Here is a 114,953-nt window from a genome sequence, read left to right on the forward strand (position 1 = left end):
AAAATGGGTAGAAAGTATGTATACATCAGAAAGCACTCAAGTGTGTCTGCCACAGAAGAACAAAGTAGAATGGAGCTTCTAACATTCAACCAATCTCAAGAGGTGCATGAATGTGAATTACCCAATAGAAATGAACGTAACTTGGGTGATATCCAGGAAAGAATGAGAACCCCATATTTCTTGGACCAATGAAGAACTATGGAGGAGAGAATGCCACACACTAAGTACGAAATTGCTGTCGTAATTTTGAATATTGTGCCTGGTACCACACAATCTTGCTTTTGTAGCCCTTCTTATCTCTGAGTCTTTCCTTCAAGCGTGGATGAATGAGCACACAAAAATAATTCTCACAGGGCTGGGAAGGTGGCTCAGTGGTAGAGTGCTTGCCTTGTATGCATGAGGCCCTGGGTTCCATTCCTCAGAACCACATAAGCAGAAAAAGCCGGAAATATCACTATGGCTCAAGTGGTAGAATGCTAGCCTTGAGGTGAAGAGCTCAGGGACAGTGCCCAGGCCCAGAGTTTAAGCCCCAATGACCGACAAAAAAGAAATAATAATAATTCTCACAAAAATAATATTGGAAATCAAAGAACCAAGGCCCAAATCAAATGTGATCAAAGTACTTCAGAGGCAATGGCAGGCAGTGGTGAGAATGAGTCCCATGGTGAAGGCACTTCGTACCCCCAGCACAATGTGAAGCTTCTGCCCTTGGTCAGAATCCTGCTAGCCTCATCTGATCCTCTCCTGTGTGGGCTTGTCCTAAGACAAGCACTAATTAATATATATTTTTCTTCTTATGCTGGAGATTGAACCTATGGCCTTGTGCCTGCTAGACAAGTGATCTATCATTGAATCGCATTCTCAGACCTTAGCATAGTTTTAAATAAGTCATGCTGCATATAGAAGTGTTTCTAGGTTACTTCAAGATCAGGAAGGCCAAAAGAATTTACTCTCCAATCAACAGCTGGAGATAGTCTCTTTCTCCTAATCTCCATGGAAAGGTGAGAGCTTAACTTAGATAAGTGCCTATTAGCAAGTTTGTATAGACGAATCATATTTCCAGCAACATTTGTTTATTTGTATTTATTTATTTCCTTGTTTGGGTGAGTGCTGTTTAACTACTCCACATGTCCTCTTACTCCCTTTAAAATGTGAAGTCATTTTTGTTTGTCATGGAAGGTTCTTTTCACCATCAAATGTGGATGATAGCTTTGCTGTGTACACCAGTTTAGGTTGGTAGTTGTTGATCTTCAGGGCTTGGATTATACCACTCCAGGTTCTCCTTGTGTTGAGGGTTTGTGTGGAGATATCTGCAGTGGTTCTGATTTTCTTTCTAGTGTAACATAGCTCCTTCATTGATTTTTGCACCATTTAAAATCAATTCCTTGCTATTTAAGTCTAATGGTTTTACTATGATGGGTACACGTTTTTCTTTTTGGATCTTGTCTACTAGGGGTTCTATATGCTTCTGTTGGGTGGATAAGATTTTCTCAAGATTGGGGAAGTTCTCTGTTATTATTTTACTGAACAGGTTTTCCATGCCTTTACTATTAAATTCTTCCCCTTTGTCAATCTCAATTATGTGTAAATTTGACTTCCTAGCTGTGTCTCCAAACCCTTGCATGGGCTTGGAGTGTTTTTTCCATACCTCTAGCCTTCTGTTCTAGCTTCTCTGTTTTATCCTCAACTTCTGATATTCTCTTTTCCATTTCACTTATTCTGTTACCTGTGGATTCCACTGTGTTTGCATTGTGGAAATTGAACATTTTATGCTCCTGAGATTGGTTCTCACAGCACTAATTTTACCTTTTTTTTGAGGTGTATATTACGTCTATTTTTAAAATAAGTTTTTTCTTTTTTTGGGGGGGGGTCCAGTCGTGGGGCTTGTACTCTGGGCCTGGGCGCTGTCCCTCAGCTCTTCAGCTCAAGGCTAGTGCTCTACCACTTGAGCCACAGTGCTACTTCGGCTTTTTTCTTTTTGCTTATGTGGTGCTGAGGAATTGAACCCAGGGCCTCAGGCATGCAAGGCAAGCGCTCTACCACTGAGCCAACTTCCCAGCCCTTTAAATAAGTTTTTTATTGTGAAAATACTGTACAGAGGGGTTACAGTTACATGAGCAAGATAAGGAGTACATTTCTTATCAAGCATTATTGCCTCCTCCTTATTTTTCCCCTCCCATCCCTTCCCTCCCATCTTTAGGCCATTCCTTCTTAAGAATTCCTTCTTTAGTCCACTCCATTCCTTCTTGTAGATCTAGTATTCTTTTTTGAGACAGAGATTACATAGTCAGAGGAAAAAGGGTGAAAAGTACAGCAACTAGTGAGGACAAAGGAACAGCAATATGACATTTACCTCCTGGTTGTTGTACTGTTAAGCACATGTTCGGTCTTAGAATATTATTTTTTCCCCAAACTCTGCGGTAAATCCAAATATTTGGTACTTAAAATATCAGCTAAAGTTGGATGCTGGTGGCTCACATCCATAATCGTAGCTACTCAGGAGGCTGAGATCTGAAGATCACAGCAGTTGGAAGCCAGCCCAGGCAGAAAAGCACGGTGTGACTCTTATCTCCAATAAACTACTCAGAAAAAGCTGGAAAAAAAAGCTGGTAGGAGAAGGGATAACTATAATTCTTGTCTTTGATAGTGTGGAGAAATAGTGAATAAATTTACCATCTCTTTTTCTCATTCAGTGCTGTCTGTGGCTCATCCAAATTATCCATATTCTGAGGAATATTGACCATGAGCTATTGACCTTTAACACTGCAATACACTTCTTTTTGGCCATGCCCAAAGGATTTCTGTGTTTCATGGAGGTCATTAGGAAGCACCATCCTAGTTTAGCCTTGCATGTTCTAATGTTACAAACTGATATTTATTAGTTCACCATCAAATTTTTTTCCTGGTGATTAAAACAATCCATATAAATTACTGAAACTTAAGAAAATAAAAGAGTATAGTTGGTACATTTTCCTTGATAATCTTTTGAAGCAAAAATGTGTGTGTGTGTGTGTGTGTGTGTGTGTGTGTGTGTGTGTGTGTGTGTGTGTGTGTGTGTGTGTGTGTGTGTACAACAGTAAGTCTAAGTTAGGCACGGTGGCACATGCTTGTAATACCAGCATTTGGGAGGTTAAGACAAAAAGACCCTGAATTTGAGGCTAGCATGGGCTATATAGAGAATAATGTCTGTCTCAAAAAAGAATACTAGATCTACAAGAAGGAATGGAGTGGACTAAAGAAGGAATTTCTAAGAAGGAATGGACTAAAGTCACCAAGAAAAAAACCTATTTTATAAAAAAATTAGAAAAACCGTCAAACCTCGGGAAAGATATAGATTTAGGTAGAGAAGGTATTTAGGAGCCTAAATCAAATAAATATGACCAGGATAAATCTCTCTGCACCGTATTGAACTTCAACTGCCAGAGCAAAGAAAGAATACTGACAGGCACCAGAGAGAAAGCAGATGGTGCACAGGTGAGGTGAACCTTGGAATGCCAGCTACTGTAAACTCAAACTCAGTTCCATCAAGTTGTGTTCTCAACATTAATGTCATATGACATATTCTGAACATTCTCAATCCCAGCACATCTCTGAGGCTACCAAAGTCTTGCCGAATGCCATTGACTATGAAATGATTGTTGGAAAGTATACTCTAGTAACCTTCAAAAAGGTCTTTATACTTCAGTGAAACTGGTTCATTATGAAAAAGAAAAGAGAGAGAGAGAGAGAGAGAGAGGAGTTTGAGGAAGAATTGTGCAGAACACAAACCTCTCCTGAAGTCCATTTCTATTACCTTAACTGCAAATCTTAGTATGCTCTGGATATAGTACAACAACTTCAATCATGAGATAAATCTGGGGAAAAAACTATGTAGAGCTTCTATGTAAAGTAATTGTAGCAAATGAAGATGTCCCACCCCCTCAGTAATCTTCTGCCTTACCACTTTCCATTTTCAGACTAAGGGAAGAAGGAGGAAATAAAATAGGAAGAGAAGGCTTATATATGATAAGAACCATTGAACAGTTAAAAATTATAACAAGCAGAAAACAGACTTATTCAAGTGACCTTGAATCTGTCAGGAATCGCCTTCCCTTGGTTTGTAATTCCTGAACCTGTACTGATGGTCTTGGTGAGGATTAATTGAGAGTCTTGCTTGGCTTGTCTACAACATTCAAAGTATCAGCCAGGTCACTGATACTATCTTTGTTCTATTTCCTAATGAGATTGCTGAAAAAATATTAAGATTTATCTCCACTTGTCTTTATTCTTTTTACTACCCAAGTTATGTTAATATTCTATGCTTTTGGAAGAGAGAGTGATGGCTAGTTTAGTTATTTATTAAAGAATAAAGGATCTGGGCACCAGTGGCTCACGCCTGTAATCCTAGCTGCTCAGGAGACTGAGATCTGAGGATTGTGATTCAAAGCCAGCCCAGACACCAAAGTCCATGAGACTCATATATCCAATAAACCACTCAGAAAATCAGAAGTGGTGCTGTGGCTCAAGTGGTAGAGTGCTAGTCTTGAGCTGAAGAGCTGAAGGACAGAGCCCAGGCCCAGAGTTCAAGTCCCATGACCAAAAGAATAAAGGAGAATCAGAGTTCTGTTTTCCTTCTTTTCTGTGATTTGGAAAGCTTTAGGTGGCAGATAAGAATAAGGCAGTTGAAAATGGCATGCCCTGGTTTATGGCACAATACTCATGTGATATAAAACCTGACATATACTGACCCATGCTAAGAAGCTGCCCTGTTTATCTACATTGAGCTTTAATAGTGTTAGGCAGGTGTCTATGTAGAAAGGGTTTGTCCCTAGTTTGGAGAAGCAAGTAAGTATTTTGGAAATGTTGGGCACAGAAATTTTTGTGCAACAGTTTCCAAAGAACTTGACCAAATTAAATAAACGTCATTGATTTTTCAGTACACTTGAGCAATAATTGTTCCTGAAGACCAATGTTTTCTGAGTTGTGTTATGAAATATTCTAACAGCGAGAGGAAACTTCTCATAGCCTGGAGGATGGAAATGGAATGTTCAAATGGGAGTGTTTTCCCTCAGGACAGTCCTATGGTATCTTGGTATCCATCTAGGAGGCAATGACGTACAGCCTTTTTCTGTGTATTGTTATTCCTTATTCCCATGGAAACGGTGTTCTGAAGGCAGAAAACATCTCTCTTCCTTTGGCCTGGGGCTGAACTCACACTCATACGCTGCTGGACTGGAAGGGAGCGAAGCATTTGAGATGATGAATGTTTTGATGGAAATAAACAATGACAACCTCAGGATGGTTACCATCCCAGGACTTGGTTTTGTAATCTGTCAAAGAGGAAACACCAAGGCCAGCATTTGCTAAGAAGGATCAAGACTGAAACCATTCCAAAGAAAATAAATTTCAAGAGAACAAAGCACTTTTTTCTTACTCATTTGAATTTGTAGATGAAAACTTTCACATATATGGAAGAATGTTCTGTGAGAGTAAGGAAAATGGACTTCATGTACTCCAGAACATGAAGAACTTGCTCCTATTGGAGACAGGCAGTGTGAATATTCAGAACATGACTGGAATGCATGTTTATCTAGAAACAGATTGTTCTAAGTTGCTCTCTTATGGAGAATCTGAGAAATTTTTTTTACAAACAAGTAGAAATCTCCCTCTCGCCCCCGTGTGTGTGTGTGTGTGTGTGTGTGTGTGTGTGAGCGTGCACACATGCGCTGATACTGGTGCTTGAATTCAGGATCTGGGCACTGTCTTTCTTAGCTTTTTCACTCAAGGCTACCACTTGAATCACGGTATATACACACAATGGTGTGTTTTGAAGTCATAAAGAAGAATAAAATCACATCATTTGTAGAGAAGTAAATGGAACTAGTGATCACCACATTAAGTGAGTTAAGTCAGGTTCTAAAGGACAAAGGTTAAATGTTTTCTTTCATATGTGGATGCTAGACCTACAAGATGAACATCTAGGTGAACACACTCAGGATGACATGTGTGTATATTATAGATACATTTTACATCTCTATCTATCATCTATCTATCATCTATCTCTAATGTTTGTACTTATGGGGCTGTTTGAGAGATAAAAGAGTGGAGGAAGAAAGGACAATATTGGAGAGTAAATAATAACAAAATATATTGCATCTGAGAACGAGGATAGCAAAAAGCCCCTAAGGGCTGTGGAAAAATAGAGGGCAGGGGGAAGAGGAAAGTGAGAATAAATTAGGGGTTTAAGCTGATTAAGTACAGTAACTGTATGTGTGAAACAGCAAGGTGAAAGTCACTGGGAACATACAACTGAAACAATCCCAGAAGTGTGACACGGGTGGGCTGGGTGTGAGTGGGGAGGGTGAATGAGAGTGAATGTGGCCAATTCACCTGATACACATGTGTGAAACTAGAGCAATGAAAACATTGGAGGAGGAAGGAGAATGACAGCAGGGAGTCAGATCAAGTTACACTATATGCTCATAGGAGAATACTGATAAAAACATTGAAGAGACAAAAAAGTTTCAGATATAAGTGATACTGCAATGAGTATTCATCTAAGAATGATTTTCTTTTAGAGATAGATTTCCAGAGGTGTGTGTTTTGAGGAGTGGGATGGGGGAGGGAGGGAGAAAGGGGGTGCAGGCACTGGAGCAGCTGAGAATTTGCTCAAAGGGGCTCTGAAGCATGTCCCTGAGCTGCAGGGTGGCTGTGTGGAACTTGATCACCCACCCAAGAGTTGCTTCCGGTCTAGCCCTAAGAAGCTTACCTGCTTGGAGGTTTGGAGGTCAGGGCTGCACTTGGTTCTGGGGTAGCTAGCCCGGGACAAGGTAGTTGCAGGCCAGTAAATAAAACTCCTTTGTCACCTTCGACCCTGCCTCTGTGGATTTTCTCACTCTGAACTGACCTCATGTTTCTGCTAAGACTCTGCAGAGTTCCCCTCTCTGGTTTTTGCCTGCCTGGGCTGATCCCAACTGCAACCCAGAGAGTCTCCAGCATTCAAAGCTGGCTCTGTATGACAGATACCCATGTGGCCAGGCACCCATGTGGCCAGGCACCCATGTGGCCAGGTGGCTTTGAACTGAAACATAACCAGCAATCCTTTCCCAGGTCAGGCTGGGTAAGGTTTCCAAAGCTGTGTACCACAAAGAGAGTGTCCCACGAAGAAGGCTCTGGGGGAGGAGTTGCCAGAAAGGGTGAAGGATCAGTGTGACACACAAGTCTCTGCTTTAGTGGATCTGAAGTGTGTGTGCCTTCCTTCCTGAGTCTGCAGGTTTCAGCTGCATGTGGTGGAACCAGGCAGGGATCCTGTCGACTTTCATCATGGCGGGGATGGTCAGGATGATGGTGTAGGGTTCCTGCCCAGTGGGAGTGAGGCCATATTTAAGGAGCTTCTTAACCACATTGGAATCTCTAGATTGGAAGGGATGGACGGGATGCGGACTGGGCCATGGCACTGTCTCCTGGACCTATTCATGCTCCTGTAAATTCTACAGAAACTTAAGAAAAGAAACATGATTAAGTTAACCTAAGGCGGGGGCTGACTTCAGTGAAATCTATCTCCCAATGCGTCCCTGAGCTTCCTTGGGCCCTGACTCCCACACGTGGCTTTTTACCCTGTTTTGTGTTGACCTGAGCACAGACAGAGTACCTGGAGGTTGCCTGGAGTACCTGGTTGTGCAAGGCTCTGCCCAGAGCTTTGCGTAAGGAAATCTTACTGGCAAGATTCAGCGCCCTGCAGAGTTTTGTTCTCCACCCAATGTCTTGGCTAGATGTTGTTTTTCCTTGGAGAACGCTGGCTTGGATGGCAGGTTGGGGTTGGGAACAGTCAATAAAACGTTTAGGGGGCCCCACTGGTTTTAAGGCAGTGTCTCTGGCAGTGGCTGGTAGCTGTGTGATTTTCTTTTACTACTACAGTGTCTATCCCCTTTCTGATGCCATGGGCAATGTACCAGGGCGACAACTTTTAGTGACCAGATTTCCTCCAATGAGGCTAGGATTTCCAGGACTGACATAGAAGGCTTGGGCCTGTCACCATCTCTCATAAATGAGGTCTCTTTACTCAAAGGGGTCTGTACTTGTCACCACTGTGTTCCCATGCTTATTTTTCCTAAATGATCCTGCCTCATTTTTCCAAAAATAAAAAATGACTTCGGTCCCTCTATCTTAAGGGAAGGTGGGTGAGGGGTGAAGATCCATCTTCTGTAACTGCTTCGAGCTATGTATGGGGCTCTGACCCTGCCTAGCCACAGACCTGAAATCTTACCAATGGGTGATATGATAAATTCAGCTGTCGGATTGCTAGGATCAGATGTCATCAGGAGCATTTATTTTTACTCCAAGCTGGAAGGGGAGCCATATAATTAGGGAAACACAGAAACAATGTAAGGAACAACAAATATCTCCCTACATATTAGTACTAAATGGTTAAAAATAGGTCAGGAGATCATTAAAGCTAAGAACAGTGTTATATACAACATTTAACTTTTTACAACTGAACTGGTTTCTTCTTGGGCTGCAGTAAGGATGTCTAAAGGTGTCCTATTTGAAGGACAGCTTGTCTCATCACTTTTTGCCTCTGAATTTAACAAAGAGATCCCATTGGCAGCATCCTCGAAGGCTTGCTGGGTATATGGAATGGAGATGGAGGCCAGGTGATCATACTGTGGGAAAATAGACCCAGTCCACCTATGTCATAATGCTGGCAGATTTGCAGGCTTTGTTAAAGTTGAGACTCATCTCAAATATGAGTTACAGTTGTTGAGGTACTGAGAAGGACAGCGTAAGTTCCCTTCCATCTAGGTAAAAGTTGGTCTGAAGGAGTGGAAAAGCCAGTTTTATATAGCAGGCCAGTATAACTTGTTTAGCACTGCAGTTTGTAAAAGCATTTTCCTGATGTTTGGTGAATCTCCCAATGCATAACACAGTGCATTAATAGCTGTAAAGGTTTCCAAATAGCTTTTAATAGGGACATGATCTCAGAGCCATACCCTATTGAGACATTATCATTAGCCAACAAATCGCCTTTATAAAAATGTCTGCATTTGCCAAGTGCCAGTGGCTCATACCTGTAATCCTAGCTACTCAGGAGGCTGAGATCTGAGGATCGTGGTTGGAAGACAGCCAACGCAGGAAAGTCTGTGAGACTCTTACCTACGATTAACTGCCAGGAAACCAGAAGTGGCGCTGTGGCTCAAGTGGTAGAGTGCTAGTCTTGAGCACCAAGAACTTCAGGGACAGTGCCCAGGCCCAGAGTTCAAGCCCCAGAACCGACAACAACAACAACAAAAGTCTGCATGGGCATGTAATACCAGTAAAAATTACTAGAATCTGTACAGATATTCATTAAGACCTTTTTACATGAGTAGCATTTTGACCTACTAACACCCCAGCCTTACCCTCTTTCCCTAGTGTGTGGAGCTAAACCTGTGTTCTACAGAAGCAAAGCAAACTATCTAGGGGAACAACCAGGGGACAATCAAGGACCAGTTACAGGGGCAAAACTTTCCTGGAGCTAAACAACATGACACATCTGCAGTTCAAAGAATGACCCATTTCAACTCTAGGGTTTTCACAGCTAAGTGAAAAGTTCTCATATCTATTTTTTAATATATTTTTATTGTGAGAATACTGTACAGAGGAGGGGTTGCAGTTATATGAACAACTATCATCTATTAAGATACCAGTGTGGTGGTGAGGACAAGACAATGTTACTTAGACCCAGAATCCCTATTTCAAAACCACATGGGAGGCCTTAGTTGGGAGGATCAGGTTCCAGACTAGCCCTGGTTGAAAAGTCTGCAAGAATCCATCTGCACAGAGGGAAGCTGGACATGTCTGTCAGCCCAGCAACTAAAAGAAGCCGAAAACCGTTATCTCAGTCCAGCCAATACCCAGGCAAGAAGTTAGATCCTATTAAAAAACAACCAGTGAACTTAAACTGTAACAAAATGAATGGCAACTATGTTGTATGCAAGTGAGGTCAAGGGGAAGGGAAGACAAAGAAAGAGAAAAAGAGTGGGTCAATAAGTTATAATATTTGGTGTGTTGCCGGCTGTTGGTGACTCATGCCTGTAATCCTAGATATTCAGGAGGCTGAGATCTAAGGATCAAGATTTGATGCCAGCCCAGGCAAGAAAGTCCATGAGACTCTTACCTTCAATTGCTTACCCAAAATGTTTAGCCAGAAATGGAGCTGTGACTCAAGTAGTAGAGCTCTAGCCTTGAGCAAAAAAGCTAAACAACAGCCCAAGGCCCTGAATTCAAGCCTCAGAATTGGCACCTCCCTTCATACCCTCCCCCCAAAGATTCAATGTGCCTCTATGAAAATGGAGCCAGATAATTTGAAAGAATGAATGAGATTGGGGCAGATGGAGGAGGGGAAATAATGGTTTTTGTTTTTTTTTTTTGTTTTGTTTTTGGTCAGTCATGGGTCTTGAACTCTGGGCCTGGGTACTGTCCCTCAGTTCTTCAGCTCAAGGTTAGCACTCTACTACTTGAGCCATAGTGCCACTTACGGCTTTTTCTGCTTATGTGGTGCTGAGGAATCGAACCCAGGGCCTCATGCATGCAAGGCAAGCACTCTACCACTGAGCCACCTTCCCAGCCCCTAAGGAGGGGAAATAATGGAAGGGGTGATGTTATTCAAGATGCATTATATTCATAAACTGACATGTTGAAAGGAAACTCCTTAAAGAGAACTTTCGAGCAAAAATTATTACAAAAAATTACAAAAAGCTACAACTTTTTGTAATAATAATAATAATAAATAATAACCAGGGCTGAGGAATGACTCAGTGATACAGCACTAAATGAGTCTGTGAGTTCAAACCCCAGTACCAGCACCAGAAAATAAAATGGACTTCTGTAGAAAAAGAACTAAGCAACCCAAAGACAGCAATGGGAAGGGAGGAATAAAGGAAAGAGGGAACAGCCTATACTAAGCAAAAGGAAAGAAATGTAAAAATCACATGATGTGGAAGAAATAATTGTATTGTCAAAGCTCATAGAATTCACAAATGTTATAGACCATGATAATGACAATTTGCCTCATGAAGGTTAAAATGTGTTTGTGACTTTAACTAAGTCTCACTATTCCACAAACTGTGAAATATGTGAAATTTATGTACTCACCTAATCTCAATTAAAAAAAAAAGAAAAGTGAGAGAAGGGTTGGGTTAGGATGGGTGACAATGTTGTCAGACACCTTGTATTCATACACTGTTTTGTAGAATGGGAACTTCTTTGTACAACTACTTAAAGATAATAATAATAAAAAATGTAAAAAAAAATGGACTTCTGTGTCTGCTGTCACATTGGGCCAGCTTACTTTTTTTTTTTAGTCCAGTCGTGGGCCTGAACTCCGGGCCTGGGCACTGTCCCTCAGCTCTTCAGCTCAAGGCTAGCGCTCTACCACTTGAGTCACAGCGCTACTTCTGGCTTTTTTTTCTGCTTATGTGGTGCTGAGGATCGAACCCAGGGCCTCATGCATGCAAGGCAAGTATTCTACCACTGAGCCACCTTCCCAGCCCGGGCCAGCTTACTTTTAACGTGGACTCAAACTTGAGTACTTCAACAGCAGATAGGTGTTCCGAAGTGATCCACACACAGACAAACTCCCCTCTGCATCCTGTAGTTTTGAGCACCCTTTTGTTATTACTATTTAAGCTGAATATCTTTCAAGAACCTTGTTGCAGTACAACCCCGCTCTTAGAGGTGACTTAGATAGGGAAACATACATTCCTCAGGCATTTCCCATGGATGCTAAGGTTGGCAGGTCCTAGTTTAAGAGTTCTTAATTCCAGGTCCTGGGCAGAAAAACAAAACCAGATGCTATCAACCTTATTAGTAGCTGGAGAATTTTGTTAGCTCAACCTATGGCTCTAATTATTTACCAAATCTCTCAAAATAGGTTTCCACAATATAGATGGACTATGAATAAGAAATAAAACCTCTTCTGCAAAATGTAACAGTTTTATTGTCATGACATTCATAAAAGAATGTAAACTAAATCTCCTGTTCTCCTCTCTCTCCATGAAATCTTGTTTCTTTTTTTTTCTCCTCCTACTTGCACGTGACCAGTCAACCTTTGGACAGATATTTAGTAAGTGTCCCATCTGTTTGCCTCATAATCTGTGGCCAGAAGAAACAATCTGTGTCTGCTGGGACAAAAGGAAGGTTATGGATCACAAATACCAGTGTGTGGCCCTCAATGATGGGCATTTCATGCCTGTCCTGGGATTTGGCACAGCTGTACCTGAAAAGGTAACAGTATTGCTTTTTTGTGTAAGAAAAGTGGAGGATATGAGTAAAAGCTGACCTGAATTTCAAGTCTGTGTTCCTGGGTGATTTGCAGGACACACTTTCCAGTCTGTGTCTCTAGGCTTAAAGAAGAAAGTCACAGATTGCTATGCACTGTGGTGTGGCCGTAGGACACTCACTGAATGTTTTGGGCTCTCTCTTCTCCTTTAGCTCCCAGTCTGTTTCATTGCCTGGTGTCAGAGATGCTACTTAGCAGTCAAGAGTGTTGCTTGTCTTCTCTTGGTAGAATTGGGTGGTAATGGGATTGGTTCCTTGGTTTATTTCTGTAATTTAAGAACTCTTTGATCTTTAGGCATGAGGCAGATAAATCTCAGTGTCAGAAAGCATTGGAGAAGTGATGAGTGGGAGAAAAAATAACAACAGACTATTGTGTTCAGCTCAGAGCGACAGAAATGGCTGGTCCTGGGCTAAATGAGATCTTCTATTCATGGTTCTTACTTCTGGTAACTTTCCATGACAGGAAAGTATAAGATTATTATTTGGGAGAGGTAAACTGCAATAGAATTTAGAAGCAAGTCTGAATTCTGGATCTGGGTTCATAACATTGACTATGAATCAAAATGACAGAGGTAGGTTTCTGTATCCACTGGGTGAGGTCTCTAAATATCAGCAAGTGAATGTTTCAATAGACTGGAAAATATTTTCATTCCAGTAGTGTCCTTAGATTGCTCATTATGCAATAAGGGCTAATTAAAACTTCAGTGAGTCTCATTTTTTCATACAGAAGACACAGAAAGAACATCCATTAAGGCATTTTGAAGGTCTCTTGTAGGTGTTTTTTACTTCATTTTGCAAACTGGCACAAAGGGAGGCATGGAAGGATCAAGGACACACTGCATCTGTAGTCATTACAATCACAATCTTTCCTAAAGTAGGTGGGTTTTATTATTCTGAAAGGGTACCTACTTCACAAAGCCTTTTCAGGATGAACTCATAGATCCTTTTCAGGATTGTGTTTGATTTCTTATGTAAACATTTTTTTGGAGATAGTAAGCTTTATAAAAAAATATATACTTGGGCTGGGAAGTTGGCTCAGTGGTAGAGCGCTTGCCTTGCATGCTTAACGCCCTGGGTTCAATTCCTCAGCACCACATAAGCAGAAAAAAAAAGCCAGAAGTGGCGCTGTGGCTCAAGTGGTAGAGTGCTAGCCTTGAGCTGAAGAGCTGAGGGACAGCGCCCAGGCCAAGAGTTCAGGCCCCACGACCGGACCCCAAAAAAAAAAATACTTTTCTTCCAGACCACTACAATAAAACAACTATTGCAACAAAGTGAATCATTTGAGTATTTGGTTTTCAATACCTTTAAAAGGTGGTGTGTTTATGTCAGAGGCCAGTGACTCATGACTTGTAATCCTAGCTGTGTAGGAGGCTGAGATCTGAGGATCTTGGTTCAAAGCTATCTAGGGCAGGAAAGTCTGTGAGAATATTATCTCTAACTAAGCAAAGTTGGAAGTGGAACCATGGCTCAAGAGGCAGAGCACTAATCTTGAACAAAAAAGCTCAGGGACAGCACTCCGAGTTCAAGCCCCAGAACCAGCACACACATACACACTCTCTCTCTGTCTTGCACACACACTTTGTATTTATAATGCTACAGAATAGTAAGGATGCATACCATTTTTTCCTCCTCACCCCTTTTATCTAGCCTTAGCTGTTCCCAACCTCCCCTCATCTCTCTCTTTCCTTCCTTTTTCCTCCCTTCCTTCCTCTGTCTCTTCCTGTCTGTCTCTCTTTTACTCTGTCTCTCTGTGTATGTGTGTGTTCATGCATCAGAGTGTTAAGTTGCACATCTTAGGCATTTTTAACTTATAGAAAATAATACCATGTCTATTATACATAAATGAAACAATAAAAATGAGGTATGCCTATATCCCTGTGGTATGTTTATATACTCCTTGCAATTCAGTAAGAGTGGTTTTATAAAAGAGTTGTTTTTAATAGTGGTTATGGTAATTTAATAGTAAGAGTTAATTTAACAGCACTGATTATATCTAGAAGACTTAGTTTAAGGAATGTGCTCATTTTCAAATTGATACCTTCTGGAAACTAAGTATTTCGTTTCTTACCACATCCTGACTGATAAAGAAGATAACAGTATCTTAACTATTGTCCAAATATTAGGGTTTATGTAGATCTGATTTTCTTGGTAGACTGTAATTTTTTGTGTGTGGTATTGGAAAATGTGTATTAAATCAGCCACTCAGGTGAAACTAGAAATGTAGTCTCTAAACAGCTTCTGTTGTAGATGGTCATTTTTATTTCTTCCTCAGAAATTGATTGTTGTGGGGTTTATAGCACTGAATTGAATGGGATAGCAGAAGGGTCATTATACTTTGTACTAGATTTCCTCTATACTAGATTTCCTCTGTGCACCCCCCCCCCCAGGGTCCCTGATTTCTGCAATGATTTTACTTTGTATCCTCTCTATATAAATGACAGCCATGGCTGTAACTGTACAATTAGTCTGGTGAGTCTTTCCAGAAAATACATGGGTGATATCCAATACCAGTGATAAACTAAAAGATAGATCAGGACTGCAAGTGCTCATGGGATGTCTGTGAACTAACCCAAGACATAAGAAAAAGCTCTTGTCTATCTTGAAATATCTCTCACCACATAGTTACCCAAATACTACTTTTGGTTATTTTTCTAGGTTCCTATGAGTGAAGCCCTGAAAGCCACAAAACTTGCTATAGATGCTGGGTTTCGTCATATTGACTCTGCTTATTCATATGAAGTAGAAGAGGAGGTAGGATTAGCCATTAGAAGTAAGATTGCAGATGGCACTGTGAAGAGAGAAGATATATTCTATACTACAAAGGTATTGTTTACATGATATACTATTGCATATTTATTATTATGTTTATATTATTATGTTGCACTATATTATATATTATTATATTTCACTTATATATTATATTTATTATATTCTAATTATTTATTTGTTATATTTATTTTACTTATTGTATTGTATAGAAATCACAATTGATGCATTGTATTCATAAACTTTGTTGAGTGGCAACTCCTTTTTTTTTTTTTTTTGGGTCCGGTCGTGGAGCCTGAACTCTGGGCCTGGGCGCTGTCCCTCAGCTCTTCAGCTCAAGGCTAGCGCTCTACCACTTGAGCCACAGCGCCACTTCCGGCTTTTTTCTTTTTGCTTATGTGGTGCTGAGGAATCGAACCCAGGGCCTCGAGCATGCAAGGCAAGCGCTCTACCACTGAGCCACCTTCCCAGCCCAGTGGCAACTCCTTTGTACAACTATTTAGAGATAATAAAAATAGCAACTCTTCACAATTACTTAAATAAATTAACATTAAAAGAAATGGCACTATGCAATTGGATGAATAGCTGCTCAGTAAATTATAACTAGTACACTTTTGTTGCACACATTTGTATATTAAAATTATGGTCAGCTGGGTGCCAGTGGCTCACGCCTGTAATCCTAGTTACTCAGGAGGCTGAGATCTGAGGATCACGGTTCAAAGTCAGCCCAGGTGGAAAAGTCCATGAGACTCTGATCTCCAATAAACCAGTAGAAAACCAGAAGTGGTGCTATGGCTCGAGGTAGAGCACTTGCCTTGAGCTGAAGAGCTCAGGGACAACGCCCAGGCCCAGAGTTCAAGCCCCACGACTGACAAAAAAAAAAAAAAAAAAAAAAATTAGGCGGGGGTGGGGGGGTGGGGAGTGTAGTTGAAGAATTGATGGGAGGGAAGGGATGGTAGGGGGAAAACAAAGGAGGAGGCAAAAATACTTGATAAGAAATGTACTCGTTACCTTGTTCATGTAACTATAACCCCTCCTCTGTACAATATTTTCACAATAAAAACATATATATATATATATATATAAACTATGGTCAAATATTAATAAAGATGATGTCATTGTTAATAGTGTCTACATTTCTGACTTCAATGTGAAATTACTGTTCTGAATTTCAGATTGAATAAAGTATCATGAGTGATAAAATCAGACATAACTGGTCAGGTTATGGCTTTTCTTATCTCCTTGATCATTTTCTAAAATCTCTTATTCTGAGTTTTATTTTTTACATTGTCAATAAGAGAGAGTAATATAAGAGAGGTCTTTGTATATAGAATGATATAGCAAATTGTTTTGGACATATTAACATATTCTAAAGTTTTTCTCTTTAACTTTAAATTAAGTATCCAAAAGGGATACTAATTTTGCTCATTTAGTTGAATGGATTAGAAATTTGGACAAAGCTTGTGTACTCTATAAATTCAGCCAAACATAGTTCAGATAATGAGAATTATTAAAAATAAATAAAAATTAAAAAAAGAATTATTACTTTAAAAAATTTTCTCTTAAGTAACTTCATTTTGAGTTCAATAAATGGACTGACAAAACCCAAACGTAATAAAATTTGTATGTATGAGACAGATTCTCATACAAAGAAGAAAGTGGATTGCTGCTGTGGTTTCTAGTGACCTATCCAGTAGAAAATGTTTCTGTACTGATTGAGTCAAACTAACAGAATTGGTTAAATATTAATGTTGCACATTGTATTGTTAACCTTTGCAGCTGTGGCCTACTTTCAGTCGTCCGGAGTTGGTCCGATCATCCTTGGAACTGTCATTAAAAAAGCTTCAGTTGGACTATGTTGACCTTTTTATCATCCACTTCCCAATGCCTTTGCAGGTAAATGGTTTGTGTGCTCAAAATGATTTCCTAAGTGATGTCAACACATTCCTCAGTTCCTTGGATGGCTGAATTCCTACTTTCTCCAGTGGATTCATAAACTACTATGCTGAAGGAAATTCTATATAGTAATTCTTGATTTCCTTTTATTGAGTGATTTTCTAAATGACTCATTTTTTGGGGGGGGGGAGTCTGGTCGTGGGGCTTGAACTCTGGGCCTGGGCGCTGTCCCTCAGCTCTTCAGCTCAAGGCGAGCGCTCTACCACTTGAGCCACAGCGCCACTCCGGCTTTTTTTTTTTGTTTTTGCTTATGTGGTGCTGAGGAATTGAACCCAGGGCCTCAGGCATGCAAGGCAAGCGCTCTACCACTGAGCTACCTTCCCAGCCCCATCTAAATGACTCATTTTTATTTTATTTCTTGTTTCTTTACTCTAAGAGTAAAGAGTTTAACAACATCAAACTTTCGGCCTCAGGAACTTGAAAATATACAATAGCCACAGTCTTCATAACCACTCTTTCCTTAGCCTTTCAGTAATGATCACAGGCATAGGTTCTCGAGTCTGTGGAGATCAATAAAACTACCATATACAGCCCAGCACCAGTGGCTCATGCCTGTAACCCTAGCTACTCAGGAGGCAGAGGTCTGAGGATCACAGTTTGAAGCTAGTCCAGGCAAGAAAGTCCATAAGATTCTTATTTCTAATAAACTATGCAGAAAAAGCTGGAAGTGGTACTGTGGCTCAAGTGGCAGAGAGCTAGCCTTGAGCACAAAGCCCCGAATTCAAGCCCCAGGATCAGTCAAACAAAACAAAACAAAACAAAACTACCATGCTGACTCCATCATCTCTTGTAATGGGGTTCTTAGATGTCACTTAGCCATGAACTATATTATGTAGAATATTTGATGTAAAGTTATGGAAAACTACATTGTCAGCTTGTGTGATAAGGTTATTGAATTACATAAGAAATCTAAGCTATGGTTAGATTGAAAGATGAGGTAATGTCATCCTTAGAAATGGTTTTCTCTGCCTTTCAGTGCTGCATTCCAACAGATTTATGCATTCTTGTCTCATCATTTGCTATTGGTAGAAAACATGACCTTGGTTAGTAAAACAAAAACCACTCTGAGTTTCCAGCATCTCCTTTATTGGTGAAGAAATGTGGACTGGACCTGTTTGATTCATACATGTGTCCATGGGCCCTCATATGTCCAAGGGGAAAAAGAACTGGTTTGGCTTAGGTCATGAGCATAATCCATTCTTGCTGGATGTCAAGGCCATGTAATTATTGTCTTTACCAACAAGAGAGGAATTTCCCCACCACCCCCTCCCCCCAGGAAAATATAGGGACTGACAAAAGTAACATAAGTTAAATTAGATGTCGTTGGAAAATCATGTCATTGGAAACCAGTATTAAACATATAAAAGAGTAAATCCTATCTATGAAGGCCATTTCTACTATTTCAAATAGAAAATATTCTGCAAATATAAATATCTAAGAGTTATTTACCTATTCCAGGAGTGTTTAACAGCCCAGTCTAAAATTACTTGGCCATGTGACTAATCGTAGCAGTATGTTTGATGAAATCTCTAAAACAAACACCTCTGTTCCAGCCTGGAGACCAAATTGTGCCACGTGATGAAAATGGAAAACTATTATTTGAAACCGTGGATCTCTGTGACACATGGGAGGTGAGTCCTTGGAGAGCTTTGGGAAAGGAATTTGGCTCTGATTTCACCTATGAGCATGAGATTTTTTTTCAGAGCTGGATCTAGAAAATTGTACCTCTCAAGGGGTGTTTTGGTGGAGTGGTAGAGAGAAAGAACTCATTACTGGAGACTCTCCTACTTTCTAAATAGAACACCAAGAATTCTTTCTTACAGTCACTATCTCCTTCGATTATTTTCTTGACAATTTCTCCTCTTTTAGATAATCTACATCAATTGCTTCCTTTGAGCACTTCTTGGAATATACATTGATTTGAAGATAGCTGTACAAGCAATTCTTCGATTTTCTTTCTGCAGGCCATGGAGAAGTGTAAGGATTCAGGGTTGGCCAAGTCCATTGGGGTATCCAACTTTAACCGCAGGCAGCTGGAGAGGATCCTGAACAAACCAGGGCTCAAGTACAAGCCTGTCTGCAACCAGGTGAGTACCCTTCACCTCATCTCCTTATGTTCTTCCTTCCTTCCTTTCTTTCCACACTGCTGCCATGGGTCTAAGACCAGCACACACATATAAAAATAGATGACTACTTTAAGATTTCACTTTAAATTTCACGGCACAGTTTCTTTTAATTTAATGTAGTGGATTTTGACATTTGCCTTTCATATTAATAGGAAGACTTCATATAATCAGATAACTTTTTGTCTTGTCCATCTCCAGGTAGAATGCCATCCTTACCTTAACCAGAGCAAAATGCTGGATTTCTGCAAGTCAAAAGATATTGCTCTGGTTGCCTATTGCTGCCTGGGAACATCTCGAGATTCACGATGGTAATAAAGACAATAGGGAGTTCATAGAACCTGCCCTTGTTCATGGAGCATTTTCAGTCCTGCAATACTCAAGGTTTCTGAACTTGGTTAGGGAGAGAGGAGAATTTACATGTCTGGTCTGGGGAGAACAGCTGAGGGTCTAGCATGGACTCCATAGTCTGTTTTGGCAAGTCCTTTGAACCATAGGCATACACTACTTCTGGAATCCAACACTCGTGTCTCTCCTTCCAGGGTAGACCAGAGCTCCCCATTTCTCTTGGATGATCCAGTTCTTGGTGCCATTGCAAAAAAGCACAAGCGAACTCCAGCACTGGTTGCCCTTCGCTACCAGCTACAACGTGGGATTGTGGTCCTAGCCAAGAGTTTCAATGAAAAGCGAATCAGAGAGAACATGCAGGTGATGAGGGATGAGCAGGCATCATGGATTCTATGTAATAACTGGAACATTTGTGCTTCATTGTGAGATCTCAGGACACGTGTGCTGAACCGACTGCTTTGTTACTGCTGACACATGTGTGGTACAAGGTCGTTTTCTTTTTTTTAACTGTGCTTTTTTTCTACCAGAGTGACAGGAAAGACAACAGGGTTGGATAGAATCAGGACAGGACAGAAAATAGAGATTTTGATGTGAGCATAATTCAGCAATATTATTTGTAACCCTATGCAACTAACAATTTATTTTTTCTTTTATGAAATTGGAGAATTGGATTTTATAGTTTTATTTTTAATTTCCCCGAATACACCTATTATTTCATATTCATAAACTTACCTTCATGTACTCATTCAAGTCTATGCCCAATTATACAGGTTCAACTGTCTTATTGTTAAATATGAGACAATTATTAAACCATTTTAGGTAGCTATCTAGAAAACCACACCTACTGCTTGCTTGCTTAAGGCTGTAACATAGTGGTTTAACTGAAAAATTATTTGTGAGTCAGTTGCTGGTGGCTCACACCTGTAATACTAGCCACTCAGGAGGCTGAGATCTAGAGGATTATAGTTTGAAGCCTGTCTATGCAGAAATGTCCATGAGACTCCAACTCCAAAATAAGTGGTAAAATTAGGGCTAGAGGAGTGGCTCAAGTGGTAGAGTGCTGCTCAGAAAGTAAGCTGGGTAAATGTGAGGCCTGAGTTTAAACCTACCATCTCTAGTCTGTTACTCATGAAAGTTATGAGTAACGAGTATATGCATTTATTTGAATATTTCTTTTATTCTGGCGTGGACTCCCACTTATCTGCAGTCCACTCTCTCATGAATCTACAAGAAAATGAAGGCATCAGTTTCAGGTTGCTAACTGGATAATGCCAATAATAGAACAACCAGTGGAAGACCAAATGAGGTCTCTTCCATGTATCTCCATCTATATCTATCTCCATCTATATCTACATCTATATCTATATACATCTCCATCTATATCTATCAGTCTGTCTGTCTGTGTCTCTGTCCGTCTATTCTTCAGCCAACTAGTCCAGGCTTCATCTCATTTCATGGCTTATTCCCACTACATGGACTTAAATAATCTTCCTATATCTAAGCTCCAGATTTGTACAGCATTGATTCTGACAAATTATATTTGAGAAAAATGCAAGTTATAGGCCAGACTAGAGTTTGGGGATAATAGAGACCACTACTTAAAAGAATAAGGGGCCATGTGCTGGTGGCTCATGCCTGTAATCCTGGCCATTCAGGAGTCTGAGATCTGAGAATTGTTGTTCGAAGCTAGCCTGGGCAGGAAAATCAGTGAGACTCTCATCACCAATTAACCACCAGAGAACCAGAAGTAGTGTTATGGCTCAAAGTGGTAGAGCGCTAGCCTCGAGCAAAAGGAGCTCAAGGACAGCATCCAAGCCCCAAGTTCAAGCCCCAGTTCAAAAAGAGAGGATATGGATAATGGATATAGGCAACTGTGAAATATTGGGGAATATATTTTATCTAGTCAACTATAGTTGTCTATTCTCAATACAAATTTTTAAAAAGGCTCACATGTGGTTGAGTAGGCTTGTATGAACAAATTTCAACTAAGTGTAATGAAATTCTTCATACCTTTCTTTATGAGTACTTCACAAATCACATCTTGGAAGAATACACTAGTTATACTAGTTTACTCTTTGACTCTGCACAAGTGTTATGGTGTTTTCTTCTAATTTAGTTGGAAGTGTTTTTTTGTGGGGGCAATTCTATGTGCAATTTTGTCAATTACATGTGTAATTCTGCCGGGATATATAAATATCACACTCACAGTCATTAAAGTTCACTATGCCCATACTTGAATAATTTCAGCCCTGCATCTTCTCTAGTTGGAGAGCTCCTTTTTCTGTAGTATAATGCAGTTTCATTATACTGGATTTCTCTTACTTTTTTTTACAGGGTATTTTTGTTGTTGTTAACAATGTGAGTGCTTTTCTTGGTATCTTCACAAACCTTTGGAACCTTTTTATCTCTCATATTTTGCCTCTGCACTACTTGGGATTCCTCAGATTGCCAACATGTAGTATGAAAATAATAAAAAAATTCTGTTTCTGCAACAGGTGTTTGATTTCCAGTTGACACCAGAGGATATGAAAATTATAGATGGTCTCAACAGAAATTTCCGATACAATACTGCCTCTTTGTAAGTAATCTTGTTAAATATGTTGCCTCAACTTATATTGAGAAAGAATACAACATATGTGTTATAAGTTGTCTCAATATGTGGAAGACAGTGGACAGTTTGGGTTAGGGATAAGACAGGAACTTTTGGGAATTCTCTTCCCAGACTTTATCCAGAAACTCTGTTCTGTGAGTGAAAGCAGAGAAAGCTAGGACTTTCTCACATGCCCTTTTTCACTTTTCATTCCATGGAACTTTCTAGATCACCCAATATCCATGCTGAAACTACACTTCTGAGGAGGTATCTTCATTCTATACAGGTTTGCCTATTCTCAACAGAGCTTAACTAAATGTGTCTAAAAGGAAGCTTATGCCATATTCTCCTTGTCTCTCAATTATCAGATTAAGGATATCTCCATTATCCTTGTGATTCAAATTAGAAAGCATCATGTATTCTCCATGGAACTGTTTGTGCTACGTTTGTCTAGGGAACACCTGATCTTAGCATGGTCAATAGGAAGGGCTCATTTCAGCTTCTGAAATATGGAGAGCTCAACACAGAGAACAGACAAAGTTTTGGTCCCAGAGATAAAAACACAGAGGACAGAGCTTGGAGTTCAGCTTCCATTGAAGGAAAGAATTTACAGACAACAGTCCTCACTCTTCCTCCTGTAACTCTGAAGTCATAGCAACCAAGAAAGGATGTACATTACAAAGGAGTGTATACAAGAGAATCAATTCCTTCTGTTTGTGTGAATTAAAATTCATAGTAGAAAGAAATGACGTAATAAAGAACTCATTTTATCACCTTATAAATGGAATCATCAAGCTCACAATATGCATTGTTTCAATTTTAGTTTGGCTGATCACCCAGATTTTCCTTTTCATGATGAATATTAATGTGAAGACCTTTGTGGAGATTTCAGAAGCCCCTCTTACGCATGGTGACGCTGGAGATACAGCCAGTGGATGTACTAGTGCTTGTTAGTCCATGAATTCTGCCCCCTCACACTCAGCTGGAGGTCTGGAAGGGAAGACACTAAATTCTTGTCACATTCTGAAAAATAAAGTGTTTTTTAAAAATCCCTAAAGAATCTTATGTAGTACTGCCTCCATTATTTGAATGTTTTGTTTCCTTCTGATTCCTTAGACCCCCAAAACTAGTTTTGCCTAGAAGTAATGGGCAGAGAGTGGAGGTGAAAACTAGTCACTTTGTAGATCTAAGGCAGGAGTAGGAACTTGTTAGTCCAATGAGCTCCCTTCCCATTGCTTAGCATGCTCCCTTCCTAGGCAATACTAGGCTTATGTAGTAAAGGAAGTATATAATCAGCCTCCAACCCCCCTTAACCTTGGGATGGCATTTCTCTGGGGCAGCTACCACCATGTAAGGCAGCCAGATCCCATTAGAGTGACCTTCAGGTCTGGGCTGCAGCTGCAGCCTCTTATCTATTTGGGCAGCAGCCATAAATCTAGTGAATCCATAATGCTCCTCACATCCACATTGAGGTCTCTGCCTCTTAGGCCCTTCTAGCCCATCCTAGATCTCCTAGGTTATATAGGTCACCTCAGACAATAGTTGGCACTTCTTCTCTTTTGTGGGAAGGGATCTTGCCCATCTCTTTGTTGACAATAAACCTTTTCTTTGATCTTTGTACCTGGATGACTGCGTGGTTTCCTGGAACGGACGTTAGAGAACATTTATCAGCCAGTATTTTTCGTGCCTCCGCCTTGCTGTGTAGGGACCAAGTCCACTTTCCTTGGTGGTCTTGAGTTCACAGCTAAGGCATTGCCCTCTTGATCTTTGCAACCAAGATCAGAAAGCCAACATTTTCTCCCAGTGGTCTTTTTTTCCCCCCATCTTTCTTTCAGCTCAACTGGCTGGGGAAAGACTGGATAACACTTGAACATATCAAAGATTACAGGGTTCCATCAGCCTGTCCCACTTAAAACTTCATCTATGAGAGTTGCCTTTAAAATTTACGCAGTGCATTTGGAGCTTGACTGCATGAGATGGTGGCAGGCAGACCTGAGCTCAAAGGATGTTTATTTTTTGGGGGTGGGGGGATGATGTTTGTTCCTGCTACTTTTGCCAATGATTAGCTGTGGCCATGCTCCACCCCTGAGGACAGGCTGTCCTGGGCCTGCATGACCTCTTCCATCACAGCTGCAGTGAGCTCTGGGATCACAAGGACACGCACATCTAAAGGTATTAGAAGTTTGCTCTCTCGGGGCTGCCCGGGCCCCATCCCTTGCTCTGCCCTGTTAGCTGGGAGGGCTTGGGCAGTTTCTTTGCGCTGGGAAATGAATGACTTGGGGTAAGCACGGAGGACGGAAAGCCTATGGGAAGCGCTCGGTGAGGAGGAGCTGCCCTTGCCTGCAGCAGGGAGTCTGGGAGGCCCAGTCCCAGGCCAGACTCTTGAAGAGGCTCCTGGGCCTCTCAGACACTTAAATATTATCACTGCTCCTGGGCCTGGGAGCTTTGAAACAGGGCGTCCAGTTTTCAGATGACCTTGACTAGCTTTGGGAAGGTCAAGGAGCAGGACGGAAGGGGAGGGATTACAAATAGGCATCCTTGAGCTGCAGGAGAGCCTTGGACTTGGAAATCACATTGAAGATTCCGCAAAATAATCTGTATTTTCACAGCTGTCCCCGACCCCCCCCCCCCCCGCACCTCGGGCCCCCCTCCCCGTCCCCCGCCCCGGGTCCCACATGAGGTGCATCCCATCGCGGGGCCGGGTTGGAGTCGCGGTGGGTCTGGGTGGAGGGCAGGCCCTGGGAAGGCGAGCACGGCGGGGCCTGGTCCGCTGCAGCTGCCCGGGGCGGCCGGCCTGGGCCAAGCGACAGTCTCCGGCCTCGCCTGACCCGGCCGGGCCAGGCTCCGCCGCACCACCGGCCTCGGTGCCCTCGTTCCGGCCGGACGGCCGCGCTCCACCTCCCCGGCCAAGAAGCCACTTGGGCCCCGCGCCGGCCTGGGCTTCCGGCCCTGCCTCCGCACCCCCCAACCCCTCGGCCCCGGTCCCGGCCGGCCCTGCCCCAGGCCCCGGCCCTACCCCGGCCTAGGCGCCCCCTCCGCGGTGCTTCCCGCCGCCGCGGGCTCAGGTAGCCGCAGCCCAGCGCGTCCCCTCCCGGCTCCCGGCGCGGCGGGTTCGGAGAGATCTCGGGGCCGGACACCCGGAAGAACCCCCGGAGGAGCCGGGCCAACAGGCCTCCGCCCCGCAGGGGTTCGTATGCTGTGGCCAATGTCCAAAGGAAGGGAGAAACTGAGGCCCGGAGCTGTGATCGGGCAGGCAGGGTGGGCGTGCGCACCGGGCTGGGCCTCGCGGCGGCGGGGAGGGAGGAGGGCGGGAGCCTCCCTGGGACTCAGGACCCACTCCCGCCTTGCAGCCCCCACCCCCACCCCGCCCGCCCCGCTGGAAGCTCTGGCGCCCCTCGGGGAGCAGCGGAGCGTGTGGGCCAGGAGCCCTGTTTACTTTCTGAATAGCAAAGATCGAGTATGGCCCTGAGATTAGTTAATTTTCCTTGACATTTTTAAAGTGGAAAATAATGGTGTCTGCTTATAGGAGATCATGTGATGTTTGGTTCTCGGTGTGCAGTGTGGAAGGAGTCAACACAGGTACTCCCTTCCAGCGCCTCACCAATTGAGGTGTTTATGGGGAGAGCAGAGGTTCTTGTTTCTGGGCTCATGTGGAGATTCAGGGGCCAAGAAGGCCGGAGTCGTCCTTGGGCTATTCTGAGATAACAAGGGCAATGTGTGGACTTCCATCTGGAAGAGATTAAAGTGCATAAATATTTGGGGAGGAGATTGTCCAGGGCTAATCTGAGGTCTCTCCAACAAGCCGGGACCCAGGACAGAAGCCAAACACTGTAGTCTGCCCTCGATTTGTAAAATTTCACCATGAACTTTCTGACTGACATTCAGATGCTGATAGAACTGGCTGCCATGGTCAAGCACTGTTCAAGATTAAAGGCAAGCACAGAAAGGGTGGAACGTCGTGAGATCCAGTAACTTGTGGTAACGAAAGATATCTCATGGCAGACCACAAACATGAGGCAATAATTCTGCCTATGTAAGAAACAGACAGGTGGAGGTGGAGGTGGAGATGGAGCACAGGTGGCCACTCCTTCCTGGTTTCTGGGTTACACTGGTGGTTTGAGGGTGTGCCCAGCAGATCTCAGCCTCAAAGCTCCCTCACTCAACTTGTCCAGTTCATAGCATTTCCTCTGACGACCATCAGAGGAGCACATGCCAATCTTGGCCCCTCAATAGATGAGATGACATAGTCCTTTCAAAATCATAGAACCAAAAAGCAAGATTGAGCCCCATTAGAAATGGAGTCAAAAGCCAGGCACCAGTGGCTCAAGCCTGTAATCCTAGCTACTCAGGAGGCTGAGATCTGAGAACTGCAGTTCAAAGCAAGCCTGGCAAGGAAATTCCATGAGACTGATCTCCAATAAACTACTCCGAAAAAGCACTGTAGCTAAAGTAGTAGTGCACTAGCCTTGAGCACAAAAAGATTCAGGGATGGTGCCCAGGCCTTGAGTTCAAGCCCCAAGATAGGAAAAAGAAAGAAAGAGAAAGAAAGAATGAATGAAAGAAAAAAAAAGAACAAGAAAGTTTTATAATATTCTTCCTGACTTCCAGAGAGGGAAGCTGTAGATACCGGGTAAATGAAATGAGAGGAGAGGATAGACTAAGGAAAGGGCAGAGTGTTCCTGGCCTTTGGGATGGCATGAAGATCATCCAGGAATTGTGGTGCCATCACTTTTGCTGTTTGTATGGTTCTTTCTGGTTGTCATCATCCCAATTTGTAATTGTCTGGACACTGGGGTGTGTGTCCCTTAACACTTAATAGATGGGATTTTAATGAGGATAGAAATGACTAGTCCCTCTGACAACTATCTGAGGTCAAACTGGTTTGGGCTGGCTTAAAAGAGTCCTTGGACTTCCAGCCATCCTGTCCTTAAAAAAAAAAAAAAAAAAAAAAAAAAAAAAAAAATCAGGCTAGAGTAGCAATCTAGCCAGATCGGGTAGAAAGTCCTCTATTAATATGTGACAGAAATTCAGATAGGACACATAATCAGTGTATGAATTAGAGTAATGAAAGAGAGAGCCTTCTAAGTTTACTGGAGGTTGTGTGATAAAGTAGAGGATATCGCCTGGCCAGTGTGGGTTAATAGACTTCACAAAGTTCTGCCATCTGTGTTTGCTCTTTAGTCTGTGTTCACGGCTGAACCAACTTGATATGAGGGTAGTATACAGTAATTATATATAGTTGTTACACTCATAAATGCTGTGTTAGAATTTTTTAATTGAAGGCAAAGTCGAATGTGTAGGCCTTTGTGCCCAGGTTTGACTTGTTGCAAAGTCCTCAGACTAGCAAAGCAGACTTGGCTTTACACTGAAAAGTATATTAATTTCAGGAGGCCTCAGAAATTCTGAATCCTACTGGAGGGGGAAAAGAGGACAAGAAGAAAGGGAGAAGAGAGAAACTAAGAAGGCAGGAATAAAAAAGGGAGGGGGAAGACTGGACCTTAGACACGTGTCATGTACACTCATGCCCCAAGTAAATGCTTCCATTTTTCACTCATTCCCTGAAGAAAATTGTTAGACTAGCTTGGCAAGATCTTTAATCCTAGTAATATCTTCATTTTACTGCAGATCAAAGAATCTCTGGTGGGACCTCAGCTTTACAAAAAGAAATCCACCAAAATAAAAGCATAACTGTTCTGGTTGTAGACTCTTTTGACCTGTGTGGTTCACATAAGTACAAACTAACAGTACTGCCAGTATTAGAGCTAGAACTCAGGGCCTGGGGTGCTGTCCCTGAGAGTTTTTGCTCAATGCTAGTGACTTACAACTTGAGCCACAGTTCCACTCCTGGCTTTTTGGTGACTAATAAAGGATAAGAGTCTCAGGTATTTTCCTGTCTGGGCTGGCTTTGAACTTCAATCTTCAGATCTTAGCCTCCTTTTTATTGATTACTCTCCTCTGTGAACTACTTAATCATAAAGTCCCTAGTGTGTGATTTCTTCCATGGTTGCACTAACTCAATCATCCAATCCTAATTCTAATCATTTAACTTCATGGCTTCCAAAGTGACAAGTATTTCTCACATATACCTACTCTTTGGTCTGTCCTTTTTTATGTATTTATGTACAAAACTGTCTAGATCACATTTTCACTCAGTTTAATCTTTTGATTTTTTTTTTTCTGGAGAATCATTTGAGAAACGCTCAACAGCCATTTCTTTAATTCTTTGTGTGTATGATGTATGTTAGTTCATTCTTTCCAATAATGTGTGATAACAGGAGCATCAGGGGCAAAGTTAGCCAGACAGAGCAAAATAAAAACAAAGAACTGAGGCATGCTTCAACTGGGAGAGTATTGGCCTAGTAAGCACGAGGCCCTGGATTCAACCTATAGTCCATAAGGAAAGAAAGGAAGGAAAGGAGGAAGGAAGGAAAGAAGGAAGGAAAGGAAGCAGAAATAAATAAATAACAAATTAAAGCAGGAGAATAGACACCTGAGAGTTTTCAGTGTAACAAGTTGCTAATGTTGTTCGATATATATCTAACATATTGCGACAGCTTATGGGCCTCTAATGAGAAAAGTGACCCCAAACAAAAACTTAATCACTATATGGTGATTCACTTAATAATTTTTCTTCATCTGAAATAAGTGGGCTAGTTGTAGTTTGTTTTTGTTATTAAATTTAAAAAAATTATCTTCAGTTGGGCAAAGGGTTTCCATTCAATGTGTCTGTTTGTGAATACAATGCATCTTGATCAATGCCATTCCTCCCATCCTTCTTTCTGAATATATCCCAATCCTACTCATACTCTCAAGTTTCCTTGATTCATTTTTCACATATATACATTGAGTATAATTGTATTCCCACAATTCTTCTCTCTATTTACCCCCTCCACCTATCTTTCTCACACAACACATACTCCAGCTCCTTGGTATTCATTTTGTTAATTCAGTTAATTACTCAAAGGAATTACTCCAAGGGAATCCATACCTTTAGTCAGTCTGATTGTACATAAGTACATATGACCATGTATGTGCTTTAACATATTTATAACATATTTATAATTCAGATTTATCTTCCCCATATGAAAGAAAACATATGCCTTTTGTGTAAGCCTGACTCATTTAACATAATTTTTTTCCAATCCAAGCCTATTTCCCTGCAAATAACATCTTTCTGACAGATGAATAAAATATAAAATTTTCTCATACACACACACACATGCACACACACACACACACACACACACACACACACACACACACACGATTTCTTGATCCATTTTTCTATTGCAGAGACTCTGGTTGTTTTTATAACTTGGCTATGATGATAGTTCAGTAATTAAGATGGGTGTGGTGCCGGGCGCTGGTGGCTCACGCCTGTAATCCTAGCTACTCAGGAGGCTGAGATCTGAGGATCACGGTTCAAAGCCAACCCGGGCAGGAGAGACCGTGAGACTCCTATCTCCAATAAAACCACCAGAAAACCGGAAGTGGCGCTGTAGCTCAAGTGGTAGAGCGCTCGCCTTGAGCTGAAGAGCTAAGGGACAACGCCCAGGCCCAGAGTTCAAGCCCCACGACCGACAAAAAAAAAAAAAAAAAAAAAAAAGATGGGTGTGGTATGTTTTTTTATTGTATAGTGACTTTGCAGTTTTCTTTGAACGTGTTCAGAACTGTTTTAATCTCTTCACTCTCAAGCAATGAGTTCATAATTAGCCAGGAGTTTCATTGCTTAGCCATTAGATTGAGAGTTGGGTGTATGACTTCCATTTTTTTTTTTTTCTGTGAAGGTGGAAGAAGAAACAGAAATCCACAATGAATTCTAAATATGAATGTATGGAATTAAATGACGGTCACTTCATTCCTGTACTGGGCTTCGGCACCTATGCACCCAATGAGGTAATTACTGGAGAATTTGGTCTGGGAGTTCAAATGAAAATCAACAAGAGTGCTTAAGAACTGAAGGGTTTGTCAAGTCTTGTAGTGCCCATGTGTCTCTGAAGTGCTGATGCGGTTCTGCTGCCCCGTGTTAGAGAAACCCTTTGTACAGGAAGGAGAAAGGCTGCATGTGTATCAGAATTTGCTTATGTGATCACCTACTGATTCTTCTGGACACAGTTTCCTTGTCTTCACTGCCACTTGGTACCTTATTAGGATATAGGGACATTTCTCATAGGCGTATGAGAACCATTTTCCCATAATGATTTGTTAAAGAAGTTGCATTTTCTCCAGTGTAATTCTTTTTTTTTTATTTTATTTTCATTGTGAAAATACTGTACAGAGGGGTTACAATTACATGGGCATCCAGTGTAATTCTTTGACCACTCTCTTGAGAATCAAGTAACTGTAGATTTGTGTGTTCATTCTGGGAAATCTATGATATTCTAGTGGTCTGTGTGTATGTTTTTTGTTTTTAAATCTGTAAAATGCTAATTTGTTGATTATGGCTCTATATTATGTCTTATGTATCAGCACTTCAATGAGTTGGTATTTTACTTCCAGTTAAAATAACAATTGAGCCAGGCACTGATGGCTCATGCCTATAATTCCTGCTACTCAGGAGATTAAGAAGCTTGTGGTTTGAAGCCAGCCTGGAGAGCATGGCTAGTGTGGACTTTCTTCCCATGAGACTGTTATCTCCAATTAACGAGCAAAGAGCCAGAAGTGGGAATTTTAATAAATAGCCTTTTATGTTAAACAGTGTGGAAGTGACTCAAAAAGTGAAAAATATCAACTATAACTTGATGAAGCTATATCATTTGTGGATATGTGTCTAAAGGATATGTAGTCAGCATAACAAAGCTATCTCTACACTCTAGAGTTTATTACAACACTAGTAACAATAGCTAAGGTAGGAAATCAAGTTATACAGATAGGTCCTTCAGTACGTTGCAGTTCAACTTTGGTAAGCCCACTTGAATATTATAGTACCTGAGTGGTACATGGGGAATTAATTTAAAATACACAACAGGACTTGGCTACTTTGTAGAGCAAAGTGACCTGAAGGGCAGAAAAGGATCAAGGACCTCATGAAAGCTATAATCTTGGTTAGTGCCATTACAACTAAGAAGGTCAGAACTCATAACAAGACAGGGCTGTAAGAGTCAGAATCTCATTTATTGCCATTTCTGTGGAGAAAAAGAAGTAGAAGTTCATGTCTTTATTCATATTTGGTAGAGAAATCAATAGTTTCAAATTTTGCTCTAATTCTAATTTCCCTGAAATAAGGTACTTTGATTTAAGGGCTGACACCTAATTAGGTACTTCTGCATATATTATAGGTAATTCCTTCTACACAAATCTGTCTAATTTGTGTATATATTTTTACTGTCATGCATGTGGAAGGGGTTGGAGATAAGAATTAAAGAGAACAGTTAAAGTGCCAGCTTTCAAACTATGCTCTAGGAACTTTACATTTTCATAACAAGTAAAGATGGGGCTTTTTATGGTATTTATTTACACCTGCTTTCTTCAGGAGAATTGAATTTTGGAGTGTGCTAATATAGGGGAATCTTTGTAATCATTCCTCCTAGATGCAAGATTAGAATTTAGCCTCTAAACAGCTTTCCTGGTAAATGTGTCCATATATTCTCTAAACATAATCCATGGGTAATTGGTGTGTTCTTTACATCACTGGGGGAAGACTCAGACAAGTGTGGACCCTATTTCCTGTATATTGCATTCCATGCACATTTTCCTTGGTTAATTTTACTTTGTAGCATTACATCACCATCATCATTATATGCTTAGTTCTGTGAGTCTGACCTCAGACCGACCTTGGACTCATTCTGAAAGAGCTTGGATGCCAGTGGCCAATGATTGAGTGCTTGAGATTGAAGAGGGATACTTACTAGGAAAGACCGAGGCAACCTTGAATATATTCAGCACCCAAAATGTGGAACTAACCAAAGGCACGAGAAAGACTTGCTTTTTGTGAAAGCCACTGGTTGTTCCTGAGTGAACTCAACCAGATGTTTTCTAAGCACTGATTTGGGCTCTTTCTGTAGGTTCCTAAGAGCCAGGCTACAGAGGCCACCAAATTAGCCATCGATGCTGGGTTCCGCCATATTGATGCTGCTTATTTGTACAGAAATGAAGAGGAGGTAGGACTGGCCATTCGAAGCAAGATTGCAGATGGCACTGTGAAGAGGGAGGACATATTCTATACTTCAAAGGTATTGTGCATGTGGCGTGTTCATTAATGAAATGTGAGGTGTTAAAAGGTTGTTCGATGGGATCAATATTGATCAATTGTACTTGTTATTTCATCTTTTCCTCACTATGTTCACTTAGAACATCCAGTATTAAAAATAGGAAGATGATAGAACATTGGTATAATTTAAATTTGTAAATCTTAATGCAAAGCCCCTTTTCTTTTTGGGAGGAGAGGAGGGGGTGGGCTTGAACTCAGGATCTTGTATTCTGTCTTGGTTTTTTCTCTCAAGTCTGGTGTTCAAACACTTGAGCCTCACCTTCATTTTCAGCTTTTTGTTGATTAATTAACTGCAGCCCTCCCACTTGAAAACAATTCGAAACAGTTGAAAATGTTTCAAATAAAGTATGTGAAGGAACTATACATTTGGCTGGTCTACATCACACAATTGTACTCTTCAATCTTTGCAGCTCCCCAGCACTTGCCTAAAACCGGAGATGGTTCGACCTTGCTTGGAAGAGTCACTAAAGAAACTTCAACTGGACTATGTTGATCTCTATATTATTCACTTCCCAGTACCAATGAAGGTAGGCAATCTCCTTCATCAAGCCTTAAGTTCAACTGAAGCATCACCATTAATTTCATGAACAATTCATGTAGACTGCCACACCTTCATATAAACTTAGTTTTGGGAATGACTCAAAGTGGTTTTCGCAAAAATCTTATTGGTTTATGTAAATGAGGTTCATACCAAGTTGTCTGTGCCTATCAGTGCCTTATCTTTACATTTCTACATTTGCTTTTTTTCCCTCCATTGCTTTCTGTTGGTGGAAAACATGCTTTGTGGTAGTTCAAGGTTCAAGGTGCTCAAAGATGAATGATTTATCTATATCATTAAGCATCAAAATTAATCTAAAAAAGAACCATGATTAATCTTCTATATTCAATCCAATCTATTGAATCGTTTATTCCTTCCTTCTTTCCTTCCTTTCTTCCATCTTCCTTTCATTATTTCTTCCTTCATTACTTTCATTATTCCTTTTTCAATTCCTTTGTTCCTTCCTTCTCTTTCTGTTTTTACTCGTATCACTAAAATAACAAAAAGACCTTGATGGGCCATTTAATTCACATTTAATTAATTAATTCACATTGAATTCACATGCCTGTCTTCTGACCCTGTATGTGTTCAGGGAGATGAACATTGGTTGGAACATTTATTCCATTTTTTAAAAGGTTACTTAAAATTACCTTAAAATTTGGCTTACATGAGTTATACATGGAGGAGAATTTCATTGTCACACCTCCACACATGTGTACACTGCCTCCCAATCAGTTTCACCCCCTCTACTTCTGTCACTTTCTCCTGAAAAACTACCATCTCCAAGAGGTTTCCTGGAACACCTATTAGAAACATTCCTTTGGACCTCCCATACAAAACATTTTGCAAGTACAAGTATGTTCTGGGCATTTAATGCCCAGCTCTAGATTTACCTAGAAGCATTCATAACCATTGAGGGGAAAAGGTGAATTTGATGAGATGATTTCATGACGGTTTCTTTTGTAGCCAGGTGAAAATTTTGCTCCAGTAGAAGAAAATGGAAAGTATGTTTTGGATGAGGTGGATCTCTGTGATACTTGGGAGGTGAGTAATTGTAATTAATTCACAGAGGAGATTCAGAGAGGGGAGTCAGACTACTGGTCCACAGGTGGGAGTGAGATATATGAACCCTTTGACAAATAAATTCATGATCTTTACAAAAGTTCATTTGCAGGTATGGTGGCGGGGGGAGAAGAATGAACTATTGGGATATATTGTAGAGAATTTGAGAAGAATCAGGGTAAATGATGAGTCTTATTTTTTTCCCTCTATATGAAATAATCCCTCCGATTTCCTAAGGAGAGCAAAGGAATTGTTTCAGTCCCTGTCATCATGATTTCCTCCTACTTCCCGATTAGCTTTTCTCCTTAATGATCAATTATAGTCAGCTTTATTTTCACTTTTTGGCCACATTCTTATTAACAATTGTACCTTATGTTTATATTGATTTGAAGTTCATTGACTAAATAATTTCTCACAACTATTTACCTGTCCAGGCCCTGGAGAAGTGTAAGGATGCAGGATTGACCAAGTCTATCGGGGTGTCCAACTTCAACCGAAGACAACTGGAGAAGATCCTGAATAAGCCAGGGCTCAAGTATAAGCCTGTGTGCAACCAGGTGAACTCTCTCAGTCTCATCTCCTTTTGTTCTTCATCTCCTTTTCCCTGTACTACTTTCAGGTGTCTCTGTGTCCTGATCTCTTATTCATCTAAACCTCGTGGAACAGATACTAAGATAATATTATTGCTGTTTGGTAAAATCTTGGAGAAATGGTTAGGAGACCATAGTATTGCACAATGTTTAGAATATAGAGAATCGAAAGTGATAAGGAGAGCAACACTCGCTGATTAGATCTCAGGAGGGAGGTACCCTCACTCCTGAAGAATAACCAGAAACAGGAAGGCTGAAGGTGGTGTGGAAGGAACTGTGTACAGGAAGGATGTCCTGGGAAACAGGGAGTGGATAGGAGAGCAGAACAGACAGAAGACAAGGTAGAAGTTAGCATAAGAGCTTTGTGTGGGTATCAGATGGCCTAATCCTGTATCCTGGCATCTGTGTCGTAGGATCCTTGGAAAGTCATTGAGGTTAGAAGGAGGAAGTAACTGTTTGTGGTAATGGTAATGAGGGATAAAAACTGCATTCAGAAGAATCAGCAAACATGGAGCTGACTTATGCCTGACCACATCTCATCAGTCTTGCATCCCTGTTTTCTACTGACAAAAGTTCATTTAAGCATGCCTATTCTTTGCCTAGTTCTGTGCCCTAACTTACTTTTTGGGGAATGGTGGAATAAGGGTTCTCAATTGGAAAATTTAGTTAAAAAATTTCATTATTTACGGAAGTGGCGGTGTAGCTCAAGTGGTAGAGCGCTCGCTTTGAGCTGAAGAGCTGAGGGACAGCGCCCAGGCCCAGAGTTCAAGCCCCACGACCGACAAAAAAAAAAAGAAAAAAAAATTTCATTATTTGTTACATAATGACATGTATTTTCCAGTTTAAATATTGACAAGTTAGTGTGGTTAAATTTTAATTTTCTCTTTTATTATAAGCACTTTTAACCCTTTAGAAGGATTGAATGATATTAGACCTCCATGTTCTCTCATCTATATTTTAAATCTAAATTATTGACAATTTGCTATGCTACCAAATTTACATAGGTGTATATGTGTGAGTGGTTGTGCACATATATTTTCTTAAAGGTCTTTAAAATAAATTATAGATATTATTATTTATCCTATAGAGCTAGTAAACATCTATCAAGAATGAATATATCATCCTACATAGATACCATCTCACTATTAAAGCTAAAGATGTCAATGATTACTCTATCCTCTCATTTAACTTCTAGTCCATTTCACATTTCTTTGTTTTCACCCAGATGCTTTGTGTTTTTCTTCTGTAGCTGGGATACAACAATACCCTAATGAACTGTCATATTTCTCATGCTCTTTTAGCCTAGAATTGTTGTCAGATCTTTTCCCCATGTTATGCCAGAAGGCTTTGTCAGGTACTCTGTATCTATCAGATTATTATTGTGTTTTCCTGTAGATGTTTCTCTGTATTTCAAGTATGGGTAAATTGGAAGTTAAATAAGATTTTTTTTTTATGTCATTAGCGTTAAAAAAAGACATTTTCTTAACTAGTTGTTTAAGGATACAGGTGGACCTGTTGCAACAATGAGAAGTACAAGTTGTCATGTCCAAAACGAGCTTTACAACGTCGGGGGGGGGGGGGAGGAGAGGAAGGAGAAGGATTGGGATTGGGGGGGAGGGGGGAGGCTGGGAAGGGATGTGAAGGGTAAACCAAAGGAGGAGGCTGCAATGCTTGGTAAGAAATGTACGCATTATCCTGCCCATGTAATTGTAACCCCTCTGTACAGTATGTTCACAAATAAAATAAAATAAAATTAAAAATAAAAAAAAATATTTACAGAGCTAGTCAGGTGCCTGTAATCCTAGCTACTCAAGAGGCTGAGATCTGAAGATCGTGGTTCAAAGCCAGCCCAGGCAGGAAAGTCCGTGAGACTCTTATCTCCAATAAAACCACTAGAAAACCGGAAGTAGCACTGTGGCTCAAGTGGTAGAGCACTCTCCTTGAGCTGAAGAGCACAGGGACAGCACCCAAGCCCAGAGTTCAAGCCCCACAACCGACCAAAAAATAAATAAATAAAAAACAAACAAACAAAAATATTTATAGAGATGGACTTCAGCAAACAAGGTTTTTTCCCTTTGTTCCTATTTTTGTTTTCTTTTCTTTTTGTCTCATTTGTTCATTTATCTGTCATTAGGAGGGTAAGGGGAGGCACAGAAATGGAGGGACAAGGGATAAACAAATGCAGCAGTGGTACTCACTAGATATTATGTTAAAAATGAACTATACAACTTGTGGCTGGTGACAGGAGGGGAAAACTGGGAGAGAATGAGGGAAGGGGTGACATTGTTCAACAAGAAATGTGCTCTTTTATCTGACTTATATAAGTATAACCCTTCTAGCCATCACCTTTAAAATAACAATAAAATGCATAAAAAAGACATTTTCTTGCAAGAAAATGTCTTTATCATGTTGTGAATCTCAAATTGAACCCTATTTGGGACCTATCAAAATGGCAGTCTGTTCCATTCTTTATAACTATATAGATTTGATCACATGCTTAAATGAGTCCAAACTTTCAACCACTGCCATTGCTACTTACATGGTAGGGATAATTGTGTACAGAACAATTGGTATTTCAGAACCAGTTTTCACCTAATATTTGCATATTTCTCAATTTTTTTGCCTAAATTAGTTTTATTTCTTTGGAGCTTGCAATTATTTTTTATTTCAAATCACTATTGTTCTACATGACACACTAAAATTTGATTAAGAAATAAAGTCCAATTATTCTTATAAAATAGGATAAGATTTATTAACCTTTTAAAACTATTAGTGATCTGAGGACTTGTAATGAACAAGGGATATTTGTGTGTTCTTTGTCTCTACATACTCATTACTATGTAATTGTAGATTTTTATGTACTCTACCTATTATAATTGATTTTTCGTCACTACTCCAGAAATGTGACTCACTTTGATAAAGGAATCTATCTAAATATCACCTGCAGAATGCCAACCAAACTTGTTTCTTTGATTTTCTCACTTGCTGTCATGAGGTTGACAGATTCTTGCTACATGAATCAATTTAGTATCCAAAGTTCAGTTTCCTCATCATTCTCTAGCCTAGTAGTTCACACACCTGGTTATGGAATGATATATATTTACCCCTCACAGCAACAGAATTTTTTTTAAAAAGAGAATCATTACTTGATGTCACAACATTTCCATTTAAATTTAATGTAACATTAAAAAACATTTCAACTTCTTTGGACAATGTTTTCATATTAGTATGAGGATTTTCTTTAATCTGACACTATTCTGTGCTGTCCCTCTACAGGTAGAGTGCCATCCTTACTTGAATCAAAGCAAACTGCTGGATTTCTGCAAGTCCAAAAGCATTGTGCTGGTTGCTTATGGTGTTTTGGGAACTCAAAGATACAAACGTTGGTAATGAGGACTATAGAAATCTATTCTAATGAGGACAGAGCACTTTGTTGATGAAATGCTTTCAGTCTTTTTCAGTACTCAGTTTTCTGACTTGTCTCAGCTAGCTCAGTAAGAGGAAAGGATGTGCCTATCTGAGAAGATGATAGATCGCTCTGGTGTTGCCAGTTCGGGAACCACTTTGGGAATCTCTCATCGAGAGTGGAAGCCCTTATCCGTGTTTTAACCTGAGGATCTCAGCATTTCCGACTTTCATTCTAGGGTAGATGAGAAATCTCCATTTCTCTTGGATGATCCAGTTCTTGGTGCCATGGCAAAAAAGTACAATCGAACTGCAGCCCTGATTTCCATTCGCTACCTGTTGCAGCGTGGGATTGTGGTCCTTGCCAAGAGTTTCAACGAGAATCGGATCAAAGAAAACATGCAGGTGATGAACGGGTACTAGACATAAGAGTTCCTCCATACTGTGTTTCGCGGGTGTGCTTCTTTGCAAGCTCCCACATCTTTGAGCTGCTGCTTTTCCCCCCAGCATTTGTTTTATGTTCATTCTTAAAAGTTTCTCTTCCTCCACAATCCTGGCTGTCTGGCTAGACAGAATTAGAATTGGATGAAAGCAAGATATTTTTTTTAATTGTGAAAATACTGTACAGAGGAGTTACAATTACATGGGCAAGATAATGAGTACATTTCTTATCAAGCATTGAAGCCTCCTCGTTTCCCCTTCCCATTCTTCCCATCTTCCCCCCTCCCCCCCAGCAAATCCCCCCCATGAAAGTTGTAAAGTTCGTTTTCGACATAAGGACTTGTACATTTCATTGTTGCAATGGGTCCACCTGTATCCCTATTTAAACGATTTGTTTTTCCCCTTCCCCTCCACAAATTATACCCACATCAAATAAGTGAAAGCAGGGGTTATACTGTGGGGGAGGGACATACAAAGCAACAAAGAAATAATCTTATAAATGTGTTAGAAACAATCACAAAAACAAGAGATTTGTCTACAGACTTAATTCAGTAACATTCTCTTTAGCCATGGGTGATGTACTTTTTTTTCATCTTCTGAATTAGACAATTGGATTAGATTATTTTCAGTCTGAAAACAATTATGATCTTGCTTTTCATATCCCCTATATTGTGCTATCCATATAAAATATGTGAATAGCATGTTAATATTTACGTTTTATATTTATATATTTAATACTCAAAAGCTTATTTTTAATTTATCTTTAGGTCATTGTACAACATGGTTTCAATTCAACATGTCAATTCAGGAATACAGTACCTCTCAATCAGTGTCACCCCTTTCATTATTCTCCCTCATCTCTCTCAACTCCACGGTTTTCCTACTTCCCTGATTCCATATATACACTGACTACATTTCCCTACCATTCCTCTTTTTATTTATCTACCCACTCCTTTTGATGTCACCTCTCCTGACACTTTGTTGTCCGGCTTCTTGATACTCATTTTGTTAGCCTGAGGTCAGTTGTTCAAAGGAGTTATGCTATTAAAATTCTCCCATATTATGTTTACATATATGCACATGACCTTGTATGTATTTCAGTATTCATATACTTGTCCACTTTTAGGCTGATTATTTTTTTATTTTCAAGTAGAAGAAACATAGAATAACATTATTTGTAATAGGTGCACAACCAGCTACTGTTAAAATAGAACTTCAAAGCAAAAGCATTCAATTTTTTCCCATAATGCTGTGGTTTGCAAATTTGCTTTTGCCTCCTCCTGAATGCCTTCCAGATTTTCCTGTCTATGTTGCAACTCCTCTCATGTGTTAGCAGAACAGTGAGCTGCCGGTGCTTCTCTAGAATATTGGTTGGGCTCTTGTCTGGGATTTGTGGGCCCACCTTCACCACATCACTTAATACTTTCCCAGAGCAGTAGTTGAAATGCCTTTTCATGTCTTGGTTCAAAACTGACATGCCATTGTTTTGGACACATTTTAGTGACCAATACAAGTTATAGGCTAGGCAAATCTCCTAACTCTGAGGGAACTCATAGTTAGTGCCTCTGTAGAAAAAGGCAAATATTAATATAACAAAACCTGGGAGATGAAAATTACTGAGGAACATTCTTAGAATCAATCTACCACATTATGTATTCTAAATATTGTTGTTCAGACGCACCTTTTCCCCAATTACTTGTATGTTGATTCTTTTTTTTTTTTTTTTGGGTCCAGTCCGTGGGGCTTGAACTCTGGGCCTGGGCGCTGTCCCTCAGCTCTTCAGCTCAAGGCTAGCACTCTACCACTTGAGCCACAGCGCTACTTCCGGCTTTTTTCTTTTTGCTTATGTGGTGCTGAGGAATCGAACCCAGGGCCTCAGGCATGCAAGGCAAGCGCTCTACCACTGAGCCACCTTCCCATGTTGATTCTTTTTATGATATAGTTTTATGAACTAAAGTTTCTTCTCTTGGTTGTGATCAAATATTTCATGCCTTTCCTTTGAAGTCTATTAATATTCTATCTTTTCCTCTGTTTGCTCTTACATTGGAAACTTTTCAGGTATTTTAAGTATTATCTCTGCCATTTTGAATCTGTGTCAGTTGGATTTTCCACATTGGCAAACACATAGTATAAATATACAAAAACTTTCTGTGTGATAGGTCTTTGAATTCCAGTTGACGTCAGAGGACATGAAAACCCTAGATGGCCTGAATAGAAATTTTCGATACGTTACTATTAATCAGTGAGTAACTTTGCCAAATAAATTGTTTTAACTTATTTTCTGAGATAGAATATAACATAGTTGTAAATAGTAACTTAATCCTGGGGAACAAGTCCATTTCAGTTAGGGTAACTTATGAGTTTTCTAGGATTATAGTCTAAGATGTTCCCCATAGTTCTGTTCTCTGATTCAGCAACAGGGTGAGTGAAACTAAGTTCTGCTTAGATTTGGATATATAGGCCTCTGCACTTATTCTGTGGAATGTTCCAGATCAGCCAATACCATTGCTGATTCTACACTTCTGTGGCAAGTTTTGTACAATCCACTATATTCTGCAACTATCCAGTGGATATGCACTATGAATGGTGACACTGTAGTTTGTTAAATGTGTCCAAAATCAAGTTTAATCCTCTGCTGATAATGTTTTTAGAAAATGAAATTAGATCCAGGCACCAGTGGCTTACCCCTATAACCATATCTACTCAGGGGGCTGAGATCTGAGGAATGCTGTTTGAAGCCAGTCTGGGAAGAAAAATCCATGAAACTATTGTCTCCAATTAACCTCAAACAAACAAACAAACAAACAGAAAAACAACCAGAAGTAGAGCTGTGGTTCAAGTAGTAATATTAATTATATATATATATATATAATTTAATACTTGGTGTTGCTTTTAGAGTATAAAGATTTACAAATTACATAGTAAGCTCCTTAGCTATGGAGATCTGCCTTATAAATTAAAATCTTCCCATTTCTGTATCAAACATAGTATATTGTTTCTGATGAGTAAATATGTAATGAATCATGAAAATGGGGTTGGAATTATTAGTCCTAAACTCTATATTTAAAAAATATTTGTTTTGGCCAATATCTGGGATTGGCCTTTTCCTAAGCAAAGAATAATCAGATTATGTTTTTACTGAAGACTTGAAATTAGAAAAGATGAGGTATTGCTTTGGTAGGTTAACAGATGATAGTAATGGGAGGAATATGTCTGAATGTTTGGCACTGTGCTCTGTGTTATCCTCCAGGAAAAGGAAAAGCACTAGAAAAAGTAACTGATGTCTTAAAATGTTATTTTGTGTAAGAACATTTCATGTTAGTAAGAAGAATAGATTCTATAACCAACTAACAATTAAAATGATTAATGATTAAAACAATTAAAATGATTAATCCTAATGACAGCTCTAGTTCTCTTTTTTACTCTAGAAGATATGTCACTGAGTACATATTGTGTATTTTTCTGTCTTGTTTTAGGATTGCTGACCACCCTAATTATCCATATTCTGATGAATATTAACTTGGGGGTCTTTGCCCTGACTTCTCCTGGAAGTACCTCCTTATCATGAGTGACTGAGACGTTTCAGATGTGGTGATTGATATCACCTGTGTTCAGTCCAGGCTCTTTGTCAACTTGGACTCAACTGGGGTTAAGCCTGCATATTTGGAAGGGAAAACTACATTTTTGTGCATTGTAAGAAATAAAATGAAGTTTCTGTATGTGCCGATTCTTACTGAGTACTGTGTCTGTTAGTTAATTGCATGGTTTCCTTCTGACTCATTAAAAAAAAAAACAACCTTAATAGAAGCCTGTGGTCAAAGTTTTAAAGATGGTAGCAATCATTTAGTGTGGACATGAGAAGGGAGAGGAGCGGGTAGAATTCTCAAGCTCTGACGTGGCAGTCAGCAGGTATGTATCAGTCAGTGTTTCTTTGGCCCATTGAGAAATAAGAAAATACTTTGCATGTGATCTGAGGGTAAGGCACACACACAGAACAGATGACCAACAGTCTAGCAGCTCCTTACAAGCAGCTCAAGATCAGAATTCCAGAAAGGGAGATTGAGATTTGGCCAAACAGACAAGGGACCCAGGCTGATGAATCTTTAGGTATCAGCTGTGAAAGATAAAGGAGAAGCTGAGCATGTCTCTGCTTGAGAAGTCCTGAGGAGGTCTCTTCTGGTAATTACATAGTACAGATCAAAGGGAAGTTTCTAAGTTTTTACTCAAGAGCTAGAGCTGAGGGTCAGCCCTAGTCTCTTCACGTGTTGAAAGGGAATAATAGGAACCTTTGAAAATGAAAGAAACAATGAGATGATCAAATTGCCCTGGATTTCAACTTTTTCTAATGCACTTTTCTTGTTTTAAAACAAATTTACATTTGTTATGCATGATCCTTATAAATATTTTAACTAGAAAGCAGGTACTTGCAAATATATCACAAAACATTCCAAACCCTTTCAATGTAGTTGAACAAATAGTAAATAATACAAATTCTGCAAGTTATCGAAAGATATGGAGAAGAGTACCATCCGATAAAGAAATTTGTTAGCCTTTAGCAGTATCTTTTGCAAAGATATACAACAATTTTGGATAGTTCTAGGTGCATACATTTGTCAGCTAATCCTGAAGAACCAAACTTTTCATTTTAGATAGCTTTCTCCAATGTTTGAAACTATGTCATGACTCCTGGTCAAAGATCTTTTAATATGACACTTGTTCAAGATCTGAGTGCACCTTTGGACTGTAAAACTTTCAACTGTGCTGCTTTTTAGAACACCAAAGAGGCTTTCTGCTCTTCAGTAAGACAATCACCCAAATTGTGCAAGTCAGTCTTTCCTGAAATAATTCATTCTAATTCATTCCTTAAACTAGAGGGGGCAAGAATTGGATGCACCTCTAGGGTAATTTCTGTGCTTCCTCATTCTCCTTTTAGCTTTAGACTTTTGTTGTTGTTGTTCTGATGGATATCATCCATACACCACAAAAACCCAAATCAGTAACAGTAGCACAACATTTCCCCTTTTAGGCTGGAATATCAGAAAATCAATTCCATAACACTTTGTTTTTTTTTTTTTTAAATATTATTTTATTTTATTTGAGAACATACTGTACAGAGGGGCTACAATTACATGGGCAGGATAATGCATTCATTTCTTACCAAGCATTGCAGCCTCCTCCTTTGTTTACCCTTCACCTCCCTTCCCAGCCTCCCCCCTCCCCCCACCCAATTATACCTCCCTCCCCCCCCCACCGACATTGTAAAGCTGGTTTTGACATGACATTTTGTACTTCTCATTGTTGCAACAGGTCCACCTGAATCCTTAAACGACTTGTTTGTCCCCATCTCCTCCACATGTTATACTGACATCAAATATAGTGAAAGCGGGGGTTACACTGTGGGGGAGGGACATACAAAGCAACAAAGAAATAATCTTATAAATGCGTTAGAAACATATGCATGAAAGAAACAAAAACATTAAAATACATATTTAAGGGTTCATTTTCCTAACATCACATTATCTGACCTTTTCCGCTTGACTCATACCTATACTAGATATTGCAAATAAGGGAAACCATGGGACCTATGCTTCTTTGGGCCTGGCTTACTTCACTTAATATAATTTTTTCCAAGCCTTTCCATTTCCTAACAAATGGGGCAATGTCATTCTTTCTGATGGAGGCATAGAATTCCATTGTGTATATATACCACATTTTCTTGATCCATTCATCTACTGAGGGGCATCTGGGTTGGTTCCATATCTTAGCTATGGTAAATAATGCTGCAATAAACATAGTTGTGCTGGTAGCTTTAGTGTGGTCTTGTTTGTAAACATTTGGGTAAATGCCCAAAAGTGGGATTGCTGGATCATAGGGGAGATCTATGTGAAGTCTTTTGAGGAACCTCCATACTGCTTTCCAAAGTGGTTGAACAAGTTTACATTCCCACCAACAATGAAGTAAGGTTCCTTTCTGTCCACATCCCCTCCAGCATCTGTTGTTGTTAGAGTTCTTGATTTTTGCTGTTCTAACTGGGGTGAGGTGATATCTCAATGTTGTTTTGATTTGCATTTCTTTTATGGCTAGGGATGTTGAACATTTCTTCATGTGTCTATTGGCCATCCTTCTTTCTTCTTCAGAGAAGCTTCTCTTTAAGTCTTTAGCCCACTTATTTATTGGGCAGTTGTTTCTTTGAGGATTTGTTGTTGGGTGGTTTAATTTTTTGAGTTCCAAGTATATTTTAGATATGAGACCCTTGTCCGTTGTATGGCTAGTAAAGATCTTCTCCCAATCGGTGGGCTTTCTATTGATCTTGCTAGCTATGTCATTTGCCCTGCAGAAGCTCTGCAACCGTATGCAATCCCATTTGTCCAACCTTTCTTTGATTTGTTGTGCTTCCGGGTCTCTATTCAGAAAATTTCGGCCTGAGCCAAGGAGACCTAAGGTTTCTCCTATTCCATCCTGTAATGTTTTCAGAGTGTCTGCTTTGAGTTCAAGGTCTTTGATCCATTTGGAGTTGATTCTGGTGCAGGGTGATATATAAGGATCTAGCTTTAGTTTTCTACATGTAGTTAACCAATTTTGCCAGCACCATTTACTGAAGAGGCTGTCTTTCTTCCATTCTATTGTTTTAGCTTCCTTATCGAAGATTAGATGGCTATAGGTCTGTAGGTTCATTTCTGGGTTTTCAATTCTATTCCATTGGTCCTGAGGTCTGTTCTTATACCAATACCAAGCTGTTTTGATTACTATGGCTTTATAGTAGAGTTTGAAATTTGGTATTGATATTCCTCCAGCAGTGTTCTTTCCGTTGAGGCGCATTTTTGCTATTCGGGGTCTTTTATTGTTCCATATGAATTTTTGGATTGCCTCCTCTATTTCCTTGAAGAATGAGGGTGGAATTTTGATAGGTATCGCGTTGAATTTGTAGATAGCCTTGGGAAGTATTGCCATTTTCACGATGTTGATCTTGCCAATCCAGGAGCATGGGAGGTTTTGCCATTTTTTAAGTTCTGTGTTGATTTCCTTTTTCAAGATTTTAAAGTTTTCATCATAGAGGTCCTTCACTTCTTTGGTTAAGTTAATTCCTAGGTATTTTATTTTTTGTGGGGCTATTACAAATGGAGTTGCTTTCCTAATTTCAGCCACACTTTTCTCATTGTTGGCATATAGAAAAGCCATTGATTTTTGGGGGTTAATTTTATAACCTGCTACTTTGCCAAAGTTTTGAATCAGCTTGAGTAATTTGGGAGTGGAGTCCATGGGATTCTTTAAATACAAGATCATGTCATCTGCAAAGAGGGAGAGTTTTATTTCTTCTTTCCCTATTTGGATCCCCTTTATGTCTGCATCTTGTCTTATTGCTGTAGCTAGGCATTCTAATACTAGATTGAAGAGAAGTGGAGAGAGTGGGCATCCTTGTCTCGTTCCTGAGTTAAGAGGAAATGGCTTTAGTTTTTCACCATTGAGTATAATGCTGGCTGTAGGTTTGTCATATACAGCCTTTATTGTATTGAGGAATGTTCCATGGATTCCTAATTTTTCCAGAACCTTCATCATAAAGGGGTGTTGGATCTTGTCAAATGCTTTTTCTGCATCTATTGAGATAACCATGTGGTTCTTATTCTTGCTCCTGTTGATGTGATGAATAATATTAATTGATTTGCGTATATTGAACCAGCTTTGCATCCCTGAAATGAATCCTGTTTGATCATGGTGTATGATTTTTTGGATGAATTGTTGAAGTCGATTGGCCAAAATTTTGTTGAGAAGTTTTGCATCAATGTTCATCAAAGAAATGGGTCTATAGTTCTCTTTCTTTGATGAGTCCTTGCCTGGTTTTGGGATGAGGGTTATGATGGCTTCATAGAATGTGTTTGGTAGTGAGCTTTCTCTTTCAATTTCATTGAAGAGTTGGAGGAGTATTGGTGTGAACTCTGCTTTGAAGGCCTTGTAAAATTCTGCTGTAAAACCATCTGGTCCTGGACTTTTCTTAGCTGGGAGGTCTCTTATTGCTGTTTCTATTTCAATGCTTGATATGGGCCTGTTAAGCTGGTTTAACTCATCTTGGTTTAGTTTTGGCATGTCAATATTTGCTAGGAAAAGGTCCATTTCTGTCAAGTTCTCACTTATTAGCATAAAGTTTTGAGAAGTATTCCCTTATAATGTTCTGAATCTTGGTTGTTTCTGTGGTGATGTTTCCATTCTCATCTCTGAGTTTATTAATTTGGGTGTGTTCTCTCCTTTTTCTGATTAGATTTGCTAAGGGTCTGTCAATTTTGTTAAGTTTTTCGAAGAACCAACTCTTTGTTTTGTTGATTCTTTCTATAGTTTTTTTGGATTCTAATTCATTTAATTCTGATTTAATTTTGATTATTTCTTTCCGTCTACTGGATTGGGGTTTATCTTGCTGCTCTTTTTCAAGGAGGTTTAGATGTGTCATTAAATTGTTAGTTTCCAATCTCTCCAATTTGTTGATGTAGGAGCTCAGAGCTATAAACTTGCCTCTGAGTACTGCCTTTGCTGTGTCCCAGAGGAGCTGGTAATTTGTGTGTTCATTTTTGTTGAATAGCATGAAAATTTGAATTTCCTTTCTAATCTCTTCCATGACCCACTCATGATTCAGCAGTGTGTTGTTCAGCCTCCATGTGATACCGGACTTTCTTTGGTGGCTTTTGGTGTTGAGTTCTAATTGTATTCCCTTGTGGTCAGAGAGAATGCAAGGTATAACTTCAATGTTTCTGAATTTAGACAAGTTTGCTTTGTGGCCTAAAATGTGGTCTATTTTAGAAAACGTTCCATGTGCTGCTGAGAAGAACGTGTATTCTGATGCTGCTGGGTGAAATGTTCGGTAAATGTCTGTTAAGTCTAGTTGATCTATGCAGCTGTTTAGATCTGTGGTTTCTCTGTTGAGTTTTTGCCGAGTTGATCTATCTAGTGGGGAGAGTGGTGTGTTAAAATCCCCAACAATTCATGTCTTTGGATCTATATGGGATTTGAGGGAAAGTAGTGTTTCTTTGATAAATTTGGGTTCTCCATTGTTTGGCGAATAGATATTTAGAATTGTAATATCCTCCTGAAGGAGAGATCCTTTAATTAGTATGTAGCGACCTTCTTTATCTCTTCTCACGAATTTTAATTTGAAGTCTATTTTATCTGATATTAGGATTGCAACTCCCGCCTGTTTATGAGGGCCGTTTGCTTGGTAGATTTTGTTCCAGCCTTTAACATTGAAGATGTGTTTGTTTTTACGGGCAAGATGTGACTCCTGCAGGCAGCAGATAGAAGGGTCTTGTTTTTTAATCCAACTAGACAGTCTATGTCGCTTAATTGGAGAGTTCAGTCCATTAACGTTAAGAGATAGGACTGAGAGGTATTTGGGAGTTCCTGCCATGTTATCCACCTTCTTGGGGGCTGCGAAAACTGGGTTCTTCCTAAGGTTCTTGGATTCTCAGTTTGGGTGCAGTTTCTTGGCCTTTGTTGCGGTCTTGTTGGTTTTCTATGTGTAGGACATCTTTAAGAATCTTTTGTAGGGCTGGTTTGGTGGAGATGTATTGTTTCAATTTTTCTTTGCTATGGAAGGTTTTTATTTGGCCTTCAGTTATGAAGGAGAGTTTAGCTGGGTACAGTATTCTTGGTTGATAATTATTTGTTTTTAGGGCATGGCATACGTCATTCCAGGCTCTTCTTGCTTTGATTGTCTCTGCTGAGAAATCTGAGGTAATTCTAATTGGTTTCCCTTTGTAGGTGATTACCCTTTTCTCCCTGACAGCTTTAAGGATCTTTTCCTTGGTCTGGGTTGATCCTGTGTGGATTATAATGTGACGGTGGGATGTCCTATTCTGGTCTGGTCTATTTGGGGTTCTAAAAGCTTCTTGTATCTGAATAGGCCTATCTTTTTGTCTGTTTGGGAAGTTCTCTGCTAGGATCCTGTTAAACAAATTTCCTAGACCATTAACTTCTGTTTCTAGGTGCTCCTCTACACCCATTATCCTTAGATTGGGCCTTCTGATGGTGTCTTCCAGGTGTTGGATAGACCTATCATATTTCTTGGACTTGTCTTGGATGGTTGTATGTTCTTTCTCTATAATATCTAGGCTGTCTTCAAGCCCTGAGATTCGATCTTCTGCATGGTCTAACCTGCTGTCAAGACTCTCTACTTTGTTTTTTATCTCTTTTCCTTCTAATTGGTCAGCTTTGATGGCTTCAAGTTCTTTGTTGAAGCTCTGTTTTAGGTCTTGTATGAATTTCTTTACTTCCTTAATTTGGTGTTCAGTGTTTGTTCTCAAATCACTTAGTTGATTGGTTATGGTTTCTTTGGACTCCCATTCCTTCTGTTGGGTTCCATTCAGCTTTTCCTTTGTGGTCTCCCTGACTTCCTTCAGCTCTTTGTTAATGGATTCCATGAATGCCTTTAGTGATCTTTGTGTATTCTCTACCTGGTCTCTCAATTCCTGAATTACTCTTTGATTAGCTTCTTCCCGTCTGTGGGATTCCTGCAGTTCTCTTTCTTCCCGTTCGTGGGATTCCTGCAGTTCTCTTTGAGTGTTCTCTGCCTGCTCACGCCATTCCTCCCTTTCTCTTTGAGCATTCTCAAGTTGTTCACACAAATCCTGTATCAGTTTTTGAGTAGCTTCCTCACGCTTATGATATTCCTGTATAAACTTCTGGGATGCCTCCTCTCTCTCCCTATCACGCTCATACAGAGTCCTTTGTACATTGTCAAACTTCTCATTTATCATGTTTGCTATTAGTGTTTGTAGAGCTATTTGGGAACTCTCCTCTGGATTATTCTTTATCTGTTCTAATCCCTGATTATCAAGATTGGGAATTGAGATACCCGAATTTGCCATTTTTCTTGTGTTTTTCTGGCTTACTCGGCCCATTTGAGATGAAGATTGCACCAGTTTTATGCTAGAACACTATCTTAAGGCAACCATCAACCAAAGTTTGAGTTTGTACAGTCAATAGTCTACCGATACAATCTAGTTCAACAGATACATCTATTCAACATCAAACAACTATATGTTAAAGTACTTCGAACCGCAGAAAAGAATTTGGAAAACCAGAAATTATTAGGATTAGGGAGAGATGTGGGTAAAAAATAGGAATAGATTGGTGTGGGGAGGCACAGGGAGAGTTAACTATGTCCTAATCACAATGCAGGAAATGGGTTGGGTAGGATGCAAGTAGAGAGAGAGAGAGAGACCAGAAAAAAAATAGAAACGTAAAAATTAATGTTATTATAGAAGTTAAAAGACCGTCTATTTAGAGAGGAATGTGAATATGTTCCGAGAAGGGGAGGGACATAGAGGAGATGTGAAAAACTTTAAGGATGGGAAAGGGAGAAGAAAAGATCAGAAGTTCAGTAGAGCTAGACAAAAAACAAAAAGATAATTAAGAAAGAAAGAAAAAGAGAAAGAAGACAAGAAAAGAAAGGAAAACACTCATTCACATATTCCTAAAATAAAAATTATAAGATGAGAAAAAAAAAAGTTACTGGAAAACAATTATTTTTTCAGAAGAGGCAAAAATTAAAGATTAATAAAAGTTTTAGAAGGGAAAATATATATATATAAGGTAGCAAAAAAACAAAAAACAAGCAAAAAAAGAAAAGAAGAAGAAGAAAAAAAAAAGAAAAGAAAAAAGAAAAAAAAGTCTTTTGATTTTTTTTTTTTGGGGGGGGGAGGAGTGGGAAGAATCCTGTATCTCCCTTTTGTCTCTAACCAGTCTCTTGTTGGAGTCTCTGGTCAGCTTGAGGTCCTGTGGCTTGATTGGTTTCTTAAGTCGGTTGGTTGGAAGAGGCAGAAAAATGCTCTGCTTTACCCAAGATTTTGAGATCCCCCTCCCAGGTTAGTTTTCTGGGAGGGTGATCTGCTTTGAGAGTCACAAAAGAGGGGGATGTGGTGATGGGGCTAGGTTCTGGGTAGAGTTGAGGCCTTTCAACAAACAGTAGCTTTTCCCTGGGGCTATTTTGTGATAAAGCTCACAGCGCCCAGCCTGGAGCCACTCCCAGGGTTTCTGTTTTTCAATTGATTGTGGTGGCTGCTAGAGGGAGGGGCAGCCTCTGGCTCTGGTTACCCAGTGAGGCAAGGCACTCCAATGGCTGGCGCCTGAGCTGGGTGACTTTTCCCTGGATGGTGCTGAGTCTGGCAGGTCACTTCACCGTTAAGTTCTTGTGACCTGCTAAATGACTCATTTTATTCCAAGGCCTGAGCTGGAGCTAGCAGCTCCTCCAAGCTTTGTCGGTATCCAAGATGGAGATCACCGGTGCTGGGGGGGGGAGGGGTAGCCTTCCCTCCTCTGCTTCCTGAGAAGGAGTGAGGATGTCGGGCTTGTACTCACACTGAGTCTTGGATCCTGGGTCGTCTCTGGTCTGCCAACAGCAGGATGAAGATTTCCGCTCCTTGTCGGTTCTTGTTGGTGTTGAGTAGAATCCGCTCGTCTGCTGCGTCTGGCTCCTTCGTCCCGGATTCTCTGTGTCTCAGGTATGACCCCGCGGCGGCAGTCGCCGCCGCGACCCTGCCGCAGTAGCGGCAGCTGCTGTGTTTCCTTGGCTTCCCCTCTCTTGTCTAACTCTCTGTCCTGTGATGGCACACTTGGTGTGATTCTCTGGCTTAGGACTGTTCACTAGAACTCTAAAATTGCTTTCTATGCGAGAGCTTGTTCAGATTCCAGCTTCTCCTCCACCATCTTCCCGGAACCCCCCTCGAAAGTACCATTTTTATTATAACACTTTGTTTTTTGTATGATACCTCACATTTAATATTTTTCAATAAGAATTTCCTGCTATTCTTTCCTTCTTTCCTTCTTTCTTTCTTTCTCTCTTTCTTTCTTTTGTTTTGTTGGTCATGGGGCTAGAACTCTGGTCTTGAATGCTGCCCCTCAGCTCTTCAGCTCAAGGCAAGTGTTTTACCACTTGAGTTACAATGCCACTTCCAGTTTTCTGGTGGTTTATTGGAGATAAGAGTCTCACAGACTTTCCTGCCAGGGCTAGCTTTGAACCACAATCTTCAGATCCCAGCCTCCTGAGTAGCTAGAATGACAGATGTGAGCCACCGGTACCCTGCTTATCAACTTTATTTCTTAGTTAAGTAAATGATGGAAAGGGTGCCTCTTTAGAAGGATACATAGTGGACATACTATATTAAATTGTAAATCTCTTATACAACTACTTAACATAACAAATATAATTTTTCTCAATTACAAGGAGCCTCATGAATTATTACTTAGTATTCACCAATACCTTACATCTATATCTTTCTAAGAAAAATATTAATTGTGCCATCCTGTTAAATGGTGATAATGATAAAACACCAAGGAAATAGCTTTTATCACACAAATTATTTACCTTCAGAATGAATGAGAAATGGTTCCTACATAAGTCCATGCAGTTTATTCAGTGAGTTACCAAGGCCTGAACGAACTCTGTGGAGATTGAAACTTGTTTTTATTTTCTTCAAATAGTATAGAGATACTTTTTCAGGTTGGAAGCAAGAGATCAGAGGTACAGAACAAAATCCTACTGATACTGAGATTAAATGCTTACATTTGTACCTCTAAAGACTATAGAGAGTAAATGTGATTTAGCAAGTGTGTCTAACAATTACTACATTTGGAAAGCTGTGTGCTGTTTTTGTGTGTATATGTTTCAAAAAGATGTTTGCATGTTTAAAATAATCAAAAGTACTAACTACTTTCAATACTATAATCTTGTTTTTCAGGAAATATTCAATGGCTTAAAATATTTTGTGTTTTCTATATGGAAGTTTTCTTTTGCACTTAAACCATTTAAAATGATTTTTATATATACATATATATATATATATATATAATCAGTACTTTTAAACTTAAGAATGTTTGATATTTGATAAACATATTTTTAGATGCTCAAGGAGAGTTGATACATGGGTTTTATTATTATTTACTGCTTCAGTTCTTGGGATTTATTTAGGTACCTTGGATTATGTAAGATGACTTCTCACATAGAAAAAACTAAGATGAATTTTAATAAACTGATTGAGAAAAAATGTCGGAGAAAACATAAGAAATAAAACCAATAAATTGTAGACTAGGGAAAGGATTCATTGTCTGCCAAGATTGCTACAATCAGTTGGCATGCTTTGATGGTCCTGACCTGACACAGAGCACTGGGTCTGAGGCAGAAATTCATAGAGAGTCTCTGCAAAATGTACTATACCAAGTATCCTTACCAGTACTTCCCAAGCAGGAAATATGCTATTCCCCAGCTCATTACTCAGTCTCTGCAGCTGTGAGACCTCATTACTCAGTCTCTGCAGCTGTGATCCTTGAGCTGCTACAAGGCCCACCTGGGAATACTGGTTATTCTTTACATGAGTTTCACCTTCCAAACCACATGCAGTGTGTTGTCTTGTGCCTGGAGGGCTATGGAAATACTAATGAAACCCCTGTTATCTCCTACTTCTCTAAAGCTTAAGGGCTTTGCCATTCTTACCACAGAAATGTCTATGAAATAACTTTCGTCATCTCCCTCCACTTTCTGCAGACTTCTAGACAAAGGAGTTTAGAAGAAGTGATAGATGAGAAGCAAACAAAAAACTCTCAACTCATGCAAGACTGGAAGTCAGCAAAATTGAGGGAAAATATCTTCTTTTAATTTCATTTCAATGGGTGACAATCATTTAGTGCGTTGCTTCCTGACTTAGGAACCCATTTGAAGCTGGGACTGAGTTGCTAAGCAGTGTGGATTGGAGGCCATGTGTCTAGTCGTTAGCCTCTGAGACGTTCCAGCATCACTGTCCATCCACGCAAGTTCTCCGCAGAAGTGATGAAGAGGTCCATGTCAGTATTCATCAGAAAATGGAAAATTAGGGTGGCCTTCAAACCTGCAATGAGAAAGAAGAATGCATAAGGGATTTCATAACTCTGTGTTTAGAAGGGATTTCATAACTCTTGTTTCTAGAAGCAATTTCTGTGAAGCCCTCCCTTAGGGTGAAAGCTAAAATGTTCGTTTTCTGGTAAGTCATAAAGTGGACATTTTGTACTTTTATAAACATGATTTTGTAACATTAAAAGTGGTAAATTGTTTAAACAAATTTCTGTCTTTCAGACTGAACACACAGAGAATCCAGTCACCTCTTCAAACATGTGCATATGTCAAAATAGAGCAAAACAAAACAATACCAAAGAGATTCCTTTTTTATTACAAATTCCCAATGATGAAAGCACAAACTGATTTGCCTTGCTCAGAACGGACAATTCCAGTGATATCTTAGCACTAGTAAATAGTCTTGGGTAATCATAGGTAACTATTAACAATGCCATCTAAATCTTATTCATTCATTCATTCATTCATTCATTATTTACTGGCAGCTTACTGCATGGAACACGCTATATTAGACTAAAAATAGAAAGTATGTTATGCAAATGGCAAAATCTCATGGTCAAGGAGCTTACTGTATAAGATCTATATACAGTAATGACCACACTATAAAGTGATAAAAGTGATTATATATTCAATTGTTTGGGAAGAGTTCCAGAAAGCTTTGTGTCATCCTTGACTTACACTGGCCTCAGTCTGACTCATATTGAGGTAACTTTAAACTATCTCAACCCCATCAGAAATTAAGTTGATAAAAATATATTTGCCAAAGTTACTTACATAGGAGCAGAAAAATACCGAAAATTTCTGTTCAGGCCATCTATGACTTTCATATCTTCTGAAGGTAACTGGAATTCAAAAACCTGCCAAATAAATAGAAAAGTGTTTTTGTTTAAAATTTGTATTTAGGGTGCATATTTCTTTGTCTGGAAATTTGTAACCAATCTGACTGATGCAGTGATAATATTTAAGTGTCTGAGAATTCTCCCAAGTAAACAATAAATACCAGGTAAAAATAAATAAATAGAAACAAATTCCTGACATGGTGAATGGAAACCCTTTTTGCACAACTACTTAAAGATAACAATCACAGAAAACCAAATTCCTGTGTTGAAACTGTGTAAAACTGCAGATGAAATGGAAGAAGCTGGAGACCAAACAAAGGTGACCTGATTTTAAAAGTACTTCCTTGTGTATTTAGAAGATCCAGAGAAACCCAGAGCCATATTTTTGAAAGATAATTAAATATTTTTCATGGATAAACTTGGATTTCTAACTCACAGCAGAAAGCGGTTAGTATGTGAAAAGTAGTATTATTTTTAACAATTTAAAACAAGAACTTTCCACATATTAATGATGTTCTGTTCAAAGGACTCAGGCAAGGAATTGGCTGAAGTCCTAGTGTCAATTTGACCAGTTTAATTATCATAAATATGATATTTTTCCACTTGCTGCTTGACTTTTTTTTAGCCCTCTGTGTATTTTGGATAAGAACCCTTTATCTTTTGAACAGATACATGGTGAATATTTTCTCCCATTCTGTTTTTAATACAGTCCAATTGATCAACCTTTGTTCACATTTCCTGAGCAATTAGAAATAATCAGCTAAAAAGAAAAGAAAGGAAAAGAATAACCAAACCGCTAAAGGGGTTGGAGGAGTGGTAGAGTACTAGCCAATGAGTGACAGTGTCAGGTATCAAGTTTGAGTCCTCATTTTGGGCAAAGAAAAGAAAAGAAATAACCACCTATGCTTATGTCTTTCATGGTTTCCTATAGTAATTTCATAGTTTCAGATCTGACATTAATGTCTTTGATCTACTTGGAGCTGATATTTGTACAGGGTGAGAGAGTCTAATCTTTGACATGGGTATTATCCTGTTCTCTTGTACCAGCTGTTAAACAAGTTGTCTTTTCTTCAGTGTGTGTTTCTGGTTCTTTTTGACTGCATATTTCTAGACCTCTTATTTTTTCCACTGGTGTCTGTTTTTTTGTGTGAGTATGCCAGTAACATGCTGTTTTTGGTACTATCTGACCCCACCACACTGCTCTTGGCCTTATATATAAAAGAGTAAATCAGAAAGATATGTACATAGCCATGTTTTCATGCAGTTGTGTTCATAACCGCCAAACTAGAATCAGCTGAGCTGCTCAATAAGTGAATAGCTGATGAATGGATAAAGAAACTATGGCATATACATATATTGTATATGGTGTGTATATTTATACATACATGCATACATACCATGGGATATGTCCATAAGGAAAAATGAATTTATGTTAAACTGGTTGAACCAAGTTTAAAAAAGGCAAATATTAGATCTTCTCACTCATTATGGAATATATACACACACATATGTATATAAACATGTATAGGTATATATATTATATATACGCACATATATGCATTTAATATAACAGGCTAGTGAAACACATCAAATGGTGCTTGAAAAAGGAGATGGAGAAGAAAAAAGGGGAACTTAACCAGTTTGCATTCTGCACCTATACAAAAATATTCCAATGAAAACCCATATATTACAAATATACACTAACTCAAAAAATAAATTTGAAAAGAATATTTACCAAAAATAATGATTAACCCTTGTACAGGGGTCAGAACACATCGCTGTTGTAAAGCTGAAGCTAAATTCCTTGTTCCCAGCCCAATCCCAATTGTCCTTGGTAGCGCTACTGTAAAGGAAGAGAAGACGTTTCTAAACAGGCATGAAGTGGACACGCATAGTAAAACGCCGGGTGAGTGCAGATGGACTACCGATGTCTCCTGAGAGTAAAAGTAGGAAGGATGTGGCAAGAAAGAGCCCTTGAGCATCACCTGCATGTTCTCTTTGATTCGCTCCTCATTGAAACTCTTGACCAGGGCCACAATCCCTCGCTGTAGCTGGTAGCGAAGGGCGACCAGGGCTGGAGTTCGCTTGTGCTTTTTTGCCATGGCTCCAAGAACTGGATCATCCAAGAGAACTGGGGCGCTCTCATCCACCCTGGAAGGAGAGACAGAAGGGATGAGGTTTAGACCAGACATTCTCCAGTGTGGCCCCCGGACTCACAACACCATTATGGCCTGGGACCTCTTCTCCGCACCCTGAGCCAATTGAGAGTGAGCTCCAGAAAAATCTGGTGTTGTGGAACTAAATCCATTTGCTCAATTCTTGTTCCTTAGGTATGATTCCTTTTATTTTTCTTCTTTTGTGCCAATCCTGGGGCTTGAACTCAGGGCCTGGGCACTGTCCCTGAGCTTTTTTCCCCCCTTAAACCTAGTGCTCTAGCATTTGGGCCATTGCACCACTTCTAGCTTTTGGGTGGGTATTTAGAGATATTACTGTCAGAGACTTTTCTGCCCAGGCTGGCTTCAAACTGCCATCCTCAAATATCAGCCTCCTGAACAGCTAGGATTACAGGTATGACTACCAAGCCCTATTTTTCTTATTACCCATATTTATATCTTTGAGTTCCCAGAGCACCATAGGCAACAAGAACAATGTCTTTTGATTTGCAGAAATCCAGTAGTTTGCTTTGATTCAGGTAAGGATGGCATTCTACCTGTGGAGGGACAAGATAAGAACATTCAAGTTATATGAGATCCTATATTAATGCACAAAAGAAATTTTAAAAGAAGCTGGAAAACGTGAATTAGCATGACACCTAAATATAAAATAGCAATAATAAGTAAAGATTATTATTTTTTTCCAGTACCAATGCTTGAGCTCAGGGCTTTGACCTTTTGCTCAGTTTTGTCCTTCACTCAAAGCCCAAAATGTAATCAATGTAGACTACTTGATAAATCCTTCCTAGAAAACATGAGGAAAGAAATTGGGGATTATTGTATATTGAAGAGAAACATGACAGAAAGCTGTTTGTAAGCTACAATTTGACTTAGGTTAAAAAAAGAAGCATGAAAGATGTTTTGAGAAAGCAATGGGGAATCTGATTATGGATGGTATATCCAATGACAAGAGTGAAAAGCCATCCATTTCCTTAGGTCTAACAATGCAATTGCAACTTCAAAGGACAGTAATTTCTTTCTTAGAAGATGTGTTGTGATGTCTGTTGTGGTGAATAGAGGTATCTACAATTCTATTTGATCAGGTGCAGCAAGCTATTACACATACCTGCATTGCATGCAGATAATGCTCCAGGCACTTACCTACATTGTAGAGCATAGCAAAAATCAACCATCTTTGACATATGTGGGAAAATATAGACACTTTAAAGATTTGAATGTGGGCATCATAAAAAATTGTTGTAAAACAAGTATTAATATTTGGGACTCTAGTTCTATGTTATTTCATATTAGATACCACAAACTACATATATAGTATATATAATAGTAATGTTGTATATGTTATATGATATATGATATTACATATAATCAGTAGTATGTATTATTTATACTCTATATCATAATAATATATGTATTATATACATATATATTCCTAACCAACAAATCTTATTCTTTGATTGGACTTTGTAACAAAGGAACTCAGAACATAGAACACTGCACAGAATGGAGAGGCTTAAGTCAGTAATCTAATGGCAGGAAGCAGGCAAGAGCAGCAATCTGGAGTGCTGTCAGACAGAAGGTCAGCTCTGTTTTGCTTAGTTTCTGAATGTAGATTTCATCTACCTTCAGTATCACCATAAACAGGTAGCTCTTTCTTTCTAGCCAGGGTGTCTTTCATAGTCTCCATTTGTTTCTTTTCCCTATAATATGCCTTTGGTCTAGAACCTTGAAACCAGAGATAATTTGGGAATACCTCAAGGATGTAAGCCCCATATAAACTCATACCACTGATCTCATTACTATTCCATGGATTTTATTGCTCATTCTATGGTTTCAGGTTTCCATACTCCATATATAACAGTCTCTCTAGAACACATTCATTGACCAATCTCTTGTCAGCCTTCGTATTTTAGGGATAAGTATACCTTCTCTTTGAAATGTGACTAATGGATGCAATGAAACATGACTATATTTGCCTCTGGAAATTCTTCTTTTATATATCTATATATTTGTTGTTCATAGGGCTTGAACTTGGGGCCTGAGTGCTGTTCCTGAGCTCTTCTGCTCAAGGTTAGCGCTCTACCACTTTGAGCGACAGTGCCACTTTCAGTTTTCTGGTGGTTAATTGGAGTCTCATAGACTTTTCTGTGAGGGCTGGCTTTGAACTTCAATCATCAGATCTCAGACTCATGAATAGCTAGGATTACAGGTGTGAGCCACTAGGTTCCAGCTCTTAAAAATATTTTTATTATTGTTAAGTAGTTGTACAAAGGAGGTTTCATTCAACAAAACAGTTTATGAATATACTACATCTGGCAATTTAGTTCTATGGTCTTTTAATGTTTCTCTTTCTTTCTTTTTTTTTTTTTAGTTTTGCTTTACTAAGCAAAGATCTAGTCTTGTGAAGAAAGGCTCTGCTCTCATCATCATCTGCTCTACAAATGAACTATGACCGAGGAGAGGATATACCTGGCAATAGCATGGGGATTAAGAATGAAGGATGGAAGGAAAGCAGATGATGGCAGCTGACCTGATTGCAGACAGGTTTATACTTGAGTCCTGGTTTGTTCAGGATCCTCTCCAGCTGCCTGCAGTTAAAGTTGGACACCCCTATGGACCTGGCCAACCCCGCGTCCTTACACTTCTCCATGGCCTGGGGAGGAAAAACAGTTGTGAAGAACAATTTCTGCAGTTGGCTACTGAACTTTATAATTGCAAGATCATAGTGTTATAAAAATCTTTCTCCAGAAATGAAAATGAAGCTAATTATCATGGATTGGGAAGAAGAGAAAAACCAGTAAAGGAAATTAAAGGAAACAGTAGTATCAGCAATGAAAACAACTTTAGTGCTCTCCATAAGAAAGATGATTCTATATAAAGGAAAAAGATGATCATCATCATTTTCTCCAATCCATCTTCATTTCTCTATATTACATTATTAGCAATATGTTCCATTCCATCACTTAAGCAGAGTCATAATAGAGATAGTTAATTTCTACAAGACTGGGCACATATCCTTCTCTGAACTGTGGATTTTGGGCTGAGTCTTCTTTCGACTTCCCCCAGGATCTCAGCATTACTCACCTCCCATATGGCACAAAGATCCACTATGTCGAGCTTGAACTTTCCATGTTCATCTTTTGGATAAATCTCATCTCCTGGCTGAAATAGATGGAATCATAAAAGCAATCTCACAAGGTTTATCTCTCCACTCACATCGATGTTCTAAGGCAGATCTATGTCTGGGAGCTAAAATGAGCTAGAATGTTGACCTTACCACTGAAAGAGGTACAAAAGTCTGCATATGGGTTTGTAAGGAATGTCTTTGAATGACAAGCTTATTCTAATTTCTTATATAAATGATCTGTTTTCATTAATAACAAATTCTCAGGTCCTCGTAGGTTGCCCATGAGTAATTTCCTTATTCTTCATACCCTTGTGCTTTTCCCCTGGAAAAATGACTGTCTTTCACTGAGAAGTCAATAGTTACATGGCCTTGTGAATTGTAATATTGACCTAGGCTAAACAGTCAAAAATGAATGAGTAGTCAATAATGATTTTAATTTCCTAGAGCACATGACTGCTTCAAAGGCAGCCAGGTGAGCAAATGATCTGGACTTTTAAAGATAAATTTTGATAGAGAAGATAGAGTGCAAATGGCCATGACCTTGAACTCTCTTAAAGCCCTATATGCCACCAGTCAAAATGGGACAAAACTTAACCAAACTTCTAATGATAAAGAACAGGCAAAAGCATTTCAGAAGATTTCTCCTGATATATAAATCTATCCATGGTGGTGACTACCCAATTACATGTTACTTTGAGTAGTCTTATAGCTTTGCACACATAATTGAGTTCATATGAATTTTAAAAGCTTAACTCAACCACACATAAAAAGAGAATCAAGCTGACAGCTGAGGTTTTGATAGATCAATATTGAAAATTGCCTACCTTAAGAGACACTGGGAAATGAATAAGGTAGAGGTCAACATAATTCAGTTGAAGCCTTTTCAATGTTCTTTCCAAACTAGGTCGAACAAGCTCTGGTTGATGAGAAGTAGACCAAAGCTATAAAGGTTGAAGGAAGAAGTTGTGGTGGTTTAATAAATTATCAAAATTTGTAGCTTCTATTTACCTATAGTGAGACATTTTTCAACCAGTTAGACACTGATGATCACAGAAAATAAGCTCCCTTTTATCATGGATTTCTTTGATGAGATCTATTAAACATGGCCCATTCCATTAGTAGGTGCACATACACATCTATGTACCGTACCTTTGAAGTACAAAATATGTCCTCTCTCTTCACCGTGCCATCCTCAATCTTGCTTTGAATGGCCAGTCCTACCTCCTCTTCATTTTGGTACAAATAAGCAGCATCAATATGGCGGAACCCAGCATCAATAGCTAGTTTGGTGCAGTCTGTAATCATTTTCTTGGGAACCTAGAGGAACAATCAAAAGTAGTAATTAGAGATCTACAGAGTTGAGTGTTATTTCACATACAAAGTAGTGACTTGTATACAAATTAGCCTTTCCTCGTGCCTTGTGCAAATTGTGTGTGGGGTGAGTAATCCATGGATATGTTCCTTTCCTACGTCAATGATAAGAATTGGGCCATCTAAGGAACAGTTAAAGTTCCAAGAAATCATTCTTCTGTCATTTTAATCTTGTCTTTTCCTTATGCCTGGGTTACTCAAAGAAAAATAGAAAAGTGCATCAGTGGAGCTCATCGCACACTATGGTAGAGTAGACTATACAATTCATGGGGGGGGGAAATGGGAAGGAGGGATCGGGAGAAAGTAAGGGAAGGGAAAATGTGTACAAAAGGAAATGTACCTCATGCATGTAATTGTAATCCTACTGTACATCCCATTTATAATAGTAAATTCACAGGACTCTGTGCATAATTACACAGTGGTTTTCTCGTTTTTGTTTTTAGAAAGTGAGATTATAAAGTTAACACAGGAAAATTTGCATGAAGGGAAGTATTCTAGCAGATATTTTGTGTGATCTAGAAATCTTCACAGTGAAATCACATTGGACCCCTGAGCACTGAATTTGGAAAATACATTGTGGTTTTCAAGGAAAGCCATTTAGAGTGTCAATTCTCAAGTCTTTCTCTAAAGGCTATAGACCACTTTGCTAATCCTCAAATTCCAGACTTCTATCAGAAAGTAAGAACACATAAACCCCACTGCTTGTATGGGAGTTTAGGTATATCGGCCATCTATAGTAGCCATAAAATGGTGAGAAACTTAAGTTCCAAGATACCAGTGGCTTTTGTTAGCAAATAACAGTGTGCATGCCAATCGTGATGGAAGTATATATGGACAATAAAGGTGTGTACTTAAAATATGCAGATTTATTTGCAAGAAGTCATCAATGCCATGAGAAGAAAAATTCAAGTAGGTATCAGCCTTCATACCAAAGATCTTTTTTTAAAAGGGAAATTATCAATAAGATGCAATGTAAGTTGTCAACTTATCTTCCAAATTTAGATAACAATTTGAAAGAGCATTTATTTAAGAAGTGAAAAAGACAAGCCAAAACCTTTTCTATTTAGTTAAAAAATTAAGAATCTCTCCTTTTCTCAATAAAATGGTAATGCATGAGATTCTTAGGTCCTCCCATCCTTTCTTCATACCAGTTCTGAGGTGTTGGAGGCTCAAAGAGAGTCCCCAAGGCTCAGGACCCAGTGAGGTCCTTGTTTCTTCCCTTCCATTCCTGACGCTTGCCCCACAAAGCAGCCAAGTCATCTCACATGCCTTTACAAGTGCTTTAAAAATGTTGAATCCTTCTGAAAACAGTGGGAATTCAGGCAGCTAGTCCCTTATCCCACAATTAAGTGGTGTGAGGACAGTCATGGAACCCAGAATTCCTTCCAGTCAACTGAAGTCTCCAGGTTGACCACTTTTCATTTCCAAAGATCATCTAAACCATTGTGCTTTGAATCCAGCATGAACTAAGAAAGAGTGATAATATGCACATAGGATCCTGGTTCCCCTCAGTGTCATGCCCTATTTGCTTTTCCAGCCAGTTTCCTGGAGGTAAGAGTAGTATATGGGAAATTCTACTTAGGGCACACCCAGTAGTTATCATGAGATGTTCAAGTCTGCACAACATAAGAACATCAGTACTAATTCTTTTATGCATCTAATGTTTATAACTTTTATTTTTGGAGGTATTGATGTTTGAACTCAGGGCCTTTTGCTAGACAAATGCTATACCACTTGAACCATGCCTCCTACTCTTTTTAAAGATTATTTTTCAAATAGGATTTTATATTTCTTACTTCAGGCTGTCCTTGGGCCACTGACCTCCTACTTATGCCTCCTGTGTAGCTATAGCTGGGAATACAAGAACCTTGACTCTCAACTTGTGGAATCTTGCTAGTTTTTTTTTTTTTGTTGGTTGTGGGGCTTGAACTCTGGGCCTGTGCACTGTCCCTGAACTCTATTGCTTGAGCCACAGCGCCACTTCCAATTTTCTAGTGGTTTATTGGAGATAAGAGTCTCCTGGGTCTTTCCTGCCTGAGCTGGCTTTGAACTATGATCCTCAGATCTCAGCCTTTGGAGTAGCTAGGATTATAGGCATGAACCACAGACACTTGGCTTTGATAGTTATTAAAAAATCAGTTTTGGGGGGCCAGACTGGCTTTGAACCATGATCCTCCCAATCTCTGGCTCCCTAGTAGCTGAGATCACAGATATGAGCCTCTGTGCCAATCTCTCTGCTCACATCTAGCGCAAGTATTTCTTTAGATATTTCATTCTTGAAGAGAGAAAAGGTTACCTGAATTATAGAAATAAATGAGGAAATCACTTATTATAATCAATCTCCTAGCTGAGACCTGACAAGTAGGATTCTTCCTTTTCTTTATTTTGTCGGTCATGGGACTTGAACACTGGGCTTTGGAGCTGTCCTTGAGCTTTTGGGCTCAAGGTTAGTGCTCTAGCACTTTGATCCACAGCACCACTTTCTGTATTTTTATCAAAAGATACAATGCTCTCAAAGAAGAATATCTTTAAGTGTGGAAATTCAGACATTCACCATTCTTTAACTTTTTAGTACTGGAGATTGAACTAAAAGGTTCATACTTTGAGGCTCTGCCAGTTGAATCACATTCCTAGTCCTTCCACTTTTAGCTTGTTTTAAAGACACGATCTTTCATTAACCTTACTAACTTTGCCATGATAATCCTGTGTCAGTCTCCTAGAAACCCAGCCCTATCATTTGTAAAAAATCTTTTTTTCCCCTTAAGGGACTAAGGATTGAATGTAGGACCTTAAGAATGTAGTCAAGTGTTCTATGCAAGTGAGCAACACCTCCAGTGACATCAGCTTGCTTTTTAAAAAGATAACCTACTTAAAAAATTCTATTTTGAATAGCATGCAAGAATATTACCTATGATTGATATTGAGTGCTGTGTTTCCATACCATGCATATAGTGTGCACCAATAAAATCTTTGTGTTGACCTCTTTACTTACTTCATCCTTTTTTTGGGGGGGTTCTGGTCGTGGGGCCTGAACTCTGTGCCTGGGCGCTGTCCCTCAGCTCTTCAGCTCAAGGCTAATGCTCTACCACTTGAGCCACAGTGCCACTTCCAGCTTTTATCTTTTTGCTTATGTGGTGCTGAGGAATCGAACCCAGGGCCTCATGCATGCAAGGCAAGCGCTCTACCACTGACCCACCTTCCCAGCCCTACTTTGTTCTTTTTTAATGTCAAGATACTTTGCTCTTTTCCTTTATGTCTTATATAAAATGGTAAATTGTACTCATTCCTTAAAGTTGGAGAAATCCAGAACTCATGTTTTTTATCTGTGTCTCTGTGTTATCATAATTATTTTTCTACCCTCTTCTTAACATCTTCACTTTCAATCCTTCTTCTTTGCCCCTAGCCCTATGTTACAGTCCACTGAGAAGAAAGACCTGGCATTTTTCTTTTTTTTTTTTGTCGGTCGTGGGGCTTGAACTCTGGGCCTGGGCGCTGTCCCTCAGCTCTTCAGCTCAAAGCGAGCGCTCTACCACTTGAGCTACAGCGCCACTTCCGGTTTTCTGGTGGTTTATTAGAGATAGGAGTCTCACGGTCTCTCCTGCCCGGGCTGGCTTTGAACCGCGATCCTCAGATCTCAGCCTCCTGAGTAGCTAGGATTACAGGCGTGAACCACCAGCGCCCGGCCGGCATTTTTCTTTATGTGTTTGGAGTATTTCATTTTTTATAATACCATCCAGTTCCAGCCATTCTACTAGAAATTGCTGGACTTACATTGTCTTGAATGGCTGAATAATATTTGTCCACATGCATTATATATAAATTCATATCTCACATTGTATTTATCCCTTCATGGAGTAATGGACCTTGAAATGGGTTCATATATCAGCTATTGTAAATATTATTACAATGAATATATCACTGTAGCAATATTTTGGTATGCAGATTTCATTTGAATCAGATGTATACCCAGAAGCTAGATGACTGGATAATATGGTAGATCTACTTTGGTTTTATAAGGAACCTCCATACTGTTCTTCATCATGTCTGTAATTTACATTTTTACTAAAAGTACAAGAGTTTTTTTTCTCTATATGCTAGCCAGCAATGTGATTTATTTTTAATTTTAGTTTAGCCTTTGACATGAGTCATTCTATAAGGCTGAAATGATATCTCACTGTAGTTTTCAATTTTATGACATACTTCAGAGCCATAGGAAACAGTAGCAAGATGCTGGCATAGAAATGGACATAAAGACCTGTGGAATGGCACACAGGTCTCCGAAATGAATCCACATGTCAGGATGATTTTCAACAAATAGACAAAAACTTAGACTTTGAAAAAAGAGCACCCTTTTCTGTAAATAATTCTTGGAAAGTCTAATGCCCGTATTCAGTTCTGTTGTGATATTTCTATATGTGTGTGTGTGTGTGTGTGTGTGTGTGTGTGTGTGTGTGTGTGTGTGTGTGTGTGTGTCACATCTTCTGACCAAAAGCTTGACATATTTATTTCTTAGTATGTATAAATATCAGATCAAAACTGGATCACACACTTTAGGACCTGAAACTTTGAAAGTGCTAAAAGAAACATAAATGAATGAATTCAGAACTTCAGGATAAACAAAGTTTTTAGATATATTCCCTAAACACAGAAAACAAGGAAACAGCAGGGAAAGGAGACAAATTAGATTGTATTAAGTCAAGAATGTTGTGTATACCAATGGAAACAATCAATAGCATGAAGAGGCAATTCCTAGAATATAAAAAGTATTTATTAATTAATCATCTCATAAATCATTAATAATATAACATCTATGAAACTCAGAATGCAACAATAGAAAACAAATATCACAATTAAAATGATCAAATGATGCTACTAGAAACTTCTCTTACTGTCCAAAAAATAAAGAAAATATGCTCTGTACCATTATCAGATGATTTTACTGTTAAATTTTCTTTTTTCTTCCTACCTAATTGGGAAATAGACTGGGCCAGAATGGAAAAGTAATGACCAGGATAATCAGTATCCGATACATGATCAGATCCTGAGGAATGGTGAAACAGAGGCCCAGTGAACCACCAGAGAGCCACATAGGAAACTGGCCAGCTTTCTATTCATTCTATCTCCTTTTAAATCTTCAAGCCAACATGAGTGTTGTTACCTTTTCAGAGGCATAGGTGCCAAAGCCCAGGACAGGAATAAAGTGACCATCATTCAGTTGTATGCACTGATGCTTGGAATTCATCCTGGGTCACTTCTCAGAGTTATTTTCTTTCTCAGTGCTCTAAGCAGATTCTGTTCCTTCTTTCCTCTCAGAGCAGCAAATAAATGGAAGTCCTTTATAGTCAACTGTCTGACTAATGACCATCTGATGGCATGTGGGAGGAGTAAGAGTAAGTAATAGTCTACACGTGAGAAAAAATTGGAACCAGTTAAGTGAATACCCCTCTTTTAAATGAGCATACATAGGTGGTGAGTGGGGCTTTTGTGGTAATATTTCCTTACATACATACCATCCTGCCTGACCAAATTTACTTCCTCTATCACTTTCCCTAGTGTCCTTACCTGCTTCTTAAAATAATTTCAGTAGGCTTCATTGTTCTATCTTCCTGCTCACTCCTTGCTAGTACTGTCCCTTCTACCTTCACATCATCTTTCTTTTAGATTCCACATATGAGGGAAAAATGGTTCTTGTGCTCTATTATTGAAGAATATCGAAACCAAAAGAAGATGAGGGGGAGAAGGCAGTAAAAATTCATTGTATAGCCTACAAAATGAAGAAGTTTGAGGGAAGGTGTGAGTAGGGAAGGGAAAGTGCAAAGGTTGAAAGGAGTGACATTGGTCAAGATGAATTGTATTCATAAACTGCATTTGTTAAATGGCAACTCCTCTGTACAAATACTTAAAGACAATAAAAAGAAAAAAGGCGTGAAACTCTTGCTTTTCTTTGTAAATGAAAATTATTTCCCAAGATCAAGCCTTCAGAAAAGACAAAAGCTGCCCCTAGGACTTGGGATAAAGTACATATTCATGTCTTTTTGAGTCTAGCAGATTTAACTTCATGATCTCCACTGTCATCCATTTTCCTACAAAAAGGTTTGTTTTTATAGCTGCCACATATCCCACTGAGAATATACCATCCATTCTATCCATCCATTGATCAAATGTAGAATAAGCCCATACTTTATTTTGAATACTGTTGGGCTAAACATGGATATGCAAGCATCTGCCCGTACTGGGGCTGAAACTTGGTGGTTGGGCACTGCCCCTTAGCTACTTTCCTCAAAGCTGGCACTCTACTACTTGAGCCACAGTTACATTTCTGGCTTTTTCTGTGGTTAATTGGAGACAAGAATCCCATGGACTTTTCTGCCTGGGCTGGCTTTAAACTGCAATTCTCAGATTTCAGCCTCCTAAGTAGCTAGGATTACAGATAAGAGACATTGGCATGCAGCTTAGAAGCTATATTTCCAAAGGAAATTCCAAATTGACTTCTACAGTGACTGGAGTATACATTTCCATCATGTCCTATGGATGCCCATTTTCTTCTCCTAGACATCGTCTATCAAAAGACATAAAGGAGGAGGAAGGGGAAGAGGAAGAAGAGAAGGAAATGAAAGAGGAGAGGGAGAGGGAGAAGGAGGAGGAAGAAAAGATAGAGGAGGAGCAGGAGGAGGTGAAAGAAGAAACAACCATCCCCTTAAACTACCAATATCTGAAGTGTTATTGACCTACTTCAGAGTTGCTTAGTGTCATAGCCTGGGTACCTTGCAGTATAACTATGTGTGGAGAGATTACTTGGTGATGTCACAAAAGCAACTATTACTTATGCCTACGTTACAGATTTGTCCAATAGATGTACAATGGAAATGGTGGGTCTGTGTACCACCTGAGGGTTTACTACTTAGAGGAAGAAGCCAGAAGAGAGTGGGTCAAGTATCTATTCATGAGGAAAAAATAATTCAGGAAAATGTGCTGAACATTTGTGACATTGGCCTGATGTACTGACTAAGGTCTTTCACAAGGACATCATCTGGTGTGTCAGCCAGCACTGTTGTTATTCTCTGGGAAGCTTTTGCCCCATGACAGAAACTTTTCTAAGAAATATTCTTCAGCTAAGAGTCAACTCGGCTTCTCAGCATAGTCTTCCTTGAAACAAGCCATCACTGGGAACTAGAAGGGACATTGGCTTTGATGTGTTCAAGGAAAAACTTTTGGATCCATTTCTGTGTTTGCTAACTTCCTTAGTGATTTTACACTTTTCATATCTTTAAATATCATCTGGTATTTAAATAGCCCAAACCCATATCCCCAGCACGTAAAAACCCAGAATGGAACATTAAAATTTCTGTGCCAGGGCCTGGGAAGGTGGCTCAGTGGTGGAGTGTTTGCCTTGCATGCATGAGGCCCTGGGTTTGATTCCTCAGCACCACAAAAAGAAAAAAGAAAAAAGCCGGAAGTGGCGCTGTGGCTCAAGTGGTAGAGCGCTAGCCTTGAGTTGAAGAGCCGAGGGAGAGTGCCCATGCCCAGAGTTCAGGCCCCACGACCGGATCGCCCCCCCCACCCAAAAAAAAAATTTCTGTGCCAGGTCTTCAGGTGAGTGTCTTAATGGACTTCTTACATTTATACCGCCAACACACTTCTATATATTCTAATATTCTAATATAAACGTCTAATATTTTTCTCCAAAGTTGTTTATTTCCTAAAAGGTAATATTATTTGGACTATTTATAGTTTGATCTCATTTGTTTTTTAATTATCTTTATATAGTTACACAAAGGAGTTGCCATTTAACAAAGCAGTTATAAGAACAACATATCTTGATCAGTCTCTCTCCCTTCAACATTCTCACTTTTCCCCACCCCTCCCCTCTCATTTCCCCACTCTTCTTAATTCTGTAGCATGTACATTGAATTCTGAATTGCTTTCTCCCCCTCCTCCTCTCTTCATTTGTCTACCCTTTTTCCCTTGACCACACCCTATCCCTTTCAAGTCCCCATGCCCTAGCATTTATTTTGCCAAACTTTGCCTTTTTAAGGAATTGCACTGCTTGTATTCTCCTTAAATCTACCATATTTTAGTTAATGCATATGTATACGCTTGCATACCACCCAACATATTTACATATAAGTCTATAAGTTAAATATAAGGGGAAAATATGATGCTTATTTATGACTATTGTTCAGGGAGACTCTCTTTTTTCAGATCATAGAGCTAAGAACTTAGGTTTTTCCTCTGATTTTCATCTGCGTAGATATTCATTGCCCCACATGCTTTGCCCGTTGGAGGACTGGATGCCCATAATGGTTTACAGCCCCAAAGGGGAAAAAGTAATGTCCTCTGCTTGGAGATCTCAAAGTGTAAGTAGAGTTATAGAAAAGTATCAAATGAAAAAAGCTTAACAGAACTGTCAGTGGAAGGCAGGCTGAATGAATACTGAACTGTCACTGTGCTAGGAGAAAACCTTGTCCCATCTGAAAGCTCCTCATTTATTGATGTGATTCTCTCAGAGCTGGAAGATTTCACAGTATGACTTAAGTTTGACCTTAGCCGCAGAAAACCATCAAGGTCTGTTACTTCAGTGTACAGAGAGTTAAGATAACTTATCTTGTTTGCTCACACATTGGAAAAATGCCTCATAACAAGTGTGTTATGTCTAAAACACCGTGCTTTGTCCTGTCAGCCCACGAATCACTGTGGACAACAGAGTTCAATGTGAGCAGGAGACTGTAATGTTCACAAGAGAGCAAATGCTGGATCTCATTTCATGTGAATGCAGGACTCTCAAAAGACTAGGGCTATGCTTTATAAAAATCAGACAAAAAAGAGAATAGAAATCTACTGTTTTCGATTCAATTCAGTCAATTATAAACCATCAACCAGTTAAAACATCAACCGGCTTTCCATGGCACAGTGGAAGAAAAGGCCCTCAAACCAAACAAAATGGTAAGGTCTGTGAGCAGACCCCACCCAGTACCTGCATACTGGCAAACTTGGAAGAGGTCACACCCACATCCACTGAGTTCACACCTGGATTTGATGTGGCCACACCTTTCTCCCACCTGGTCCCATCTTTTTTTACGAGGTCCCACCTGCCTTTACCTGGCCACACCTTTCCCCACCCCTACCCTAGATAAGGCCTAGCCCAGGGCCAGATGTTCTCTTTGCCAGCCGCATGGAGTGCCAACCTGGTCTGGTACCAACTGGTCTACTGAATAAACCTACCCCTTACCTAAATACCACGTGCATCGTGTGGTTCTTACTTGGCCACCTCTTCTTTAAAAACCTAGCAATCATGTCTGGGAGAACATCTTTAGATTAATTCTTATGTTGCCATGGTAGAGTGAATGTAGAGGCTGTTGTGTCTTTCTTTTCTAAAAATCTTTATTATGAAGATTTCTATATTTGTGTTTTCTGATCTTTACAGTTGGCTTTTTGACTTAGTAACTGAGTCAGACTTCATTTAAATATCTATTTAAGGTAAAAATATTTACTCTTGGATACCCATGGTTAGACATACAAGTATTATTTTAAGTGATTTAGGAGGTAAATTTAATACCTTCTATGCCAGTGAAACATGTACAACTACGTGTTCAAGTGAGAAGCTTGAGCGATATTCCTTGTCCTTGCAGACATCCTGGTGCCTTGCTGGGTGAAGGGGATTTCCCACCCAGCTCTGAAAAGTCTAGAGGTGAGAGAAGCAATTCCTTGAATTGCAGATGTCATGCTATTTTAGCCTTAGGAGAGCTTTGTTACATAGAATGCTCTGGTTTTGCCTTGATTCCTTCCCTAAATCATTTGATTCACTGGCTTCTGAGTAGCCTCTAAGTACCTCCCTATATGGAAAGTATGAGCTGACCTCTGAGCTACTTCCATAGATGGACAGTTTTGCAGGTACCTGAGTATTCCCACATAAGGTCTGCTTTTGTTGGGTGTGGTCTCCACCCCAAGCATGTAGTTTTTGTCTTTAAAAGCTTTGTTTAAGCTTTGTACTGGGCTGCAGGTCTTTTGAGACAGGAGTCTACCTTCAGACACCAGCTTTCCAATAAAGACTCCCAATTTGACCTCACAAGATGTGACTTCTCTGTTTCTTGCTGACTGAACTCCCTTACAACACAATTATACTTGAAGAACATAAATATGCTTAGTATTCAAAGAAGCTGTTGAAAATTATATTACAGTGGCACAAAAGTTGAACATAGATTAATTTTATTTGTTTAACAAAATAACTGATTGGTTTCAACTTCTTTTTCACATGTGTCTGGTGTTTTTTTTTCTACTATTAATTTTTTTCTGAGTAAGATTTCCTAAGCAGACAAGACTGGATTCAAATGCATAATGTGCCTGCCTCACTTTCCAAAAGTTGGGATTATGGGCATGAACCACCATATCTGGTTAAAATATTACTTTAACTGTTACCAGACAGAGGGGAAGTATAGTGAAGCTCCCCTTTAAATATAGAATTCTTCACTGACTTCAGTCACTGACTTCTGGACTTTGATTGCAGAATAAGAATTTCTGGATAAGTCACAATGGTAAGAAAACTTGGCAGAGCTTAAGTAAACAAGCAAGGAAACAGACAGACAAAAAGCAGACAAACAGAAGGTCAAGGGCACACTCCAGCAGACGTTGGATGCTCTCAGGGACACAAAGACACAGACACAGACACGCATAAGGAGACATCCAGAAAGACACATAGCAACTTGGGCTGTTGGGTATATATAGGTAAAGGCATGGGATCTGGCTTTAAGTTAAACAAAGCTAGGTGCTTTTTCTTTGCTTTAACAACACCTGGTGCTATTCTCTGAGTTTCCAGGTAAGAATACATTCTGCCATAAAACAGATCCTTATGAAACAAGGAGATGTCCTGCTATCTGCATTTTGGGGCATCCTGTCAGGCAGTTGTGAATTGTTGGGTGAGAAATGCATCCCTTAGGAAAGAATGTATTCAGTTGCCTCTCTTTGAAGCAAAGATAGCATTTCTAAATTTCTAGATACAATATTTCTGAGTTGCCTACACCAGGCCTCAATTTCCATAAGTTATCCTGCTTCCTTTCTCCCCAAACGACTTTTGTTCTTAAGTACATGAAGGAAAATCTCCTGTATTTGCTGTTAGCTGACCATACCTCATTTTTCCTAGTCTTTTCAGTTTCATAACTTCACTGCCTCTGCAGATAATGTGCCATTAGATAAACAGTACCTTTGGTTATTCATTAGCAGGCAGGGCTATGACTTACTGACTGCCCTGCAAGAGAAGAAACACATTGTGTTTAGCTGCTTAGCCAGAAGACAGACCCACAATGAACTCCAAACACTCCTACGTGACACTAAGTGATGGTCACTTGATCCCTGTTCTGGGCTTTGGCACCTACACACCTGAAGAGGTAAGTCATCGTTTGGTGAATGGTTCAAAGGAAAATAACTAGGATGAGAGGAAGTTGATCTGTGCTGTGAACACATCCATTTCTTGTATGAGTACTGGGACTCACTTGGTTCTCAGGTTTATTTTCCAGGTTAGAGCTAAGCCATGTAAAAGGGAGAAGACTTTTAGAGCCAGAATATTTAATCACATACTGCACATCATATTTTCCTCTGTGTTTGATTTGTGTCCCAGCATGGAGGAAAAAAGGAAAGTCATTCTTCAAGAACACTGCCTGCCAGCTTCCTTGCTTGGATATTGATTGCAACTGGAATAGTTTCTGTGTTTATTTCTATAGTTCATGAAGAGTTATAGAAGGCAAGATATAGAGAAATCAGTAAAGTTGATAAGAATAGTAAACAGAATAAAAGATGGAGAGGCACTGCTGTTCAGGTTTAGGGGAACCTTAAACCTCTCAGAGCCAATATTGGACCTGGGCTAAGTAGAATTTCCATGCACCATTTTCACCGCAGGGTGTGAGAGCACTAGGATTTAATTATCTTGTCAACAAAAGAATGGAGGGGGGTGCAATTGTATAGGGGGGAAGAATATACCAAGTTTTGGGTTTTTCTTTTTGAGAATATACTCTTTGGAGGAATCAGGAAGTGGGAATCCTGATTCAAAGACCCGGTGTGCAGAATCTTTCAGAGCATTAAGAAGTCATAATAATCAATTAATTAGAATACTAATAAAAGGTCCCTGATCAAGAAGTTGCAAAGGGCAAGATGGTAGAAAATCACTGTGCAATGTCCCTTTAAAAAAGAGATTGTCAAGGCTTCAAGCACAGAAGCCCCAGGCTGACCTTTGGTCACTTTGACACTTGGTGGGAGTGGTGTAGGGAAAATGGTAGATCCTCCTGTCCTACAAGACATCCCAGGAAGTGGGCAAGAATTCTATTTGTTTCTCATGGATGACTTCTGGCTTCCATCTCACACTTTACCTTACCTCAACTGCTGGAAATTTACCTGACATTATCCATGTAGTGTTAGCAGGATTGGGACATAATAAGGGTATGTATGAGCTAGTGGTCCTTCTTAATGTATGTTCTATAACTTTCCACAGAAGTTACCTGATACAGATGAGTTCCCTGAAACTTGAATCCATAGCTTTGCTTCCTGAAAGATTTTAGGAAATTTCCGAAGAGAAATAGTGAACCTGTAAGTCTTTGGAGAGTACAGTAGGATGGAGGTCAGGGGAGAACCAAGGACTCCACTATAGCCTCTGCTTTGTAAAGCCTTTGAGTCCATTTATACCTCAGAAAGTCTGGTATGATAGCAGGCAAGGGCAGTAAAAGGCATTATGTAGTCTAAAGTCCTTTTTAGATTGCTGCTTGATTGGTTAATTAGCAGCAGTGAAAGATTGACTGTTCTGCACACCTTTTCAGCTATGCCCTTAGTTCTGCATTGCATATTTTATGTCAGTCATGGGGCTTGAACTCAGGGCCTGGACACTGTTCCTGAGGGCTTTTTTTTTTTTTCTTAAGGCTAGCACTCTACCACTTGAGCTACAGTGCCAGTTCCAGTTTTTTGGAGGTTAATTGGAGATAAGCATCTCATGGCCTTTCTGCCAGGGCTGGCTTCCGACTGTAATCCTCAGATCTCAGTCTCCTTAGTAGCTGGGATGACAGGCGTGAGCCACCAGTGCCCAGCTACACAGTAATTTTTTTACTTTTATTTTTTAAACTTTTTTTTACTCTTTATGATATGAAATTTCACATCTTTATCCAAATTGGTAAAACAATCATTTTAAACCTTAGTTCATATCTTCCTTTAACAAAGAAATTTGGTTTTAAAGACTGGAACTAACATGAAAAATTCCTTACGTGATGAAGATAACGTCTTCTCTTTTTTAAAAAAATGTATCTAATGAGTATATTTTCCTGGTTAGTTTCATGTTTAGATCTATAAAATGGAGAGAAAAGATATGTAGACAAGAGTTATATCACACAATGCTCTTTGTCAAAGTGTCTGCTTGGCTCGGTTTGGCACTTGTACTTTATCATAAACTGTAAGATGGTAGATTTTTCTAAACCACTGGTACAAAGAGTGAAATTATTTATGTATTATTTTCCGTTAGCACACTGAATTTTTGTGTATCCTGGAAATTAGACTGTGAAACTCAGTAAATAATTAGTAGCTTTCTTTGTAGACAACATCTCCCTTGTTGGGTAATAGATGATACCGTACATCTTCATGGAGAGCATCATATAAATTCGCAGCATATTTTTCAGTATTTTGTCATAAATACACTTCTGTGTTAATTTTCTTGGTGACCTCACTATAATTATCACATGATTATTCTAATATTCTGAAATATTCCTGGAGTCTTCTGATGCCAAAAATTAACTAAGATTACTTGATTCTGAAGACTTTTTAGGATATAAAATTCTTGCTTTAAAATAGGAAAAGAAACAAAAGTCGGTTGAATTCCAGTACCTCAAATGCAGAATTCACCAAAGGTATTTTCCAAAGTCTGTTGTTCTGAAGGTAACTCCATCTGCCTGTGTCCTCTTAGATCTGTGTTGGAGATTCTATCCCATCTTGCTGAAGAGAAAAATAATCTCTTGTGAGCAATTGAGTGGTCTGAAGAAAACTATAATTAGAAACTTCCTTCTAGTCAAGGAACTGTCCACATGGTTCACTTGGAGCTACCTCTCATGATATTTTGGCTGCTCTTCTAGCTCCCGAAGAGTCAGACGTTGGAGGGTGTCAAGTTAGCCATAGATGCCGGCTTCCGCCATATTGACACTGCTTATTCTTACCAAGTAGAAGAGGAGGTAGGGCAGGCCATTCGAGGCAAGATCCAAGAGGGCATTGTGAAGAGGGAAGACATATTCCTCACCTCAAAGGTATTGGTCTATAGTGTGTAAGTATGCAAATGAATGATGCAATGTTGAGAGATGAAATTGTGTTATTTAATCAGTGCTTACTTGTGAAAATTACTTATTGGTACAACACTTTTTTGCATTTTATTCACTTCTAATACCCAGTAAGAGTCATTGGGAGATAATGATTTTTTTTACTTACTGTGTATAAATTTTAGCTTTAATTTCTCCTTTATTTGGTAAGAAAACGTGATGGGAGCTTTATTGAGTGAATAAGCAAGCAAACACACAGAAAGACAGACCAAAAGAAGACAGACAAACAAGCTGGGCTCATGCCTGTAATCCTAGCTACTCAGGAGGCTGAGATCTGAGGATTGTGGTTCAAAAGCCAGCCCTGGCAGGAAAGTCTGTGAGACTCTTATCTCCAGCAAACCACCAGAAAACCGGAAGTGGTGCTGTGGCTCAAGTGGTAGAGTGCTAGCCTTGAGCTTAAGAGTTGAGGGACAGTTCCCAGTCCCAGAGTTCAAGCCCAAGACCAACAAAAATAAACACACAAAAAAAGACAAACAGAAGGACAGAGGCACACTCAAACAGAGTGTGGGTATTCTGGAAGGGAGATAGAGACACACGCCCCTTTACTTTTAAGAGCCTCATTTCAATGCAAAGTTATTAAGCATGGGCAGTGAAACCCCAAAGAGATCTGATCAAAGTATGTTTTTCCTTATTCAGAACTGGACAACTTTCTGACATTTCTTATCATTCATAACATCAGTTTTTACATTTCAAAGTTTTAAAGAAAATATAAAAAGTTTTTGGATAATAAACAAGATGCTGCAAACGAGTGTCCAACACACATGAAAACGTAATTCCTTCAACCATGTAAATGGAAGGTGCTAACCGCTTAGTTATGTAAATGGATGGAAACAGAGTTCATACGTTGAATGTTATTATTGCTTCATAAAAATTTATCCCTCTAGACATTTGTTCTTAGATTTGATAATAATAGTCAAACATGGTCAATAGGTCAGATGAAAGGAAACTCAAGATTGAAAGGTACACCTTTCCTTATGAACATCAGTTTCAATGCAGGACAAAATGTATCAATATTAGGTAAAATTAATGCCTCAACTTGAATTACTTATTAACTCAATGAAATTCTATTCTTGACTCGCTTCAGCTTTGGTGCACTTTCCATCGTCCAGAAATGGTCCGATCTAACCTGGAAAAGTCCCTAGAAAAACTACAATTGGACTATGTTGATCTCTATCTCATTCATTATCCAGTACCAATGAAGGTAGGCAATTTATCTTAATAATAATTATTATTTTTTTGGGTCCGGGCATGGGGCCTGAACTCTGGGTCTGGGTGCTGTCCCTCAGCTCTTCAGCTCAAGGCTAGCGCTCTACCACTTGAGCCACAGCGCCACTTCCGGCTTTTTTCTTTTTGTTTATGTGGTGCTGAGGAATCGAACCCAGGGCCTCGAGCATGCAAGGCAAGTGCTCTACCACTGAGCCACCTTCCCAGCCCATCTTAATAATTTTTTACATGAATTTTTTATGACTAATTTTGATGGTCTAACCATCAATTTCTTAGAACACTTAGAAATGTGTATGTACTGAATATGTTTTACACATTTCCCTAGGAAAATTATACAACATTGAAAAGACCAAAAAATGTAGTGAACACTAAATTAACAGTTTAGAAGTAGACCTCAGAAATGACTGTACTCATGTACCATGTTTGTCTGCATTATTAGTGATTTGCTTGGATTTTTGTCCCAGCTTTTTCTCTTGGTGGCAAATGTGACTTTGAGATAGTTCAAGCTTCATGCTCTCTAATTCTTCATAGTATGTCTGGATCTTTGACCATCAAAATCATTTATGCACAAAATTTTCTTTGTTTCATACACCTTCCTTTGGATTCAGGAGTATTATAAACAGTGCCAGTTGTTTAGTCTGGGTCATCAATAGGTATGTTTGTGGTAGACAAGAAAATGCAACTACTGACTTTCTCTGTTTTAAAAATAAGGCATTTCACCAAAAGAAGCTTTAGGAGTAGGCAGAGGATAACATATCGAACAGTGGACCTGTGAAAATATTTGATAATATATTTTATTGATCTAAGAGAATGGAATAGCCCAGAGATTTTTTTAGGACTTCACATGCAAGCCTTTTCATGGATATCAGGTGTGGTATGGTCTCCACTTATTTTCATGCATACTCAGGTTTGGGTGATTGAATGGGATTGATGTAAGTCCTTCTTTTCTAGCCAGGGAAGGAAGATTTTCCAACAGATGAACATGGAAAGTCAATGTTGGACACAGTGGACCTTTTGGCCACATGGGAAGTGAGTACTTGAAGGAGAGACTACAGAGGAAGCTGGACAGGGAGAGCTTGATCATGTCTCCATGGTATAGAATGGGATGGATAACCTTGGGGGTTGAAATTCACTGTATTGACGATGGTGTTTTCCTGCAGTGGATGTGAAGGATCCACTAATGGAATCTAATAGTGTGTGAGAGAAGAAGAATTGAAAATCTTGGGTCACATATATAGTTTCCTTTTCTAACATGGTAAAATAGAAATTCTTTTCCTGCCTCTTACTCTTTGATTATTATTACCACTTTTTCTTCTTCAAAATGATTTCTAGTTAGCTTCATTATCACTTTTAGGTAGTGCTCTTTCCTTCTCCTCATTTTTCTTTTTTTCTTTTTCCTAGTTCAAGGGTCTTGTACATGCTGGGCAAGTGATCAACCACTGAGTAACACTCCCATTCCGTGACTCTGTGTGTGTGTGTGTGTGTGTGTGTGTGTGTGTGTGTGTGTGTGTGTGTGTGTGTGTGTGTGTATGTGTAAGTTGTTCAAGCTCACATCTGTGCAAGTGAGTCTTTATAACCATTTCTCCCCTAGGCCATGGAGAAATGTAAGGATGCAGGACTGGCCAAGTCCATCGGGGTGTCTAACTTCAACCGCAGGCAGCTGGAGATGATTTTGAACAAGCCAGGGCTCAAGTACAAGCCTGTCTGCAACCAGGTGAGCTGCCTCAGTCTCCTCTAATTCTTGCATTTATTTTCTTGCATAGGTATTTCTGTCAAATACTCCTTTCCTTATCCTCACTCCGTCCATCTTTTATCTGTAGCACAGAAGATTTTAGAAGACTCAATAGATATGGAAAACGCTCAGTTGTGGTTCTGCCAGTAAAAGTTTTAGTGTCCAAATAATATGATTCTATATCATTTCATTTAGTATTCATCTATGAAGAATTATAAATGTTAGAAGGGTGAAGGTGGTCTAGGAGGAACTCTGTATAACAAAGACACCTGTGGAAACAATGCACAGCAAAGAAAGAGAGGGAAATATGTGACTGGTTATTGCTTGTGTGGAGTTTGGATGCTTCTCTCCTGTGTTTTTTTATCCCTGGCTTTAGTGGTCTGGATCACACCTATAAAAGACAAATGGGAAAGGCATGCAGGTTAGACTGTTGTGTCATCTGTATATAGTGATATTAATGGTGCATGAAATGGGTGCTGGGGAACTTATCACAGAACGTAGAGCTGACTCCATGCCTGAAAACTTTTTAGTTTCTTTGCTTCTCTTTGCTTTCTGACTGCTAATCAGATTTTAAGTATATTTGTCCTGTTCTTGATTCTGTGCTGTCATTTACTTTCTGACTCCTTCCAGGCATGGGGTAAGGACTTTTGATTGGAAATAAAGGTTACAAATTGCTCAACTTTTATACAATGGTACAACATTTGGAATTCACAATATGAATATTTACAAGGTTAATGAATTTTAGTATTTGTTTTTGTTCATATGTTTTAATCTTTATCCCACATAGCTGACATGTTGTCACATTTCAGAGGATTTCTGTGGGTTGATCTGCATATCTCTCTCTAGTATTTTGTTGAATTTCTTCAACATAAGCTATAGAAATCTCCAGAGACCTCAGGGACATGTAAGAATGAAGACATTCTCTTATACACAGTCAATCATAATCCTGTGAGTACATCCAAGAGAATTAACGATAATTTCCTTAGCTCATTTCAATCCAACGTACATTCATATTTCCTGTGGATTTCTGAAACCTCTCACAGTTCTCTCTTTCTGAGTTCCCACTCTCATCTATATGTTCCCTTGTGGTGTGCTTCTCAAGCTCTTGTAAGCCCAATGAATCACCTCATCTGTGTCTTTGAAATACAAAGCTAATAGCTTTTCACATATTTTGGTTTATTACATTTTTGTCTTATAACATCATTGAGTTTTTTGCATTTCAAGGGTTTGTCAATTAGAATAAGACTTGAGTTTTTATTAGATTAAGTTCCAACATTTTGGGCCAGAAATATTCTTTGGGATACTGCATCTCTCAAATACTACCATGATAGGAAGTGTGCTATCATTTTATTAAAAAGGCCCAGCCAGAACTCTTCTTTGTGAATATTTGGTTGGTTTCCTGTGTAGTTAATACTAGCCTGGCTGTCAATAGTGAAGTTCTTATTTCAAAATTAACTTTCAAGTTATTTCACATTAATACTTGAAGAGTATTGATTGATTTTTGGGAGAATTAGATGCCTCCTTGGAGTTTGTGAGTAATGATGGTTTTAATTAAATCTAATCCATTTACGTTTCTTTGTATCACGCAAACAAATTACTCATTACATAAAGATAAGCGACAATTATTTCTGAAAGACAGATACGTTGATATATTCCAATTCAAAAATCACTGTTCTTAGAAGTGAGTTAAAGTAATTTTATCCACCATTGAGAGGGGGAAGGGAAATGTGTTTGTTCTCATTGTAGGACATTTGCTTTGAATCAAGATGACATTGCATTTCACTCAGTGAGTCAGAATGGAGATTACTCTTTATTACTGTTAATGCATAAATCAGACCAAGTGTCACCAGCAAATGCCACCAACCTAGTCCTTCTGTCCTTCACTTGTAGTGATGTCATGAATCATTAACCAAACTCTTGATTTATTGATGATTTCAGAACAAATGTAATGTTGTACAGGTTTGCATTATTGTTCAGCTCTGTTTACTTTCTCCTTTGTGCCAACATTGATGTTTCATGTAAGATGACATACTTCAGTTTTATTTTTTTATTATCTTGAAGTGCAAAGGAGGTGCCATATAACAACACAGTTAATGAATACACTGCATTTTGATCAGTATCATCCCCCTTCAACATTCTCACTCCCTTTCGAACCACCCCTTCCCTTACTTTTCTTAATTTTGTAGTATGCACTATGAACTCTTGACTGGGTTCTCTCCATATTCCCCATTCTTTTGTGTTCTCCTCTTGGCCCCACCCCCCTCTTGCAGGTACTTGTTTCCTGGTGCTGATTTGGTTGAGCTTTGACCTAGTCTTTGATTCTATTGGAGCTCTTCATAGGGTCTCTTACACCTCATTTAATCTGTCGCCATTTGCATACCATCCAACATGTTTACATATAGATTTAAAGTTACATTCAATCTGTTGTAAAATGAAGGAGGCAGTGCAACCTTTGTTTCTATGGGTCTCACTTATTTAAGATGATTTTTTCTAAGTCTTTAAATTTCCTTATGAATAGTACATTATCTTTCTTTCTAATAGATAAGTAGAATTCCATCGTGTTTGTATGTGTGTGGTGTGTGTGTAAATATATATAATGTGATATATATATATATATATACACACACACACACACACACACACACATATATGTATTGCATTCTCTTCTATCTTGCCTATGCACAGGTAGAGTGTCATCCCTACCTCAACCAGAGCAAGCTTCTGGATTTCTGCAAATCCAAGGACATTGTGCTGGTTGCCTATTGTGCCCTGGGATCTCAACGACCTAAACGATGGTAATTAGTACAATATCAGGTTTCCATAAAATACCACTGTGGCTGCATTGTTTAATCCTATGTGCTTAGTTGTCAGGGTTCATTTTAAATTGGGTCAGGGAAGAATTCACATTTCAGAGGAAGCCCTCATAGATGCTGTCCCTTCTATTCTGGCCTAGTCCTGGTGGAGAGTGGGGTATTCTGGCATGTTTTGCAAGTTTCCCAAAGATGTGAGTACTGGGCCTGTGCATTTCAGCCTTTCTGCCTTTACTTCCAGGGTGGACGCAAGTGCTCCAGTTCTCTTGAATGATCCAGTGCTTGTTGCCTTGGCAAAAAAGCACAATCAAAGTCCAGCTCAGATTGCTCTTCGCTACCAACTGGAACGTGGGGTTGTGACCTTGGTTCAGAGTGTCAAAGACAAGGAGATAAAAGAGGACATACAGGTGATGAGTGGTGCTGTGGGCATCAGGTCTCCTGGAAAGAATTCTTTGCATGTATACGGCCATGGATCCTCTGAGCACAGTTTAGCATAAATTATGGCCCCTCATGGTTCCTGTGGATAAGAGATTGCAGGAACTCTTGTAATCCTCTTACCCCCAGCTCAACTAAGAAACAGTACAGCATACTCAAAGAGGGATTGGAGAGGGCACACCGATTTGGATTTCAGCATGAAGTCAGCAGTGTACTTTGAATTCATGTGCAAGGGATGTATTTTCTCCAATTCCTGAAAAGAAGGATTTGGATTAGGTAATTTAGATGACTGAAATTATGATAGTTGTGGTTTGCACTTCCTTCTAGCTATGATGGATTAGGTTTTCATTTTGAGGGTCTTCCTTCAAGATAGGAATCCTTTCTATTTTGCTCATTTTTCTAGATTGTGGATCCTTGTAGTATTAATCACCCCTTAAACAATCCTCTTAGTACAAACTACATTTAGGTTCATGATTCTTTAGCTTGAAATTTTGCCATTGCTCAAGCCTGAACTCATCCAAGTTTTTCTGTCTAAGTTAAGTTTGCTCACATGTTAGTCAAGAAACTACTGTCATGTATGGTAGGATTTGAAGACCTTCTATTATTAATTAGTCAGCCTCCTGAGGTTCCCAACTCTAGTTTTCATCTACCAACCAACTAGCCCAGATTCTTCTCTTCACATAGTACCCTACCAACTCTATGAGAACTTGCAAAGCCTTTTAGGCATAGGTTTAACATGGTCACATTATTGCTTTTGCTCATTTCTAACAATCAATGCAAATTACAAAACAGGCAAAATTCAAGGGGTGAGGGAACTGACAAGAATTCACAGTGGAAGAAATTTCAGAATCATGTAGGAGTGCAGAGACAAGGAAGTATGAATTACTGGGAGGCCTTCTTATGTTCTGTTTGCCAAATTGTGTATTCTCAGTGTGAGCCTTTCAGATTGTGATGCATTTTCTGGAATAGCTTTTCATAAACTTTACTTGTCTCCATTCTATCTTCAATTGTTTTCTAATTGTCTCATTTCTTATCTCCAACTGCATAAATTATAGGGGAAAATAAGCTTGCCTTACATTTTTATTATTTAAAAATAACATGGGCTGTGTACCGGTGGCTCTCATCTGTACACCTAGCTACTCAGAAGGCAGAGATCTGAGGATTGCTTGAAGGCAGCCTGGAACTCATGGGCCTATCTACAGTTAGCCATCAACAATCTGGAAGTTATGCTGTGGTTCAAGTAGTAGAGTGGTAGCCTTGAGCAGATAAAGCTCAGGGATAATGCCTAGGCCCTGAGTTCAAGCCCTAGGACAAGCACAAAAAATAGTAATTATAACGGCTTTTTGAGTGTCACATAAAATTTAAAGACACATTTTCAAACTCTGTCCTCACAAAGTGTTTATATATTCAAATTGCCAAATACTGTACTGAAATTGTCAATCTGAAGAGAATTAACTTTTTGAAACATTAAGGATTTGAATCTTTGGTTATTATAATATTAAGCAATTGTTACCTTGTTGAAACTGTTTCTCTGCTGGCCTGCCTGTCTGTTTGTCTGTCTGTCTATCTGCCCATCCATCCATCCATCTGTCCATCCATCTGTATGTCTGTCTCTATCTTTGTCTTTGTCTCTGTCTCTGTCTCTGTTTCTCTCTCTCTCTCTCACACACACACACACATGTATACACCATGTCAGGAAGTTAACAAGGATTTGGGGACACATTTGTTTCAATATTTTAGCATTTATTGAAAGTCACTTTGATGTTTAGGGTGTCCTAAATTTAATCTTAAAGGGACTTTTCTTTAATCATCACCTGAGTAGCATTTGTTCTTTATGTGTTTCATAGGTTTTAGAAAGCATTAGACATTTCAAACATTTTTTGGATTTCATTGAATCTGATTGACTAGAAGTTTCAAGACTAACAAAAACACAGGCTAGGTATACTAAAAACTTTCATTTGTGTTGTAGATTTTTGAATTCCAGTTGCCTTTAGAGGATGTGAAAGTCCTAGATGGCCTGAACAGAAATTTTAGATATGCTCCTGCTCCATTGTAAGTAACTTTGTTAAAGATATTGCTTCACTTTCTTTTCTTTTCAAGGCCCTTCCTTCCCAAACACTGCCTTGGATCTTAAAAGGTTTCCATGGAAGCAGAAAACAGAATACTTGCTTTTGCATTTCTGAAATATGCATTTTGTAATGTGGTGAATAGAAATACTTTGAGAAGAGAGATTCAAAACCATGGGAAGTGAAGGAGGAAAAGCTCAATTGTTGAAGAAAATACATAGTTACTACAAAAATTTTAATTCCTTCCTCAAGTTCTAGGTGTGTAGAATATGACACTGAACATGGATTCTAAATGAGGATACATAAAGAATATATCCTGCATGTGTCTGTGGAGATTTTAATTTATATTGGAAATAAATTTAATACATTTGAAAGGGGACTCAAAATTTAGAATTGCCTGAGGTTAAAAATTAGGAGATACATATACATATATATGTAATTACTATAGAGAAAAATAAAGGGTAAGGTAGAGACATCATAACACAATGCTCTCATGTGGCAATCAGTCAGTAGTTCTCATCACCTATTAAATATCTTGACAGGGCTGGGAAGGTGGCTCAGTGGTAGAGCACTTGCCTTGCATGCATGAGACCCTAGGTTCGATTCCTCAGCACCACATAAGCAGAAAAAAAAGCTGGAAGTGGTGCTGTGGCTCAAGTGGTAGAGCGCTAGCCTTGAGCTGAAGAGCTGAGGGACAGCGCCCAGGCCCAGAGTTCAGGCCTATGACCCGACCCGCCCCCCTCAAAAAAATCTTGACAGATGCTGATTTTTAATCACTTTATCCTTTGTGTTTTTTATGATAAATCTACCAATCATCTGGCAAGATATAGAAGTGTCTATGTTAAATGATATTCTTTCCATATCTGAATCTCACCTAGTAGGTTTTTTGCAATGGGCAGAGAGTAATCAATAAATTAGTAAACCAGGGGTGAAATTCCTAACCATGAATCACACACTTTATAGTAATTTTCATGTTGGTAAAGGATGGAATTACTTCTGTAGTAAACTTGATAAAAGCAGCTTCCATCCTCCTTGAGAAATGAGGTAGAAAGGACTATTTTTCCTTTCTTTGCTTTGGAAGGTTGACAGAAACAATAAAGAAAAATAAAATGTATCAAGGTTCACAGATTCTGCATTGTGTTATGTTCTTTCTAAGCAAGAGAGAAGGCCAGAAAAAATTTAGTCTTTATATTGTAAAAGCATGCTACATAAAGTCATAGTCATAAAAATTAGAACAGCAAATTCTCACCTGATCTGGTCATGTCATGATTTCCAATGGAATAATAGTTCTATAGATATAATATCTTCTCTAAAAACAGATCCTAGAGCTCATGATTTGCATTCTTTGTCTTTGTAGCCTTCTTGGTCACCCTAATTATCCGTTTTCTGATGAATACTGAAATGGAGGCCTGTGTGACGTCTTCTGCTTGAAGCTCCTGTGTGGAGAGGGTCTTGGGAGGCCTTGTGGCTCTGCCCTTTGGATATATCTGTTCCACTCCATTGGTGATGCTCAGTGGTTTCACTCAGCTAAAGCTGAGTCCCCTAGGCTGGAAGAGAAGGCTGTACATTGTCATCACTTTCTGAAATAAACGCAAAGTTGTTTCCCTAAAGATTCTTCCTAACACTGTCTTTGTCACTTTCATGTTTCCCCCCTCTCACCTTCTATAAATAACCCAAACTGATTTGGCCAGAAGTGTATAGACAGGTATCAGGGACCATGCTAGTCATTTTCTCTCAGACTACAAATTGATCACCATTATTTTGAGATTAGAAATCACATATGAGATTTAATAATCATACAGTCTTCTCTTTAGAAAAGAATAAAATTTGTTTTCATACATGTGTATTTATAATACATATAGTGTGATATTACATCATTGACTCATATATTCATTATTTTCCACTATTACATTACAATCTCTCAGTGTTTATAATAATTCATTAATAAATGATTTACCAGTTCCCATTTGAATTCCACCACATATTCTATTATATCAAATTTTAGCCACCTATTCCAAAATTTAACAAATTAGATATTTTAATTTCTGTTTATTTATGGATAATGTTCAGTAAGGTCATGAACTGCAGAAATCAGTTCATAGGCACAGTGCATCTTGGTCAGTGTACCTCCATCCACTGCATCTTCCATAGGATGTGACCGCCTTTGTATTTGGATATGTAAGGTTTCCCCTTAGCCATCTCTTGTAAGGTAATAAAGTAGAAATTAAAGGAATTTATGGAAAAACATGCATTTTAGTTCTACCTAGATTGAGCAAAAATTAGAAAAATCCCAAAAGTTCCTTCTAGCAAAGCAAAGGATGCAATCCATGTATGTGAGAAATCCGGGTTGGTGGTTCTGTCCAGTAGTGAAGTTGGAGGTAAAGAAAGGTTCTAGGGAAATGTTCTGATAGAAGTAGGCCCACGGATTCATAAAAAGTGGCCACATGAATGGGTGCTGGTGGCTCACGCCTGTTATCCTAGCTACTCAGGAGGCTGAGATTTGAGGATCACGGCTCAAAGCCAGCGTAGGCAGGAAAGTCCGTGAGACTCTTACCTCCAATTAACCACCAGAAAACCAGAAGTAGTGCTGTGGCTCAAGTGGTAGAGCACTCACCTTGAGGGGAGGAGCTGAAGGATAGCTCCCAGGACCAGAGTTCAATCCCCACTACCAACAAAAATGAAAGAAAGAAAGAGCGGCCCCCAAATCACTGAAGAAAAAAAAATCCATCCATCATAGGTAGATCTAGATGGAGGTAGTAATATATGGAACAAAGTTTATTGAAGTTTTATTGAACTTTATGCATGAATGGAAATGACATGATCAAACCCTTTACTATGTACAATTCAATATATGTCAATAGAATAAGAAAAAATAATTTTATAAAAATAAATTGATTTTAGTTCTCTTCTTATATATGAAACATTACCTCTGTCTTCACATTAGTTAATTATTAGACCAGTAGAAACACTGGTTAATCATTACACAGTTACACATTAGTTAACCATTAGTCAGGGGGTATGGCTATAAGTTACTCAGTGTCCTGTGCAGGCAGCAGAAGGAACAGCATCTGCTTAGACAACTGACCAGCTATGAGTTGTAAGGAGCATTGTGTGAAACTAAATGATGGTCATTTCATCCCCACACTGGGTTTTGGAACCTACACACCTGACGAAGTAAGTTAGCCTATGGTGGAATGAATGTTAAAAAAAATGTTAAAAAGAATGTAGAAAAGAATTCTAGAATGACTGGAAGCTGAACTGGGTTGACATGACTTAGCCACTTCTTGTATGAGGGCTGGGAATTCATTGGTTTTCACGTCTTCTAGCTATGCCCACACCTTCTTGTAAATCTAGATTATTTGAGAATACATTCTTTTCATCAGCATTTAATCTGTCAAAAAGAGGCTGGGTCTATAGCCTCCAAAACAACATGGGGTGTCATTCAGTATTACAGAAAGTGAGAATTCAATGGTCAGGGAATGAGGCTTTTGTCAAATATGCCATCTGACAATGATTTGTAGTACAAATCTCTTCAGTCTGGTCAATTATCCTCTTGGCGTACTCTGAGATCTAGTGATAACTTGTTTCTCCAAATACTATTTCTGGTTGCTCTCCTAGGTTCCTAAGAGTAAGGCCTTGGAGGCTACCAAGTTAGCTATAGATGCCGGCTTCCGCCATATTGACACTGCTTATGCATACCAAGTGGAAGAGGAGGTAGGGCAGGCCATTCGAAGCAAGATTGAAGAGGGCATTGTGAAGAGGGAAGACATATTCCTCACCTCAAAGGTATTATGTCTACAGTGTGTAAGTGTGCAAATGAATGGTGTGATGTAAAGAAGAGAAAATTATGAAATCAAAACAGTTATTGGTGTACCTTTTATTCTTATTTATTTCCCACATAGGATGTATTATGTAAAACAGAGAGTCAGTGGCTCATGCCTGTGATCCTAGCCACTCAGGAGGCTGAGATCTGAAGATCATGGTTCAAAGCCAGCCTGGGCAGGAAAGATCTGGAGACTCTTGTCTCCAATTAACCACTAAAGAACCAGAAGTGGAGCTGTGGTTCAAGTGGTAGAGCACTAGCCTGAGCAAAGAAGCTCAGAGACAGTTGTCAGGCCCTACATTCAAACCCAGGACTGATAGACTCATATGCACACAAGAAGCAATTTACAAAGATCATGACTATTTACTGACTGTATATAAATCCATAAAATTGAAGTGCCTTTATGTATATGTCCTTAACTCAAAGTACCATTATTTAGAATGGGCTCTGAGGTGAGATAGACTATGCCCAAATTATGACTTCCCTTCTCCCCTTGTTTATTTTCTACATTTTCTTCACATTTAGAAGATCAGTTTTTAACACTCATAAATATCAGAGAATTGATATTATCTGGATAGTAAATGATTTTCAGTTAAAATGTACTGATTTGTATAACATGTTCAAATGTTCAAAATATGTCCCTCCAGCCATGTAAATATAAAGATGTTAGTTGTTCATGTATTAATGAATGAGAGACGTAGAGCAATAATAAATTTATAATGTGCCTGAAAAGTAATTCAGATTGGAAATCATTATTACTTGATTAAAAAATATCCCTTTAAAATGTATTTCCAATTTCTACATATTGATGAACAATAACCCAATATGATGGGATTCACTTTGACAGGGCAAATAAAAGGAAATCGAAATATGAAGGGTGTGTTTTCCAACATCTGTTTATTTCCAGTACAAACTGAATCAATCTTATGTGACATAAATGTCCATGTTTGGATCATTTAATAATCTAGCACAATTTCTATTTTTTGACTTCTGTAGCTTTGGTGTACTTCCCTTCATCCAGATCTGGTCCAACCTAGCTTGGAAAGATCACTGGCAAACCTCAAACTGGATTATGTTGACCTCTATCTCATGCATTATCCAGTGGCTATGAAGGTAGGCAATTTATATTATCAGCTTTTTCACGATCAATATGTATGACAAACTTTGTGGGTATGACCATAATTTCCACAAATGTTTGAGTTAAGCTTCTGTCAGGAACTGAAATAAAGTTTATTTGTATGTTTTACCAACTATGCAAGTAAATTAGACAAATATTAATGGATTAAGAGGTAGAAAATTCAAGTGTTGTCTATATTTAGAGATTACAGATAACAGTTCGAAATGACTAGGCTTATACAACATTTTCTCCCATCATTACTAGAGGCTTCTTTGTTTCTCAGCCTTGTTTATTGGTGGCAAATGTGGTCTTGAAACAGTTCAAGTGTCACAGTCATTAGCAATCAGTAGCTCCTCCACAACTTCCATGATCAAGGGCCGACTTGGATACAATCTATACTAGCCTGTCCTTGAAACAGCAGATGTTCAGGTAGCTAAAAACTCTTGATAGTTAAGGCAGGTTCAATATAGAGATCCATTGTTGATGATGGTCTTTTTCAGTGAAACTTATACATTTCACTAGAGGAAACTGTAGGAATAAGTAGAGTTACCTATGTGAACAGGAGACTTCATCAGGACTGGTGGAAAGATTGTTTAATAATATTGTACACATAATATTAGTGAATAGAGCAACTTATACACCCAAAGATATTCCTAAGAACTTAGTACACAAGCCACTTGATAGTTCAGTATGGGGAGTGAGTGAGGCTCTACTCACTTTCTTGTATGTTCAGTGACTCATTCCCTCTCATACACGGAGAAGGGTTGTATGAATAACAAATATGTGACTAATGAGACTGATGTAAGTGATTCTTTTCTAGCCAGGGGATGACCTTTATCCAACTGATGAACATGGAAAATTGATATTGGACACAGTGGATTTTTGTGCCACATGGGAGGTGAGTGAGTATTTGAAGGAAAGGCAACAGAGGAAGCTGTCAGAAGAGAGCTGGGTGATATTTCTCTACCTGACAATGAGGTACATAGCCTTGGTTGTTAACATTCATTGGGTTTATGAGGATGTTGTGCTAGAGCAGTGGATAAATTGATGGAAAATAATAGAGAGAAATGGAGAGAGGTGGAATCGAAGGCAATAGGAATAGACATCTTTGTCTTCTTATGTAGTAATGTCTCCAATTCTCCAATAAGGACCCAGAAATTCTTTTTCTGGCTGCCATTGTATCTTTGGTTATTATCGTTATCATTTTCTCATTTGGACAGTCGATTCTAGTGAGTTTGCCATTTCTGGCCAGTCTAGCTGGTGTTTGTTTGTTTGTTTGTTTGTTATGGGATACTGGGTGATCAAACACAGAGCCGCACACCTGCTCTACCACTGAGAAATATTCCCAGCTCCTGACTGTGTTCTCTTGAATAGTTCCATCTTTCATGTGTATTGATGCGTGAACCATACAAATGACTTTTCATTTCCACTTGCTCTGCAGGCCATGGAAAAGTGTAAGGATGCGGGGTTGGCTAAATCCATTGGGGTGTCCAACTTTAATCATAGGCAGCTAGAAAGGATCCTGAACAAGCCAGGACTCAAGCACAAACCTGTCTGCAATCAGGTGAGCTGCCTTAGCCTCCTCTTCACCTTTTATTTCAATTTTTTTATTGTGAAAATACTGTACAGAGGGGTTACAATTGACGTGCCCAATTTCAGACCTCCCCTCACAGACCACCGAGATCATGATCAATGCAAACAGCAAAGAGTTGTTTATTGCAAGCTCGAGCTTGGTCCTCCATGCACTTGGTAACTAGTGATGCTAATAGGCCCCAAGCACAAAATCAGCATAGCTTTTATAGCATTGAACAAACAAGTTCACAAGTTCAGGGTGTTTCCACACAATCAGTTACATGATCAGTTAAAAATTGCATAGTACTGAGGTTTGAGTCCACCCTGACCACACTTCCCTTTTTCTGCTGGAATACTTGGGCAGTTGCTCTGTTTCTTAAGGGTGGCCAGGGTTGGTGGCAACCTGTGGTTTTATCGAGAACTGTTCCTCTTTCGGGGTTATTCTGAGGGTAGTACAGCTACAGGTTGGTGGGGTTAATCTTAAAATGAAGTTACTTTAGCTCTTCATTCCCTCCTCTTCTAGATCATCGGGGACCAATCATGGTCCTCTAATTGGCACAGTCTTTTATATTTACAGTTTGGTATTGGGAGCTCAGAACTAATAGATGGACTGCACTAATCTCTTTTTTACAAGGTCTAATTGTAACAAAATTAACAGTACCAAAGGCCCTTACATTTTCTTTCACCAGTCCTGACTCTGTGTATCACACCTAACTTTAATTTTATACCAGCTGTACTCATAAGCTCCAACTTTTAAGACATACTCATACCATTTGCTACATAGTTAAACTTTCTGAGGTTTGTCTTCCTTTTTTTATAAACATTTTAAGACAATCATTATTTTCAAATTCTTTTTTATCCAGAGGATACCAAATTTTCCCCAATTTCTTTTCCAAGGCTTTCTTTACTACCCTCTGCTTCTTTACAATTCCTTTAACTTCTTTGTGGCTAGAGTTTAAAACTGCCCATTTTTTCCTGTTGCTTGTGGAACCAAGTTATCTCAGAACAGCCTCAAGGCACCACTGAGATGGAGAAGCTTGCTAGATTTTAAGGCTAAAAGCAGGGCTGGGTCTTATTCTTTTTACTGACTACATTGATCACTATGCACTGAAGTGCCTAAGGCAAGCAAGCCAGTGATATCCTTGCCCCCAATATCCACTGTGGGAATAGAGAGAGTTACTGGATATCACTAAAAGAATGTCCCACAAGATCTTAGTTTTATCAGCTTTCAACCGGGATGCAGTCTCAGGTGATGGAACCAGGCAGGAATTCAAATCTACTTTTACCACAGTGGAGGTAGATGGAAGTGGTCTGGGTAATGATGTAGATTTTCTCCAGGTGACTGTCAGGCTGTCTTTCAACTTTTCCCATTAGGGTGTGCAGCAGCAGCAGCAGCAGCAGCATCAGGGTTTCTCAGTGGCTCCAAGGGACTGTCACACCTCATGCTGGGCTGCAAATTTCTACACAGACTGGTTAAGGATACATTGCATAGGCTTGGCAGGCTTTGACCCCATTGGATTTCAAGACTGTTTAGACAATAGCCCAGGACAATTTACCAAAATGACAACTGTTTTTGCTAACCAGATGTTTTTGTAAACAGACACAACAGGCTTAGTCTTGTAACCATCTCTGACGGATGCAATCTCCACACTTGCACACCTGTTAACACTATTTTTATGCCTTTTAAAAAATAATTATTTTATCTATTTTGCCTCATTATTCCAAAACTGACTCTGGACTCTTGATCTTAAAAAGGGGTTGATGGGTGAAGGTCCATCTTCTGCAACTTCTTCAAGCTGACTTCAAGGACGTTGATCCTACCTAGCCAGGAACCTATAACCTTAGCCTATTTTACAAAGAGGTTACCAGGGTTAGATGTCATTAAGAACAATATTTTAACTTTTGACAAATGCACAAACCTTTTCTCCGGCTACAGCAGTTTCTGGCTACAACAGTGTAGCTTGTTTAGCACTCTGGTTTATAAAAGCATCGTTTTGGATGGCTTAGGAATGTGATCTCTAGTGACCCCAACAATGCCTAAGTTACCTGTGCAGGCCTTCAGACAGATGTTAATAGAAACACACTCTCAGGTTTACAAACTTTTTCTGAGTAGATGAATTTCATGTAGCTGGTGTCAACTCAATTACTGCCAATTAGGGCTTTTGGCACATACAGGGGTTGGGACTTAAACTATCCCCCACATTTTACAACCTTAGCTTTTTAGTACTATCACAGATGACTGACAAGTTTCTGTCCCTTACAAAGTAGTCATGAACATTAGGCATGCTTACAAACTATCTTCCCATGACCTCCTGGCTCTGACCAGTTTTTGAAGGGCCATGCACAAATGACTCTAGGATCTGACATTATTTCTGCCATCCAAGCAGTGGCTTACTGCCTCTGGATGTTCCCCGTTGCTTTTGTCCCAGGATTGTCTTCTCCACACTGGGATAAATGCCTCATTGGCATTTCCCTTAGCTGGTTGCTGGACTTGAACTCGGGGCCTGAGCGCTGTCGCTCAGCTCTACAGCTCAAGGCTAACACTCTGCCACTTTGAGTCCCAAAGCAACTCTGCTTGCTCTTTCAGCCTTCCACTGGCTGAGTAGAGGTGATAATTTCAAGCGGACCTTTTTCTGCCTGGGCTGGCTTTGAACCAGTTTGCAGATCTATGAGTCTTATAAAAGGTCACTTTACTCCAATTAAAAACAAGGTGGTCAACATAGAAGTAGCCTTTAAGCATGCTCTTACTTGGAACTTACTAAGAGCCAGAGTTACATCTGATAAATTTGTAAAAATCCTCTGTACTTTGCTCTGGGCTTACTAGAAATGTTAAAAAAAAAAAAAAACCTATAAGAGCAAACTGGAATAGCAATTATTTTGGTATTTCTAATTTTTTTCTTTGTGCACTTTAAGGCAAATGTTAAGAACAATTTTACTTTTAAACTTTATATCCAAAAATCCATTTTTAATTTTTAAGCTTTAAAAAAAATATTTTATACTTTAGTTTTCATTTGTGTTTTGAAAAGATTCCTTGAAATCTTGAGGCCAAGTGTCACTCATTTTCTCTTGGCTGCTTGTTTTAAAACAGATACATATGAAAACTTTTAAACTCAAATGACAATTTTTTCTTGGTGTAAGAATTACAGTCACCATCACTGTACCAAGGAACTAGACTTAACACCTTTATGACTTAAAAAAAAATCCTAATTGTAAAACATCATTGAAAGAAAGTCACATTATACAAATAAACTTTTTTTAACCCTCTTATTAAGGCCTTCTTAATTTTAATTTTAATGCATCCAAGGAGTAAGTTTAGCAATACTAATCAGATCATCACATCACTAATTTTTACCATCTTGTTTCCAGTGTCTATTTGCAGGGAAAAGGGACAGAACAAAGATGGGCCACATGGACCCTTGGCCCCACCTATGGAATGGGCATGTACCCAATCTGACTCTTTAGGGTTAGATGAACTGCATTTGGCCAGCTTGCCCTCTTTTACCATGCATGGACTCCTCCCAGGGCCCATCCCACCATCTGTGGACTCCCCCCAGGGTCTGTCCCACCATGCATGACCAGCTGAACTGCACTTCTGCCTGCTCACCTCTCACCCCTAAAGATAGATTTTCTGTTGGCTTCTAAGTTTTTCCCTTTTCTTTTTTTCTTGGTCAGGCAGAATAGGTAACATCTTTGACAGTGTTGAACTAACCTTTACATTTAAATTTCTAATATTTATCCCCAAATTTTAGCCAAGGGAACTAAATCCCAAATAGCTAATGCATTTTAAAATATTAAAATTTTAAATACCAGATTTTCTAATTTTTAAGTTAAAGAATCATTAAAAAGCCACTTAAAATGATGTGAAAGTTCTTTAAAATTTTTGGTAATGTCCAAACCTCATAACCTTTTACATTTTTTTTCAAATTTTTTATTGTGATTAAGTGGTTACATAATTCCCCAAATTTCACAGTATTGTGGGATAGTGATGCTCAGTTAAAGTCACAAACACATTCTAACTTTCCTGGAGCAAATTGTCTATCATGGTCTATAACATTTATGAGTTCTATGAGCTTTGCAATACAGTTATTTCTTCCACATTGAGTGATATGTACATTTCTTTTGTTTTGCATACCATCAGCTGTTCCCTCTTTCCCACTTGTTCCCTCCCTCCCATCACTGCCATTGAGTGGCTTAGTTCATTTTGGTCAATGTCCAGTGCAGCTGATGGGTCCCACTGTTATATGTTTTTCCCTGATTCCTTCTAGTTCTGTGTCATCTTCCTGGTTCCCCTCCTGTGTACACATATATACCATACATGTGATCAGCAGCATGGGGTTATTTAGTAGTGATTCAACCAGATGAGCGGAAGTCCTTTGTGTCTTAAGTCCTGTTAATTTTGTCATATCACCTAACATTTTGGATTTAACATCCACGTATCAGGGAGACCATGTACCATTTGTCTCTTTGCTCTTGGCTTACCTCGCTCAACATGATTTCTTCTAGCTCCATCCATTTCCCTGCAAATGCCATTATTTTGTCATTTCTAATGGCTGCATAATATTCTATTGTGTATAGATACCACAATTTTTGGATCCATTCATCTGTGGTGGGACTTTTGGGTTGTTTCCATATCCTGGCTATTGTGAACAGTGCTGCAATAAACATGGAGGTGCATGTGTCCTTGTATACTGGTTCCTGTTGTTCAGGATAGATGCCTAGAAGTGGTATGACTGGGTCATAAGGGAGGTCAATATTTAGCTTTCTGAGGACCCTCCAGACTGCTTTCCAAAGTGGTTGTATAAGTGTGCATTCCAACCAGCAGTGTAATAGGGTTCCTCTTTCTCTGCATCCCCTCCAGCATTTGTCATTGGCTGACTTGAGGATGTGTGGGACATTCTGACTGGGGTAAGGTGGTATCTCAGGGTTGTCTTCATTTGCATTTCCTTCACAACCAGGGATGGTGAACATTTCCTCATGTGTTTCTTTGTCATTTTTATCTCTTCATCTGAGAAGTCTGTCTTTAGTTCCCTTGCCCATTTAGTAATTGGTTTGTTAGGTTTGGGAGGGATTAGTTTCTTGAGTTCCCTGTATATACTGGATATTAACCCCTTGTCTGATACATTGCTGGTAATTTCCCCCCCCCCCATTAGTTGGTTGTCTTTCTAGCTTGGTTGCTATAGCTTTAGCTGTGCAGAAGCTTTTTATTTTAAGGTAGTCCCATCTGTCGAGTCTCTCTCCAATTTGTTGTGACCCTGGGACTCTGTTCAGGAAGTTCCTTCCTGTGCTTATAAGTTCAAGTGACTCTCCTACTCTGTCCTGCAGTAGTTTCAGAGATTCAGGTTTAATGATAGGTCCTTAATCCATTTTGAGTTGATGTTGGTGCATGGTGATAGGCTGGGGTCCACTTTTAGTCTTCTGCATGTGGTTGCCCAGTTTTCCCAGCACCAGTGGTTGAAGAGGCTGTGTTTCTTCCATTGTATGTCTTTGACTCCTTTGTCAAATATCAGCTGACTGTAGGCATGTGGATTTATTACTGGATCTTCTATTCCATTCCATTGGTCTTTGGGTCTGTTTTTGTGCCAGTACCATGCAGTCTTTGTTATTATGGCTCTATAGTAGAGTTTGAAGTTCGGCATGGATATTGCTCCCATGTTGTCTTTATTCCCTAGAATTGTTTTGGCTATTCTAGGTCTTTTGTTGTTCCATACGAATATTTGGACTGTTTTCTGTATTTCAGAGATGTACGTCATTGGGATTTGTATAGGAATTGCATTAAATTTGTATATTAATTTTGGCAGTATTGCCATTTTCACTATATTGTCTGCCTATCCAAGAGCATGGGAGGTCTTTCCATTTCCTAGCATCTTTTGTAATTTCTTTCTTTAATTTTTTATAATTTTCATTAAATTGTTCTTTTACATCTTTGGTTAGGTTAATTCCTAAATATTTTATTTTTGGAAGGTTATTGTGAATGGGGTTGCTTCCTTTATTTCCCTCTCTGCTTGTACATTGTCAGTGTATAGGAAGGCTACTATTTTTGTGGGTTGATTTTGTATCTTGCTACTTTGCCGAAGTGATTTATGATTTCTAAGAGTTTGGGGATGGAGTTTTTGGGATCATGAATGTATAGTATCATGTCATCTGCAAAAAAGGGTAGTTTAACTTCTTCTTGCCCTATGCGGATCCCTTTAATGTCTTTTCCTTGCCTTATTGCCCTGGCTAGGGGTTCCAGGACTATATTGAAGAGGAGTGGAGACAGTGGGCATCCTTGCCTTGTTCCTGATTTTAGGAGAATTGGTTGTAGCTTTTCCCCATTAAGTGTAATATTGGCTATTGGTCTGTCATAAATGGCTTATATTGTTTTAAGAAATGTTCCTTCTATTCCTATTTTCTCCAGAGCTTTTAGAATGAATGAATGTTGAATTTTATCAAAGGCCTTTTCTGCATCTGTGGAGATAATCATGTGATTCTTGACCTTGGCTCTGTTGATCTGTTGGATTACATTTATTGACTTACATATGTTAAACCATCCCTGCATCTCTGGGATGAAGCCTACCTGGTCATAGTGTATGATTTTTTTATGTGTTTCTGGATTCTGTTAGCTAGAATTTTGTTAAGGATCTTTGCATCTGTGTTCATCAAGGAAATTGGCCTGTAATTCTCTTTTTTGGTTGGGTCTTTGCCTGGTTTGGGGATGAGTGTGATATTGGCATCGTAGAATGAGTTTGGGATAGCTCCCTCCTTCTCTGTTTCTCTGAAGAACTTGAGGAGTATGGGTATTAGGTTCTTCTTTAAAGGTCTTATAGAATTCTGTTGTGAATCCATCTGAGCCTGGGCTTTTCTTTCTAGGAAGACTTCTGATTGCTTCCTGTATTTGGTTGTAGGATATTAGATTATTTAATTGATTTACTTCTTCTTTGCTCAGTTTGGGCAACTTGTTTTTCTCTAAAAATGCATCCATTTCTGCCAGGTTTTCTTTCTTTAGAGAGTATAACTTTTGAAAGTAGTCCATTAAAATTGTTTGGATATCTTGGGTACATTTTGTGATTTTTCCTGTGGCATCCCTAATCTTGTTAATATAGGTTTCCTCTCTTCTTTTTTAAATTAATTTTGCCAATGGTCCATCAATTTTATTTATTTTTTCAAAGAACCAGCTTTGTGTTTTGTTAATTTTGGTTATGATTCTCCTATTCTCTATTTCATTATTCTCCACTCTTAGTTTGGTTATCTGGCTCTGTCTAGTAACTTTAGGTTCCATTTTTGCATGTTTTTCTAGCTGTTTTAATTGCAACATGAGATTATTTACTTGGTCTGTCTCTATTTTCTTGATGTGGGCACTGAGGGCAATAAATTTGCCACTCAGGACTGCTTTTGCTGTCTCCCACAAGTTTCTTTGTGATATGTTTTCATTTTCATTGAGTTGTAGGAATTTTTAAATTTCTTCTTTAATCTCTTCTGTTACCCAGGCATTGCTTAGAAGTGTGCTGTTCAATTTCCATGTATTTGAGTAATTTCTATGGTATGCTTTGTTATTGAGAACTAGCTTGAGTCCACTGTGGTCAGATAGGATACAGGAGATTGTCAATCCCCTTGTATTTGCTTAAGTTCCTTACATGAACTATGATAAGGTCTATTTTGGAGAAAGTTCCATGAGCTGCTGAGAAGAATGTATACTGTGTTGTTTTAGGGTTGTTTTTTTGTCCAGTTGGTGTATTCTGTCTTCTGTATCTGACACTCTACATTCCATTTCGCTCACCCTGTTAACTATGGCTTCCATTGTGGTTTGCATGGAGGAAATGGACTCATTTATTGATTTGATGCTGGTTCTCAAAGTACTAATCTCACCTCTTAGTGAGGTGTGTGCTGCCTCTATTTTTGCTTGCATCTCCTGTTTGATATCCTGCATCTCTTTCGATATTTCGACCCTGTGTTCTTTCCATTTCTGGTCTATTTCTCACTTTATTTCTTGAGTCATTGCCTCCAGCATCTCTTGGATGTAGCTTTTGTCTTCCATTCCTGCTTTGCTCTCACTGGGGCTCTCCCCTGGGTGGCTGCTGACTTTTGGGGATAGCTTGCTATCCTGGGTGTTGATAAACCTTGTAATTTTTCTCTGTGATTTTCACATGGGGATTCAGGGATTATTGGAGACTAATCTGAAATTTTGTTTTGGTCAATAGGTGTCTGTCTTTGCTTGGTTGCTGTTTCTGTGCTGGTAGAGAGAGTCTGTACCTGATCTCGGTTCTGTTGGGGGCCGACCTCCAGCTGCTGGTCTGACCCACATAGGGTTCTCAGCTCTCTGCCATAGATCACTGGCAGTTCCTGCCTTTAGAAGGGTTGAGCAGCCCAGATGCTCCTGTTTGCTCCTATAGGTGCTCTCGGTGAGATTGGATGTGCTGGATGCACTCTCCCAGATGCTGGAGTCTGCTATGGGCTCCTGCTGTTTTTGTTTTATTTTTTATTTTTTTGTCTGGTTGTGGGCTTGAACTCTGGCTTGGGCACTGTCCCTCAGCTCTTCAGCTCAAGGCCGGCACCCTACCACTTGAGCCACAGCACCACTTGTGGTCCTTTCTGCTTATGTGGTGCTGAGGAATCAGATCCAGGGCCTCATGCACCTAAGACAAGCACTCTACTGCTGAGCCACCTTACTAGCCTGAGCTCCTGACTATTATCTGGTGCTGGTGGCCTGTGTTGTCCAATTCCCAGCCTAGAATATATAGGTCGGGTTCTGGTGGGGTTTAGGCTTTTCTTGTTCTGAACCCCTGGGTCTTTTGCTGTCACAGGTGTGATTCCCAAGGGGTACAGTTCCCTGTTTCCCCCCGTCTGATGAGGCGTATGCTCAGCTTCTGACTTTAGTTGGGAGGAGTTGGTTGAGTTGCCCAGGCATTGGATCTCCAGGCCTCCCCGGCCTGGGGCAAGCCAGTTGGACCTGTGCTGCTGTGTATCCCACCTAGGTTACGCAGCCTGGAGTACACAGTTCAAATTTCTTCCACTGTTGGCAGTTTTGACCCAGGGGCACTGTTCCTGGCTTGGGCATTTAAGCTCCCTTCCAGGGGCGCTCTTGCTCTAGCCTGGCCAGCTGGGTGTGGTCCATGGGCTGGTGGAGCTCTCGAACAGTTCCCAGTTTTAGTGGGTCCTGAGGTCCAGGTGTTGGGGTAGGGGGCCTGGGTCAGGGTCTGGGGATTCCCACCAGCTCTGGTCTCCCTTGAGGGATACACTGTTCCCTGCGGGGTACTCACCCTGGAGCTAGTTGGTTGCCATTGCAATCAGAGTTCAGTTTAAGTGGTTGTGGGCTGGGCTGGGCTGGGCGGTGGTGGCTCTGAGTGTTTCTCCTCTGTCTCTGCCTCAGTTGATACTGTTTGGGTTGTGCTGTGTGATGGACCTCGGGCCTCCACCCGAGGGGTTGGGGAGGGGCCTCCGTGCAGGTTCTGAGTGCTGGGGTTTATCTCTGAGCTTTCTGGATCAGCACCAGTTCCTTGCAGGTCTTCTGCTCTGGTTTTCTGTGGGCATCCCTTGTAGCTCTGGGGTTCCCACTGTGCGGCCAAGTGGCTTTGGTGGGATGGAGCCTCTCTGCTCAGATGAAGAGTGAGGGGTGGGGGTGGGATCTTTGTGCAGGTTCCCGGCTCCTGGGACTCTGGCAGCCCCCCGCCCTGTGGGGCTGGCCATGGCTTGGCACACTGCCACGTGGCCAGTAGAGGTTAGGGGAGGGGTCTTCACGCTTCTCTGTTCTGAAATTCTTCTTTTTCTCTCTTTCTTTTTTGTTTTTTTCTGCCTCCTGTTTTTCTCTGGGTGTTCATCTTTTTGTTGTTGTCGGTCTCTTGGGGAGATTAAGCATTGGAACTTGAACTCTCTTTTTGGTTGGGGAGAGCTGAGTACTGCCCTGTCGCCATCTTGGTCCTCCCTAACCTTTTACATTTTAAATTTAAACTCACCCAATTGTTACAGCATGCTGACAATTCTTATCTTGAACATGTTCACAGACACATACAAAACACTCGCACAGATCTTGCTGCACACAGATCTTAAAGGGCACAAAAATCAAAATCAGTTGTATGTACATTTTTTAAAGTTTTTAAACAAAAATTTAAGACAGTATTTCTTTTAAACTAAGTACCTTTGTTGAGCTTCATTTTTCCAGAGCTTGCTTGTTTAGCAAGGTGATTCACCAATGGGTCTTTTGAATCCCTTCTGTTGGAGGAGGGCTGGGGGAGGGGGTCACCTGAAACTAACCTGGTCTGATTTTTTTTATCCAATTTTAAACAAGAGCACTTTACAAATTGTTACATTGTCAGGACTAGCTGAAAAGTTCAAACCAAGCACACAGCCTTCCACCTGCTCCCTGCCCACAGCCTCCACAAGGAGAAAATGCAGCCTGAGGCTTGAAGGGAACCAAACTTCCATACCTCACAGGGAGGGGAGGCATAGCAGGTCTGAGACTGAGCCCAGCTGGAAGCTGGAACTTTTATTCCCCCAGAGATGTTTAAATAAATAAAAAAAAAAACACAAATAAACACAAAAACCAAGGATCCACATTTAAAACTGGTATCAATTCTAAAACTATAAGACAACAACCAAAGGCTGAGTTGGGGAATAATGGGCCCCCAGTTTATCCCTACCAGAACTCTGTGCCTTTCTCAATCAGCAAGCTGAATCCAGAGTCTGCTGAGTGAGCCTGCCACTCTCACCCAGAACTTCCCTACCTTAAAAAACAGAACATAAAACACACCGAAGTAAAAAAGACAGACAAGTGGCCACAAAGACATAATCAGGTCTCAGTGAATGGAGTGACATCTCACCACCATTTACAAGTGGGACTTAAATCCATTTACCAGGGGACTTGAACCTCTTCTTCTCACCTCTGGAGGATTTATCTTTTAGATTCCTGCAAACATTGACCCAGGGGCCTTCCAAGGTGGAGGAAAATTCCCAGTCATCTTGGGGTAAGGGAAAGAAGTTCCTAGCGACCGTCCCTCAGACTGACAGGTTCTCCACCATGCTCAGACCCCCCCTCTCCCTCCCCCCCCCAGGGCCAAGGCCTGAGGCTGAGGCTAAGATCTTGCTGGGGCCACTTGCAGGTGGTCAGTGACAGTTTCATCCTGAATATGGTTGATAAATTGAAGGTCTCTCCGGCTGGCCACCCCCTGTCAAGGGTGGGCCATTCCAACTGGCAGTAAGTAATTAGTTTTTCCTTTTTTAATTTTCACACTTAAATTGTGGGCCCTGTCTTTAGCATCCTTGAAATGGTTTCGGGGAACTCAAGGATGCCCTCTTGATCTGAAAATGAAAGTAAGATGAACAAGGAAGAAGGTGCCAAATCAGAATGACAAACAGAACACTCAACACAAAGATACAACTTAAGATAAAGACATATGCTGTTCATTATAAATTGCCAACCAGAAAGTGCCAGACTTGGAAAATTCTCCAAAAAATGCCTGCACATCAGTGTCAGACTACAGACGGAAAATTCCCCCCGACCCAAAATCTGTACTAAACAGCAATTTACCCAGATGGGGACTGGGGACTTCTCCCACATACCCCGTTGGCAGCCTGATAGTGCATCCTCCAAGACTCTTTGCCAACCAGAATAATACAGACCCTGCGGCAAACCAGAATTATAGATACAGAACCTGCAAGTTACCAAAAATACAGAACAGCAATGCCTCAACTTACTGGCCAAGTTTTTCATGACTCTGTGATCTGGTGTCTGGGTTGGCTTATGGGGGGGATCCCGGACGAGCCCCCAGATGAAGTGTCCAGTTTCTGACATCCCCTCACAGACCACCAGAGACCATGATCAAAGCAAACACCAAAGAGTCGTTTAGTGCAAGCTTAAGCTTGGTCCTCCGTGCACTTGGTAACTGGTGATGCTAAGAGGCCCCGAGAACAAAATCAGCATAGCTTTTTATAGTATTGAACAAACACCTTCACAAGTTCAGGGGGTTTCCACACAGCAGTTACATGATTGGTTAAAAATTGCATAGTACTGAGGTTTGAGTCCACCCTGACCACACTTCCCTTTTTCTGCTGGAACACTTGGGCAATTGCTCTGTTACTTAAGGGTGGCAACCTGCAGTTTTTTCGAGAACTGTTCCTCTTTCGGTGTTATTCTGAGGACAGGACAGCTACAGGTTGGTGGGGTTAACTTAAAATGGAGTTACTTTAGCTCTTCATGAGCAAAGTAATGAGTACATTTCTTATCAAGCATTGTTGCCTCCTCCTTTGTTCCCCCTTACTATCTCTTCCCATCTCCTCCCCACCCTTCACCCCTAACCCCGCACCAAAGTTGTAAAGTTCGTTTTTTGACATAACAACTTGTACATCTTATTGTTGCAATGGGTCCACCTGTATCCCTATTTAAACAATTTGTTTTTTCCCTTCCCCTCCCCAAATTATACCAACATCAATTACAGTGAAAACAGGGGTTATACCGTGTGGGAGGGACATACAAAGCAACAAAGAAATCATCTTATAAATATGTTAAAAACAATAGCAAGAAAGAAAAAACATTTGAGTTCTTATCTGACCGTTTCTGCTTGTCTCAGACATATACTAGTATTACTGTAAGGTTTTTTTCAACCTTTTCAGTTGATGTCATTTGATTGGAAGGAAAGATTCTTACACCAATGTCTTTTTCTCAGAGAATATGGAAGTCTCTCAATGGTGTCTCTGATGATTAAAATTCTTATTTTAATGAGAGTATACATTTTTTGTTTAATTGATTCCATTTTCAGGCATATATCTAGGATGCAGCATTTGTTAAGCACACTTGAGTTTGGAAGACTGGCAGGATATTGGACTGTAGGATTGCTATTACAGGAATAAGTCTAAGATTGTCTTTGAGAAGATTTAGCTGATAGTAAGGGTAGAATGAAATGGTAGACATTGGTACGGGCTTGTGTGAAGTTTCAGTGTTTCTGTTCATCTTGGCTTACTTGGTTATCAGTACATTTACATGGAAAGGAAAACAGAATCTGTGAAAGTCATCCAGATTAGACTGATCATGCCATCCATTTATAGTGACACTAAAGGTAGAAGAAATGCACTCTGAGGAACTTACCACAGAACACAGAGCTGACTCAAGATCTGAAATATATCAAACATTTAGAATTATTGATACTTTTATATAAAATATTCATGTTCTCAATCCTGTATTGAAAGTAACTTACATGTGGTGACATTTATGTCCATGAGTCTCCATCCCAATCTGAAATACTTTGCTGAATCTCTTCAGAGCAAAGTGTAGACACAGCTCTTCCCTGTGGATGATCTTTGAGCATATCTCCTAGGAATGAAGATTTCTCCCACATGAACTTCTAGCACCGTACCCCAAGAAGTTAATAGTAATTTGTTTTCGACATTTAAATCCAGTATGTATTCAAATTTCCCACGGTTCTTTTGTATTTCTATGCTCCCATGTTTTCACACTTTGTTTTATGTTGCCTTTCTTATATTCTTAACCTGAAATAGTCACCAAATCCTCCTGTCTTATGATAGTAATTAGATTTTTTGCATCAATTTCTGTCAAGTAGGTAGGACAATTGATGGAATGCTATATTTTTCAAATAGAATTGTACTAGGGAGCATGCCATTCTTGTAATAGTAAAGATGCATATTTTCATCATTTGGCTGACTATTCCTGGCCTCAGCTCTTTGTAAAGGCATGATTTACCATTGTGCAATCACGTTATAAATATTTCTAAAGTCCTTCCTACTTGTTCATCTCCAAGGTTCAATCTCAAGGCACATTTACACATAATTCTTTAGTTTCCATCAATGATTGTTAGGAAAATTAGAATCTCGGGATTTGTGCGTATTTTTCTTCTAATTACTTTGCTTCCCTATCTTAGAATGCAAACAATTTTATTCCTCACCTGAATAAACTAATTAGTCCTGTGAGATGAGGATCCTGATTAACCTTCCTCTTCAAAACAATGCTCTGATAAGGAATTCATCAGCAGGGGAAAATATTTTTGTCCCTCCTTTTGGTTTCTGCAAGTGTATTCTTACAAATTCATGAATGTTTATTTACTGTCTTGTTAAAATGGATTTTGCTGATTATTGGTTCCAATGCACAACTTTGACCGAATGTCACCAGCAGCTGTTTTCTTTGTGTGTGTATGTGTGTACCTCTTTGTAAAAATAAGAAATTACCTTGTTACAAGTAGATAATTGTATTCAGCATTGATAATGTGGTCCACAGAATTGATTAACTCAAGAAAATTACTTTAAGAAACATACAATGGGGCTGGGAAGGTGGCTCAGTGGTAGAGTGCTTGCCTTGAATGCATGAGGCCCTGGGTTTGATTTCAGAGCAACATATAGGCAGAAAAATCTGGAATTGGCACTGTGGCTCAAGTGGTAGAGTGCTAGCCTTGAGCTGAAGAGCTGAGGGACAGTGACCAGGCCAGAGTTAGGCCCCCAACCAACCAACCAAAAAAAAAAAAAGAAACATACAATGATGATAAGGATATAAGATTATTTTTATAACAAAAACATTACTTTATGCTGATAATTTTAATTCCAATTTAATGTTCCACGTTTTTTTAATTGTTCAGCTTTGTCTGATATTTTAATGTGATAGCATTGTGTCTTATTCATGTGTAGGTAGAGTGCCATCCGTATCTCAACCAGGGAAAGCTGCTGGATTTCTGCAAGTCGAAGGATATTGTTCTGGTTGCCTATTCCGCTCTGGGAACTCAAAGATACAAACGATGGTAATAAGTACAGCAGGGAGTTTGCTTAGAACACTATTGTTGAAAAGGTATCTTTATTGTTGTAGACTCAGCTTTTGTTGTTGTTGTTAGCTCTAGATGGTTTTTTTTTTTTCCTTCTTTTCTTCCAGTCCTGGGGCTTGAACTCAGGGCCTGGGTGCTGTCCCTGAACTACTTTTGCTTAAGGCTAGTGCTCTACCACTTGAGCCACAGTGCCACTTCTGGCCTTTTCTGTTTATGAGGTACTGAGGAATTGAACCCAGGGCCTCATGCATGCGAGCTAAGCACTTCACCACTTAGCCACCTTCCCAGCCTGTTGTAGTTTTTTTTTGTTGTTGTTTTATTTCATTTTTGTCCATTGTGACCTTGAACTCAGGACATGGATGCTGTCCCTGAGCTTTTCTGCTCAAGGCTATCACTCTATCACTTGAGCCACAGCTTCATTTCCAGTTTTCTGTTGGTAAATTGGAGGTAAGTGTCTCATGGGCTTTCCTGCCTGGGCTGGCTTCAAACCAAGGTCTTCAGATCTCTGCCTCCTGTGTACCAATGATTACAGGCCTGAGCCATCAGAGCCCAGCTTAGTCTCAGCTCTTTAAAGTACATTCTGAACTGGCCCAGGGGAAAATATGTATTTAAGTGCACTCTTTTTTTGCTAAGCCAGTACTCCTGGTCTGAAAAAGGGCACTCCAATGCATTCTGGAAGTCTCCCAACAAAACTGAGTACTCAGCCTCTGGAGTTCAGCACTTCTGTCTCTCTTTCCAGGGTGGACCAGAGCTCCCCAGTACTCTTGAATGATCCAGTTCTTGGTACCTTGGCCAAAAAGTACAATAGAAGTGCAGCTCTGATTGCTCTTCGCTACCAGGTACAACGTGGAGTTGTGACTCTGGCTCAGAGTTTCAAAGAACAAGAGATGAAAGAGAACGCGCAGGTAATGAAGGTGCTGTTGGCATATGAGCTCCTATTTACTCTTCAGGTGAATCCTCTGGATCAGATGGTTGTCTGTAGCATTGGCTATGCCTGTGCTCTTGGAAATTTTTTCTCCTAACTTACAAAAGAAGAGATGGGAACAGCCATATTTTAGAATTAGGATTGGGAAGAGCAATGATATTTTGGCTTCAGAATTAAATTATCCATGCACTGCATATCCCTGCGCCATTGATATTATCTTTTCTTAATTAGAGTAGTGATTTTTATTCTGCAAGTTATTATGTTTGTATTTTTCATTTGCTTTGTTTTGAGTTTCTCTACTGGTTGATTTCTTTCCTGTTTGTCCATTGATCCGGGTTGATGACATCACTTTTGCTATATTATTACTTGCAGTAGTTATAAAACAAACTGTGCATACTAGAACATTTCTTTAGTTCAAGGTGCTATTGTTAAGCCAATTGCTGGTGACTCATGCCTATAATCCTAGCTACTCAGGATGCTGAGATCTGAGGATTGTGGTTCAAAGACAGTCTCAGCAGGAAAGTCCATGAAACTGTTATCACCAGAAAACTGGCACTGTGGTTCAAAGTGGTAGAGCACTAGACTTGAAGGAAATAAAGCACTCAGGGCCTGAGTTCAAGCCCCATGACTGACCAAAACAAAATATCCTATTGTTTGGAAACTTGCCGTAAATTCAGTAAAGTTTTTTTCATGTTGGCTGAGTTTGCAGCAATGTCAGAACTGTCACGTATTTTCTGGAAAATCAGACTAGTCTGTCTTGTGATAGTAATTGTGTTATTCCCTAGGTTCCTCAGTTTTGTATCAATTTCTTCCAACTAGTGCAGGTTGTATGTCTTCACATAGACATACACTAAGGCAATGTGCTTCTCCTTGCATGCCTTCAATGCCCAGACTCAGAAATGGTATATAACTGCTTTTGCTAAATTCTACTATGTTAAAAAGTAAGCATATTTAAGGAATGGGGAAGTAATAACACATCCTACTAGAAGTTGGAAATCTGTGCAACAAAAGGTATGAAGACTGAGAAGTATGACTAGAATAAGGTCTTTTAATAACTAATTTGCATTCACATATTCTCAATATGAACTGTTTTTTTCCAAGCCCTGATTTATCAGAATATCTCCTCTAACATTCTCCTTGTGTTTGTATGCTGGTTTTCGTGTGCTCTCATGTACAAAATTTTCTTCTGTCATTGTACTATTCATGCCTTTGCTTTGTCTCTGGTTAGTGTCAGGTCTTTTATACTTTGGAATCATAAGAACATTCTACTTACTCATCTTACTAAAGTATTACAACCTTCTTCTAATTCAATTGTAGCACACATAATACACATACATAATTTTAAAATGATAAATAGATGATCTCAGTGAGAGTAATGCATATAAGGCTTCTTTCCTACTTTGAATGTGTCATTTCCTCTCTCCTATTGCCTTAATAGTGCTAGAACATCAGTCTTATTGTCCCATATGGAAAAAAAATATTTTCCTGAGCCTTCCCTTGTGCCATTGAAGAGTGTCTTAGCTATTCTTGACAGATTGTCCTGTTATATTTAGAATAACTTTACTATCCTCTTACCTGAATAAGTCTATTAGTGTTCTGATATCTACGTTGTGATTTTCTAAATTATTAACCAATCTAATTTAATTTCAGAGATTATTTTTTGGTCTCTCTGCTTCTTTCAGTGTCTGTCTGTCTGTATGTTTCTCTCTCTCTGTCTCCCTCCCTCTCTCATAGACATATACCACTACCACCCTCACCCCCACCACCATCAAACTATAATTAGTGAAATTTGATTTGTTCTTCAAGGGGCCCAAATTAGGTGAAAAGATTCTTTTCAAGCCATCTCCATTTTCCATTTAAAATGATATAATTAACATTTGGACAATGCTGAATTTAATTATGTTGAAAAGAGCCTTGTTCTTTTAATTGTTTTTTAATTGATATAGAAATCTAGCTGTATGCATGAAGATATTTGAATTGTGTTGTTTCAAAACTTGCTGTTCAAATCGTATAAATAGGGATACAGGTGGACCTATTGCAACAATGAGATGTATAAGTCGTTATGTCGAAAAATGAACTTTACAACTTTGGTGGAGGGAGGAAGGATAAGGTGGGGGGGCAGGGAGTATGGGAAGGGATGGGAAGGGGAAACAAAGGAGGAAGCAACAGTGCTTGATAAGAAATGTATTCATTATCTTTCCCCTGTAATTGTAAACCCTCTGTACGGTATTTTCACAATTAAAAAAAAACTTGCTGTTCATTCTTTGGTAACTTCTATGAAGCTAAAATCTTTTAATAATATGAGCAGTGTTTCTGGGTCAGCTACTTTTCATGTCTTCTTTTGTATATAGCACCTTGTAGCTTCAATAAACTTAGGGTTTCAAGAAATTTGAAAGATGCTTTAAATGCTGACTATGAAATCTGATTTATTTGCATATTCAAGATTGGTCAGCGTAGTGTCTAAGTATTTTAAAATGTTTCTGCTTGCATCATAGGTTTATGGATTCCAGTTATCTTTAGAGGACATGAAAGTCCTAGATGGCCTGAACAGAAATTTCAGATATCTTCCTGCTGATATGTAAGTAATGTTATCATTTTATTTTAAGCTTCAACTTCATTTAGTTTCTGGTCTCTTCTGTCCTTTTTAGAACCTGAACACTTTCTTTGCCTCTCCAATGGCTCCCATTGTGGGAGTCAATGGAACATTTGTTTTTGAGTTTCTGAACTAGGAATATCTCAGTGCAGAAGACAACGAAATTTAGGAGAAGACAGCATGAAAACAAGTAAATGCTGTTTCCATCATTGAAGAAAATTCATAGTCATCAAAAATGTCTTTCTCCATGGTCTATACTCAAGGAATGTGACAATGGGCATATGTCATACATGAGCATGAACAAAGTAGTATATATCCCTTTGGTTGTTCATATTGTTAATTTGTGATAAGAATAAATGTGCTCCTATTTGAAAGGAGATTAGCAAATCTACAGTAGCATTGCTCAAAAATGGGTAGATACATTATCATTATTAAAATTTTTATTAGTATGGAGAAAGATGAAACTAATCTAGGGACATAACACCATGAGAGACAAAGCACTAAACAATAAAAATTTACATTCTGGGCTGGGAAGGTGGCTCAGTGGTAGAGCGCTTGCCTTGCATGCCAGAGGCCCTGGGTTCGATTACTCAGCACCACATAAGCAAAAAAGAAAAAAGCCGGAAGTGGTGCTGTGGCTCAAGTGGTAGAGTGCTAGCCTTAAACTGAAGAGCTGAGTCACAGCCCCCAGGCCCAGAGTTCAGGCCCCACAACCGAAAAAAAAAATTTACATTCATCTTAAATACTTCCATAGGTAATGTTTCTTTGTTACTTTTATATTTTGTATTGGTAAATATAGAGTTCTATCCATTCTATGGTAATGTGGACCTATGTTTTATAAATTACTTCTTCCATATCTGAATCTAATACAATATGGTATACATGATAGTAGTAACTAATCCAATAAAATAGCAAATTAATTTAAATTATATACATAACTTAAATGAAGTAGTAAAATTTAAATTACATTTGTCATCCCAAACATAACCTTAAAGTACTTTTTGTGTTGGTTGCTCTTTGAAATTGTCTTTGTACTGAGCTTGACATAAGAGATTTCTTTTCTCTATTAGAAACTGAAATGAAAAGGGGCATTAAAAAAATTTCTTTCCTTTGTTTGATGGACACACAGAGAGAAGGGAGAAGTATGCATCTATGCTTATTCTCATTTTTCCTGTGTGTTCTGTTCTGTTCAATATAGTTGGGAGAGTTTGGTTCTTATATTTTAAAACTACTTTGTGTAAAGTTAAAGTCATGAAAATTAGAATGGCAGAAAATAGTCAGAAAATATAATGATTAATTTCTAACTGAATTGTAGATTTATAGAAATCACATATGAACTTCTATAGAAATGGATCCTAGAGCTTATGGTATGCATTCTTTGTCTTTGTAGCTTTCTTGATCACCCTAATTATCCATTTTCTGATGAATACTGAAAGGGAGGCCTGTGTGACGTCTTCTACCTGAAACTCCTGTGTACAGAGGGCCCTGGGAAGCCAATGGCTCTGCCATTGGGATTTATCTGTTCTACTCCATTGCTGCCGCTTAGGAGTTACACTCAGCTTAAGCTGAGTCCCCACTCCCCGACCCCGCCTAGAAGAGAATGATTTCCAATTTCATCACTTGTTTAAATAAAATTAAAGTTGTCTCCTTGAAGATCTGTCTCGCCCCTGTCACTATCACTTGTATGTTGTGTTTCCTATCGCCTCATTGTGACCCAAGACCAGCTAGAAGTCTGAAGGTTGAGATTAGAAGACTATAATACTGTTAGTTTGTTTTGTTTTGTTTCAGACTAAGTAATGAAATATAGCCCCTTTGGCCTTGAACATGTGATCTCCCTGCCTCAAACATTGGAGTGCCAGGATTATAGGCATGCATCATTACACTTGGCTGTTAATGGCCACACTGTGGACATTAGAGAGGTGAGGATGGTCTTGTTCTCAGGCTTCAGGAAAATAATGGTTAGCAGGAAATTAACAGTCAATGTTCTTCCAGTGCATGACATTTAGTTAAAGATTCTTAGTGTTGAAGGAGAGTTACAGTGCAAGAATAATCACTGGTCTCAGGGCAGCTCCATATTAAAGCACCTAGAAACTGAAGAGTGAAGTATTCCTGTGGAGGTTTGAACTCTGGTGAAGTGGTGAATCATTAGCAGTGATCAAGATCAGGATTGAGATGAGATGCTTGGTCAGCAGGAAAGAGTTGAACACATCCCTCCTTGGGAAAGCTACTATACCAAATGGTTTCTACATCATTCCATCCTGAAGACATTAGAGAGCTTTTCACATTTTTCATCAAATATAGGCTGAGCTGAATGCTGGTGGTTCACACTTATAATCATAACAACTCAAGAGCTTGAGATCTGAGAATCAAGATTTGAAACCAGTCCTTGAGACTCTCATCTCTAATTAACCAGCAAAAAAGCTAGAAGTGGAGACATGGACCAAGACATAAACCATCTGCTTTGAGCAAAAGAAAATGAAGTGGGAACAGGAGGGCCTGAAATTATAAACTGATCAATTTATTTACATGTGCACTGAAACTTTTAACATTTTAAAAATATTTTTTATTATAAAGATACTCTACAGAGGGGTTACAGTTACATGAGCAAGGTAAAGAGTACATTTCCTATTGAGCATTGTTACACCCTCCTTTATTTTTCCCCTACCATCCATTTTGTCACCACCTCCCAAATCCTCCCTCCCCTCTCACCCTCACTCCCACCCACAAAATTGTAAAATTCATTTTCAACATTCTGTCTTGTACATCTCATTGTTACAATGGGTCAACCTCTATCCTTATTTCAGCATTTTGTTATTTCCCTTCCCCTCCCCAAATTAGAAAAATGTATATACAAGATGCAGAACACCAGAATCAAATACAGTGACAAGAGAGGTTGTCCATTGGGAAAGAACATACAAAGAAATAAAAAAATCACATAGTGCATTATAAGTACATTAAAAAGACCAGCAAAAAGATTAAAACCTCTTTTGTACCTATGTTTGGGTTCATTTTGCTTAGCATCCAGTTATATGGTCATATGTATATAGCTCTTGATCTCTTCTGCTTGACCTAGACATATACTAGTTATTGTAGATAAGGGAAACCATGGGACCTATGTTTCTTTGAGTCTGGCTTACTTCATTTAATATATTTTTTCCACAAGTCTTTCCATTTCCTACCAAATGGAGCAATGTCATTCTTTCTGATGGAGGCATAGAATTCCATTATATATATCACATTTTCTTGACACATTCATGTACTGATGGGCTTCTGGGTTGGTTCCATAATGCTGCAATAAACATAGTTGTGTTGGAGGGTTTAGTATGGCTTTGTTGGTGATCCTTGGGGTAAATGTCTAAAAGTGGGATTGTTGAGTCTTAGGGGAGGTCTACGTGGAGTCTTTTGAGGAACCTCCATACTGCTTTCCAAAGTGGTTGAACAAGTTTACATTCCAACCAACATGCAGTTGAGTTCCCTTTTGGCCACATCCCCTCCAGCATCTGTTGTTATTAGAGTTCTTGATTATAGCCATTCTAACTGTGGTGAGGTGGAATCTCAATGTTGTTTTGATTTGCATTTCTTCTACAGGTGAAGAAGTTGAGCATTTCTGCATGTGTCTATTGGCCATTCTTATTTCCTATTTAGAGAAGTCTCTCTTTAACCCTTTAGGCCACTTATTAACTGGGCAGGTATTTCTTTGAGGATTTGTTGTTGGGGGATTTAATTTTTTGAGTTCTAAGTATATTTTAGATATGAGACCCTTGTCCATTGTATGGATAGTTAAGATCTTCTCCAACTCTGGGATTTCTATTGATCTTGCTACCTATGTCCTTTGCCATGCAGAAGCTCTGTAGCTTCATGCAATCCCATTTGCCCAACCTTTCTTTGATTTGTGGTGTTTCTGGATCTTTATTAAGAAATTGGCCTGTTAAATGGAGACCTAGAGTTTCTCCTATTCCTTCCTGTAATGTTTTATGGGTGTCTGCTTTGACTTCAAGGTCTTTGATCTATTTGGAGTTGATTCTGGTGCAGGGTGATATATTGGGATAGAGCTTCAGTTTTCTACAGGTGTTTAACCAATTTTGCCAGTATCATTTACTGAAGAGGCTGCCTTTCTTCCATTCTATTTTTTTTAGCTCCCTTATTAAAGATTATGTGGCTATAGGTCTGTGGGTTCATTTTTGGGTCTTTAATTCTATTCCATTGGTCCTGAGTTCTGTTTTTGTGCCAGTACCAAGCTGTTTTGATTATTATGGCTTTATAGTAGAGTTTGCAGTTTGATATTGATATTCTTCCAGCCCTGTTCTTTCTGCTAAGGATTGTTTTTGCAATTCAGGGTCTTTTATTGGTCCATATAAATGTTTGGACTGCTTCTTCTATTTCCTTGAAGAATGAGGTTAGGATATTGATAGGTATTGCATTGAATTTGTAGATAACCTTTGGAAGTATTGCCATTTTCACGATGTTAATCCGCCCAATCCAGGAGCATTAGAGGTTTTTCCACTTCTTTAGTTCTGCTTTAATTTCCTTTTTCAAGTTTTTAAAGTTTTCATCATAGACGTCTTTCACTTCTTTAGTTAAGTTAACTCCAAGTATTTTATTTTTGTGGGGCTATTACACAAGGAGTTGCTTTCCTGATTTCAGCCGCACTCTTCTCATTATTGGCATATGGGAAAGCAATTGATTTTTGAGGGTTAATTTTGTGTCCTGCTACTTTACCAAAGTTTTGAATCAGTTTGAGTAACTTGGGAGTGTAGTCCATGGGGTTCTTTAAATACAAGACCCTGTTATCTGCAAAGAGGGAGAGTTTTACTTCTTCTTTTCCTATTTGTATCCCTTGTATGTTTGCATCTTATCTTAATGCTCTTGCTAGGCATTCTAATACTAAATTGAAGAGATGTCGAGAGAGTAGACATCCTTGTCTTGTTCCTGAATTTAGAGGAAATGGCTTTAGCTTTTTGCCATTAAGTATAATGCTGTCATACACAGCCTTTATTATATTGAGGAATGTTCCATGGATTCCTACTTTTTCCAGAGTTTTCATCATAAAGGAGTGTTGGATCTTATTAAATGCTTTTTTCTGCATCTATTGAGCTAAGCATGTAGTTTTTATCCGTGCTCTTGTTGATGTGCTTAATTGTATTAATAGATTTGCACATATTGAACCAGCTTTGCATCCTGAAATGAATTCCGTTTGATCATGATGTATGATTTTTTTTTGATGAGTGGCTAAAATTTTGCTTGAAGTTTTACATCGATGTTCATCAAAGAAATGGCTCTATAGTTCTCTTTCTTTGATGAGTCCCTGCCTGCTTTTTGGGATGAGGGTTATGATGGCTTCATAGAAGGAGTTTGGTAGTGAACTTTAACTTTCAATTTCATTGAAGAGTTGGAGGAGTATTGGAGCGAGTTCTGCTTGTAACGCCTTGTAGAATTCAGCTGTAAATCGGTTTTCTTGGGTGGGAGGTCTCTTATTGTTGGTTCTACTTAGAAGTTTGATATAGGTCTGTTAAGTTGGTTTAACTAATCTTGATTTAGTTTTGACATGACAATATTTGCTATTAATTTGTCCCTTTGTTCCAGATTCTCAAGCTTATTAGCATAAAGGTTTGAGAAGTATTCCCTAATAATATTCTGAATCTTGGTTTTTTTCTGTGGTGATGTTACCAGTCTCATATCTGAGTTAGTTTATTGGGTGTGTTCTCTTCTTTTTCTAATAAGATTTGCTAAGGATCTGTCAATTTTGTTAAAATTTTTTGAAAGAACTAACTGTTTTGTTGATTCTTTCTATGTTTTTTTAAAAAATTTGTTTATTTTATTTTTTTCTTCTTGTTTATATTGTGAAAATATTGTACAGAGGGGTTACAATTACATGGGCAAGATAATGAGTACATTTCTTTTCAAGCATTAAATTCCTTTAATTCTGATTTAATTTTAATTATTTCTTTCTGTCTACTGGATTGGGGTTTAGCTTGTTGCTCCTTTTCAAGGAGGTTCAGATGTCTCATTAAATTGTTGGTTTCAGATATCCTCAATTTGTTTATGTAGGAACTCAGAGCTATAAACTTGCCTCTGAGTACTACGTTTCCTGTGTCCCAGAGGGGCTGGTAATCCGTGTGCCCATTTTTTTGAATATCATGAACATTTGAATTTCCTTTCTAGTCTCTTTTATGACTCACTGGTGGTTCAACAGTGGGTTATTCAGCCTCCATGTATTACAGGATTTTCTTTGGTGGCTTTTGGTGTTGAATTCTAATTTTATTCCCTTTTGGTCTGAGAGTATGCAGGGCATAATTTCAATGTTTCTGAATTTGGACAAATTTGCTTTGTGACTTAAAATGTGGTCTTTTTTGGAGAATGTTCCATGTGCTGCTGAGAACATATATTTGGTAGATATCTGTGAGGTCCAGTTTATCTATGCAGTTATTTATATCTGAGGGTTCTCTGTTGAGTTTTTGCTGGGTTGATCTATGCAGCAGGGATAGTGATGTGTTAAAGTCCCTAATAATTACTGTCTTTGGATCTATGTTTGATTTTAGGAAAAGCAGTGTGTCTTGGATAAATTTGGGTGATCTGTATTTGGTGAATAGATATTTAGAATTGTAATATCCTCCTGAGGGAGAGATCCCTTGATTAGTATGCAATGACCTTCTTTACTTCTTGCAAATTTTAATTTGAAGTCTATTTTATCTGATATTAGGATAGCAACTTCCGCCTGTTTCTGGGGGTGTTTGCTCAGTAGATTTTATTCCACCCGTTCAATTTCAAAATATGTTTGTTTTTGTGGGCAAGGTGTGCCTCTTGAAGGCAGCAGATAGAAGGATCTTGCTTTTTGATTCAACTAGACAGTCTATTTGTTAATTGGAGAGTTAAGTCCCTTAATATTGAGAG

At 39.3% G+C, this 114,953-nt stretch overlaps 5 protein-coding genes across 10 annotated transcripts; 4 read left to right on the forward strand and 1 right to left on the reverse strand.

Annotated features, from left to right (window-relative positions):
• Positions 1–12,088: 12,088 nt before the first annotated feature.
• Positions 12,089–23,140, forward strand: LOC138805651 (prostaglandin-E(2) 9-reductase-like). Its single transcript, XM_069990557.1, has 9 exons — positions 12,089–12,243; positions 14,953–15,120; positions 16,843–16,959; positions 18,573–18,650; positions 18,984–19,106; positions 19,344–19,453; positions 19,685–19,850; positions 21,986–22,068; positions 22,904–23,140. Exons 1-9 carry the CDS (start codon positions 12,160–12,162, stop codon positions 22,944–22,946), a joined length of 972 nt encoding a protein of 323 aa, XP_069846658.1. The 5' UTR covers positions 12,089–12,159; the 3' UTR covers positions 22,947–23,140.
• Positions 23,141–24,147: 1,007 nt separating this feature from the next.
• On the forward strand, positions 24,148–42,045 carry LOC138805650 (estradiol 17 beta-dehydrogenase 5-like). Of its 6 annotated transcripts, none has more exons than XM_069990551.1 (10): positions 24,148–24,252; positions 29,868–29,976; positions 32,085–32,252; positions 32,701–32,817; positions 33,795–33,872; positions 34,325–34,447; positions 37,757–37,866; positions 38,125–38,290; positions 40,486–40,568; positions 41,803–42,045. In XM_069990551.1, exons 2-10 carry the CDS (start codon positions 29,893–29,895, stop codon positions 41,843–41,845), a joined length of 972 nt encoding a protein of 323 aa, XP_069846652.1. In that variant the 5' UTR covers positions 24,148–24,252; positions 29,868–29,892; the 3' UTR covers positions 41,846–42,045. The 6 variants fall into 6 exon arrangements, with proteins under 6 accessions (XP_069846652.1, XP_069846654.1, XP_069846655.1 ...); XM_069990553.1 differs by having other exon boundaries at positions 32,168–32,252; XM_069990554.1 differs by lacking the exon at positions 24,148–24,252 and adding an exon at positions 24,276–24,361 and having other exon boundaries at positions 32,168–32,252.
• A 10,903-nt stretch (positions 42,046–52,948) lies between these two features.
• On the reverse strand, positions 52,949–66,026 carry LOC138805652 (aldo-keto reductase family 1 member C1-like). Its single transcript, XM_069990558.1, has 9 exons — positions 65,859–66,026; positions 60,479–60,646; positions 60,154–60,270; positions 59,287–59,364; positions 58,733–58,855; positions 56,632–56,741; positions 56,017–56,182; positions 53,967–54,049; positions 52,949–53,190 (listed from the first exon to the last, which is right to left on the reverse strand). Exons 1-9 carry the CDS (start codon positions 65,940–65,942, stop codon positions 53,148–53,150), a joined length of 972 nt encoding a protein of 323 aa, XP_069846659.1. The 5' UTR covers positions 65,943–66,026; the 3' UTR covers positions 52,949–53,147.
• A 5,914-nt stretch (positions 66,027–71,940) lies between these two features.
• On the forward strand, positions 71,941–84,922 carry LOC138805653 (prostaglandin-E(2) 9-reductase-like). The gene is made up of 9 exons (XM_069990559.1): positions 71,941–72,081; positions 74,797–74,964; positions 76,118–76,234; positions 77,209–77,286; positions 77,849–77,971; positions 80,675–80,784; positions 81,041–81,206; positions 83,204–83,286; positions 84,658–84,922. The coding sequence occupies exons 1-9, from the start codon at positions 71,998–72,000 to the stop codon at positions 84,698–84,700; spliced, it is 972 nt and encodes a 323-aa protein (XP_069846660.1). The 5' UTR covers positions 71,941–71,997; the 3' UTR covers positions 84,701–84,922.
• Positions 84,923–86,357: 1,435 nt separating this feature from the next.
• On the forward strand, positions 86,358–109,715 carry LOC138805654 (aldo-keto reductase family 1 member C13-like). Its single transcript, XM_069990560.1, has 9 exons — positions 86,358–86,474; positions 86,919–87,086; positions 88,120–88,236; positions 89,061–89,138; positions 89,682–89,804; positions 104,414–104,523; positions 105,284–105,449; positions 107,965–108,047; positions 109,453–109,715. The coding sequence occupies exons 1-9, from the start codon at positions 86,391–86,393 to the stop codon at positions 109,493–109,495; spliced, it is 972 nt and encodes a 323-aa protein (XP_069846661.1). The 5' UTR covers positions 86,358–86,390; the 3' UTR covers positions 109,496–109,715.
• The last annotated feature ends 5,238 nt before the right edge of the window (positions 109,716–114,953 follow it).

This window comes from Dipodomys merriami, unplaced genomic scaffold, assembly GCF_024711535.1.
Source record: "Dipodomys merriami isolate MVZ:Mamm:240054 unplaced genomic scaffold, mDipMer1.0.p SCAF_4, whole genome shotgun sequence".
NCBI classification, from domain to species: Eukaryota; Metazoa; Chordata; class Mammalia; order Rodentia; family Heteromyidae; genus Dipodomys; species Dipodomys merriami.

Coding starts and splice junctions, on each gene's coding strand:
- LOC138805650 (XM_069990550.1), top strand. Junction 32,253..32,700: donor ACATATTCTATACTTCAAAG/GTATTGTGCATG, acceptor CAATCTTTGCAG/CTCCCCAGCACTTGCCTAAA. Junction 38,291..40,485: donor GGATCAAAGAAAACATGCAG/GTGATGAACGGG, acceptor TCTGTGTGATAG/GTCTTTGAATTCCAGTTGAC.
- LOC138805654 (XM_069990560.1), top strand. CDS start 86,391: ATGAGTTGTAAGGAGCATTGTGTGAAACTAAATGATGGTCATTTCATC. Junction 86,475..86,918: donor GAACCTACACACCTGACGAA/GTAAGTTAGCCT, acceptor TTGCTCTCCTAG/GTTCCTAAGAGTAAGGCCTT. Junction 105,450..107,964: donor AGATGAAAGAGAACGCGCAG/GTAATGAAGGTG, acceptor CTTGCATCATAG/GTTTATGGATTCCAGTTATC.
- LOC138805653 (XM_069990559.1), top strand. CDS start 71,998: ATGAACTCCAAACACTCCTACGTGACACTAAGTGATGGTCACTTGATC. Junction 74,965..76,117: donor ACATATTCCTCACCTCAAAG/GTATTGGTCTAT, acceptor GACTCGCTTCAG/CTTTGGTGCACTTTCCATCG. Junction 77,287..77,848: donor ACCTTTTGGCCACATGGGAA/GTGAGTACTTGA, acceptor TTTCTCCCCTAG/GCCATGGAGAAATGTAAGGA.
- LOC138805652 (XM_069990558.1), bottom strand. CDS start 65,942: ATGAATTCCAAGCATCAGTGCATACAACTGAATGATGGTCACTTTATT. Junction 60,271..60,478: donor ACATATTTTGTACTTCAAAG/GTACGGTACATA, acceptor CAACCTTTATAG/CTTTGGTCTACTTCTCATCA. Junction 54,050..56,016: donor GAATCAAAGAGAACATGCAG/GTGATGCTCAAG, acceptor TTTATTTGGCAG/GTTTTTGAATTCCAGTTACC.
- LOC138805651 (XM_069990557.1), top strand. CDS start 12,160: ATGGATCACAAATACCAGTGTGTGGCCCTCAATGATGGGCATTTCATG. Junction 12,244..14,952: donor GCACAGCTGTACCTGAAAAG/GTAACAGTATTG, acceptor TTATTTTTCTAG/GTTCCTATGAGTGAAGCCCT. Junction 19,454..19,684: donor ACATCTCGAGATTCACGATG/GTAATAAAGACA, acceptor CTCTCCTTCCAG/GGTAGACCAGAGCTCCCCAT.